General features: G+C 42.7%; 1 protein-coding gene and 2 pseudogenes across 2 annotated transcripts; 1 reads left to right on the top strand and 2 right to left on the bottom strand.

Moving 5' to 3' along the window:
* Positions 1 to 29,605: 29,605 nt before the first annotated feature.
* Positions 29,606 to 30,317, bottom strand: LOC147420244 (protein S-acyltransferase 8 pseudogene; annotated as a pseudogene).
* A 494-nt stretch (positions 30,318 to 30,811) lies between these two features.
* LOC147420243 (uncharacterized) lies at positions 30,812 to 33,434 on the bottom strand (annotated as a pseudogene).
* A 21,086-nt stretch (positions 33,435 to 54,520) lies between these two features.
* Positions 54,521 to 122,198, top strand: LOC147420242 (uncharacterized). Of its 2 annotated transcripts, none has more exons than XM_086505040.1 (4): positions 54,521 to 54,976; positions 113,338 to 113,418; positions 113,583 to 113,674; positions 121,991 to 122,198. In XM_086505040.1, exons 1-4 carry the CDS (start codon positions 54,583 to 54,585, stop codon positions 122,033 to 122,035), a joined length of 612 nt encoding a protein of 203 aa, XP_086361166.1. In that variant the 5' UTR covers positions 54,521 to 54,582; the 3' UTR covers positions 122,036 to 122,198. The 2 variants fall into 2 exon arrangements, with proteins under 2 accessions (XP_086361166.1, XP_086361165.1); XM_086505039.1 differs by lacking the exon at positions 121,991 to 122,198 and adding an exon at positions 114,452 to 114,893 and having other exon boundaries at positions 54,523 to 54,976.
* The last annotated feature ends 21,981 nt before the right edge of the window (positions 122,199 to 144,179 follow it).

Raw genomic sequence — 144,179 nt, 5'->3', positions numbered from 1 at the left:
CTTAAGTTGATTCCAATCATCATGTACACGATTAACCATGTTGGTTACTATTAACTGCTTACTGGCGCAGTTTCTACAAAGGGTCTTACCAAAGGGTTTGACTATGTATATTTTAACCAAAGGGGTTGGATTGCAAGGGCAACACCCATGGTTCCCAGTGCCATGTTCTTTGTTTTTTCAGGTAGGAGACGTGCTCCTCTCCGTTTGAATACGGGTAAGTGAACATTACGTTCAAATCTCCAGGTACGCATCTATGGATTTGGTGTTATTCCATTTTTAGTATGCTTTGCTTGGTTTTTCAAGACATATAAGTACGCTTGAATATTACAGAGCCATGCCAAGGGCATGTCAGCACAAAGTATTTTGGGCCAAGTGTCCAATCTATTTTTCTGCCTTATGTTGTTACGAACCTACTTGTAGGGTTCAATTTGGCACATGTTGTCACATAGGATACAACATGGTCTAGGAACTCCAGGAGTTCGGTTTAGTCAGTGTGGAGCAATGAATGAGGGTCCCTCTCACTTTTGTCGTAAAGTGTTTAGAGCTACCTCCACACACAAGTACATCTTGTACTTGTAGGATGTTCTTTTTCAGACATCCTTACTTAAGAAATATTCCACATGTGGAGAATATGAGTCTCTGGATTGACAATGGCGCCATTATTGCAATTCTGTGTCACGACAAAGTCCCTAGGTGCTGGTCACATCTGTTTTCTAGACCATTTTCAGCACGACGTATCAGGAGCAATTTCGTGGCCAGAAATTGTCGGATACTTAGAATGACTTGTTAAGGTACAAGTACTGCTCAACAACATTACAGATGGTTGTTATACATATAGCAAGGCTCTAAATTGTAAATGAAAAAGTTTCATTGTTTGTACCTAGAAGTGATCATTGTTTCACCTTCTATTATGGTTCAGACGTTTCCGCTAGGCTTGCAAAAAGATTGCAACTGAAAGTATTTAGTTTCTTTTCCGAACTATTTACATTCCTCTTTAATGTGTGCTAGGCGCATCACATTTGCCATAAGTATTGGCAAGGATCTTTATGGATATACAGGTTCGGGTTAGTTTTTGCTAAATGCATGCACACTAGGTGTTATGGGCCCTAGTGTTTAGCATAGGCTGATTTGGAACGGCATGCATATTCCTCAGGTTGTTGCTTATGAAGCATTTGGCACTCTATGTGCACTATCTCTATGAGATTACTTTTGAGTCTACTAAATCACCAATCAAGGTCATGGCTCGGTTTGGGTGTTTGTGGATTTAAGTTAACCACGATGGTTATTTTGCACATTGTCGATTCCTCAACAATGTTATACGCTATTGTGATTTCCCGTTTACCAGTCGTCTGGGAAGACTATCAGTAAACCGTGGGGGAAACACACCTCAGGACTGTCAGTATCCAAGGGGATTGACAGATTACAAAGTGTAATCTTGGGCTCAAGGATATGCAAAGTGCGTACATTAGCACCAAGCAATCAAATTCATAAGCATTTAATGCTCTTTTTGGAGTTTACTTACTATCAATTAACGCATGTTGCGACTAGGTAGTCTCTTCATGTATAACTCAGGTTCTCAACCTTGAACACTAGTTAGGGTGGGGTTGTTTACTGATGATGAAAATTGGGGCAACGTCAAGGACTTCAAATTGGCTGATGAGTTATGTCAGCATGCTACTTTCATGGAAAGTGACAAGAGGTACTCTTTTTGGTACACCTGCGTTGTGATAAACTCGTTTACCATGCTCATGAGTGTTCTAAATGGAGTCTACACACTACGTTTGGATAGGAAACCGGTACCATCAAATGGTTACAAATGGACAACAATGTAGAAAATCAAGATGTTACTCTTGGTTTCATTGAACCTCCTACTGAACCGGGTTCTGCTCCAGGGTTCCGCTCCAACTGACCTGAAGAAGGTGCCACTTGGGAAAACATTAGTGTTCTTAAGAAGTTTTCGACTTTTGTTTTCGAGGATGAAAACTCTTCTTTAAGGGGGGAGTAATGTCAGGGCATGGGTCCGGGCCAAGGGCCAGGACGGACATGCAGTCAAGGGGGTCCCTATATTTAGAAGGCCAGGGGTCTATATAGGGCATGGCTGGGTGGAGATTAGCATGTTAGTCCCCATGACCTTATACTCTCTCTCTCTCTCTCTCTCTCTCTCTCTCTCTCTCTCTCTCACACACACACACACACACAATGATCCCCCCTTTTCTCTCTCTCGTGGATTTTTTTCTCTCTATCCCTTTGTTTCTATACCTCTCCTATAGTCTAAAGATGCCGCCCTCTCTCTCTCTCTCTCTCTCTCTCTCTCTCTCTCTCTCTCTCTCTCTCTCCCTCTCCCCTAGGTTTGCTACAACCTTCCTCATTCTTTCTCCCTCCATCCCTTTTCTTAGAAATATCCCTCTCCCATGGTGTCTCCCTGTCTCTGCTTCCCTCCCTCCCCCCCTCTCTCTCTCTCTAGCCATGGACATAGAGAGAGAGGGAGGAAGGGGGGGGGGGGGGGGGGGGGAGAGAGAGAGAGAGAGAGAGAGAGAGAGAGAGAATTTAGTAGAGGTGATATATGTGTGTGTGTGCGTTTGTGCACAACACACACACGCACATGTGCACGCACCCGCATATTTATATATTATACATGTATTTTTACGTATACATATAAACATATACAGAAGCGTGCACATGTGTGTGTGTGTGCACGCGCGCGCGTGCGCACTTGCGTACACATGTGTTTGTCACCTCCCCATTGATAATATCACTAATGGGGAGATCTGGTGAAGGGAGAGCACAAGGTGGGGGGGGGGGGGGGGGGGGGGGGGGGGTGGTTCAAAGGTTGGAGGGGGCAAAGTGCAAAAGAGATTGGGTGAGTGGGAAGAGAGAGAGAGAGAGAGAGAGAGAGAGAGAGAGTTTCTTATATACATAGGGTAAAATAGCACATGTGACTTCCTCAAAAATTCAAGACCAATAGACCACAGCGTCCATTTCAAGCAGAGATATCTTTTAGGTTATTCACACTAGAAGATACATATGTCTACTAAGTAGGCCAGATCTTAGTTTATATGGGGTCCTGCTAGAGAAAAGGGAAAATTAAGATCATTGCCAATTGTCCGAATGGCACACGGAGAAGCCTTAAGGTAACTCAAAAACATGTCACCGCACCATATAGCCACATCAGTTGCATTACTGAAAAATGTTTGAATGGCGCGCGGGGAGAACTTATGGAAATTCAAGGATGCTACATCGTGCCATGTAACCACATACTGAAGGTTACTAGAATAATACACGACACTTTATCAAAGATCCATCCATTGACAAGAAGACATATCTATTTAGTCATTCAAACTAAAAGATACATCTTTCTAATGCACAGGCCAGTTCTTAGTTTCTCTGGGGTCTTGCTAGAGAAAAGGGAAAAGTGACAGCGTGTCCTTCCATTAGAAAATCCAGAGAGATACCATCTTTATTTACATCCACAATAATAAAACAATCAATGGATTAGTTTTCAAACATCATAACATGTAATTTTTGGGTGATTCTAGTTGTTATCCATGTCACCCCAACATAAACTAAGAGAGGAAAATGCTGACAAAGGAAACAAATCTATCAAGGATGAGTCTACAAGTACTCCTGAAAATAGGTTAGTCACATTATATTATATTATTCTAGTTAAATCAGGTAGCTCACATGGTGTCTTTGTTCAAATTAGCAATAACATTTCATAAATTAGTGAAGAAGTTAAGCTAAATCTAAATGTGATGGTACCTTAGATGGTCCAGTTGCTATGTTTGACGTTATGTCAGGTTGGCTTAAAGTCATTAAGCTTAATCCCTCTTATTAAGAGAAGAAGGAGAAGTATAGTTACTAATCTATTTACTTTGTAGTGCTCTAGTAAAATCTAAAACCCTAGCTATGCTCTCACAATAAGTAGTTGTAATATTGAATGGGAATTTAAGTGAGCTCAAGGTAGTGGGTTCCCTTTCAAATACTAGTGTATTCTACTTGCATCCAAGACTTTGTACGCATTAAGCAATGAAGATGGACTACCTCATACATTTTGAGGCATTATTTGCAATAAAGGTGTTGCTACTACGCAGTCAGGCTCGACTTTTAATAACCCAGATATTCACGCATGCCAACGAGATCTTATTTTTAGTTAGGATCAAGGTAAAGGTCCTTGGGTTTATTGCATCCCAAGTCCCCAAGATAAAGTAGGTGGTAAGGCATAATTTAGTCAAGGCTTAGGGTACATCCTAAGTATTTGTGATCTAGTTATGTTATAAAGGTACTAAGTCCATTTACTTACTCAAAAATCCTAGTCATCTCAACTATTAGATCCATCTAACTCACAATTAGTTTTAACTCCAAATTTGGGGTTAAGTGTCCAATCCATAGTACATTTCCTTATATCTAGGCATTTCTAGGCTGTAGTGTTTATCTCAATGAAAATGTAGAGAGAAAGAGAGAGAAAGGGACAGAGAGAGAGAAGGAAAAAGGGAGAAAGAGATAAGTTTTGATAGATAGAGAGAAAGAGATAGAGAATTATTTGAATGGCGTGTGGGGAAGTCTTAAAGAGAAACAAAAGTGCGTCATCACGCCATATAGCCACATCCTAAAGGATTATCAAGGATTTGAAGAGAGAGAGAGAGAGAGAGAGAGAGAGAGAGAAATGGAGAAGTTAGAAGTTGTATAAGTCTCTATTGTGAAGGTAGAGAGAGAGAGAGAGAGAGAGAGAGAGAGATGATCGCATGATAAATTACGTATTTTCTTCAAGGCAATCTTAGAATCTATCCAAGATTTTTTAATTTTACTATGTGCAGGCGTGTGTGTGTGTGTGTGTGTGTGTGTGTGTGTGTGTGCACTTTCCAATTAGATGCTCGTCCTAAGTCTTGGGCTGCGTTTCAAGCTTCTTTCTCCAAAGAGTTTTTGGACTCCAATGAAGAAGATAAGGATTGGTTAGCATGAAATGCATGCCGCATGTCTAGCCTCTCTCTCACTCAGTATCTTTCTAAGTGTCTAGAAATCATATTGAAACTAGAAGGTTTAGATGAATTCCAAAAGATATGGCGTTTCAATAGGGGTCATGATAAAGACTATCGTCTTCATGTCAAGACCCAACATCCAAAAACTTTGGAAGAAGCCATCGCTCATGCCCAAACGTATGATGATGACCAAGAGAGGAAGGGAAATGTTTCCTACTCTAGGAATACTTTTGTGAAGAGCAATTTGGCTAAGAGTCAATGGCGAGGTAGATCTCCCATGCGCTCCAAGAGAAACAAGAGACAAACTACCTCTTCGCATCATCAAGAGGCTAAGAAGCCTAAGCAATCACGAGATACTCCATGGTCTCTCAGCACTGCCAATTTTGAGCGTGCAAAGAAACACAATTTGTGTCTCAAATTTCTTTCAAACCAGCATAACAAGAACTAGTGTCACCTTTTGCAAGGAAAAAAAAGGCCATGTACACGGTGCAACACCTCACAATATTTAGGCTTTTCTTCATATGGAAGAAAAGAACAAGTGTTGTGTGCCTTCTTCAATGTGTCAACCCACCTTTGGCCCCCATGAGTTGATTCGCATGCATGGCACTATTAACGGACAATGTGTTTGTATTTTAGTGGATGATGGTGCAACTCATAACTTCCTGAACTATAAGCTAGTCAAAAAATTGAAGCTTACACAGACTCCCTACTCCCACAAGTATATGGTTGAACAGATGTCTGGAAATGATAAAGAAGTATGGAACACGGTAGTTTAAGGGGTTGAGCTTATTGTTCAAGATCATACAATGACCCTTGACTTTTAAGTTATGAACATGGACCGTGATGATGTAGTTTTAGGACGGGAGTGGCTGCATGGTTTAGGAAACACATTGCACACTAGTTACGAACACGACTCCTTATCCTTTATCGACAATGGTAAACATGTGCTTTTGCTTGGTGAGAAAAATATACCATCTGCACCTCTTATATGTAGAGCCAAGCTTTCTATTTTACAGAAAGCAGATTTAATAGATGAATTCTTTCAGTGTTACTTCTTGTCTCCAAGTCTTCCGAATTCTCAAGAGCAAAGTGTTGTGGATTCTAGTTATGGTATGCAAAGTGTAATGAATTTTAGTGAAAAGCAAAGTGCTAACAATTCTAAAGAGCAAAGTTCTCTCAATTCTAATCATATTGAGCAACATGCAATTGTTGTAAAACAAACAATAAAGGAACTACAAGATTCTCCATCCCACCATAACTCTAGTTTGCTTTCTCCTTTTGCACAGCAAAAGCTGACTAATTACTCATGGAGTATAGTGATGTATTCTCAAGTGATTTACCATCAGGTTTACCCCCTACACATGATGTACAACATGGAATAGATGTCCTATCGGGAAAATAAACCGATGAGTAAACCACCTTATCGTATGAGTGTGCTAGTGAGGCTAAGGAGGTTGAGCATCAACCGGCTGACTACCTTGCCCGTGGTTTCATTTTTCCTTGGGCATCACCAATTCTATTGGTAAAAAATATAGATGGTACTATGCGCATGTGTGTAGATTATTGTGGATTAAACACAATAACCATCAAGAACAAGTATCCTTTGCCTCGAGTGGATCAATTGTTTGATCAACTCCATGGAGCAAGATACTATACAAAGATAGATCTTTATTCAGGATACCACCAGGTGTGTATCCTTTTGAAAGATATCTCTAAGACTGCCTGTAGAACAGATTTGGACATTATGAGTTTTTGGTTATGCGTTTTGGTTTAACCAATGCTCCAGCTACATTTATCACACTCATGGATAGTGTCTTACGTCCCTATCTTAAAAATTTGATGTGGTTTTCCTTGATGAAATTCTCATGTACAATAAGACTGAAGATGTTCGAACACATACAACACTTACAATTAGTGTTCGAACAGCTACGAACTCATGTCATGTATGCTAAGTTAAGCAAGTGTGATTTTTTTTAAATAGAGATACATTACCTCAGTCATGTGATCTCTTATTCTAGCATCAAGATGGACACCAACAAGGTCGCTGCCATTCTTCGATGGCCACATTCCAACATGGTTGAGGAGCTTCAAATCTTCTTAGGCATGGCTAGATTTTATCGCCAATATATCGGTGATTATGCCAAATTGTTGTTCGTATGACGGATCAACTTAAAGCAAAAGGTAAGGCCTTTTCTTGGGAAGAAGCCCAACAACGTAGTTTTCAATAGCTCAAGGTAGCTTTAGCCGTTGATCCCATCCTAGAAATCGTTGACCCACTTAAGTCGTTTGTGATAGAGATTGATGCTAGTGATAAAGTAATTGGTGCGGTACTTCTCCAAGAGGGAAGAACTATAGCCTTTGAAGTAAAAAGTTGGATAGAGCTCTATAGAATTATTATGTCTATGAGAGGGAGCTCTATGCCATAGTTCACAATTTAAAAAAGTGGCGACACTATTTATTTGGTGTCGAGTTTGAAGTGGTTTTTGACCATGAGAGTATAAAATGGATTACTGCTCAAACAGACTTGAAGGGTCGTAAAGCTAGATGGGCAGAGGTCCTTCAAGATTATGATTGTAAGCTACAATATTGCAAGGGGTGATATAATGTAGTAGCGGGTGCAATAAGCCGGATGCCTCATATTAATTCACTTGCTTTCACAAAAATAAAGAGTGAATTTTGGAGTCATTATGTGGCAAGTGTGCACAAGATCAATCATATGCTAAAGTATGGAGTGCACTTTTAAGAAGGGATCCCTCACACTTACATGTCTTTGCACGACCAGATCAACACGTTCCTACAAGTGTAGATAAAAACTCCAACACATAGAACTCCACCCCTACTCGAGATGAGTTTAAGCGATGGAAGACTTTTTCCATTGACAATAGCTACTTATTCCACAAGGGTAGAGTATGTGTGCCAAAGGCTCAGACACTAGGCGCAAAATATTATTTGAGTTTCATCATAGTCCAAGTGCTTGTCATTCAGGTATTCGTAAGACGTATGCCTTAGTTCGACGGAAATTTTATTGGCCAGGCTTACATCATGATGTTCAATAGTACGTACTAAACTGCCAACATTGCCAAGTTAGTAAGGCAGAGCACCTCAAGGTAGGTGGCCTTTTACATCCTTTAGAGATTCTACAAGGTAAGTGGGAGAGTTTCTCTATGGATTTTGTAGTAGGACTACCTAATACAAATCGTGGTCATGATGCCATATGGGAAATTTTAGACCATCTAACAAAGATGTGTCAATTCATTCCCACTAAGACTACGGTTAAGACACCGGAATTAGGATGGTTATTTATTATATATAGACTCTATGGTCTTCCAGCTAGTATTATAAGTGACACAGACCAAAAGTTCGATAATCACTTCTAGATAGTTGTGTTCCAAAATTCAAAAACTACACTTAATCTTAGTACAACTGATCATCCACAAATAGATGGTCAAACCAAAAGTGTTAATCAAGTGCCAAAGGATATGCTACGAGCGTACATTAGCCAGAAGAAAACCAATTGGGAAGACTACTTTCCTATATTGGAATTTTTTATAATAGTTCAAAGCATGTGACTACAAGGTTTAGTCCATTTATGCTTTTATATGGTTTTCAACCTATATCAACCGTTACGGTGGGGTAGGCCACAAAGAAGATACAAAAAGTGAAGGATTTTCTCCAAGACCATTTTAATATGCTTTGAGTTGCTCGACAGAATGTTAAGCAAGCTCAAGATTGATATAAGAAGTACGTAGATGAGCATCGTTGATTGGGTAAGCATGACCCAATGTTAAAGGTATATCCCTCGGGTCACCCACAAAAATTAAAAAAGTTTTTCTAGTCAGATTTTGTCACAAGACTGCAACCCAAATCCATCCTACCAAAGTGTTACACTTATGTTCAAAAAGACTTCTAGAATTGTATACAAGTACATCTAATGCCTATCATTAGAAACCTTTAGATTCCAGCAATATACACCACCATTATTTTTATCTATCTGCATGCATTTCCATTTGTGTGCTTAGCTAAGTAGTTCAAATTTGAAAAGCAGCTAATCAAGAAAAGTAACAATCTCGCTTATTAATTATGACAATTGATCAAGCATGTGTATTTCCATCAACAATTTTGCAACTGGTTTTTGAAACATTTTCCTTTAAATTCAGATTTTATGTTGTTTTTTCAAACCAGATAATCTTGTCTGATTATTTCCAATAAGCAAGCACTATTGTACGTTCCATCTCTCATTCCTCGTACCTTACTATTATATATTTTTGGATCGGAAATTTTAAATGCTAAAAGACTTTCCAAGTTTAGCTGATCAAGTACAGATCAATAAACTACCTAGTAGTTGTATGTGTTTACCTACTTTTACGGTATTATCATGCAAGTTATTGCACGGGCTTACCATCCACTTCATATAGTATTCGGGATTAGGATAAGAGGGCATACATATCTGCTCAAAGACACTCCAAGTTCTTTAAACACTACCCATCATATGAGCAAGTAAAGACCAATACTTTGCCTAGTAGCCGTATACATTTACTCATTTTTATGTTTTAATCATGCAAAGTATCGAGTAGGCTTACCATCTACTTTATAAATTATTGGGGTTTAGGTGATAAGAGGCAAACATACCTTCCCAAACACACTCTAAATCTAAAGTTCTATCTATTAGATGAGAAAGTAAAGCCCAATAGAAATGCCATATGATCCGGACTATTATGTCATTAATCCCGTATTGCTTACTTGATCAAGTTAACGTGTTCATACTCAAAAAACCCAAGTTCTTAGGACTAGACAAGAGATACGTTTTTGGATTAGATTAGGCCTATAGGACTGCATCCCAAAAACTCTATTTTTATTTAATGTCTCCTACCAATACACATCGTGCAAGGCATGTATAACATCTACTCACATTGTGGAGACCGTCATTGAAGCCATGGGCTTATCGCACTATTTTTCCGATATTCATGCATGGCATGCTAGTATTATGGACTCATTCCACTCAAACATGGTTTACGCTTCCGCTATAACATTAGCTACTCTATTCAGAAAGAGTTGAGGCGAGTATCTTTGCTTTTGATCGTTGTATATGGCTACATCGGCGGGCGATTTCTATGCACAAGGTGTTGACAATATTAATAATTCTTTATGTGGATAGCACTTAGGTATGGCCTTGCTATCAAGACAATAATTCATGGGACGACATGAATAGACTACAAGAGCCTTAGAGCAAGTAATCTCTTGTTGCAAACGTGAGAAAATCTAGTATGACTACTTTTTTTTCCCTTGAAGGTGTTAGGAATCATTCTCTTCTATTCTAGAGAGTATGATCTGTTATGAATAAAATTACAACTTAAGAAGAGTTTTTGCTTAGTTCTAGCATTGATTATATCTTTAGGAGTGGTATTTCTAGGGGTATGACCCAGCTTATATACAATCACTTCATCATTGTTGAAAGTCACAGTTTGATCTCATCCCAGTTCTTCTTTCAAGGAAAGAAGTCTGCAATCTGCCAAGGGGTAGTAGAAAAGTTCAATTTCCAAAGTTGATTTCAATCACTATTACACACGGTAGATTATGTTGGTCATTGTTGGCTGCTACGTTAAGCAGTTTCATAGAGAGTCTGACCAAGGGGTTTGACATTCTCAATTTTAACCAAGGGGTTTGGATTGCAAAGGCAACACCCAGGGTTACTAGTGCAATACTGCTTGATTTTCACTAATCTTTCATTTAGTGTTGCTAGGCCTTCTTGGGTGGGAGATTTGGTCATGTGATTTGATTACAGGTAAGAGAACACTATGCTCAACCTCCAGGTACACATTTGATTTGGTTTTATTTTTGAATATGTTTTGATGGATTTTTTTCCAACCACCAGGTACACATTTGATTTGGTTTTATTTTTTAATATGTTTTGATGGATTTTTTTCCAAGTAGGATGTATATGCTTCTATGCTTTCATCCAGTTTTCTCTTCAGAGACATGACATAGTCATATATGAGCAGAGTGTTTTGTGTTGTAGTGTCCAAAAAACATTTCCATATTATGCAGTTATGGACTTACATGTAGGGTTTGGTTTAGCACATGTCGTCACATGGGATACAACATGGTCTAGAAACTCAAGGAGTTCAGTGTGGAGCACGGATAATGAGGGTCCTGCTCACTTATGGTGTAGAGTATTTACAATTACCTCCACACACAAGTATATCTCGTACTTGTAGGATGTTTCTTTTTAACATCCTTATCTGAAACAGATTCCACATGTTGGAGATATGAGTCTCTAGAACTCACACTGGCGCCCATTATTTCAACTATGTGTCGTGATCAAGTCTCTAGGTGTTGGTCAAGTTTGTTTATTAGACCATTTTGAGCACATTGTATCAGGAACAATTTTAGTGGCCAAAAATTGTCGGATATTTTGTAAGACTTGTGAAGGTTACAAGTATTGTTAAACAACGTCAATGAATGGTTGTTTATACAAGTAGCAACATTACGTACTGTTATTGAACTAGTTCATTTGGTACCTAGATGTGATGAATTTTCACATTTTATTATGGTCCAAATATGTTGGCATGGTTTTCACATGGACAGTATTTAGTTCTTTTATCATGAACTGTGAGCATAACATTAGCCATAAGCATTGGCAAGCATTGTTATGGATAAGCAGGTTTGATATGTTTTGGCTAAATGCATGCACACTAGGTGTTATAAGACCTAGTGTTTAGCAAAGGCTCATTTGGAGTAGCATGCACATTCATGAAATTAATAGCTTCTAAAGAATTTTGCACTCCATGTGCAATATCTCTATGAGATTAATCGTCGTCTATCAATCACCAATAGAGGTCATAGCTCGGTGTTGTTGCTTGTAGATTATCTCACTAAAGTTAACCAAAATGATTGTTCCTAACATTGGTGATGAATCAACACTCTTGCAAAGAATTGGGATTCCTGTTTACCCATCATTTTGGCGGATTGTCTATAAACAGTCTGGAAACACATATCAAGATTGTCAGTCATCTAGAGAGGATAGGCAGAGTACAAGTGTTAATCTTGTGCTAAAGGATATGCTAGGAGCGTACTTTAGCACCAACCAATCCAATTGGAAATGTTATCTCTCTGGTTGGAGTTTACCATATGGAAAATCATGTTGGCCACTAAGTTTAGCTTCTTCATGTTTGAATTGGATTCTCAACCTTGAACGCGGGTTATGGTGGGGTTGTTAATTAATGAAGAATGATTTTAATGCAAGGACTTATACTTTGTTGAGATGAGTTATGTCAGCTAGTTACTTTCATGGAGTCAAAAGAGATACTCTTTTAGATTCACCTTAGTTGTAATAACTTGTCTAGCACACTCAAGTGAGTTCTAAATGGAGTCTATTCGCTAGGTTGATCAATTACACAAAATTGTTGCAAAGGGACAACAATGATCAAGATGCTCGTCTTGATTTCATTGCATCTCCTACTAAATTGTATTCCTATCAAAAGCACAGTTGGATCCATCTCGGGGGGTGCACTATGTATTCATGTTAGTGTATAACGTGAGTTCAAAAGGAGGGGTTTTAAAATCAAAAAATTTAGGCAATTCAACAGAGATACATTAAAATAATGGATTTTTATATTCAATTTTGAAAAAAAAATCCTAAAATAAGGGATCATTTTATTCATTCAAACATGTTAAAAGAGGGGGGTTTTTAATACTCCACGAATGCACGTTATATAAGGGGGTATTGAACAATGAACCCCCCAAGGGATCCATGAAGGATGACATTGCAGAAAACATTAGTTTTCTTTATGACACTATCACCACTTTTGTTTTCAAGAACAAAAACTCTTCTCCAAGGGGGGGAGTAATGTAATTCCAAGGGCAAACCCACGGGGGTCACGGACCCAGGCCAAGGTCGGCTTCCAGGTGTGGAATGGGATTCTAAACAAAGATAGCCAAGGGCCTATATAAAGAGTGGTAGGGCTGAGAATCCTCATTTATTTCTTTTTATGAAGACGAAAAGAAAAATTACCACCTGCATTGACTAATCACCTGAAGGATAAAGTAAAATTACCACTTGCATTGCCTAATCACTTGAAGGATAAATCTTATTTAATTTCTTTGCAGACAGTAAGGATTACTATGAGTATAGAATCATCCTTTATAAGAGCATTTCATGTAGCATCATGCTTACACGAGCACACACGAGTCACGACTAAGATGGTGAGAGTGTGAGTAAACGCACGCTAGAGGCCCAACTAAGACGGGTCACATTCGTGTGCATTGTTGAGGAGAGAGAGAGAGAGAGAGAGAGAGAAATAGTCGGGAGTGCAAAGGGCCTACAAAATATTGAAAATTACATGATGAGTCATAGAATAATAGATCTGCATATCTAGCATACCACACGAGCAATAATAGACGCTATACATGATCTAAAAAGAGCAGAGTGCTACATCGGCATGGTGAAGAGCAGAGAGGAAAGGAGAGAAGAATAATGCAGACACGGGGTGCAATCTCCCCCCGTGCAAGAGGGAGAATTTTCCTCTTGCACATATCTATTTATAGATTTCTTGAATATTCAAAATGAATACAAATTGTCTGCTCATACATAAAATGGTCTTAGCTTCTAAAGAGCACTTAGATAATGAAATGTCCATAAATGTGATGTCCTTTCACATAGCCCACAACTCACTCATGCTTTTACCACATGTTAATTGCAATAAATATATGATTTTCCATTTCTATTACATACCTCTCCGTTAGAAAACAATTGTTCTCAATTGCAAAGATAAGATTCTGCAAACCATAATTATAAAAAACAATGGTTAAAATTATGTGTGAAAAATATCCTATAACAAAATAAAACTCATAAAAGTTAAACATACAAATTTGCTTATGCCTATCATCATCCACGAGAAGAATCAGTATGTGTCACATCCTGATGCATCACGATATCATTGGTCACACTTATCATTCAAAAAATCTACTCTCATAGATTGCAAGTCTAATTCCATAAACACTATCGCGACAAGTAGTCCAAATCCAAATCCAACTCCAAACCAAAATTCAATTTCGAATGACTTTCATTATATACTCAAGTAAGAAAATCATAATAAGGACAGTGGTGGCTAGCCAATGCAGCATGATTTGTGATTGGTGTTGCCTAAATCAACGAATCTACACCAATTGAACATGTTGCCTTATTGGTGAATCTGTACTTGTGCTACCTAAATCGGCAAATCTACACTTGATATTGTTCGAAGTAGTGAGTTTGTAGTTTGTTGGTGTGCTGCCTAAATCCACGAATCTGCACTCATGCTAACTAAATTGGTAGATCTGCATGGATAACCAGTGCTGAAAAAATTCGTGAATCTACACCATGATGAGCATTAACACATTGCCTAAATTGGTGAATATGTGTGCACGTGACCAATGGACTAGACAAGGCATAAAAGACAAAACATTTACATGTTTACCACCAAATTGGAGGATGTTTGAGTAGCAAAGGACTTACAAAATGTTTTATATTATCCCAAAGCACCTGAGCTTTTATGAGTAGTTGTATATCTTATTGATAAATCATATCAATAAAAATTTCATTTAGTGCAAACACAAGCCACGACTCTAGAGATGGTTAATTTCACAGCTGATAATACAATGTAGGTAAGAAAGAAAAAAAAGAGCTCTTCTCTCTAAGAATGAATTTTTTCCTAGATGAAAATGGTTTGAGTTTATCCCCTTAAGTACATATGCAAAGAATGAACTTACAAGAAAGTAAAAAAGGTGAGCATTGCCGAGATAGTGTATTAAACTAACAGATTTTAGTATAAAGCAGATGTTGTGACAGATGGTGCATAATGAGAAGATCTTAAGACAAGAAAGAAAATAAAATAAATACTACTATGGTGCATTGTTTATGGTGTTGAAACCTAAACAGAATTGAGTCATCAACAAAATACAAATGATGTTGCTAGTTGTATATTAGTAAAATGCATCATATGATTGCTTCTCAATGAATTCTTTTTTCCAAGGATCTCGATGCAACATGCGTAAAAGGGTTAGTAGTGCAAGTTAGAATCCTCTAATACAGCATAAATGTAGCTTTAACAAGTGGTGAGTATCCAAGAACATGTTAAAATCATTATGTATTACAATTCTAAATAATTGAAGATATATCGTGATTGTGGATATCACAATTCTTTCACGAATACTTGTTAGGGTGAGATAGAGTACCATTGTCTGAATTACATCTGAAAAGCCAACATTTGACCTTATTTCAAGTTTAGACATTGAGGAGCGCTTCACAATATGTAAGTTTTACCATCTCAATACTTGGGAGATGCTTTAAATTGGTGGAAATTTAAAATCTTGGCGTTATTACATTCTTGTCTTCAAGAAGACTGATAAAGTTTACTCATATGGATCATTGAAGTTCAATTATAGATTTGAATGTAATGATGGATGTCATAAAATTTAAAATCTAATATCTAACCAACCCAAATTATTTTCTCATATTAAATTAATCACTTAATGTGGGAGAATAAACGGGAACAAGTGTTAAGATATAGATATGTGCTTATAGATCTATCTCAACATGGGGCCAATGGTGAAGGGGCCCAAATGAGAGATGGTCTATCAAAGAGCAAGGCTAACAAATGGAGCATAAGACCTTAGGGTTAGCTTCATTGAAGACCTCCAATAATGTGTGTAAAAGGCCTTTGACCTTAGGTAAGCTAGGGCTGAGCTTGAGGCGCGGGAACCCGACCCAGCTCGAGGTGCTTGTCCTGCTTGTCATGCTTGATGACTAAGGTGCTTGAGGTGCTTGATGATTAAGGTGCTTGCCATGCTTGAGGTGCTTAATTTTTTAGATGCTTGAGGTGCTTGACATGCTTGAGATGCTAGGGTTGCACTTGAGGTGAGAACCCACCCCAAGCTTAAAGTGCTTATGAGCCAAGCTTGTGGTGGGAACTAGGCCTATGCATGAGGGGTTGAGGTGTCAAAAAGTCAAAGATTCAATCCCTACAAGGAGGGGGCGAGCCCTACATGAGGGGGGGATGAGAGAGAACACCCACACACTCACACAAGGCATGCATGGTACAAACAAAGCAAAAGGGACACTTTTCAAGTTCCTCCTCATGTTGCCCTCATGGTGTGCCTGAAGCCTATTGGTTGGCCACCCAAGGGGTCCAATAATAATTTAGGAGATTTAGTTAATTGATTTAGCATTTATCTATCCCTCTCTCTCAAAGGGGAAAGGGGGACACTTGTCTCAAGGCTACCCTTGCTGCTTGTAATGCCTCCTGCTTGAGATTGGCTAGGCCTGGAGGGGTCCAATGCGCTTCAAGCATGATCTGCAAGGGGGGGGGTCGACCCAAGCAAGCTAGGGGGTTTCTTAGGGGGTATACTCACCCACACACACTCACAAACACTCTCATTGTGTGCTATGCAAAGTGCAAGATCTCCCTCTCCTTCTCCAAGCACGTAGAGGTTGAGAGCCTATGCCAACACTCTTGGATATGGAGTGCAAATCCAACCAAGAGCCATGCTTCAATGCTTAAGCTTTCCATCTCCTTCTTCTTCATTACTATGCTATTAGGTATGCTAGCAACAAGAGTTATGATAAGTGAGGAACTAATTCTTTCTCCTACGAAATGTTTCTTCTTCCTCTTCCCTACCCTCATTCCCTGCTAGCTCTCTCCACTTCGAAGGTGTTTGAGGTCTTGGGACTGAGGCTTGGGATAGTTCAAGCTTTCTTCAATTTTATGTTATGTTTGTGATGCATGAAGCTTTCCACCTTCATTGCATCACCTAGGTCACAAGGAACACAAAGATTGTATTGTAACAAGTCTCTCTTAATGGGAGAAATCATAATACAAATGCCTATTGGAGGGGGTACCGTCTCCACATAAATCCGGTCCTCAACTATTGTCATGTTCTCTAAATTCTCTCTCTTGCAAAAGTATTGTTCATGCCAAGTTAACTAATTGCTATGATTATGTTGCTATCTTCAATTATGTTCACCCGCTATGCTCACAAACTCATTTCTCAAAAGTATTCTCATTAATTTCCGATACTCTCAAATTAAATAGGCCAATTCCATTACATTGGTATCAGAGCATTTCGTTTCTCTTTTCTTTCTTTAGAAGAAAGGTCCTTAAGAGCCTATAAATGGTTGATGTTGTTAATTATATTAGGGTAAGTGGAACTGGGATCTTTTATTGGTTTTGTTGCGCCCACTATGTGGGGGGTGGTGCACACCTCGGGAGCTTTGGACTTAATAATGGAGTCTTTTTAGACTTGCCTACGGCTTTACCATTATTGATCCATAAGAAGTCCGAAAGGAGCTAGCCCTTGGCAACTCTGCTATGTTAGACCTACTCCTCTACTCTTTATAATTAACCACTTCGAGCCGTGGGTGTAGATACTTAAGAGCCGATTTTCAAAGGCTAAGAGGAGTGGCAACTAAGGTTTTGAATTGCCAAAGCATACACTAAGTACATACATAAATTTTGCTCACATAACTGACAATAATCAAGAGAGTAGAATGAACATTGATAGCTTTGATTTTGCACATGAAGGTGCTAATGATGATGCTCCCATGTTTGTGAATTATCTCGTCCTCACTAGGTTACAGCAAGCTATGGGCAACCCTGCTTTGCAAGCCGAAGTTACTCAACAACTTCGTGCTTATGGAATTTCTCTTCCTCTCCAAGAGGAGAGAGAGCTTAGGAGGCCTCTCGAAGAGACCCCCAAAAGAAGACTCTCTCCCATTCGAGAGCAGGAATCCAAAGAGCAAGAAAGCAATGAAAGTTTAAGTTCCTCTGAAGAGGTGGCTCCACGAAGACGGCGGTCTAGACGATTGCCCACTCCTCCCAAGAGGAAAATATCAACATATAGTCCTTCTCCTCATCACGATGAAAGGCAAGAGAGGAAACAAAGGAAGAAAAGGGTTAGGAAGAGGTCACCCTCTTCTTCTTCTTCTTCACCTTCCTCCTCTTGTGACGAAATTTATGGTTATTCTCCTAGAGAATACAAGAGGGGAGGACATCGCAAATCATTTCCTACATGGCGAAGGTCACAAAAACTAAATAAGTTCAAGGAGGGAGGAAAGAGTATCTCTTTTCTCACCTATGATGGCACCTTCGGTGCTACCGACAAAGTGTTGGCCTTCATCCAGCAATTTGATGCGGCCTTTGGAGATGAGGGCTTCACAGAGTCCTCTAAGCTACGCCATGTAGCTATGCACTTCCAAAAATCAGCTCGTCAATGGTGGGCTAGCCTTCGTGGAAATGGTGAAGCCCCAAAGACATGGAAAACTCTACGAGTTTCCATCATGAAGCAATTCCTTGCAAGCGATGCAAAGGACAAAGTGCTTACCGAATGGCGCATCTTGAAGCTCCTCTCCCATGAGTCTATCCACAAATATGTAGTCAAGTTTTGGAATTTACATCTCAAGGCTACTATCTTTCAAAAGATAGACTTTGCCGAGCAAAGGCAGCAATTCTGTGCGAGATTACCTGAAGAGATGGCCGAATACATCTACTCTCAATGGCCCGGTACTATTAGCGAAGTAATCCATCACACCATGGTTGCTTCATGCATCAATTTCCATCAAGGGGCTAGACGTAATGTCAAGCCCATGGAAAACAAAGACAAAAATGATGCAAAGAAGAAAACCAATGTTTAAAATACTTACCAAGTCAATTCCAACAACAACAACAATCGGTCCAAGCAGAAGGGAGTTTACAAAGGAAAAAACAAACTCTCTCCTGAAGAGCTTGAAGCTTTTTGCAAGGACCATAAGTGTTTCAAGTGTGGGGAGCAAGGACATGGCTATCGTTCTTGCCCCAAGAAGAATACTCGCAATGAGACTCCAAGGGCTTCCACCATCGAAGCTCCAAAAGAGGATGCTCATTGCAAAGGATCATCACTTTCCTATGCTTGGGGAAAGGTAAGAGAGCATGATGCCTTCATCTTGTTTGACCCTGGCTCTACTCTTAACTTCATATCAATGGAGTTGGCCACCAAGTTGGGCATTCAAGATTTTGAGATAGGAGATATAGTAGTGGCTGATGCAGCTTTCAAGGGATAACAAGCCTCCGTTACTCCCTTCATTGGGAAGTTGAGGCTTCATGTCCAAAGCTATGTCAACAAAGAAGACTTCTTCATCTCTCCTCTCCAACATGAGGATGTTATCCTAGGGGCACCATGGTTTGATCCCATGGCTGCCAACATGAAGTTCCCTGAAAGGAGAATCTACATCACCTACAGGGGAAAGAACATGTATATAGATGCTAGTGAGCGTGGTCGCACTATTCCACTTGTAAATCCTCTTGCTTTTGATAAGTCAATGAAGAGCTCAGTTTCTGCGTACATGATTTTTGTCAAAGAGTCTCTAAAAGATACTAATGTTTTATCAAATGTAAATGGTAGGAATCAAGAAGAGTTAGACTTGTCTAATTTTCTAAAAGGATTCCAGGATGTGTTCATCGATGATATCCGTATGGACTTACCTCCAAAACGAGGGGATGATGACCATCGTATTGAGCTCCTTCCTGGAAGCTCACCACCTAACAAGCCTCCTTATTGAGTCTCACAAGCTCAACAAGAGGAGATCATGAGGCAAGTACAAGAGCTGGTAGATAAAGGGATGGTGAGGCCTAGTTCCTCTCCCTTTTGTTCTGCAGTCCTTTTAGTGCAAAAGAAAGATGGTACATACGGTATGTGTGTGGACTATCGAGCACTAAACCATATCACTATCAAAAACAGATTTCCTGTACCTCGGGTAGAAGATCTATTTGATAAGCTACAAGGCTCGACCTACTTCAGTAGGATTGACCTTAAGTGTGGCTATCATCAAATAAGGATAGTGGATGAAGATATCTTAAAGATCGTGTTTCGCACAACGTTTGGTCTTTATGAATATCTAGTCATGCCTTTTGGCTTGACTAATGCACCAGCTACGTTCAATCGTTTGATGGAGAAAATTTTTAGACCATACCGCAAATTCACTGGAGTGTTCTTTGATGATATCATCATCTACTCCAAGTCTTTGGAGGAACATAAGCAACATCTCCAAGTGATTTTTCAAGCATTGAGGGAGAACAATCTTTTTCTCAACCAAAAGAAAAGCGAATTCTTCCTACAAGAGATTCAATACCTAGGTCATATTATCTCTAAAGATGGTATCCAAATGGATCCATCAAAGTTAGAGGTAATAAAAGCATGGCCTAACCCAAGAAATCTATGTGAGCTAAGAAGCTTTGTTGGTATGTGCACATACTATAGACGCTTCATAGCAAAATTCTCTCAAGTAGCAGGACCACTACACGACTTAACTAAGAAGAACGTTAAGTTTGTGTGGACTGCTAAGGAGCAAAATGCTTTTGAAAAGCTCAAAGAGAACCTTACTTCCCAACCAGTCCTCATGCTTCGGGATCTCTCAAAGCCATTGGAGGTCCAATGTCATGCTTGTGGTGATTGCCTTGTAGCAGTTTTGCTTCAAGAAGGGCATGCCATACCATATGAGAGCCGAAGGCTCAATATTGATGAACGAGTCTTGGGCATTTATGAGAAAGAGCTTTTAGCTGTTCTACATGCCCTAGACACATGGAAGCACTACCTATTGGGGACTCCATTTATCCTACGAACCGACCACCAAAGTCGCAAGTATTTCATAACGCAAACCAAGCTTTCTGACAAACAAATGAGGTGGGCAAATTTTCTTTCTCAATTTAATTTCCATATTGCTCACATAGCTGGTAAGCACAATCAAGTGGCCGATGCACTTTCACGACGACCCAAAGTTAATGTGGTGTCTATAGCTACTCACAATGATCTATCCTCTATGATAGATGAGTATGCTACTGACCCTGACTTTAGAGACATAATGTCATCCCTTGCTTCGGGGAAGAAAGAGGAACCATTCACCTTGCAGGATGGTTATCTTCTCCATGGAAATAGGCTATGTGTTACCCATTCCCTTCGTGAGAAAGTTATGTATGAATCCCGTGCTCCTCCATATGCAGGGCATAGAGGTATTCAACCTACTCTCCGAGGAGTACAGACGTACTTCTATTGGCCTACCATGAAAGTGGACATACAAGAGTATGTTTCAAAATGTGTAGTATGCCAAAAGACCAAGTATGATAGAGGGAAGCAACCTGGATTACTCCAACCATTGCCTATTCCAAATTCACCATGGGAGAGTATATCCATGGATTTCATCTTTGGATTACCCAAGTCTATCCATGGGAATACAGAAATATGGACAATAGTTGACAGGTTTAGCAAGCAAGCACATTTTATTCATGTCAAAAGTACTATTAAGGCACATCAAATGGCAACTCTCTTCATATCTCAAATTTTCAAGCACCATGGATTACCCACGTCCATCGTGTCAGATAGAGATCCTAGAATGACCAGTAATTTCTGGAAAGGTCTCTTTGAAAATCTAGGAACAAGATTGAATTTCTCTTCGGCCTATCACCCACAAACGGATGGCCAAAGTGAGATTGCCAATCTCACGATACTCGATCTACTCAAGACTTTATGTTACCGAAGTAGATCAACGCTCACAATGGGAAAAGTACTTACCTCTTGTAGAGTATGCCTACAATACTTCTATGGGAAAAGCACCTTTTGAGATCATTGAGGGAAGACCTAAAAGTCCCTTGCTACTCAAAGGACATGGGAAGATCTTCGCCGCCGATGAGTATAGCCGTGACCTACAAGAATCTTTTCAGAAGATTAGGGAGGCTATATCCATCTCTCAACAAAGCCAAAAAGCTGTTGTTGATAAGCACAGAAGAGCCTTAATGTTCAAAGAAAATGATTGGGTCTTACTCAAGTTTCCTAAGGCTCGATTAAGGCAAACGACGAGCAAAAATCCTACGGACCATCAAAAGTATTATGCTAAACTAGCAAAAAGATACTATGATCCTTTCCAAATCTTGAAGCCCATCAATGAGATGGCTTATCAACTCAAGTTGCCCAACCATTGGCTCAAACACAATGCCTTTCATGTAAGCCTACTTAAGCCCTACAAAGGAGAGCCACCAGCTGAACCAATTATTGAAGACCCTCCCGAAGTTGAAGACCAAGAAGAGGTGCTACAACCCGAAGCTGTTCTTCGGCATGAAGACAAGGTAATACGACATGGTAAGATTATCCGACGGTATCTTATTAAGTTCAAAAATTATCCTTTTGAAGATGCTAGATGGATGCAAGGAATACAGCTTAAGGATAGTATGAACCTTGTCAATGCTTACAATGCTAGATTAGAGTAAGCAAATGTACAAATTTCTTTTAAATCACTCATGTTTTTGTCTTATAAAACTAGTCCTCTTTTTCATTGTGCACAAATTTAACTAGTATGCATGCTTAGAATCATGTTTGTGATGACGACGTCTCTCAAACACCAAGTAGAATTTGTCACTCTAATTTGGGAGAATGAAATGGACTAAAGAGCAGACATGCTTGCGGCAGCTATGTCTCCCAAGCACCAAATGGATTAGTCATCCATCTTGGAAAGATGTCGTAGGGTAAAAAGGGATCTTCTACCCACTAAGTAAAATTGACTAATGACTAAGGCTTTATCTCTTCTACCTCATAGTCGAGGACAACTTTGATTTCAAGAGAGAGGTAATGTCATAAAATCTAATATCTAATATCTAACCAACCCAAATTATTTTCTCATATTAAATTGATCACTTAATGTGGGAGAATAAACGGGAACAAGTGTTAAGATATAGACATGTGCTTATAGATCTATCTCAACACGGGGCCAATGGTAAAGGGGCCCAAATGAGAGATGGTCTATCAAAGAGCAAGGCTAACAAATGGAGCATAATACCTTAGGGTTAGCTTCATTGAAGACCTCCAATAATGTGTGTAAAAGGCCTTTGACCTTAGGTAAGCTAGGGCTGAGCTTGAGGCGCGGGAACCCGACCCAGCTCGAGGTGCTTGTCCTACTTGCATGCTTGATGACTAAGGTGCTTGAGGTGCTTGAGATGCTTGAGGTGCTTAATTATTGAGATGCTTGAGATGCTTGACATGCTTGAGATGCTAGGGTTGCACTTGAGGTGAGAACCCACCCCAAGCTTAAAGTGCTTATGAGCCAAGCTTGTGGTGAGAACTGGGCCTATTCATGAGGGGTTTGAGGTGTCAAAAAGTCAAAGATTCAATCCCTACAAGGAGGGGGCGAGCCCTACATGAGGGGGGGATGAGAGAGAACACCCACACACTCACACAAGGCATGCATGGTACAAACAAAGCAAAAGGGACACTTTTCAAGTTCCTCCTCATGTTGCCCTCATGGTGTGCCTGAAGCCTATTGGTTGGCCACCCAAGGGGTCCAATAATTATTTAGGAGATTTAATTAATTGATTTAGCATTTATCTAGCCCTCTCTCTCAAAGGGGAAAGGGGGACACTTGTCTCAAGGCTACCCTTGCTGCTTGTAATGCCTCCTGCTTGCGATTGGCTAGGCCTGGAGGGGTCCAATGAGCTTCAAGCATGAGCTACAAGGGGGGGTCGACCCAAGAAATCTAGGGGGTTGCTTCGGGGGTATACTCACCCACACACACTCACAAACACTCTCATTGTGTGCTATGCAAAGTGCAAGAGCTCCCTCTCCTTCTCCAAGCAAGTAGAGGTTGAGAGCCTACACCAACACTCTTGGATATGGAGTGCAAATCCAACCAAGAGCCATGCTTCAATGCTTAATCTTTCCATATCCTTCTTCTTCATTACTATGCTATTATGTATGCTAGCAACAAGAGTTATGATAGTGAGAAACTAATTCTTTCTCCTACGAAATGTTTCTTCTTCCTCTTCCCTACCCTCATTCCCTGCCAGCTCTCTCCACCTTCGAAGGTGTTTGAGGTCTTGGGACTGAGGCTTGGGATAGTTAAAGCTTTCTTCAAGTTTATGTTATGTTTGTGATGCATGAATCTTTCCACCTTCATTGCATCACCTAGGTCACAAGGAACACAAAGATTGTATTGTAACAAGTCTCTCTTAATGGGAGAAATCATAATACAAATGCCTATTGGAGGGGGGACCGGCTCCACATAGATCCGGTCCTCAATTGTTGTCATGTTCTCTAAATTCTCTCTCTTGCAAAAGTATTGTTCATGCCAAGTTAACTAATTGCTATGATTATGTTGTTATCTTCAATTATGTTCACCCGCTATGCTCACAAAGTTATTGTTCAAAAGTATTCTCATTAATTTCCGATACTCTCAAATTAAATAGGCCAATTCCATTACAACGGATATTTCCCTTTGTGTTGTTTGGTTAACAGAAACTTTGTGGTGTATTCAAAGAATGATAATGCTATGAAATCACACCCAATAACAGAGAATTAATTGAGCTACAAAACAAAAAGTATGTAATATGACTATTTAAGCATGTATATGTGCCTAATTATAGAGAGAGAGACAGAGAAACAGAGAGATAGGGAAGGCAGCTCTTTAAAAAATAGAGGTGGGGACTAAACATTAAGAAAAAAGTCAAGGATTATGGCCAATGGCATAGGAAGTAAAATTGAGCGTTTCATTGTTGGTACTAGATAGTGGCCGTTGATGTTTGATTGTCATCATCAGGATTCTTACATGTCCAGAAACTCTATGTTCATGATGTTAGCATTTTACATATATTACATACTTAATCCCTGTTTATGATGGTAGTGAGCGAATTCACATGCTACTAATATTATCGACCATAAATTTCACAAACATGCTACTTAGAGTCACAAATAGATAATGGCTACTTGAATGGTCATGTTACCACATGATCAGATGTACAAAGGTATAATGATGTTTATGTTGTGTGCTAGAAGTCATATGTTGAGGGTACGAATTGAAAATGAATAGGATGCTTGTCTTGAGTGCATGAATCAATGCAAAACTAGTGCAATGCAAGACTCTCATATCTTGTTGCAAAGATATACGGGCCCCAAAGTTCTTCTCCAAAAAAAAAAAAGTAAATAAGAGAAAAATATGTGTAAATTATATTGAAAACTAAGCATCAACTAGAGGCAATTGAAAATGCAAGGACCCACTAGTTTTTATGGCCGAATGCTCAAGAAATCGGAGTCACTTTGTGTGGAGTACGAAAACACTCCTCAATATTGATATGATAATGCCAATAAAGCACATGCTTTGCCAGCCACGGAAGGGGCCCAGGTATCTGCTATTGAACGTGAGAGGCCTCAGACTAGGTGGACATGGCAGCACATGCTTCATTGCAAGATATTGGAAACAAGCATCAGGTTTACATCAATTTTGCACACGGAGAAGCAAATAAAGAAGAGGCACGACAACTCCTTGCAATCCTCTAGAACCTGCATCCACATGATAGAATTGTATGGTCAACCTGCTTGACCGTGTGCTACCGATATTCAGCAATACTACTACAATTTTGGTATCCCAATAACCACCTTTTGTAGATGTCAGCCATCATCAAACTTTGAAGGCATGCGGTCTCGTAGATCTGAACATACACTAGATATCCAACACAAGGCCATCGCACCTTCCTGTTGATAGTTTGAGCACATTTTAGCATCCTCTAGATTTTCACTACAAAGTTTGTTATAGGCCACCAAGAAAGCCACAGAGAAGGGATTTCAACATGCGTCTGCAGGCTATTGTGAATTTCACCTTGAAACGAATGAATATATATATGTATATTCAGGTGTGTGTGTGTGGGGGGGGGGGGGGGGGGGGGGGGATGATTTATTGCATGGTGTGTGTTAATCTGTGAGACTCATAGAGGCCAGCATAAAAGGGCATTATAAAGAGGCAAGGAGGGATGGAGAGTGGCTTTCCTCTTAGCAGTCATCAAGCCCGTTTGAATGGTAGGCGGGGGAGGGGATCGTCAAGCTGGTAATGGTAGGTTAATTAGACACAAATTTCCTTGCAGGCCAGAGATTTAAACGGTCGCCCCTCCAAGCCTAGCCGAGGCACTCCAGATAGGCATCCCAGCGCAGTCATAGTTGTTGTTGGCCACGCCTATGCCAATATTTTTTTTTTAAATTATTTGTTCTTTTGCCCCTACCCTTACCCTTTCAATCGGCCTCCTATAATGCTGAGAGGCGGAAGTGCAAAACAGACCCGGTGACCTCCACACCAAGACTATGCACAATGGCCTCATCATGGGAGGTACACAATAGGGGAACCACCTAGCAAGATATGCAGCTAGGACGAATACATATACACAATAAAAAATGCAATGGAAAACAATTTCAAGATCCATGTCTAAGTGTGGGATGGGGTGGTCAGAAAACAAGATGAGAGGAATGGTGAGTGAGTGAGAATGGTTTTACTACTCGTGCATGTAGTAAGGGAGATAATGAGGTAAGGGAGATATGCAAGTATGCTCACTTCTCATACCAGAGGGGGCGAATCTAGACACCTTAACATAAGCAAAATTGAAAGAACAAGCATAAACCATACTCACAATGAAGTGTATCCCAAACGACACAAGGTATGGCACCAAGATGGAGTGTGTTGATTGCTTGCATGCAGTAAGGGAGATAATGAGGTAAGGGAGATATGCAAGTATGCTCACTTCTCATACCATAGGGGGCGAATCTAGACACCTTAACATAAGCAAAATGGAAAGAACAAGCATAAACCATACTCACAATGAAGTGTATCCCAAACGACACAAGGTATGGCACCAAGATGGAGTGTGTTGATTGCTTGCAAAAGATGAATACAATAGGTAGCATAGGGAAAGAAGATGAGAAGGGAACAAGACCGTAGGAAGCATAATGGAGGGATGGGAGTTGATGGAGAGGAATATCATGAGTGTAGCCATCATTCTTCTTCTTGAAATTGTGTCTTCAATCCTTCATTACAAGTGTGTGGAGATATGGTGCTCTTTTTGTGCATGGTGATGGCGATGGTGTTGTGATTAGGGTTCATGCTACTAGCATGTAGCACAAGGGTGTGTATGTGGGTATGCGATAGTGTGCATATGGGGTAGTGTGTGTGTGTGTGTATAGTGTGTCTCCGTTTACAAAAGAGAAGGCCTCCTTTTATAGGCCAAGAGAGTGATTAGGGAAGAGATTATAAGCAAGAGGAGTTATTACAGAGTAACCTCGGTTAGAGGCATTACCCCAATGAGAGAGCTCCGTGTGCCCTGCTTATTGACCAATTTCCTCCTAATCACCTTCATCATGGCAAGTTTTGTCTCCATGCCACCTTCCATAGCTTGAATCTAAGAGCTTCCTTATAATATTTAAGAGAATCTTGATATAATAAGAGAAAATAGAGTAATAATGGTGAGAAACCTATAAGAAATTGTGTGTGTGGAGTTGGATAATCATGAACTCTTTCCATGTGAACAGATAGGCTCCACCATTTCGGCCATACCTCCCAAACCATAGCTCCAAAATTATTTTAAAAAATATGGGCAGAAAGATCAGCTCAACCCCTACAACTTTTCTGTTGAAAATTTTTCCAATTCGGAATGAAGAAAATAGAGAAAAATCCCACAAAAATATGTGTCCATCTTTTCCCTTCCAAAAGTCTTCCAGGTGGTCCCCTCTTGACTTCATGTGCAAGCCTTGTGTCCACAAGTGAATTATGTTTGAATTTGATAATATTTTGTTGACTCCAACTCCATAATGCATAAGATTCTCCTCCCTTTCACTATTGAATTTTACTCTTCACCATTAGTGACTGTCAAGTAGTGACCGTCGGGTAGAATCAGCATCCAGTGATTTTTTCTTTTCATAGGGTTTGTTTCTACCTCTCCTTATTCCGAAATCCAATCAAATGTGTCAAAACCATAGCTATATACAAAATAAATACATAGGGTTTTTTGTGATTTTCATGCATCACAAAAATTTCAAAAATTTCCTAAATATCCCCAATATTTTGTCATAAATTCCCAAAATGCCCTTCAAATTTTCTAAAATTCCCAAAATGCCCCTAGTTGTGAGATTAATTATCTCCAAAGACAAAAAAAAATGTAGATATTCATAAAACGACCAACTGCCTATCAATACAAGATGCTAAAACTAGAATTTGAGTTGGTTATGTAGGCTTTGGAGATGAATTGCTTCATTATGTTTAGACATAATTGCCTTTTTTGCGAGGTAATTTATGACAAATTACATTACTTAGTACTCAAAAATGGATCTCAATTGTCAAAAAGGAATAAAGATAAGAAAATCTTGAGCAATCCAACCAAAATATTTTGGGAATTTTTGAAATTTGAGGTTTTTTTTTTGGATTTTTCATAAATCGGAGGGATATTTACTTGGCGACCCTAATATCCTATTTTATTTTTTACAGCCTAAAAGCTACCACTTGGCTCGATCTAAAACATTTCCCTCAACAAACATTGCACTGCCACAGCAACCTCGCGTACATCATGAATGCTTTTAAATTGTCACGTAGTGTGACAACAATGGTAATAAAGCTGATGGAGTATTCTAGCGCAAGGGAGTTTGGCGATGGTGGTCTTTACCTTCGTACGCTGACATGAGGACAGATCGTGGAGTGTGAAGCAACATAATGGAGACCTTGAGGGGTCGAAAAATTTCGTGTTTGAGCTTCAATGCCTTCTTTCCAAGCTAGCGCTGTCCTTCGCAGGATCCAGTGGCATCTCCTCCTCCTTCTTGTACATAACACCCTCTGTTGCTATTTTATAGGTTATTGTTGGAGGTGGTGGTGGTGGTGGTGGAGGCTTCATTGGCGGCGATGGCACTGGAGTTGCGCTAGCTACAACTCTTGGTGGAGCGGCCCCCACAGTTGTTGAAGAAAAGAAGGAAGAAGAAAAGAAAGAAGAAGAAGAAAGTGATTATGACCCTGGGGGATTCATTATTAATAATGGGGGGATGTCACCTACGTGCATCAAAAGTAGAGAAACCCCCCTATGTACGGTATCTTACATGCTAACCTACTCCCTTACATGCGGACAAGATACGGACATTCTCGCAATGATCCATCCCCCTTCATACGGATTTCATACGGAATGTCATGACCCATTATTTTACGTACATTAGTAACATAACAATTTTAGAAGCACATGCTTTTGCAAAAATACATGTTGACGTGCAAATGAACAGAAGTGTAGATTGTAGTGTGTTTTCATTTGCAATAGATGTTAAGAGAACAAACGATGAAAAGCAACAAATATAATGAATACTAAATTATAATAAACCAATCGATTCAATGTAATTTGTCAAAAGACGAACATCATTTCCCTTGTAAACTGATACAAATCTCAATCTCAAAACAAATAATATTAGCCACCTACTTAATAGGCTTCCCACATGGGATTTGAGGCACACATATGAAATGGATTGTTCTCTAAATAACACCCGTAGGTCTGATGAATAACACTCCTTTCTTGAACAGAAGCATCAAGAGCAGTAGGCATCCAGGGGACTTTCGCTCTAATCTCAATGTTGTTATAACTTTTCTCGCTGCCATGGTCAAAAGCATCATCAACTTTATTTGGTTTTGTCTGAAGCATCCCAAAATCTGTTGCCTTTGCTTCAACTTGTGCACAAAAAGTTATCTTGGACATTCCAAAACTCGAGCAAAGAATGTCCTTGAAGTTGTGAAAAACTCCTTGATCATAAGGATTTGCCTTCTCGTCGTAGCGATAGTGGAAGTTTTCATAAGTCGTTCATCCAATGCATTCTCCAGCCCATGGGCAATGATGGTCAAAGTGATCCACACAATTATTGCAGATAGAGCAATGTGAGCAACGGGGAGGCCTATATAGCATGCATGTGTCACAACACTTGATTTTCACAGCCATCCCATTCACAATCGCATCCTTTGTTGGCGAAAGCCTTCGCTTTGGTGTTTGCCTGCCACTCCACTCGGATGATGAGTAGCATTCTTCCTCTGGTTCAAGCGGATGTTTATTACGTGGAATTATACCAAGGTCCCTACCGGATGTCAAAAAGAGAAAAACCAAGACACCAAATGTAAAAGCTAATGTAACCACCAGGATTGATATACCACCAAAGTGTGAAAAATCTTTCACAAGGTGCCTTCCAACAAAAATAAAAAACACCAATACAGGGACTAGGATGAGAACAAAGTCAACAGCAACGATGCAACATCAAGCCCAAAATCAGCCTTCCGCCAAATAGGAACCTATTGCTACCCTTCCAAGTCTGATAGACACGCTTAACATCAATTAAAGTTTTGGCAGGGCTAGACAACCTTGGAATGTCTGCTGCGATCTTGTTTGCATATCCATTCTGCAAACATCAAGCAGGACCTTGTCCTGCTAACTCTCACAGGCCCTATCCAATAGCTACGTGCATTTAGCTTAACGAGATTCCCTTTGAACAACGCCCGAAAACTTCATTTAAGAAGTCAGACATGCAAGCGGTAAATATGGGGATTTGACCTCGCTTTCGTTGTTCAATGTTGCAAGTACTGTAAACAACGATGCTGCAATAGGTGAGGCCCAACTCAGACAAATGAGCTACCAATGGACTACCCTTCGAAGACTTCGATATCCACCTACATAACAGATTTAATAGTAGTAAAGTAGGGACCCGAGGGGGGGGAGGGGGGGGAGATTCCAGAATACTAGGAATGCATGTTGAGCAACGTAAAACAGGAGAAACAGAAACAAGTTTAAAAAAATCAACAAGCTCATTTATCCTAGAAGATGTTAAGACATATATTATAGGATAAATGTTTTTTTATCCTCAAAGATGTGAGACAAGAACAATTGCTTCCTAAAGTATGCCCTGATGCAACCTAACAAAAGATTAAGTTATACAAATCTCTTCTTAAAATGTAAAAGTTGAAATTCCAAGCCAGAAACGGTTCAGCTGCGGGACCGTAACATCCTTCTGAGCTTTTCATACTACACAACTTCTGTCGGCAATCGCATGAAAGACTTCCCTTCGATGACACTGCCCAAAATCTTCATCCATCAGCATCACAAAATAATCAAAAGAAAGTCTCAAAACAACATTCAAACTAACTTTACCTTTTTACATAATAATAGCAAAAGTCCGCCAAGATAAAAGTCTGTACAACTTCTGAGAGTAACACCGAGGCAGGCCATGCTCCTCTTCCTAAAGCAACAAGAAGTAGGCCGCGCGTATCTATAACCTGCAAATTTGAACAAGAAATCAAATTGTGAGACATAGAACACAGTGAGACCACACCGATTTCACAAAATTTGTTTTTAAGCGGTTTTTGTAAATCCGCCTCAATATGACTATCCTCTTGAAACATCTAGCACTATCTAGACGTAAACGGATACTTAGTTCATATAAAGTACAAAAAGTAACCAAAAGTAAAAAGCAAGCTCGAGACTTGAAACAAATCAAAAAACAATGTGCCATGTGGGTGTGTTCACTGTAGAGAGTGCTCAAAGTGAAAAACAGGTGTAATGTTTCTTGTATGACCAAATTTACTCTAAAATAATTATCTAAAATAAAATTATTTTAGATACCTGTAAGATGAGGGATCTTACACCAGATTTGGCTTAATTATGGTGTAGACAAATGAAGATGAGCAATACCATTCGTAGATTTGTGAGCACAGTACTTACCAATGTAAGTGTATACATTAAGAAGCCATCACAACACGACAATAATGGTTGGATAGAAGCTCACCTGGAAAATCCAATGGAGACAGCTAAAAAACCTCACCACTCCCAATGCAAAAACATAGTGGGCAGTAAAAGGTTCAATAACCTGCATCATTTTGATACGTCTCCATGATGGTGAATACAGTTACAAACTCTTTCCATTCTAAACTGCCCAAGAGGTTCACTCTCATGAAGAAGGCTCTCCACCTGCCTTTGTGGTCATAGACTACAAGAAGCTTAAACTGCAGTATCCCTTGACCCCCAGCGTGCTTATCGTGTAAATGGTGTATAAATACCCTACAGGTTGTGACATCCCTTGACCCCCAGCATGCTTATCGCGTATATGGTGTATAAATACCCTGCAGGTTGTGACATCACTTTACCTCCCATGTATTGTACAGCCTTTCCTACCCCTTGAAAACCATTTTATAAAATTCTTTACCACTAAAACTATTAGAATGTCTGCAGTAAGAATTAAATGTAGACTTGAGCATCAGGGTGTGACAACAAAACAATAAACTAATTAGATTCATGTTATTCTGCAAGATTTGACTCACCTTCGTGTTCTGCATTACTCGAAGCTGAGGCTGAACTAAAACAGCCTCCAGATAGACACAAAAGGCCCAGAGAACCTTATTGACCAAGTAATGCCCAGAGAACCTTATTGAACAAAGCAAATACAGCACATGGGGGTGAAAGCATGAATAGGTGGAATGATATTTAAGCTATTAGATAGCATATCACAAAAACAATCTTGTGAAAAAAAGAATACAAACTCAATAAAATTTATAAGTGATTGCACTTCTACCTTTAAGAGCTATCCATTGACATATATCATGATAGAAATTTTATGTGAATTCATGTCTAATTGTAGGCCAAAGTTTTTGATAGTAGGTGTCCATGGACACAGCTATTTGAGCCACCATTCCATGCTTTCACCCATGGTATCACCTGCAAAACTCTCTCTCTCTCTCTCTCTCTCTCTCTCTCTCTCTCTCTCTCTCTCTCTCTCTCTCTCTCTCTCTCTCTCTCGAGAATATTGGATGTGGGGCGAGTATGTCCAGTAGTTCTTAGCATTAAAAAATACATTCAATAGTAATAAAATAGATCAAAACTGAAATTCCAACTGCCTTAGCATGTGCTTGACCAACAGACAAGACCCTCACATAACCAATTGCCCTGGATGCTACCTCAGACAATAGGTGTGGAAGAAACTACAATAACAATCATAAAGAGTAATTACTAGAGTTCTCTAGTTTGAAATACAACTGCTAATGCAGGATCTTCAAGCACCAGTGTATGTATGTTCATGTTCAACTCTCAAGACACTGCACATGAGTGAACTCGGGAGCTTCAAACAAGCCCAATACATTTTCCAACCTTATTTGGAATTTCAGCCTCCAAGAGTATTCAAGTAAGATATCTGAGAAATTCAGAAGCAGTAGCAACTGCGGCTCCAGTTATAGCCCCCTCAATCATTTTATCCCGGTTGTACGACTTATCCCCAAATTTAAGAAGAGCTCCCGTCAGTGCACCTCCCAATAAAGCATTTTTCCAATCAGCTTTCCCCGGACTCTTTCCATTCCATATTGCATCCCAGAATATACACCAGCAATAACCCCCCATTGTACTCCTTCTTTGCCCATCCTTTTTGCTGTGTGTTGCAGATCATGCTATGTAACAGTTTCTTTCTTCAAGCTAGCAAAAATTTCATGAGAGGCTGCATGAGCAGCAGCACCAACCGCTCCGATCTACAAGAATCCATCCACAGTTTTGTTGAGAAAGGGATGGCCCATATCAATGAACACATCCACGCTGGGTGAGTGTACATGGTTGGAGACACCCGCGCGAGGCATGATTCTACCTACCTGCAAAACAAACAACCGCATTGTGATGAGCTCATTGTGTTGGAGTCACAACGCTCGCGTGCTCTCTCTCTCTCTCTCTCTCTCTCTCTCTCTCTCTCTCTCTCTCTCTCTCTCTCTCTCTCTCTCTCTCTCTCTCTCTCTCTCTCTCTCTCTCTCTCTCTCTCTCTCTCTCTCTCTCTCTCTCTCTCTCTCAGATCAAGCAAAAACAAAGAAACCCTTGCAACAAATTGAAAAACAACAGAAAAAAAACGGAGCAGGGGTTGACAAAACAAACAGCGCGAGAGGAAGAGACAAAGACCTCGAGCAGCAGAACGATGTTGACTTCGATGACGGCTCTCGCAACAGTAGATCCTTTGCGTAGCTACATCAGAGGGAAGGATGGTGCGAGAGTGGAGGGGTCTCTCTCTCTCTCTCTCTCTCTCTCTCTCTCTCTCTCTCTCTCTCTCTCTCTCTCTCTCTCTCTCTCTCTCTCTCTCTCTCTCTCTCTCTCTCTCTCTCTCTCTCTCTCTCTCTCTCTCTCTCTCTCGCACGAGGTGAACATACTCGGGAAATGCCCCTTCTGCGCTTGTTGCTCACCTAAGTTCGCCCGCTCCATCATTTCTCCCCTGCATAGAAAGTGACCAGGTTTGCAACGTTCACCTTCCCTCACAAATTTTCAGTATAAAACCCTAAATGCATCCAGATTCACACATACGGCAAGGAAAATTCAAACTAGGGCCCTGGGCAATAGCAAAAAATGTACAACGAGTGAGGGTTTGTGGCTACACACAGCAAATCCATGAACTAGCCTCCAATCCAGTGGACAAGTCGACTCCGAATAGATCCTCAGTCTACACTCTGTGACTACATGACCACAAAGCCTATGTAAGGTTGTCCGGAGGAGGGAATTTCATCGTAGAGAGGTCGCCCAAGATTGGCCCTGCTACCCAACAAAAATGCTAGGCAGATCTAGATAATTCCACAAGGCTCATCAAAAATGCTAATTGCTTGCCAAGTGCGCTAATCAATAAATTTCCCTACCCAGACTTTGACAAATAAGTAAAACAAATACCTAAAAGCCAGAATAAATAGTGGGATCACTTTGGGTAGTTCACTTGAGATGCCAAAACTCTAACACCCTCATTGCAGCTCATAGTGGACATAAGAGACCAAGTCAATGAAGAAGCTATGCCCTTGAAAATAGTGCCATGATTACAAGCATTTTTTAATGTTTGTACATTTTTACGAACTCCCTCCCCCTTTGTCTATAGTGTAGAGAGAGATAACATTTACTTAGCTTTTCTACATTGGGAAGCTTTCTCTACCGTGTTGACCTTGGTGCAACGTAACAACATATATGGCGATCAACCGTAAGATATTTTACATAGGGTAGCTAATAAAGTTCTAGTTGTCCTTAATTAAGAATGACAACACCAAGGATCTAGATGAGAATAAAGAGTTTGGAAATCTACTAAACAATGCACGCACAGGCAAAGATTGGGAAACTTATTATAGATTACAATGATGGTTGTAAAGCTGGTATCATGGGTGCACGAGAAGCTCTTGATCATGCCATTGGTGTTGCTACTGAGTTTGCATAGAAGAAGAAGAAGAAGAAGAAGAGAAGAGTGACTTAGACGATGTGCAAGAAGAAAACAATAAATAAAATGAGGGTGCAGATGTGGAGACACAGGCTATGCAGACGGTGGTATTGATGATGATGTTGTTGAAGAGGCTAATGAGGATTTGAATGTCCAAGATATTGATGCCTACTGACTACACAGAATAAGATTAGTCAAGTTTATGGTAGCATCAACCCCAACAAATCTAGAAGCTTGTTGAACAAGTCTTAAAGATGTTAGCTAAGGGAAAGTACAGGGAGGTACCATATTTTCTCATTGGTATAGCTATCTTAGTTTGCTAGTGGAGTAAATTAACTCTTTGAAATACCAAGAACAACACCCTCATGTGAAAGATTCTTTAATTGGCTTGTTAGGGTATGTGTCTTATGGCATAAGCACTTAATATTCCTCCTCCCCCCCCCCCCCCCCCCCCGGCGTGGGGTAGGCCCCCCCTTCCCTTATGCATACGGTACGAGCATGAAATAATGGGGGGCTACCCCTATTGTATACGCTTATGTCTGACCTCTAAAAACCCCCCTCTTGTACAGTCACGTGTTACCATACGGAAATCCATAGTGAATCCCCCGGGATTATGACATGGGCTTCTCTTTGTTTGACTAGATAATATGTAGCACCGACTGGATAATTTTCTATCCATAGGTGAGCCAATAACGTAATTGTACTCTACAAGGAATCTAACAATTTTGGAGAGAGAGAGAGAGAGAGAGAGATTGAATTATCGTCCGTAGAGGTCAGATATGACCCATGGAACCGAAATCAAAACATTACAAAGGTTCCTTTTAAATGAGGGGATCATGCGACACATCTCAGTTGAGGACTGAGGGTCCAGGGAGGTGTCAAAAAGAAAAGCTAAGATGAACAAAACTAAGAAGCAGAAGATGAGGAGGAGCCGGCTTGGGAGTCTGAAACTCGTGGAAAATGGCTTTACCTCCTGGATAGATTGCACATTTCCCTATTGTGCGTGCTTCTCGCATCTTTTGGAGTTTTGCCTTCTTTTATTTGAGTTGGGCAGGTATGAGAAGTTTTGCAAACCAAATTTTAGTATCCTTGAGAAGACTTCATTGCTCAAGGAGTTTGATTCAATCCGCCTTGGTCTTGAAAGTGAGAATTGCATGGTTGGTGAGATGCTCATGTGTAAGAGTGGTGATTGTTGTTGGTGAATCCCATTGTACCAAGTGGGTTATTGCTTGGATATGGGCAAAAGACTCGTGAATCTTGAGATCTCCCTCCCCTTTCCAATCACTTGGGAGCCCGTCGATGCGAACATTGAGGGCGATGCCCTGTTGTCGTTGTCGTTCGCGTAGCGTGGATGCCACACGTCTTCAACCTTGTAAAAGATGACCTCTTGCACTTGAGTTTTGACCTCCTTTGAGGGTGATCTCCACTTCTGTCTTTGTTTTATTGAACTTGACTTCCATCTCTTCTTTCTTGCAGTTTTCCATTGTAGCAAGCCAAGCCTCGATGGCAACAAGTCTTTGCTTCAACTCATCATTCTCCTTGCAAAGTTTTTCAACTTCATTTTGAAGGCCCACGATGTTGTCTTGCTTCAAGGGTGTTTCTATGACCCCTGCAAAGGTGAGCTTGCCTTGGGATGAAGCCTGAGTGTCCATGGTTGCTGCTTAGAAGATGCACCCAAGAATGGGTTGCCAGTAATCTCGGTGTGGGAAAAGCCTCTTAATCTTTAGACTACGTGTGAGTAGGAGCTTGGAGGTAAGGGAAATAAAACTTAGAAGAATGAGCCTGTGAAGAGAACAAAGATGGGATGGCACTGGATGATGTAGGGTGATGACGCTAATTGATGCATGGCGAGAATGAGGATGCGATGGTGCTGGCTGATGCAGGGCAATGTTGACTGGAGATAGACCGCCCCCCAGAGCAACCCCTCGCCAAGGGGGAGGTCGATGGAGCACGAGAAGGAGAGACCTCTACTAGAGTTTCTTGCAGACACGACCGAGAGAGAGAGAGAGAGAGAGAGAGAGAGAGAGATAGATAGATAGATAGTTCTATTATCGTCCTGGGAGGTCAAATATGACCTATGGGACCAAATGAACATGTCACGTGGTGTGAGTGGAGTTCATAAGTGACTCTCGATGCTCAAAAATGGCTGAAATGAGCGTCGCAATAGAGAGGGGGGGAGAGAGAGAGAGAGAGAGAGAGAGAGAGAGAGAGAGAGAGAGAGAGAGAGAGAGAGAGAGAGAGAGAGAGAGAGAGAGAGAGAGAGAGAGAGAGAGAGAGAGAGAGAGAGAGAGCTTGCGAGCTTGAAGATGCCGAGACAAAGAGGAAGCTTATACGAGTGGGAAAAGTAAGAGGCTCCATCTGGAATGTAAGCGGGTTACCTTTATACTTTTGCTTGGTAAACGAGACACAAAAGGCGCACGGCACTAGAGAAGTCTCCCCCTCGATTGGTAGCACCCTTGAGGGCTTCATATGTGATGAGATTTAGGAGTACTTTGTTACGATGAAAAGCTCCTAGCGTTGATCATGATGATGTTGATGTTGATGATGATGACAACGACCAATTTAATGATGATATTGTTGCTGCGTACAAGAACGGGTACGACGACAAGGATTGGATGCCTAAATCTTAGTGCAAGAACCATGATGTCCAATACCATATGGATACACACGTCTCCAATTGCCATGCTTTTCATGACCACGTGTCTACACCAGATATTGATAATGCCAAGAGCCATGATGATTAGCTTTACCAATTTCTGGCTATTAATGCTTATGACAATGATCACATTAATTATGCTAGGAATGTGAGTAATGACGTTTTCTCAACTTCGTGACTTATGTCAGCAAGAAAAGAAACTATTCACAAAGCAAATTGGAGGTAGGTGCATCCTACTGTGCATCATAATTTGGCATCCTGCAATAATAAAAAGTCTAGGGTGTCTCATAAGAAAGAGCATAGAACCGGCAATTGGGTGTGTTTAATATTCCAACATGACAAAGGTAGTTGTAATCAGTTGTTCAAGGATTGCATTGAGTCACCAAAGTCATTTGCAATGCTAGCAGCCAATTGTAGAGCCTCAACACTTCATTACTACCACCACATTCCAGTTCTCCTCCAACTTTCTAACAATAGTCGTGGAGGGTCTTCCAAAAGAGGTTACAAAATTTGAACCCACATAAGTTTTGAGTGAATCTTGGTCGACTTGCAGATGGTCCTCTCACCAACCACAGATGATACCTGTAGCGTGCCCGCACACACACACACGCGCGCGCACATAGAGAGAGAGAGAGAGAGAGAGAGAGAGAGAGAGAGAGAGAGAGAGAGAGAGAGAGAGAGAGAGAGAGAGAGACAGAAGTGACAACATCATGGAAGCAAGGGTGATGGTAGACATGATAGCAGAAGTGAAGGTGATAATTGACATGACGGCAGAATTTGTGGAAGAGTTGGTGATGGAGATTGAATTAGACATGATTGACACCATGATGAAGATTGATGTGATACAAGGTAGGAAAGACAAAGAGACCATGCCAGAGAAGATGAATATAGAAGGGATTATAGCCATAGGGGTGGTGATTGAAGGATTCACAAAGAGCATGATGATCACAGAGGTAGATATAAAGGATATACTTTGATGATGCGCTCACCTATTGACGACTCTAGCTCGACAAAACTGCAAGGTTCATCATCTGTATCCAATTTCCCATGCCTATGTATTTGTTTGGTCCAACACATAAATCTAAGGGGCAAGGCATGGCTTCCATTTCTTATAATTTTTGGAGAGACCACAGTGTCAACTCTCCACCATACTTTTGTATGGCACTTTTGCATGACGTGCACTGTATATAATTAGCATTTTCACTCTATGGCGCTTCATTGCAAGACAAAATGTTTAACTATTCACATTGATTTTGTGTAGCTTGACACAAACATTTTCCTCTAGCTTGGATTGGATGACACTCTACGCGAATATCAGGTCAAGAGTGCGGTCTAATTTTTGGCCTGCTTAAAGAGCTAAGGCCATAGTGATGTGTTCCCTTTTTTTTGGTGAAAAATATCATTTGTATTTTTAATTGGACAATTTTTTGATTGGCAAAAAAGTTAGTGGACATTCAATGTGGGAGGAACGCTTTCAAGAAAATGATGAAGCACCATTTCACATCTTGATCTAGAATCTAGTGAAAAATACACAATTTTTGCTTGGAGGAGATAAGAAATAATCATTACAAAGACAAAGAAATATAATCCTGGAAAGGAAACTCAAGATCACTTGTTTTGAGGTAAAGCGTGATGGAAGCTCACAACTGCAGCACAGAGCCAAAAGGGGAAGAGAACAAAGCTATGGCATGCGCTCTATCCTATGCCCTTACCATGCAGAATATAGAAGTAGCAATTGCATGTGCATGTGAAGAGGTGAGGATTTGGTTTTTGCAGAAACAATTCTAGCTACAAACTGACAAGCATGAATGTGATGTGTGTGCGTGTGTGTATAAAGACTCTGTATGTGCCTATTGTTTTCTTCTCAGGAAAAATGCAGAACAAGGGGACATGCAGACTTTGATTTTTCTTCGGAGAACACTAGTCAAAGTAAACACTCCTTATGCAGGCCCAACTTCAATGCGAGCTTCTGTCGACTTCTTTTTCGAGTACTTCGAGTAATCGGCCAGCAGGTACAGTAGTGAGAGCAGATTTGCAGGGTGTGCTGAAACTGGAGGCAACAGTGCCCACTACTCTACATCAATAATAGGTGGGTAGGGAGCAAACAACGTAAATGGCAGCATTGTGCCAGTCGGCCCCTCCTTGTTAAGTCTTGCAACATTGCAATCACTTGTACTGCAACACTCCCTCATGCTCCAGCAATCAATAGGTTTAGTGCCAAAGTACTCATTGCGGCAGCTCCAAGCTTCCAAGTGCCTCACAAATTGAGCCTGAAGCGAAACTTTTGTGGCCAAACTTTTAAATGCCTGGAAGTGACTGCACAGAGGTGAGGCATTACACTCTGCAGATGTTTCGGAAAGTGGAAGAGCAGCTGGGAGAGTTTCCTGCACCCAACGAGAGCTCAATCAAGTCTCAGTTATCAACCGCCTTACAACTTTCAATTCCGAAGAAATCGGATAGTTTAGAAGACGAAGAAGCTGCATTAAAAACGAGAGTCTCTAATGTGCTCAATTTTGGTTTTGGGCGTATTAAGGAGAACCTAAGCAGATGCTTGCAGGCCTTTAGGGGAAATTGTGGACAAGAGAGAGAGCCGACGGGCTTTAACAAGAGCACGTAGAGAGATTGTTTTGTTGTTGCAATGCATGAGGCTGGGGCAAGAATCCTCGAGAGAGAGAGAGAGAGAGAGAGAGAGAGAGAGAGAGAGAGAGAGAGAGAGAGAGAGAAAGAGAGATGGACTCCCTTTTTGTGTCATGCGCCGAGCGCCAAGCACCTCCGTCGCCTCGTGGAGGGGAGTTGTGTAGGGCAGGTTGCAAATCGCGAATCGCGATGTGCAAAGTGAGGGGGCGGGGGGCCATGATGGCTGTGTGTGTGTGTGTGTGTGTGTGTGTGTGTGTGTGTGTGTGTGTGTGTGTGTGTGTGTGTGTGTGTGTGTGTGTGTGTGTGTGTGTGTATGTATGTATATATATATAATATGATTAATCTTTATAGCTATCAAAGAGCCCCTTCGATTAAAGAATAGGTGCGCGCCCTTGTCTATAAATGCCATGAGAAGGGAGTCTAGGGATCGACGTAGGGCACATAACCGGCGGCGCGAGGCATTTTGGGCCGTCAGATATCCGCAGCCAGGGGGGCAGGTTTTTATACATGTGGTCTCACTAGCTCTGTAACGCCGCGCGCACTAGGTAGGCTGGTTAGGGATTTAACTTTATCGAATATGACAGAGCTAGAACATGAGGGTAGAGGTAGACTGCTTGGGATGATCTTCACACAACAAAACTCCAAGGCTGCTTACATCATTGTGCTAACCTCTGCCAGGCCAACAAGGGACACTTCTAATTCTTCTCAAAAAGCCAATGGCAACTTTTCATGTACAAAATTCGATGTCGTGCTACAAATCACCAAGCCATGGTTATAGCTTTGCAAATGTAATCCAAAAGAAAACTTTTGAGCCAGTTGCCATGAAGATTTCAAATGGAGGACACACAATAGGCAAAGATAGAGCGTGAACTGTGGCCATGAGCAGCCATCGCATAAGGCCTAGGAGCAAGGGGGCTTTGCGATAATGGTGTGTGTGCACACAAAACACACACACATCAATATCCATTGTCAAGATTTTCATAAGAAAATCTAAGGCAAAGTATATTTTTCATTGCCGTCAAAAATGCTCTTGGTCATCTATTTAAGTATTGCATCCTCCGTGATCATAAGGTGGTATGTTCACTTGTAGCAAATCACTCAATATCTCATTTGCATTGCACTAGGACTCCTATGGACTTCACGCGTGCTTATAGTTTGTACTTGAGGTTCTTTCTATCTTCATTGAGATCAACATGTACGTGAAACTATCTAGAGTGGGGGAAAATGAAGGCCGTTGTGCAATTAATTTGTCCCTCATCATCAGGGCAGTTTTGTAAAGATGTGTCTTTAGGCTCCTAATTAATTGATTGAGAGAAAACCTACGAGCAACTTAGAAAAAGCAAAGGCCGAATGGGCGATGCATTGAGGGAGGGGCATGGACTGGAGACCAAGGTAGTTTGAAGCACAATGGTGGCTAGTGGGCTCTGACTAAGGAGGGTGCATGTGTGCTCTTCCAAAAGCGTCTTCTAAACTATGTGTGTGTGTGTGTGTGTGTGTGTGTGTGTGTGTGTGTGTGTGTGTGTGTGTGTGTGTGTGTGTGTGAGAGAGAGAGAGAGAGAGAGAGAGAGAGAGTCTCAATATTAATGATCAAACTATGAGAGTCTAGGGAGTGATAAATAAAAGGCCTACATGAAAGAGAGGACCTTGTGGTGCAAAAGTAGTCGTGGATACTTTCCTCTCTTGTTACCTCCAAGGTCTACCCCATGTCTACTCATATAATTGCTCTCGAGATTACATTGGACTCCAATGTAGATAATTAGTTTTTTATAATTATCAAGGCATAAGGGAAAGTAAAAGTGCCTCTTCTTTCTAGTATCCATTAGTTGTAGTAGGCAGGCCACATGATTTCATCACTTGTTATATTTTATTATGCTTTCTTTTTGTTTTGAGTTTGTCAATGCTTACTTAAGTTTGGTTTGACTATGCTTATATTTGAGTAAGATGGGTCCCCTGTTACCATATACATGTGGTAGTGATGTGTGTGAACACACTAGGACCGTCGGGGCATTTTTTCCCTCTTTAGGAGGTTTTTTCCCCTGAGCATTGTATATACGCCCATCACTCTAGGGCTATCTATCTTTCCATCACACACTAAGTAACACACTCTCTATTGTGTGCCTTGAGCTTCCTTCGTCTTCTCCAAGCTGTGTGCGTTTCTCTGCAACCCTAATTCCAACAATTGGTATATAGAGCAGGTTGCATCCTCCCGGGCTTAGTCGCCAGCTGCTCCAGTACACGCCTGCTCACTTTCTCAGATTTTAGTGAGCTTTGGCGAGAGTTAGCAGGTCGACAAATACTTCGGGAAAGCTCATGGAGCTTGGTCTGCTCAGATTTTCGATTCGGGCTCATTTCGGCCTCCGTTTCCACTACAGGCAGGTCTGCACAAGCAATTTCGTCATTTTGTGTAGAATTTTTGTCAGTGCCGTTTTCTGCATAACAGGTGCCTTATAGTCTTCTACAGTTTGTGCTATATAGCACGTGTTATTCCCGTTCCGTTTCTCCTATTTTTGGGCAGTTTCCACATCAGGTGCAGCATTTACCATGACTGACAACAACAACACAGATGTGTTCAAGATGTTTACTGCTGAGGACAGGTTGGATGGTGACAATTACCCTATGTGGGCTTATATGATGCAACATGTTCTTGTGTCAAAGGGCGTCTGGAACATTGTGCAGGGCATTGATGTACGTCATGGTTCTGAGGATGTAGGCGATGTTGAGGATGTTGCAGGTCTTGTTGTAAGGACTATTGTTGTTAGAGTTGTTTTGCCTATGGCAGAACAAGCTCGTTAGGATGTTAAGGATGCACAGGCTCATGCATTGATTGCGTTGTCTATGAAGCGCACCATAGTTCCTCACATCCGTTCAGCAAAATCTACAAAATAGGCTTGGGATATTTTGGCTGGTCTTTATGCAAGTCGCAATGAGGCTAATATTGCTTTACTGCGTAAAGACCTGGAGTCGAAGATTATGCATGAGGAAGATGATATGGAAACTTTCCTTGCTAGTTTCAAGTATATCAATGAGCAACTTATTTCTGCAGGTGAAGTCATTTCAGACAGTTCCCTTGTGCAGACTGTTCTTAATGCCTTACCAGATTCCTACCAGACTTTTGCTAGTACTTGGAGACTAATGACCCAAGGAAATCCTGAAGTTGTCAAGTTTGATGCATTATGCACATTGCTATTGCAAGAGTCACTTTCTAGAAAAAACAGGACTAGGCAGCGTGCAGTTGAACAAGCTTTTATTGCTTCTCAAAGAAAGGGTGGTAGCAGTAATGCAGCCACTTCTTATGGTTTTGCTGCGAGTGGCAAAAATTATGTTCCTAATGCTTCTACTGGCAGCAATTCGTATGGAAATTCTAGTGATAAGGGAAAAAAGAAGATGCGTTGCCATTATTGTAAAGCTAATGATCACTTGATCAAGTCGTGGCCTAAGTTGAAGGCCAAAGAGGCTAAGAAGAAAGAGGGTGGTTCCACTGCAAATGCTAGTTCCACTACAAATGCAGCCATTGTTGAGTCTTCTGTGAAAGGAGACTATAATGCTGATGTTGATGCAAAATGGGCTTTTAGCGTAGAGTGCACTTACAATCCTGTTGTCCATGATGCATGCTTGTCAATTGCTGCAAATTCACATGTGTGGTATTTTGATAGTGGTGCTACAAAGCAGATTACCTCACATCGTGAATTGTTTACCTCTCTCGAGTCTGTCCCTCATGGGAATTCAGTCACTTGTGCCAACAATGCCTCTTATCCAGTTCAGGGAGTTGGAAAGATTGTGCTTACTCCTACTAATGGCAGTTCTTTCACACTTGTTGATGCACTTTATGTACCTGGGATCAAGAAGAATCTCTTGTCTGTATCCACACTTGCTAGACTTGGACTTGTAGTCAAATTTGTGGATGACAGATGTACACTTCATGATCTCAGTTTTGGTGATGAAATTGTTGCATCTGGCCTTTTGTGTCGTGGGCTGTATAAGCTCACTTTGTATGACAAGTGTGGACAGTAGCCTTGAGATGTAAATCCCAAAACTTGTCTACATATTTGTGGATAGACTCATGGGAGAGGAGCTTCAAGCTGCGCCATTCAGTAAGCACTTTGTCCTTTGCATCGCTTGCAAGGAATTGCTTCATGATGGAAACTCGTAGAGTTTTCCATGTCTTTGGGGCTTCACCATTTCCACGAAGGCTAGCCCACCATTGACGAGCTGATTTTTGAAAGTTCATAGCTACATGGCGTATCTTAGAGGACTCTGTGAAGCCCTCATCTCCAAAGGCCGCATCAAATTGCTGGATGAAGGCCAACACTTTGTCAGTAGCACCGAAGGTGCCATCATAGGTGAGAAAAGAGATACTCTTTCCTCCCTCCTTGAACTTCTTTAGCTTTTGCGACCTTCGCCATGCAGGAAATGATTTGCGATGTCCTCCCCTCTTGTATTCTCTAGGAGAATAGCCATAACTTTCGTCGGAAGAGGAGGAAGGTGAAGAAGAAGGAGAAGAGGGTGACCTCTTCCTAGCCCTTTTCTTCCTTTGTTTCCTCTCTTGCCTTTCAAAGTGATGAGGAGAAGGACTATTTGTTGATCTTTTCCTCTTGGGAGGAGTGGGCGATCGTCTAGACCGCCGTCTTCGTGGAGCCACATCTTCAGAGGAACTTAAACTTTCATTGCTTTCTTGCTCTTTGGATTCCTCCTCTCGAATGGGAGAGAGTCTTCTTTTGGGGGTCTCTTCAATAGGCCTCCTAAGCTCTCTCTCCTCTTGGAGAGGGAGGGAAATTCCATAAGCACGAAGTTGTTGATTAACTTCGGCTTGCAAAGCAGGGTTGCCCATAGCTTGCTGCAACCTAGTAACGAGATAATTCACAAACATGGGAGCATCATCATTAGCACCTTCATGTGCAAAATCAAAGCTATCAATGTTCATTCTACTCTCTTGATTATTGTCAGCCATGTTAAAAAAATTTATGTATGTACTTAGTGTATGCTTTGGCAATTCAAAACCTTAGTTGCCACTCCTCTTAGCCTTTGAAAATCAGCTCATAAGTATCTACACCCACGGCTCGAAGTGGTTAATTATAAAGAGTAGAGGAGTAGGTCTAACATAGCAGAGTTGCCAAGGGCTAGCTCCTTTCGGACTTCTTATGGCTCAATAATGGTAAAGCCGTAGGCAAGTCTAAAAAGACTCCATTATTAAGTCCAAAGCTCCCGAGGTGTGCACCATCCCCCACATAGTGGGCGCAACAAAACCAATAAAAGATCCCACTTCCACTTACCCTAATATAATTAACAACATCAACCATTTATAGGCTCTTAAGGACCTCTCTTCTAAAGCAAGAAAAGAGAAACGAAATGCTCTGATACCAATGTAATGGAATTGGCCTATTTAATTTGAGAGTAGCGGAAATTAATGAGAATACTTTTGAGAAATGACTTTGTGAGCATAGCGGGTGAACAAAATTAAAGATAGCAACATAATCATAACAATTAGTTAACTTGGCATGAACAATACTTTTGCAAGAGAGAGAATTTAGAGAACATGACAACAATTGAGGACCGGATTTATGTGGAGCCGGTACCCCCTCCAATAGGCATTTGTATTATGATTTCTCCCATTAAGAGAGACTTGTTACAATACAATCTTTGTGTTCCTTGTGACCTAGGTGATGCAATGAAGATGGAAAGCTTCATGCATCACAAACATAACATAAAATCGAAGAAAGCTTTAACTATCCCAAGCCTCAGTCCCAAGACCTCAAACACCTTCGAAGGTGGAGAGAGCTAGCAGGGAATGAGGGTAGGGAAGAGGAAGAAGAAACATTTCGTAGGAGAAAGAATTAGTTCCTCACTTATCATAACTCTTGTTGCTAGCATACATAATAGCATAGTAATGAAGAAGAAGGAGATGGCAAGCTTAAGCATTGAAGCATGGCTCTTGGTTGGATTTGCACTCCATATCCAAGAGTGTTGGTGTAGGCTCTCAACCTCTACTTGCTTGGAGAAGGAGAGGGAGCTCTTGCACTTTGCATAGCACACAATGAGAGTGTTTGTGAGTGTGTGTGGGTGAGTATACCCCCTAAGCAACCCCCCTCCTTGCTAGGTCGACCCCCTCTTCTAGCTCATCATTGAAGCTCATTGGCTTATGCCAAGCCTAGCCAATCACAAGCTTGAGCCATTTCTAGCAATAGGTGTAGTCTTGGGACAACTGCCCCCCTTTCCCCTTGAGAGAGAGGACTTGATAAATGCAAAAAAAACAATTAGATAATTGTTGTAAATTATCATTGGACGCCTTTTAATCCTAGCCAATAGAGTTCAAGCACCTCATGGAGGTAACATGGGTAGGGCTTGACATGTGTTCATGTTGCCTCTTTAAGCTTGGGCTTTCCTTGAGAGTGTGTGTGTTTGTGTTCTCTCTCTAGCCCCTAAAAAAAGGGCTCGCCCCCCTCTATGTAGGGATCTTTTTGACCTTTGGTGCTCAAGCACCTTAGTCATCAAGCATGACTAAGCACTTGAACTAGGGGTGTTCCCACAAGCATCTCAGGCAAGCATGTCAAAGCACCTCAAGCACCTTAATCATGCAGCAGGTCAAGTACTGAAGGAGTATGAGCGGAAGTGCGACACGAGAGAGAGTGCGAGAAGAAGAGCACAACGATATGGTGAACTCGCTCTACTGTAATGTGTAGAGCATAGTGAGTTCTTATTAGGTTTTTACAAAAGCATATGTGTACATACCTGGCGGCCCGCCCACTTACCTGGGCGACCACATTGGGCTTTATACCCCAACAACCTCCCACTTAAAGTCCAATGTGGTACTTTAAGTGTGAGAGAAGCTACTATACAAGCTAATATACAAGAGATGTAGAGAAGTGATGTACTACCCTACACCTAACTGCTTGCGAAAATGTGCAAAGCTCTCTGAGGGAAGTCCTTTTGTAAGTAGATCAGCAGGATTTTCTGTGGTGTGAACTTTGACAAGATGAAGTTGCTTATCCTCGAGCATTTCCCTGATGAAATGATACTTCACATCCACATGCTTTGTCTTTGAGTGATAAACTGTATTGCGAGCCAATTGTATAGCACTTTGACTATCACAATATAACACGTGCATCTCTTCTTTGATTCCCAAATCTGTTACTAGTCGATTAAGCCAAATTGATTCTTTGCATGCCTCTGATGTTGCAACATATTCAGCCTCTGTAGTAGACTGAGTAACACAATCTTGTACTCTAGAACGCCATGATACTGCTCCACCAGCCAATGTAAAGACATACCCTGACGTAGACCTTCGGTTGTCTAAGTCACCTGCATAATCTGAGTCTATAAAACCCTTTACACTCAGCTCCTGACTCCCATAGCATATGCGCATACTCTTTGTAGCTTTCAAGTATCTCAATATTCCTTTCACTGCCTCCCAATGTTTCTTGCCTGGGTTTGACATGTATCGACTTACTACTCCCACTGCAAATGGAATGTCTGGGCGAGTAGCAATCATTGCATACATCAAACTACTCACTACATACGCATATGGAATATTATCCATTTCAACCTGTTCTTCCTCAGACACGGGACAATCTTGTTTGCTAAGTTTCACATATGGTGGCAATGGAACACTCAATGCCTTTCCCTTCTCCATATTGAAACGTTGCAAAAACTTGTCAATATACTCTGTTTGAGATAACCAAATCAACTTCTTTGATCTGTCTCTCTCAATGCGCATACCAAGTATATGACTTGCCTCACCCATGTCTTTCATGTCAAATGATTTTGCCATCTTTGACTTCAAAGCTGAAATTTCTTCCAAGTGCTTGCCAGCAATCAACATGTCATCCACATACAAAATAAGGATCAGCCAACTACCATCCTTAGCCTTCTTTGTATATAGACAATGATCGAACTCACTACGTTTGTAGCCTTGAGAAAGCATAAACTTGTGGAATTTATGGTACCATGCCCTCGGTGATTGTTTTAAGCCATAAAGACTCTTTAACAACTGGCATACCCAATCTTCCTTGCCTTTCTCAACAAATCCTTTCTGGCTGCTGCATGTAAATTTCCACATCTAAATCACCATGCAAGAACGCTATCTTGACATCCATTTGGTGCAACACCAAATCTAATATGGCAACCAATGCAAGAAAGCATCTCAATGTAGTCATCTTGACCACCGGAGAGAAGACTTCGTCAAAGTCAATGCCTTGCTCTTGCTTAAAGCCCTTGGCAACAAGCCTTGCTTTGTACTTTGGCTGACTATCATGAGGGGTGATCTTATACCTGTAAACCCATTTACAAGGTAGAGCCTTTTTGCCCTGTGGTAATTTAACTAGCTTCCATGTCTGGTTTTTATGCAGATCTGCCATCTCTGACTGCATGGCCAATTGCCAATTCCTGGAGTCCTTCATTTGCACTGCTTCCTTGTAACATGAAGGCTCATTGCAATCAGTCAACATGACATAGTTCATAGATGGAACAAACCTATCAGGAGGTCGCGTGATACGTCCGGATCTACGCACAATAGGTGTCTTGGGCTCAGCCACGACCTGTGGTTCCACTCTATCCTGTCCTTGCTCCTCTTGTGCCCTGACATTTTGTCTTGCATGTGCAGGTCCATCTTCTTGGAAGAAAACTCTTCTAATCTCCTCAACCCTCTCTAGTTTAGAATGATATTTGGCTTCATTAAAGTGAACATCATTGCTACGGATAAACTTTTTGGATTCGGGATTCCAAAGTCTGTACCCCATTTCACCAGAATTACCATAGCCTAGAAAGATGCACTTTCTACTCTTTGGCTCAAGTTTGTTCCTAAATTCCTTTGCAACGTGAGTATATGCCTCATAGCCAAAGACTCTGAGATGCTTGTATGAAGGCACCTTGCCTGACCATACCATCTCTACCACTAAATCCTTCTGCAAAACCTTGCTAGGAGATCTATTTATAATATGAACAGCTGTTGATACAGCTTCAGCCCAAAACCCATTTGGCAGCTGTGCATTAGACAACATACTTCTGACCTTCTCTTGTATGGTCCTATTCATCCTCTCAGCAACACCATTTTGAGGAGGATTGTAAGGAGCAGTAAGTTCACGTTTTATACCTTTTGACTCACAAAAGTCCTGAAAGGCCTTTGAAACATTCTCTCCACCATTGTCAGTGCGTAAGCATTTAAGCTTCTTGCCACTCTGATTCTCCACAAGTGTCACAAACGTTTTGAAAACACTAAACGCTTCATCCTTGTGCTTGAGAAAGTAAACCCATACTTTCCTCGAGTAATCATCTATAAATGTCATAAAGTAAGAAGCTCCCTCTAGAGATAGGTTAGGCATAGGTCCACACAAATCACTATGAACAAGTGCCAACTGTGTATCTCTTCTACTGCTTCTATGCTTATGTGGCTGCTGTGTTTGCTTACCATACAGACAATGTTCACAAAATTCAAAATCATTAAATGACAAGCCAGGAAAATAACCAGAACGAGACAAGATTTCCATTCCCTTCTTGGACATATGTCCTAACCGGCTATGCCACAAAGAAACGTTCGGCTGCTCGGTTACATTGATTACATTTTTAGAGACATTTGATACATAAATCATGTAAAGTCTTCCAGACTTTACTCCATGTGCTACTGTCATAGAACCCTTGGATATCTTCCACATGTTCTGTCCAAAAGTGGTGACGTAGCCAGCATCATCAAGTAAACCTGTGCTGATCAAGCTCTTTGTAATTGCGGGAACATGTCTCACATTCTTCAGCGTGAAAGAAGAGCCATTCTGAAACTTCAATTGAACATCTCCAACACTTAAGATCTCACATGTCTAGACGCCCATTGCCTAGCCCAACATGATCTTTAGTGGTCACATAAGAGGTAAACCACTCCTTGTTTGGAGACACATGAAGTGATGCCCCTGAGTCTATAATCCAGTCACTCAGTGCATTTCCATCAGATGCTGTAAGAAGAGCTTGAGTCCATTGTATTCTTCAAGAAGTAGATGTCTTTTGACACTAGACTGTCATCCTCTGCAACAATGTTTGTCACTTTTATTTCTTGAATCTTCACTGAGGACTTGTTCTTCTCACCATGGTCTTCAGCTTTCTCTTTGCCTTTTTCTGCTTTCCATTCTCTGCAGTCTCTTTTCATGTGACCCTTCTTGCCACAATGGTAGCATTCTATGTCACTCTTGCCTTTAGCACTGCGGGACTTGCTACGAGACTGATCCCTCTTTCCACCTTTGTACTTTTCTTTGGTCCTTCCCCTGACAACTAAGGCTGTTCCTTTGCCTTTGTCCATTGTCTTTCTGTTGGTTTCTTCAGTAAGCAGACTGCCTTCTACACCTGCTATGTTCAAACCATCTGGAGGTGCAGAATTACTCAAAGCTGTGCGAAAAGTGTCCCAACTTTCCGGCAATGTGATCAACAGGAACATAGCTCTAACAGGTTCATCAAACTTGACACCTTGAGCTGACAATTGACTAATAGATTGTGTTGAATTCATTCAGATGATTAGACGTAGGTGTCCCTTCCGGCAATGTGATCAACAGGAACATAGCTCTAATAGGTTCATCAAACTTGACACCTTGAGCTGACAATTGACTAATAGATTGTGTTGAATTCATTCAGATGATTGGACGTAGGTGTTCCTTCTTTCATCTTCAAGTCAACAAGCTTCTTAAGCCAGTATACCTGTGAAGCTGCACTCTGCTTCTCATAAAGATCACTCAGCTTTGTCCATGCTTCATAAGCCGACATCTCGTCTGCTACATTGAAGTAAACGCTTTCTGCCAAAGTCAGCAAAATGGTAGAAAATGCCAATTCATCCATTTCGCTCCATTCATCTTCATCCATATCTTTTGGTTTTATCCCCTTGAGCTTTATAGGTTTTATCTGCTTCTTTTGTACCAACACGTGCCAAATCTGCTTCTTCCACAATGGGAAATTGGTTCCATCCAGCTTCTTGATATTGTAAAGAGCAGTGTCCTGTGATCCAGCCATAGCTATGCTTCACAGTAGTTTACTTTCCTGGGAAAAATTCGGCAGAGTTTCCCCTGTAAACTGACCTCCGAACCAATATCAACCTGTCAAATGAACCAAGAAAGCTTCAGATTCTGTAGAAATTTCGGCAGAGTCTCCTTTGTAAAATGGCTCTGGTGTACTAAAAAACAGACCAAAAACAGCTCAAAAAACCACTATCTCTCTAACACTATAAGCTGTGGGTAAACCTGTCCTGCACCTGTACTGTCTCTCACTATCCTGTCACTGTCCTGTAAGCATAGACTGCGACAATGCCTCAACGATAGTAAAGCAAAGATGCAATCCCAACTGTCTAACTCACAGTTAATACATCCTAGCTGCCTATCTAAGGGTGCTCGAGGGATCGCTCCAAGACCTGTATCACCGAAAGGATCTCAACATTCAAGAATCCCCCAGCTCAATAAAACCTCACTCGACCCTCAACAAAGGCTGCAGTAAATGTGATAATACATAGAATTCCCACAGTCATACATCCACAAATTTCCCACTGTATGCTGTAACCGCTGCGGCGGTTGTTTGCTGCGTGACTCACAGCCAGCAAACCCTCAATAGACATACATCATCTTTGACAATACATCCCATGTGGAAGTACTTGCAATGTCAGGATGAAATCTGGAATATCAAGCAGCAAACACAAGCTACCTGATGAACTAGTGGATGTCGCCTACAGTCTGTGTATAGATGCGCCCGTGTCGTATGTGACGCGCCTCCAAGAACTGTGAGCCGTCCTTCGATGTGTAGACAGCCACAAATCAACACTCTGGGAGTGCCGATATCCTCAGCACCTGCAGTCGTAGGCCGAAAACCCCAAATTTGCAGAGTCAGATCTGCACCCGCCAAGACCATGTAGTAAAAAATGGCCTGCGTAGAACTTTGTCGAAGCCGAACGGTGGCCGAGATGTTCTCAGAATGAAATTCTGAGAACACCAAGACCTTCGAGCTCTCCCACAAGATTTGGGGCCGTGTCTTGGCCTGTCGAATCTCACTCCAATCTGAGCAGGGGACTCTGGCTACCTGCAAATGCTGCCCCGAGACTCGATCTGAGCTCTGATACCAATTGAAGGAGTACGAGCGGAAGTGCGACGCGAGAGAGACTGCGAGAAGAAGAGCACGACGATATGGTGAACTCGCTCTACTGTAATGTATAGAGCATAGTGAGTTCTTATTAGGTTTTTACAAAAGAATATGTGTACATACCTGGCGGCCCGCCCACTTACCTGGGCGACCACATTGGGCTTTATACCCCAACACAGGGCAGTCTTCACAGCTACGGTTGAGTGTGTATGGCTCAGACGCCTTATGGCTGATTTGGGTGTTGGACAAGACACTGCCAACACTATCTACACTGACAGTCAGAGCGCATTGGCAGTTGCGAGGAACCCAGTTTTTCATGCTCGCACAAAGCACATTGAGGTGCATTACCATTATGTCAAGGAGAGGCTCTCAGCAGGAGAGATCAGCTTGGCTTATGTGTCAACACAGGACAACCTTGCAGATCTTTTCACAAAGGCATTGTCTCGTGAGAAGCTTGAAGCTTTCCGCAAAGCTTTGGGCTTACTCCCCTTCGTGGACTGATCATGTCCTTAGGGCATGGCACTTCCCTTTACTCATGTGCCAGCTCTCGTTCACCGCATCACTCCATGGGGGATTTGTTACCATATACATGTGGTAGTGATGTGTGTGAACACACTAGGACCGCCGGGGCATTTTTTCCCTCTTTAGGAGGTTTTTCCCCCCGAGCATTGTATATACGCCCATCACACTAGGGCTATCTATCTTTCTATTGCACACTAAGTAACACACTCTCTATTGTGTGCCTTGAGCTTCCTTCGTCTTCTCCAAGCTGTGTGCGTTTTTCTGCAACCCTAATTCCAACATCCCCGATCTAGAGACTAAATGGCTGATATTGTCAGGCTGAATGGCATCACACATGCTTTTTGACACGTAGAAGCCTGGGACAATAGGTTGAAAACTTTAAACCTCAGTCCATAGCTGGTCAGAAGGAGACGATGAGCATGGTGGAGGTGCTACTAGAGCACTCGAAACCACTACACTTGCGCGTCTAATTTGGACAGGCCCGACACCCATCATCTTCTTGACAACATCTACGTTCTCAAAAGAAGACAATTGCTAATGATCGATATATGCAAAATTTACAATTTATAAGATGGTTAATGGCAATAACGTGCTTCACTAGGTCTTAATGGGGCTTTCAGACCGAGAACTCATCAATACAACGAACCCTACACCGTCTATGACATACAATATAAAGTTATTTCTGCTTCTCTTTAAGTTTAATCTATATCTTGCATCTTTTGTTTTTGTGTTAGCTCCCATTTTATGTGTGACATAAAGGATATATGTTCACAATAGTGGACGTTTTGACTGCACAACCATGATTTCAACTTGACAACACAACAAGGTCTGTTATTTGGATCCAATCCTCCATGCCTATGTGTTTGCTTGGCCCAACACATAAATGCTACGGGGCAGTGCAAGACTTTCATTTCTTATAATTTTTGGAGAGACCACAGTGCCAACTCTCCACCATACTTTTGTACACATTGCTTTTATGTAGCTTGATTTAAACATTGTCCTCTGGCTTGCACAATTGGACGACACGCGTACAAGATTACCAAGTTGGTAGTGCGACTCACTTTTTGGTGTGTTGATGCTTTCTATATTTTTTGAGTTTGTCAATGTTTCCTTAAGTTTAGTTTAGCCATATGTTTTCCTCACTCTTGCATACTTAATCTCGATCATTGAATCTATGTATCAACTAGACACACACTTCTTTTCTCATAGTTCGACAATTCAAGTTATGTATTAAAGTACTCAATACACTTTGTCCATGTTTAGTTTATTCTTAGGTGGTTGATGTGAATCTATATATGTCAATGCATCTCATATATTGCAACCCAACGTTCTTCTTTGCATAACCATTCTCTATTACGCGGACAACCCTTGATCCCAAGGTTTTCCTCCTCAAATATGTTTTGCACTTAGGTTTCTGTGATCGACAACCAAGACTCCATGCTCCTTCAGATTGTGACATGTAGTATTCTCTCTCTCTCTCTCTCTCCCCCTTAAGTTACATGAGAAATAAGAGAAAATTGAACCATTTTACAGACAGCGATAGAGGTAATCAATCATCATACACGCGATTCTTTTTTAAAAATTCGTCAATGCTCTTTGTACTTTGTCTACTCGGTGGCAACGCCAAAGCAAGACTAGTTTGGTCCTTAAATCAATGTGCGCTAGGCCATTTCTATACCAGGCATGGCAGCAGCGAGCCTCACGTCCACTCGCCTGTCATCACCAGCCAGATCTCCCTTCCCCCGGGGGGCGACCTCGCATGCGCGTCCCACCGTTTGCCCCATTTATGCGGCAACGGGTGGAAAAGGGTTTGGAGAGCTTCTGAAGCGGAAAAAAGGCGAAGGTAAAGAGCAGGGGGCCCCTGCTTCCTCCCTCTCCCCCAGCCGTGGCTTTGGTGACAAGCGTAACTCCAAAGCAAACAATGAGGCTGAAGCTCCCCTGGATGCTGCTGTGAGGAGTGAGGAAGAAGAGACCATCTGCCCATGTGGTGGAGGCAATGACTCGCTAAGCTACAATCAATGCTGCATGCCTTTTCATCAAGGAACTTCTGCTGCCCTTGACGGACTCTCGCTTCTTCGTGAGTCAATTGTGTAGCTTTTGGGCCTGGAAGATGTTGAACATGTTCTAGTCTTTAGTGTTAAAATCCTATTTGAAGCAGATGCTTTTAGCTGCATTGTGACACTGATATGGTGAATGCCTTCGGACAACTATCATCAAAACTGCATTTTACCATGCCTGCTTTTCATGTCCATGAATGCTTCCCAGTAGAGCGGTGATGGAGTGAGGGGGACCCAACATTTTTGTGGACAGAGGTGAGATGTAGAAGCAGGGCACTCGATATGCTACAAGCTACCATTCATGATTTTGAACTGCAGCAAATAGAGATTGTTTCTCCACTATATGTGCCAATACAACATGGATGATTTGGAAAGCCAATTGCTTCGGCATTGTTAGCAATCAGCCTTCCACTACTGCATATACACTAATGTGCAATAAATCAATAATGGAAGGGATGCTCAAGCCTCATATAGGTGGAGGAATGAAAATGAGGTGCAACGGTCACCTTAATACTAGTAAAGTGACCTAGAGACCTTAAAAAATGATAAAGGCGTAGAAATAAGACAAATGCTCCAAAATAGGGTCAAGACACTAAAAATGGTCTAAAAGGTTTATACTAAGCCATGCGAGAGGTGTAGCAGAATAGGGTCGATTGGATGGCGATCTCATCTGCAATTGCGACAAACCTCCTCTCGGGACGACCGGGCAGCCAATGGATCTTGGATCTATTGTGATAGATCTCCTCGGATTCGAACTCCTACCGCGTATTGCCCACTGAATGGGCATAAGTGCACACACCGCAAGGAAACCTATCGTGTAGGGTGTCCAAGTGGAGGGGAAGGGGAGCGCTAGAGAGAGGAAGAGAGATCCCAAGGAGTTTGCAAGATAGAGGGAAATGCTAGAGAGAGGAGAGCGAAAATGCTAGACACTCGTGTTAGATAGATAGAGAGAGAGAGAGAGCGAGAGAGAGAGAGAGAGAGAGAGAGAGAGAGAGAGAGAGAGAGAGAGAGAGAGAGAGAGTAGTCCAAACGTTGATTGCTTTGCATGAACACATGTAAAAAAATACAAAGGGGGGATCTGCATATATAGGCAAATTCTCACAAACTACTGACATGTCAAAGCCTTGAAGAATGGAGCCATCTTACAGATGTCGACCGAGGGGCCTAAACCCTAAGAAGAACAAGTAACAGAATAAGAAGTCCTACCAACTTATGGGGACCCCGTCCGATGAGGCCCCTAGTGACGTAAAGGATTAAAATAAAGCAGGACCCACACACACAAAGAAAGACTTGCGCCAAAAACTGATGATATAGAAGCTGTACGGGCAATTTTCGGATTTTGCGCTGACAATGCTGATGTGGCAGATTTCCGCAAAACGCGTTGACGGTGCTGACGTGGCAATTGTACGGAATTCCATGATTTACGCTGGCATCGTTTTGGTATTGCTTTTAGACCAGAAGCTTTTGAGTTTGAAGGCTTTTCATGTGAAACTACTTTTGGGGCCTAGGGCCTTTAAATATGAGGCCATGGGGTCATTCTCTAGCATGCTTCCTGGAGAAGGTCCAGAGTCGTGCCATGCAGATGTTGATTTCTATAGCTACCAAGCCGCACACTGGCAAGCTTTCAAGAAATTCTTTTGTCCGAAGTTATATGGTTTTTGACATCTTCCTTCGAAGTGCAACTTTTGGTAGAGTGGGGTATCCTCAAATGCTTGCCATGGAAACCCTAGTAGATTATAACTTGAACTTTCGCGACATCTCTCAGTAGATGTCTCTTCACGAGTTGATAACCTTGGAGGTCCGAGGACCGATGCGATTGTTGTCTTGGGACTACCATTGCCGCCAAAGGAACACTGTCTGTCCAAGAGCTGATGGACCATGCTATGGTTGGGTACGACCTTATGGAAGGAATCTAACCCTAATTTTTGGTACAGGTTTCAGGATGGAAAGCTAGTCGACTTTTCGAGCTCGATTGATGTTGAGATTGTTTTTTTTAAGTTTAAGTTCTGTTTGAGAACTTGTTTGGTGATCTTGTTTGAAATGGATGGTATTTGTTTTGAACCTGTTTTGGTGCCGATTTGAATTTTGTTTGACTCTGGTTTTAAAATTGGTTTCAATGATTGGTGATTCTCCCGGGTGGAGTAGTAAGAAATGATGTTTGGGAATGCTTGTTCATACTCATGACCCGGACCCTTGTGGTTATTTGCCGGGGGGGGGGGTATTGAATGATTGAAAAGTGTTGTTTTTATTCATGGCCCGGACCCTTGTGGTTATTTACGAGGGGAGTATTTGTCACAAATAAATACGGAAGCGTAAACTGACTTTTAATAGTATTTCAAATACTCAAGAGAATTAGAGAGAGAGAGGAAAAGCTTGACACTTCATTGGGGACTAGAAGATGGGCTGGTCCCCCCCCCCATAAAGAGATTATCTTTATTACTAAGGGAGAATCTTTACAAGCACAGGAACGGGGCAATAGCCTGTCCTCTATTCTTTCTTTTCTTCTTCTGACTGAGAGAGTGCGAAAGCTACTCTCTGAATACTGAGAGGATTTTCCCTTTGCTATGAGATTTTGGGAAGCTCTAAAAAACGAGAGTCTGTCTTCCACAAAACTCAACGGAAGCTCTTGAAAATGAGAGTCTACCTTTCGCTAACTGTGTCCCTTTATGCATAATCATTCTTGCAACAAAAACAAGGGAGAAACACGCAAAATGCATGCACACATGTTTGTTGTAATTTTTGCACATAACTTGAAAATGTTACTTGAGCACCTTCCAAAGCCGAAGTAGAGACCTTTTTCGTGATAGAATTGCACCAAACTTTGTGTACGTGTAGTGTAGGTAGAGAAGAACTAGATTCTAGGTGTATTAAGTATTTTGCTGAAATTCATCCTAAAAGAGATGATTAGGGGTTGAAAACAAAGAATTTACAGCCACCACACTCTACGAAGAGAGTGCCTGCTGCAACTTCTCGCGATGAAACTTCACCAAAAGCTGGCTATGGCTATGAGAACCCTTTTTCTAAACAATTGGAGCACGGCCACCACATATGTCGCAAGGAACTGCTCTCAAGCTTCCATGGAGAGCTCCAATGCGTAGAGCATACTCATAATAGGGGGGGTAGAAGCACTGCCAACATTGAGAAATGGGGGAGGGGGTGCTCTTATCAAGTCAGTAGGAGATAAGGCGCTAGGAAGAGAGAGGGTGAGAGAGAGTGGGAGAGCTAGTTTTGCATTGGTAAGTGTGCCACTTGGCACACTTAATAACTTTAAAACCATTCAACTTTCATATTTAAAAGTCCCTAGGCTATTAATGAAATGGGCAAATTAACTCACAATTGCACACACAGATGTTACTAATGAAATGTTAGCTGCTCCTTAGCACAATGCCGTACCGACACTGCTCTGGCATTACGTGTTCGCACTTGTCCGGCCATTTGGTCCAGCGCAAATCATTTAAAATAATTTAATCGACTTATCCTAAGGCCGTAAAAATAATTCAGGCCTTAGGGTTAGTGTTGTTCTAAGGACCCCATCTCATTCCTGTTCTTGCACTAGCGCGCGTAATTTTTTCAGCCTGAAATCTGAGGCTACTATCTACTCCTTCATTGAAGACTCGATTTCCCAATCACTAGGGCTTCGGGGTATTTTTTGCTAGGATCTCCCTGAGGTACTCTTGTAATAACAAACTTGGACACTCAAGTCAAGAATCAATCACGACAGCACCAAGTAACAACTTCAAACAATTCATAGATCACAATAGATTTGCACTGGCCCGGCGGAGTTCTGTGCCTAGAGATATTGGCCCCAAAGACTAGCGCCCCTTTCGGTATTTATTTTTGTATTAATCAATCATCAAAGTACAAGAGAGTGGCTAGGGTTTCACTCTCAGACTCTGCGTCTAGATGCTCTGAGAAGTGAGGCACTTACCACTAATTTAAAGGTTACAAGGGATGCCCAAAAGCAGAGCCCCAAAAGCTTCAAAATCAAAAGCCCTGAAAGCAAAAGCTCTTTTCCCTCTCTCACAGAGAGTTTATAAAAGCAAAAGCAAATTCTCTCTCTCTCTCTCTCTCTCTCTCTCTCTCTCTCTCTCTCTCTCTCTCAATGAGAGCAATAAAAAGCAATTATGCTTTTCTGGCCAAAAGCTGAGATTTGCGTCGCTCAAAAATATCCCAAAATTTTTCCAATTTTTTAAATTTTTTGACCTGCGCGATTTTCGGAAATTAGGGTTTTTGGCAAAAATTAGGGTTTGCAGGAATTTTAGGGTTTCTGGCAGAAATTAGGGTTTCTGCTGTTCGTAGCCACGTCATCACTTTGTGACATACCCCCCTCTTGAAAGCATTGTAATCGACCGCGATTACGTCTGCAAAACCGACAAAAGCCATAAACCGTCTTATTAGACACTGACTGTTAGTACCTACGTACTAGGAACACACATCTAGCACATGTACAAAATCGACACTCACATCACACGACATCACAGGACATCACCAGACAGCACTGGACATCACATGACATTCAACATTCATTCGGATCTTAGACCATGATTTATCGGCAATGTAGCTATCAATCACATCTAGGTCCAATCGGGACCTCATCGATGTCCGATTGACTAACCCCTATTGCAACCATGTCTATTCGAGATCAACCAGACCAAAATGCTGCAGTCATTTCATCTATCAGTTCCTGCACTCAAAAGAAGTCAAGAACAAATCAATAGCATTATCATGAATTCCATTTCATAAAGTCATCCAACAGAATACTGTCAGCTATCAGTATCCCTGAAGCTCAAAGAGACATCAGTGACTTTAGTATCAAAATCGAGGCATCTGTTGACAAGGGAGCGGAGTGACTCCCCTCTTGTGCATCCCACTGCACTAGATCTCTGGCCAAGCTGAATTCTGGGTTCCGTTTGGAGTAGACTATGCTAAACCAAAACATCGAGGTAAAATTTCACAATCTGAGGAGTATCTGTTAGGTCCTCCTCCTCCATCCACTTCGCATCAAATGCAGGAAAGTTCTTGAACTTAACCAAGAACCGCCTTCGGACTTTACCTTTCTTCATATCCGTATGTGCCAAAATGTGTTCAGGAACAAGGGTCTCCTCGTTTTCTTCCACTGCGGGTTGCTCATCAGGCTCCCCATCATCAGGCACATCACCCTTAACAGGTTTCAAGAGACTCACATGCAATGCATTGTGAATCCTCCAAGTATCTGGCAGTTTCAATCGGAAGGAGACATCATTTATCTTTTCAGTTATCTGGAAAGGTCCGTAGTATCGTATATTAAGCTTTGGAAAAAGCCTCTCCTTTCCCTTTTTCTTTCTTAGGCGTGCCTTCTCAAAAGTAAGAGCACCCAATCATCCTCCTTCAGTTTCAAGTCGCGAGGATGGCGACCAGTTGCCTTTTTCTGTTGTTCTTGAGACTCCTACAAAGTCTCGCGAACCTTGGCAAAAGCCGTATCCAAATCTCGCGAATATTCATCCGCTTCAAATATCTAATCTTTCGTGCTCAAGAAGGATGGAACCTTCGCAGTACTTTCAACAATCTCAAATGCCGTCTTCCCCGTTGAAGAGTGTATCTTGTTATTGTAGGCAAATTCCACCAAAGGTAAGTTCTTTTCCCATTGAGTCTTCTGATCCGAGATACAAGACTTTAATAAATCTAAAACCACTGAATTGGCAATCTCAAATTGCCCGTCAGTTTGCAAGTGGAACGATGACGAGAACTGCAACTGCGTGCCAATGTTCTCTGTTGCTAAATTGGCTTTATCTTACAGAAAAATAATTCTAAATGAATTATTGGATTTATAAGTGAGAGGGTTTTCTCGCTTGGAACACCAAGGAAAAAAGAATTCTAAATGAATTATTGGAATTTTAAGTGAGAGGGTTTTTCTCACTGGAGACATCCGAGTACAGAGTATTCCTAGTGCGTCATTTAAAGTAATGACGGGAACACTGAGAACGGGAATATCTGTAAGGCCACCAGGAACGGGTACTTCTGATGCGTCACATCGGATGGGTGACAGGGAGCATCGGAAAGAAGTATCCGACCATTCGGGAACGGACATCTCTGATGTGTCATAAGATGGGTGACATAGAGCATCGTGAAGGAGATTGTACCGTAAGTTCGGTAGGAAAGGACTAGGAGATGGGTATTCTTGATGCGTCACAAGGTGGGTGACGGGTGCATCGGAAAGGGAATATCCATAGTCGGGAGGAAATTCCGAACTGTGTTAGAATTGTGCACAAGGAAAAGCAAGCACTTGAATGAAGATGGGTTCAGAGGAAACTTTGAGGAAAAACAGATGCTTTCTGAGAAAGCGGGATTGCTTTTCGGGAAAGCAGATGCTTTCCCGCGAGGAAGTCTATGTCTGCATTGCAACTGTGCATGTGATTGCATCCAGGGACGCCTGGGAAGTGCTGTGAAAGCATTGTTTTTAACTTATAGGGTTTTATTGAGTTTTTGGGCAGGTTCAGATTATTTTTAAAATACGCCGGCCGTCCACTTAATAAGTGGGCAGCCATCTGATAAATAAGGCAACAGATCAGCCAGCATTTTCTCTCTCTTTTTCTGGCAGAACAGAAAAAAAAAGGATTTTTTTTTTGAAAAAAAAAAACGGCCGCGATCTCTACGCGAGCAGCTATTCGTGCCCGTGGCTAGGAGCTATAAAAGCATCACATGCCCTCACTCGGAGAGGAGGACCAATCTTTGCAAGGAGGAGATGCTACTGCAGATTTCAGCCATAAAGAAGACGTTGCCAGTGATGCCCATGGCTGCCCCAAGTGTACCAGATGTCGCCAAGACCCAGTGCGCGAGTTCCCTCGCGAAGAAGTGCCTACTAAGCGTGTTTCCATCGCGACAAGTTGCTGTTTTTCTCTGTTTTCAGCCCATAAACGTCGTAGACGGGGCTGATTTACGAGAAGGAACCCGAGAACACACCTCTTTTGTGTGTAGGATTGGAAGAGAGGATTTTTCTATGTAAAGATCTCTTCCGGGGAATTGCTTTTCGAGAACGGAGTTGCGTTTCGAGCGTCGAGACTTTGAAGGTAACGTTTTTCATGTTATGATCTTTGAGTATTTGATTGCAGGTGTACTTCCTCTTCGTGAGGGAGTAGGAGCAGAGGAAGGCATGAGCCTCTGCAGGAGAAAAGCGCTCTGAGGAACTAGAGCCAGATCAGCCCAAGGGTTTTGTACCCGAGTTTGGGAAGAAGATCCACGGATCGGAGAGAGGTAGTCTCTCAAGTTGCGATCCGGAAGTTGGGATTCCCAAGTAAGGACTTCGTGTCCGGGAAAGCAGAGTTGTTCTGCGGGAAGAGGACTTTGGAAAGAGAGTTAGAAAGAGTTGCAGGGATGTCATGCCCTGAGTCTGGAAGGTGAGATCCAGAGGCGAGAACCTTGGTTCTCAAGGATTTGGAATAAGGAACGGAAGTTCCTTGGAATAGGGTTTTGCCCTAGGAATCGGAAGCTGAGGCTTTCTAGAACGAACGTGGTAATATGTTCGGTTCAAGTGCTTGTATAGACTTCTCCTCAGTAATAAAGATACTATTACGGGGGGGGACCAGCCCATCTTTTGGTCCCTAGTACTGTGTCGATCTTCTCACTCTCTCTCTCTCTCTATTTATTTCTCTCTATATCCTCTGGCTTCAGTAATAAGTGATAAATCCTATTTATCCGAATGTATTTTATATTGTTATGCGCTCCCGTTTGTGACATTCTCCCAAATTGCCTTCAAAACAAACTCATAAATCTGGGATCTCTGTCGGAGACAATGGTCTCAGACGTGCCATGTAATCGGAAAATCATCGTGATCATTCTGTGTTCTTGGGAGATCAAAAATGAAATCCATTGCAATACTTTCCCAAGGGTGGGTGGGTATGGGTAAAGGCTGTAACAACCCTGTGCCTTATGCCTGTCAAACTTGACCTTCTGGCATACCAAGCAACTGCGCACAAACTCTTCCACATCCTTTTTGAGTCTCGGCCAAAAGAAGTATCTCTCTACTCCCTTCATGGTGGTAGCAATGCCGCGGTGACCCGTCAAATGTGGACAGTGGCATTCAGTCATAACCTTTGCCCTCAACGGTTGTGTAACGCACAACATAGTCTTTTTTCATCAAGTAGCCTTCCCGAAGGGAGTATCCAGATACTGTCTCCCCATCCCGTATTCGTGTGAAAATATCTGCAAAATCTGTGTCTGTGGCATACTGATCGACCATATCCTCGAAGCTCCTATGATGTATCGTGAAAATAGCCAAAACCAACGGCTTCCGAGACAAAGCATCTGCCACCACATTCTTTTGTCCCTGCACGTGGACAATCTGGAAGTGAAACTGTGACAAGATGTGCGCCCACCGCATCTGCTTTTCCGAAAGTTGCTTCTGTGACAAGAAGTAGCGTAAACTGTGATGGCCTGTAAAGACAGTAAAATCCGCTCCGAGTAGGTAATGCCGCCACTGAGTAAGAGCATGGATAACCGCCAAAATCTCTTTCTCATATATCTGTGCTGTCATCTCCGGCCTAGAGAACAATCGGCTCTCATAAGCTATGACATGGCCTTCTTGCATCAAGACCGCACCCAGACTACGACCAGAAGCATCACAAAATACTTCAAATGACTTTTGCAAGTCCGGCAAAGTCAAATCTGGTCCTGTAGTCAATTTCTCTTTCAATGTCTGAAAGGCAGTCACCTCTGTGGATCCCCACGAGAAAGGTACTTCTTTCTGTGTCAAGATATGCAAAGGGAAAGCAACCTCTGCAACCTTTCGTATGAACCGCTTGTAGGACGAACACAGTCCCAAGTCCAACTTCATGGACATTCTTCCAATCGGGCCAATCACGTATAGTCTCTATCTTGGCCGGGTCCATTTGCACTCCTGCTGACAATGTGTCCCAAAAAGTGTTATCTTTGGTAGGAAAAATTCACTTTTCTTCGCATTAATCACTAACGTGTGATCTCGTAATGCCTGAAAGACTTAAAGCAAATGATCTCTGTGTTCTGCCTCATTCTTGGAGAAAACAATGATGTCGTCAAAGAAAGTGCCAACAAATAGCCTGTACTCTCGAAAAATCGTGTCCATCATCCGGTTAAATGTCGCAGGAGCATTGGTTAAGCCAAAACGCATCACCAAAAACTCAAATAACCCAAAAGTCGCTGTCTTGTAGACATCTCCTGGCGCTATCCTGATATGATGATATCCACTCTTCAAGTCAATCCTGCTAAAGCACGAGGATCCCTGTAACCTGTCGAGTATATCTTCGATCCTAGGAATCAAAATCTGTGCTTGGGGTGATTTCGTTGAGAGTGCTATAATCGATGCACATTCTCCAAGATTCGTCTTTCTTCAAAACCAACAACACTGGAGAGCAATACGGTGAAGTACTAGGCTGGACTAGACCCTTTTCCAAGAGGTCTTTCACTTGGTTCATAATCTTTTCATTCTGTACTCGGCTCACACGGTAAGGTGACCGATTTGATGGCGTGCTTCCAGGTATCAGATCAATGGTTTGATCTTCAGGCCCTCTGAAAAGCAATCGGCATGAGTGTGGAGAAAAATCTTGGCGTTCTTTTGATCAGGTCAAAACATATTCAACCTTTATCCATCGTTCAGTTCTCTCCCAAAAGAATGAAAGTTCATCAAGTACAATCTCTAAGCCCTTCATTTATCAAAGTCGCTTTCTCGGCCTGGTAGTCAACCACGGCGTAGTCCTTGTGGTACCAAGGGATCCTGAGTAGAATGTCACTCGCGTGCCCTGAACACCCTTGTCATTGCAAACGAAGTTTGCCAATGCTCGGTGTAATGGCAACATCCCATCCTGGTGCCAGTCGAACTACCTCCGCCTGTGGCGTCAGTCTGTCGGGCGTAATTCCAAATCGAGCTGCCAATTCCAAGTGAAAAGAAGTTGGCCTTGGCTCCTTCAAAAGAGCTTCCTGACCCTTCACTTTGCCCCAAAAGCGGCAAAGTTTGTACTTTCATTCATTAGATTCGGTGCAGGTTCCACGCCATGTGGTACCAGTTCTGTTTTTCTATTTGCCTTTTCTGCCACGTTCCTCAGCTGCTCGCGAACTCTCAGGCCTGTCGTCGTCTTTATCATTCTGTTCTTTCTGTGCCTTTTTAGGGCACTTCGCGGAGATATGTCCATGTTCCCCGCATCCAAAGCACTTCCCCTCTCTGATGAATCGAGCTCTCCTCTCAGGAGTAAGCTTGGGTCGTGCATCCTTTTTCTCTGGGTTGCTCTTTTTCTTTCTACTTTCATTTCCAGAAGTCTGTTCGGCTCGTTGTGTCATGGCCTCATCTGTGGGGTAGGTCAGATTGCCAGAGTGAATGGCAAAGCCCCGCTTCGCATGACTCATCAACTCCTGAATAGAAGCTGACTTCAGTTCCAAGCAGTGATCTTGGATCTCTGTAGGTAGACCCAAGGTAAACCGCTCAATCTGTTCTTTGAATGAGATCTTCTTGAATGAAGAGGCGGGTAGAAAAGAGCTCCAGAATCTTTCACAATAAGCATTGATTGTATCTTTCTTGGTCATCCGAAGATGGTTCCAAGCAGCTCGTATATCTCGTTCATATTCTTGCGTCAACCAAGAAGAAATAAAAAGATTCTTAAATTTCAGCCATTTAACTGGCGCAGTCTTGTTTAAAAGAAGCGTGGACCACCAAGTACGAGCATTCCTCTTAAAGTAAGAGGCAGCTCTCCGAATCTTGGAGTGCTCTGAATAGTGTCCTCCCGCAAAAGCGATGTCAAACTGCTGTATAAAAGACAAAGCCTTCGAAGCATCTGAGTATCCTGAAAACGTATCAAACTTGATCGAGTGGCCACCTTCCTTAAACTCTTGGACTTTCTTGCTTTTATCTTCAAGAAAATCATATTGGTTAGCTTTGTAAAAAAATTCTTCTTGTTCGCATAAAAGTTTCTGTCATCGGAATCTGAGCTGTCTATAGACGAGTCCTCGGTAGAACTATTAGTCTCTGGCGAGATGTAGCCTTCTTTGCCTTTTTCTTGCCCTTTCCGAAGCTTTGTTTCTTGCTTCGCTTTTTGCTTTTTCTGTCTTCTTCGCTCGAGTCTGAAGAGCTAGAAGAACTGTCAGAAGAAGAAGAAGAACTGGGAGCCTTCAAACTTGACACGCTTCTTCTGTTTCTTTGCCTTGACGAATGTCGACCGACGAGCCCAAATATCCCGGGAAGTCAGTGCCTTTTTTCTGCTTTTTGCCGTGCTTTTTGTCTTTCTTTTGCACGTCGAAAAGCTGAGCAATCCGTGCATCAACCACGTTCTCCAGTTTCTTCTCCGTATATTTCTTGGAGGCAGAAGGTTTCTTGAGAGCGGGTTTCGGGAGTGGTGTTGTGGTTCTCTGCCACTCCGTCTGTACCTCTTCCAAAGAGGTCTGGTTCATATATTTTGCTATCTTTGGGTCCTTGGCAAAATTGAGCATCATCTTTGTTGCATCGCCAATCAATTGACGATGCTCCATCTCTTGCTGCTCCGCCCGAGTAGGCCTAGGCGGGCCATACTCCGTGCCAGAATTTTCGTTGTGATCCCTGCCCGCATCTCCAGATGCAGAGGGAGTCGACTGATCATTGCGTGAAGACATAGGTGCCGCGGGAAAAAATTGAGGATCGGATTTCCCGTAGAAGAGAAATTGGCCGTGCTCTGATACCACTGTAACTGACTTGGACACTCCAAGTCAAGAATCAATCACGACAGCACCAAATAACCACTTCAAACAATTCACAGATCACAATAGATTTGCACTGGCCTGGCGGAGTTCCGTGCCTAGAGATATTGGCCCCAAAGACTGGCGCCCCTTTCGGTATTTCTTTTTGTATTAATCAATCATCAAAGTACGAGAGAGTGGCTAGGGTTTCACTCTCAGACTCTGCGTCCAGATGCTCTGAGAAGTAAGGCCCTCACCACTAATTTAAAGGTTACAAGGGATGCCCATAAGCAGAGCCCCAAAAGCTTCAAAATCAAAAGCCCTGAAAGCAAAAGCTCTTTTCCCTCTCTCACAGAGAGTTTCTGAAAGCAAAAGCAAATTCTCTCTCTCTCTCTCTCTCTCTCTCTCTCTCTCTCTCTCTCTCAGTGAGAGCAATAAAAAGCAATTATGCTTTTTTAGCCAAAAGTTGAGATTTGCGTCGCTAAAAAATATCCTTTTTTTATTTTTATTTTTTGATCTGCGTGATTTCCGAAAATTAGGATTTTTGGCAAAAATTAGGGTTCGCAAGAATTTTAGGGTTTTTGGCAGAGATTAGGGTTTCTGCTGTCCGTAGCCACGTCATCACTTTGTGACAACTCTGGCCCAAACTTGGGGTGCACCTAAGGCCCCATAATTGCTAGATCTATTCTGATGTGCACACAACTAATTAGATAATTTTTTTCTCGTAAATAAATTAATTATTTACAAAGTCTGACATTGTTACATTCCTCTTGGTTCTAAACAATTGACCTCAACTGTAGAGCGTCAACATAACTGTGCAAGATGTCTGGGTAGTCCTGGAGATCGGACTCAGTCATCCACTTTGCATCTAGAGGGGTGTAATTCTTGAACTTGACTAAATACTTTCGATTGTCTCTCAGAGTGGTGTATTATCTGTTCAGGTTGAAGGATTTCCTCAGTCTCTTCGACTTTTGGAGGATCTTCCTGTATTGGCGCCACTGGAGGAGGTCTAATATATGGTCAGAGGAGACTTACATGAAAAGCATTATGGATGCGCCAATGAGGAGGCAAATCCAATCTAAAGTCACGTCATTGACTTTATCTGTTATCTTGAAAGGGCTGTAAAATCTATGGGAAAGTTTAACAACTTTCCCTTTTCCAACCCTCTTTTTCAATCTAGCTTTATCAAACTTTAGTAGGATATATTGTTCTTTTTCAAGATTGAGATTCCTTGTGTGCTTGTTTGCTTTTCTCTTCTGTTGCTCTTGAGTACGAAGAATCGCTTGCTTTACTTGTTGATAGGCAATATCAATATTGCGCACAAATTCATCTACAGCGAAGATGTTTTCTTTGGTAACCATAATAGGAAGTAAGAGTGGCTCCCCATAAATAATTTCGAAGGGAGCTTTACCAGTTTAGGAATGTATGGTATTGTTTTACGCAAACTCAACTAACGGTAAGTACGTTCCCATTCGGATTGTCGTTCCAAAACATAGCACTTGAGGAGGTCTAAAATAGTGGCATCAGCGATTTCGCTTTGACCATCTGTTTGAGGATGATAAGCTGATGAAAAATCAAGCTTAGTTCCCAAGTTCTCGAACAATGCCTGCCAAAATAGACTAGTCATGCAAGGATCCCTATTGTTGACAATAGTCTTTGACAATCCATGGTGTTTAAAAATCTGGGCTAGAAATATTCTAGCCATGTGATCAGCCTTGATCGTCTTCTTAACTGGAATGAGATGTGCTTGCTTACTGAATCTGTTTAGATTGCATCATTTCCATTCTTGGATCTAGGAAGATTTGTAATAAAATCCATGGCAATACTTTCCCAGGGCGTGTTAGGCACAGGAGTGGCTGAAGCTTACCATAAACTTTATGTCTGTCATATTTTACTTTTTGGCAGACTAAACACTCGCGTATATATTTTTCAATGTCCGCCCGGAGTGTAGGCCAAAAGAAATATCTTTCGAGGGCACTTACGAGAATTATGTGCTTCATCCATCACCTTCTGTCGTAAGGGCTGAGCTATGCATATTGCTTGTTGACGATATAGCGTATTATCCCTTATGGAATAACGTGGCCTTGAGTGACCAGCTTGAAGATCTGCCCAAATTGTAGCGAAGTATGGATCTTGAGGATACATCTCACTGAGAGATTCTAGTTCCTCATGATAAATTGTTGTCAGTGCATTGATTTTTGGACGCCTGGAGAGAGCATTTGCAACCGCATTCTTTGTTACAGAAGTGTGTAAAATTTGAAAATAGAACATTGAAAGAAAGTTGGCCCATCTCATCTGCTTTTCTGATAACTTTCTCTGTGTGAGAAAGTAGCGAAGACTTTGATGATCTGTCTTGATTATAAAATCAGCTCCTGTCACAAGACGGGCACCACGTGCCAATAGAAAAGAACAGACTGAACAAACTTTTAGCACTTCAATAACAACTGAACTGAAAAAGAGAGACGACACGTGACACGGAGTGGTGGAATTTCACTCCAGTGAGTATTGGCCCCAAACCTTGGCGCCCCTTTCGGTACTTCTTTATATTGCATCAACACAGTACAAGCCGGTACTCCACGCTCTGCACCTTCTCACTGAAGCGTGTCAGTAAATGAGCCCTAACCTCATATTTAAAGGCCCTTGGCCTAAAAAGCAATTACAGTGAAAAGCTTTCAAACTCAAAAGCATCTGGTTTAAAAGCAAAGCCAAAAAGCTGCCAGCGTAATTTACGGAAATCGGTATAGCCTGCCACGTCATCAGCCAGCACAAAATGTGGAAATCCGTACAATTTGCCACGTCATCATGCCAGTGCAATTTTCGAAAATCTGCCACGTCATCAGTTCTTCCTGTGTGTGCAGGTCTTGCTTTATTTTAATCCTTTTATGTCACTTGGGGCCCCATCGGATGGGGTCCCCATAAGTTGGTAGGACTTCTTCTTCTGTTACCTTCTTAGGGTTTAGGCCCCTCGGCCAATATTTGCAAGTTGGCTCCCTTCTCTAGGGCTTTGACACATCAACAGTTTGTTACATCTCCCCTTCTTGAAAGAGAGTAATCGTCCGCGATTACAGCATATCTGCAAAACAACTCAAGTTAGCTAAAACATTTCTGAGGGACATTCCGAGGGACAATCAGTGAAAGGACGAAGAGATACGATCTCCCGGCTACACACACCGCCTACAGATACGCGTCGGACGAACCACCCGACCATAGCCACCATCCGGCAGCTCCCCCGTGCTGGGGCCAACGTCCGAGGACGTAGGCGTGCACCTGTAAGACCGAGCGTCCCATACCACCTGGCCTCACCTCCTTGAGGTGACCTCGTGCACTCCTAGCCTCGCGGGCTAACCACTGGCACTTTGCCAGTGGGGTCGATAACTGTAAATGAGGTCTTGACCTCCCTTTTATAATAATGACCGGCCACACTGGCCGGTTCACACTACGTCCACCCGGACACTGGACGCCTATCCCGACGGCATCTGGGCTAGATCCCCTCTCCCGTGAGTGGGACATAACATACTTCCCCCCTTAAGAACCATTGATGTCCTCATCAATGAAGTGGGGATACTGAGCCTTCAAAGCTCTAACAGGTTCCCAAGTAGCAAACCTTTCAGATTGACCCTTCCATTTAATTAAGTACTCGTCATAAGCCTTTTGGCGAGAATGACGGGTACGATGATCTAAAACTGCTTCTGGTTCTCGAGGAATATACTCAGTTTGTATATCTTGCCATACATTTTCCTCTATAGGCACGACAACATCAGCTTCGCCAAATTTCACTTTAAGGCGGCTGACATGAAACACTGGATGTACAGTAACATCCGAAGGAAGAGCCAGTTTATAGGCAACTTGGCCAATTTTCTTTGTGATCTGGAACGGACCACAATATCTAGCTGAAAGCTTATGATGCTTTCCTGTTCGGATAGTCTTGGAATCCTTGGGTATCTTCAGATAAACCCATTGTCCTACATCTAGAGTCCTTGGAGATCTCTTTTGATTAGCATAAGTAGTGATTCGATCACGAGCCGTTCTTATGCTATCCTTGGCCAATTCGAGCATTTCCTGCATGTCATACAGGAAATCACGAGCCTGGCGGTCCTTGACTTTCTCTAAGCCAATAGCAATCGGAGATTTAGGCTCAAATCCATACATCAGCATGAACGGGCTAAATCCAGTAGTAGAATGCTTGCTACTATTATAGGCAAACTCTAACTGTGGAAGATACCTTTCCCAATCAGATTGCCTGTGAGAGACATAGGCTCTCAACATGTCTTCTAACGTCTGATTCATCCTCTCAGTTTGTCCATCGGACTCAGGATGGTCAGAAGACGACATACTCAACTTCGTCTGAAGATGAGCGAACACGTCTCGCCCAAACCGGCCAGTGAACTTAGTATCTCGATCACTGACGATATCCTCTGGGAGACCATACAGCTTATAAAGCTGATCGACAAATAAAACCGCCAACTCATGGCTTTTTACAGTCGACTTCGTTGGTATAAATTTCGCCATTTTTGTGAGTATCGACCACAACCCAAATAGCGTCATTGCCCCGACTAGTATTAGGCAAACCAACGATGAAATCCATGGAAATACTTTGCCACTTGGCATCTGGTATTTCCAATGGGTGTAGCAGGCAAGCTTTCCTAAGGCGCTCTGTCTTATTGACCTGACACTGAGCGCATCTCTTCACATAGCTCTCTATGTAAGAGCGCATTCTTGGCCAATAGAAATATCGCTTGACCAAAGCCAAAGTTCTTTGGATGCCTGGGTGCCCAGCGCTAGGAACATCGTGGCATTCGCACAAAATCTTTTGTCGAATCTCATCGATTTCCGGCACGCAGACTTTACCATTTCTAAACAATAGTCCACCTCTAATGGAATATTGTCGCTGTCTCGTCTCTCCAGCACGACTCACTTGGGTCTCCGGACCACCCAAGCCTGTATACGAGTCATGCCCCACTTCAACCTCGCTCCATATCTTGCCAAAATGGCCATCAGAACGACATAGCCCTCGGAGAGAGAGAAAAAAATCCGTCGAGATTTCAGCCATAGACAAGGCATCGACCTCAGGAATCCTGCTGAGCGCGTCGGCAACTCGATTGCTGGATCCTTTTCTATAACGGATCTCAAAGTCAAACTCTTGCATAAGCTCAACCCATCTAGCCTTCCGGCCTCTGAGATCACCCTGATCACAGATATAGCGCAAGGAGTGATGATCTGTCAATGCAACAAACGTAGAGCCATACAAGTAGTGCCGCCATTTCCTCAGGACGTGGACTACGACGTAAAGCTCTTTCTCATACGTTGGATAACGCATCTCGGCGTCAGAAAGTTTCTTTTAAACGCAACAGGACGTCCATCCTGATATAATGCCGCACCAATAGCATAATCACTAGCATCCGTCTCAACCACAAACGGTCTGCTAGGATCCACAATGTGCAATATTGGCGCAGTAGTCACCAAGTGTTTTAGTGTCCGAAAGCTCTCGTCGAGACGCTCATTCCAGACAACAGGGGGATTACCTTTGCGACGAGGACCCGAAGTCTTCGGCCCTTTCACCCCTCCTTTAAAAAGTTGCGTAAGCGGAGCAGCAACTTTAGAGTAATCCTTGATGAACTTGCGAAAGAATCCAGTAAAGCCTAAAAAGCACTTTGCTTGGCGTACATTCTTTAGAATGGGCCAATTTCGCACTTTATCCAACTTTTCAGGGTCGGCATGAATTCCATTGCGAGTAATGATGTGACCCAAGTACAGAAGCTCTTTTTTAAAGAATTCACACTTCGAAGCCTTAGCGTAAAGCTTCTCAGTTCTCAGTACTTCGAGAACAGTGCGTATATGCACTAGGTGCTCAGACAAACTTCGACTGTAGATCAAGATATCATCGAGAAATACAACAACGAAGTTGCCCAAAAAATGGTCTCAGCAGATCATTCATCATCTGCTAAGAGGGTGTGCTTTTTGACAGATTTTCTTCAGGTAAACAGTTCTTTTGGGAAGCAGCTTGTCTTAGCTTTGTGCTGAGATTTTGTGTAGAGTTTTGCTTGGATTGGAGAGGAGATTTGTGAATCTCTTGGAGGTTCTTTTGCTCTCTTGTGTGCATCTACAGTATGGCTCAATCTACGGAGAAAGAGATTTTTGGTGCGTTTACATCCGAAGACAAATTGGATGGTACCAACTATTCTCTTTGGTCTTTTATGGCCAAAAATGTTTTGGTTGGTAAAGGATTGTGGGATTATGTATCTGGAGATGAAGTTCGTCCAGGTAGCATTGCACCTGCCACGCCTGGTCGTGGTGCAGCTATTGGTGCAGGACCCTCACAAGTCACTCCAGAGCAAAAGAGATGGGATACTAAAGATGCACAGGCTATGGCTGTGATTGCCTTAACCATAAAGAGGACAATCACACCACATATCAGATCTTGCAGAACTTCTGAGGATGCTTGGAGCACTCTGCAAGCTATGTTTGGAGGAAGAAATGCTGCCAGAATAGAGTTTTTGAAGAAACAACTTGACAAAATACAGATGGACGAAAGTGACGATATTATCGAGCATCTTACAAAAATCAGGGATCTTAAAGAGCAATTGCTTAGCATTGATGAAGTGATTCCAGAGAAGGACTTGGTTTCCAAAACACTCAATTCACTACCACCATCTTATTTGACTTTTCAGACTTCTTTGACTCTGTCTTTGCGAGCTAATCCTGACCCTCTTCATTTTGAAGAGTTAGTGGCTTTGCTATTGCAGGAGGATCAATCACGTAAGAACAAGTCTTTACAGGTGGATGGTATGGATCACGCTCTTGTTGTACAGAACAAAAACAGGGGTAAAGAGAGTGCTCATTACTCCAAGTCTAGTGCAGGACAATCTTCAGGGAAGTCTAAAGGTGATTTCGACAAGTCCAAGAAGAAAGGTAAATGTCACTACTGCAAGAAACCTGGTCACTACATTAGTGAGTGTAAAAAGCGAATTGCTAAAGAAAAGAAGAAAGAGTCAAGTTTGGTTGTTTCAGCTTCTGGTGATTCTTCTACAGCTAAAGAAGAGTCTGCAAACTTTGTGCAGGATTTTTATGCTTTTGTAGTATGTTCAGATTTTTCTGCTTACAGTGTTGACAAGACACAAATGATTTGGTACTTTGATAGTGGTGCATCCAGGCATATTACTTCAAGGAAGGATTTGTTTTGTTCATTGGATGCAGCTCCAGCAGGAAAGAAGGTGACATGTGCAAATAATGCTTCTTATCCAATCAAAGGCGTTGGTAAGATTTTGATTACCATTTCAGATGGTTCAGATTTATGCTTGCCAGATGTCTTATATGTTCCAGGGATCAAGAAGAATTTGTTGTCTGTATCCTCTCTTGCAAAAAATGGTCTTCGGGTCATTTTTGAGGATGACAGATGTGCTGTACGAGATCGAGAGAATGGTTATTCTCTTATCACTACAGGTACGCTGGAAAATGGACTATTTGTGCTAGATCATTATGAAAAGCAGATTTAGGTATGTATTGCAGAAACAAAGACTCAGGCCATGCAGGATTCTGAGTTGTGGCATGCTAGATTTGGGCATGTTGGTTATGGCAGTTTGATGACTTTACAACGTCATAATATGGTGCATGATTTGTCTTTATTGGAGATGCCACCAAGACATGTATGTGAAGGTTGCGTTTTTGGAAAGATGCACAGATTTGCATTTTCGCAGGATGGTTCAGTTAGAGCGACACGAAAGTTGCAACTTGTACACAGTGATGTATGTGGTCCTATGAGGACGCCATCTATAGGAAACAGCCTTTATTTTGTGACCTTCATTGATGACTTTTCCAGGTTTTGTTGGGTGTATCCACTCAAAGCAAAGTCAGATGTGTTTGCAGTTTTTCAACATTATGTCGCCATGGTTGAAAATGAAACAGGTTGCAAAGTACAGACTCTTCGTACCGATTGAGGAGGTGAATACATGTCAGGTGCATTTAAGGATTTTTTGGGAAAGAAAGGCATTAAACACCAATGCACTATGCCATACACACCACAACAGAATAGTGTTGCAGAAAGGAAGAACAGGTCTTTAATGGAGACGGCTAGATGTATGCTCAAGGCTAAGAGTTTGCCTCATAAACTATGGATGGAGGCAGTTGCTTGTGCAGCACATGTTTTGAACAGGTGTCCTACTCGTGCCTTGAAGACCATTACTGCATATGAAGCTTGGTATGACAAAAAACCTTCAGTCAGTTATCTTCGTGTTTTTGGTTGTCTTGCTTATGCTCACATCCCTCAGCAGTTACGTGGGAAGCTTGATGATAAGGCAATCAAATGTATATTTGTGGGGTACAGTAGTGGAAGTAAAGGTTATAGACTTTACAATCCTGCTACAAACAAGATTTTTGAAAGTCGTGATGTAATTTTTGCAGAAACTACTGCTCAACCTATGGTTGCTTTTGATGTACCTCATATGCAGACACATGATGTATTTGAAGGTTTGCTTCCTTCTTTTGTGGAGAATCAAGAATCACAACAGGTTGATAATCTTGATCAATCTTTTGATCAGCATGTGACACCTCATGATGTAGAGGAAATTGTGCGTGAAGAGCAAGAAGTTCTCAGGGAAGAAAGAACCTTGCCTAAATGGGTTCAGAAAACTTTGCAGGATAGCAAGTTGGATGCACCGCTGCCACGGAAAACACGTGCTGGTACTACTTTTGGCAGAGAGCAAGTAGATTTGGCTTGCTTTAGCACTCTTTGTGATGCAGATGAGCCTGATTCATTTGAACAAGCTTTAGAGTGTGTTCAGTGGAAAGATGCTATGCAGCAAGAAATTGATTCTATTCATAAGAATCATACATGGGATCTAGTGGACTTGCCTACAGGTAAAAAGCCTATTGGTACAAAGTGGGTTTTTAAGGTAAAAAGGAAACAAGATGGTACTGTTGACAAGTACAAAGCAAGGCTTGTGGCAAAAGGCTATGCGCAACAGAAAGGCATAGATTATGATGAAACCTTTGCTCCTACTTCTCGTGCGTCCACAGTTAGATCACTAGTTGCAATTGCTGCTCATCATGGTTGGAAAGTGCATCAGTTGGATATCAAAACTGCTTTTTTGAATGGTGATTTGCAGGAAGAAGTTTATGTAAGTCAACCAAGTGGTTTTATTGTAAAAGGTCAAGAGCAAAAGGTATGTAGATTGCGTAAAGCTTTGTATGGTCTCAAACAGGCTCCAAGAGCATGGTATGAGAAGATACATACTTATTTGATTGGCCAGGGATTTCAGAATAGTCCAACAGAAAGTACTTTGTATGTCAAAAAGAGAGATGGAGTTCTCATTATGCTAACACTTTATGTGGATGATATGCTTCTTACAGGCAATAATGCAAATGAAATTGAAGCGTTTAAAGATGCTTTGAGAAAAACCTTTGAGATGTCTGATCTTGGTTTGCTACATTATTACTTGGGTATTGAGTTTGTGCAATCAGAGGATGGCATATACATGTTGCAGGCAAAATATTTGCATAAAATTTTGGACAAGTTTGGTATGCAAAATTGTAAGCCAATCTCTACACCCGTAGAAACTGGATCAAAGTTGAGCATGCACGATGCTGGAGAACCTTTTGATGTACATACTTATGCAGCAGCGGTTGGTTGCTTGATATATTTGGCAGGCAACACTCGTCCAGACATTCAATTTGGGGTTTCACAAGCAAGCAGATTTATGCACAGCCCAGGTATGCATCATTGGCAGGTTGTGAAGCGCATACTTCGTTACCTTTCAGGTACCCCTAATCTTGCCATGTTCTTTCCAAGGGGGGATATGTATGGAAAGCACAGTTCTATGCAGCTTCTTGGTTACAGCGATTCAGATTGGGCTGGTGATTTTGACACACGGCATTCCACAAGTGGCAATTGTTTTTTCTTGGGAAATGCATGTATATCTTGGCTAAGCAAGAAGCAACCCACAGTGGCTACATCAACTTGTGAAGCTGAGTACAGGGCAGCTTTTACGGCAACAGTTGATTGTGTATGGATACGCAGGTTATTGGCAGATCTTTGTGAGTGTCAACAGGCACCCACTACCATTTTCACTGACAGTCAGAGTGCTATGGCAGTTGCAAGGAATCCAGTATTTCATGCAAGAACAAAGCACATAGAGGTTCACTACCACTATGTCAGGGAAAGGCTACATGCAGGGGAGATCACACTAACTTACTGTCCTACACAGGATAACATTGCAGATCTATTTACGAAGGCGTTATCACGAGAAAAGTTTGAAGCTTTCCGAAAAGCTTTGGGCTTACTCTCATACACATGATGATCTGCTACCTTGTACGGATTCACACTATCACTACAGGGGGGATTTGTAGACATGTAGTAGTGTTAGTGTGTATACGCGCTTCACCAGGGGCACTTTTCTCCCACTAGGTTTTTCCCCCTGGACATCTGGTGTGAAAGGACACCTTATCTCTTAGGGTTTCATATAAGCTTTGTAGCTCTGAGTTTGAACACACTATTATTCCAATACAGAGAGAGAGACTACAGAGATTTCGTACACAAGCTCTGTGTCTTCTCCTTCTCCATCTTCTTCCTACTCTGAGTTGCTGTCTTCCTTCTGTTTCCTGTTTCATCATCTTCAACAGAGCCATCTTCACGGGATACTCATGGTCACTGTCCTGCGTCCGCAGGTTCAGTTTCTGCACCAATTTTGCATCCACAAAATTGTGTGAGCTTCCATTATCAAGGAGTACGGTCACGTCGTGACCATTGATCTTCCCGGGGAAACGGAGAAGATCGTGCTTACCAAACACTTTGGTGCTAAAAGTACAATTTGTGCATGAACTGTGCGCTAAATGATGGATTTCAACTTGAACAACATCAGAGTTACCTGAGATCTTGTGAATTTGAACCGAAGGACGACCTTGCGGTTTCTGCGTCTTTTCTTCTTAGGGCAATCCTTGATTTGGTGACCCGTCTGGCCACATCCGAAGCAAGCCCCCTTCTTCACTGCATAAGCAACTGAAGCATTCTTGGCTTTCTTCTTCTCCTAAGAAGGTCTCGGCGGTGATTTGGACTTATGTTGGAATCGGGGTCGCTTCCTCGAAGCACCCTCACCGGATTGATGGTCTGCAGTTCTTTTCTTCTCATAATTCGCTCCATTTATCAAATGGAACGTTCTGGCCTTGGCCACTGCATCCTCGACATCAGTCGGGGCTTTGTCCTTGATTAAGGCCCAACGATAATCTTCATGTAACCTGAGCAAGTACATGTGCACGGCGTGTGTGGAATCCACCTTGCAGAAGGTGAGTGCCTCTTTGAAAGATGTCGTATACTTATCAAAAGGCAGATACATCGAAAGACTTTGCAGTTTGGCGTAAGCTTTCAAAGGGTCCATTTTGGCGAAATCCCTCTTGAATTTCACGCAAAAGTCAACCCACGTCGTAGTCTTCTCTGTCATGTCACGCCACCAGGTAAGCGCCCCTTAAAAAATCAGAAACCGAACTTCATTATTTACCTGCAAACATGCTTTCGAGAAGAAAAGTAAATAATTTCAGCAATTTAATCACCAAAAAATTACGCGAACACGAGGTTTTCCGACCGAACCGTTCCGTAGGTGTGCACACGGTCCTTCGTGCAGCCAAGCCGGCTTTGATACCATGAAACGGACGAAGAGATAGGATCTCCCGGCTACACAGACCGCCCACAGATACGCGTCGGACGAACCACCCGACCATAGCCACCATCCGGCAGCTCCCCCGTGCTGGGGCCAGCGTCCGAGGATGTAGGCGTGCACCTGTAAGACCGAGCGTCCCATACCACCCGGCCTCACCTCCTCGAGGTGACCTCGTGTACTCCTAGCCTCGCGGGCTAACCACTGGCACTCTGCTAGTGGGGTTGATTGAAACCGGCCTGTTCAATCCAAAAAGGGCGGTAGACTTTACTTCAAACCTTGATTTAGCTTTCACCCATTATTAGTCGTCTATTTTACCTGTACTTTCAAGACACAACAAAGGGGAGAGGGATACAGGCTGCTAGATTGCACCTGTATGAGTAGACGGACACCAGATTGGCCCCTAACTTAGGCGCCCCTTTCGGTATTTCTTTATTGTTCAAAAGAGGGAATAAACGTTGTGGATCCCTACAAGCTGCCCCGCACAAACTCGGCTGAATTTCCACTGTTCCAGCCCGATTTCGGCAGCATAACTGTACTAGAACCCTTCACAGTCAGTATTCCCACGCATTGACTGACTTTCCCGACGCATACGGGCACTTTGCAAAACCTGGCGAGAATCTGCAGCACGCTGAATTCTCTGTTTTCAGCCCTGAGAATGCGCCAGATCACCTGTACAGCGGTCCCCTTGCGTCCCCGAACCTCCTGGGGGTATTAGGGTCCGTTTAGGGCCAAAACCCTAAACCTGCAAAAATACACAGCAGGCTGTAATTCACTGTTTCGGGCTCCGTTTCGCATGCCGGTCGCATCCGTAGCAAGTCCTCGAGCTCCCGCACCTGTAGGGCTACTTGCCCTTTGAATCAGACGAGATTTTTGGAGTGAAACCTCTCCGAATTCACCTGTACCTGCGGGGGGGATTAGCCGCTAGCTAATCCAGTACGTGTGCAAGAGGCTCTTGCCTCGGCAATCGCGCATGAATCCACACAACTGTACATTGGTCAAATGAAGAGCCCACTAGAGGGGCATAACATACTGCCAAAGGGGAGAGAGAGGGCAGTGCGTAGCGTGCAGGGCATCACTCCTGGCACCGCACTGTGCATAAGAGGGAAAGCAAGCACTCCATAGCTCTTAACCTGTGACAAATCTGAAAATGAGGCTCTCCCCCTCCTAAATTCAGCGCCACTTCTTGATGCATGAGGCAAGTGCACCAGAAGGTGCCACTTGGCACATTTATAAGCATTTTCCCGTTTCGGGGTTGCCATCTAAAAATATCCCAACCGGTTGCCCAGTTGACTTCACGGCAGAGTAAGAAAATGTTCCCCTTGTCATTCTGGCGGTAATGACGTCAACACATTTTCAGGTCCCAAAATAGCAATTCCCTAAATTTTAGGAGATGCTACCATTGTATCTTTCTAGGTCATCCGACCCTCTTTGTACACTGTGGCCACACCCAGAATTGAAATGTAGCCTCTGTAGCAAAGGATTCCACTTTGGCTAGTCAATGACCCCACTTTGGCTAACCATAGTCTTTGTCCAACCTTAGTGCTCTCTTGCCCTTAGGCCTGGACTCCCTCTGGACAGTTCCACACTAGCTATGCAATGCAGGGCTGTTAGATTTCCCGAGGGGTGTTTCCAAAAAGTGAAAGTAAATAGATAATAAGAAAGAAATCAACAAAAAGGATAGATAGTAGTCACACACTGGTGACATCGATAACTGTAAATGAGGCCTTGACCTCCCTTTTATAATAATGGCCGGCCACACTGGCCTGGTTCACACTACGTCCACCCGGACACTGGACGCCCATCCCGACGGCATCTGTGCTAGATCCCCTCTCCTGTGAGTGGGACATAACAATCAGTTTGCTCTTTTTATTAAGGAGTTAGCTTCTCCTTTCTGCTCTTTTGATCAAGGAGTTAGCTTCTCCTTTTGGCTGTTTTGATCAAGGAGTTAGCTTCTCCTTTCGTCCAGATCGGAACTCTTGATATTCCGGTGTAGTAAAATTAGCCATCACACCCAGATCGTACTGATCTTCCACGGGTGTCTTGATGCACTAAAATTACATACCCAGGCAATCTCATCGAATTAGGAATATTCAGTAGTTGACACATCACAATGCAACACAAATGCTTACATATGCATGTTACAAGACATAGAAACATAAAGCCGCCGATGAACACTCCTCCCGCATAACCTAACAAGGTCCGGGCCGGGAGATATTGAACGACTCCCTTATCACTCCTCCCGCATAACTTAAAAAGGTCCGGGCCGAGATATAGAGGCCTTTTACAACCAAATGCCCCTCAGACCGCAACCTGCGTCGTTTGGAGGTGCTGAGATTAACCACTGCTCAGACTTCTTAATACTCCTCCCGCATAACCATCCAGGTCCGGGCCGGGAGTCCCAACAATTATTTTACAAGCATACAAACAAACGCTCCCCAGGCATTGACCTGCGTTGTTCGGAGGTTTTCAAACATACAACGCTCCCCAGGCATCGGCCTGCGTCGTTCCGAGGTTCAAACAATACTAAAACAATATTACTCACTTCTCCACCTAGGAGTAAAATCACCAATCATTGAAACCAGTATCAAACGAGAGTCAAAGAATTCAAATCGGCACCAAAACAGGTCCAAAACAGATACCATCCATTTCAAACAAATTCCAAACAGGATCACCAAACAAGATCAAACAGAACTTAAACTTAAAAAGCAATCTCGACATCAATCGAGCTCGAAAAGACGACCGACTTTTCATCCTGAAACCTGCATCAAAAATTAGGGTTAGGTTCCTTCCATAAGGTCGTAGACAACCACAGCATGGTCCATCAACTCTTGGACAGACAATGTTCGTCTGGCGGCGATGGTGTCCCAAGACATAACAATCGGACCGAATCTCCAAGGTTATCAATTCAAGAAGAGACATCTACTGAGAGATGTTGAGAAATTTCAAGATATAATCTGCTAAGGTTTCCATGGCAAGCATTTTACGATTCCCCACTCTGCCAGAAGTTGCACCCCGAAGGAAGATGTTAGAAACCATACAACTTCGGGTAAAATTTTTCTTGAAAACTTGCCAAGTCCTTGGAAGTGTGCGGCTTGGTAGCTATAGACATCAACATTTGTATGGCACTGCTTCTTAGAAAAATAGTGACTCGAATCAAATCTGGATCCTTCTCTTGTAAGTGATCTTTATGGCTTATGCCTTGTAAGACATGAGCGGTGAAGACGGGAGCGCCCCTGCTGCGCGATGAAGTAAGTGTCACAAACGGGAGCGCATAACAATATAAAATATACTCGGATAAATAGAATTTATCACTTAATACTGAAGCCAAAGAATATAGAGAGAAATAAATAGAGAGAGAGAGAGTGAGAAGATCGACACAGTACTGGGGACCAGAAGATGGGTTGGTCCCCCCCCTTAAAGAGAATCCTTTATTAGGGAGAATCTTTTTACAAGCATAAGAACCGGAGAAAACCCCTCCATTCTAATTCTCTGACTCGATGGTCGTTCCTTCCCGCCGTAAGGGAAATCCGAGAGACGAGCTCTCAATCCTTTTTCCGTCTGTACTCGGAGTTGAGACTCTGCAGACAATTTCCGAATTACGTTTTCGGAATTCCCAAGCGTAGGCCGAAGCCTTCTCGCTTCTCCTTCGCGATGAAGTATTTGCAAACACACACGCAAACACGCGACAACAATTTGTATGGCGAATCCACAATAGGTACCTGTCGCTCTTGCGCGGAAAAGCGACTTCCGTGCTTCGTAGTCTCGCCATCTCTTGCGTTATCTGGCTGCAGAGTCTTCTCTTGCTGACGTTGGTAACTCTTGTTCAGTGAGGGCATGTGGTGCTTTTATAGCTCCTTGACCACGGCACGAATAGCTGCTCGCGTAGAGATTGCAGTCGTTTTTTTTTTTTTCAATTTTTTTTTGTTCTACCTGAAATAGGAAGAGAGAACTCGCTGGCTGGTTTTGTTGCTTTATTTTCTAAGTTGCTGCCCACTTATTAAGTGGACGGCCAGCATATTTTAAAATTGGTTTGCACCTGCCCAAAAACTCAATAAAACCTTATAAGAATGCTTTTCACAACACTTCCCAGGCGTCCCTGGATGCAACCACATGCACGAATGCAATGCAAACATAGATTCCTCGCGGGAAAGCGTCTGCTCTTTTCGGAAAACTCGTTAAAATATTCCGCTTTTTAAGAAAAGCTTCTCAGAATCCATCTTTATTCTTGTGCTTGTGTCTTTACGCGTATTCCTCTTTTCCAGTTCGGATTTCCTCTCGACTATGGATATCCCCTTTCCGATGCACCCGTCACCCACCTTGTGACGCATCAGGAATACCCATCACCTAGTCCTTTCCTACCGGACTTACGGTACAATCCTCTTCACGATGCTCTATGTCACCCATCCTATGATGCATCAGAGATGTCCGTTCCCGGATGGTCGGATACTTCTTTCCGATGCTCCCTGTCACCCATCCGATGTGACGCATCAGAAGTACCCGTTCCTGGTGGCCTTACAGATATTCTCGTTCTCAGTGCTTCCGTCATTACTTTCAATGAAGCACTAGGAATACTCTGTACTCGGATGATTCCAGTGAGAAAAACCCTCTCACTTAAAATTCCAATAATTCATTTAGAATTATTTTTCTTGGTGTTCCAAGCGAGAAAACCCTCTCACTTATAAATCCATTAATTCATTTAGAATTATTTTTATGTCAGATAAAGCCAATTTAGCAACATCCCTCTCACTTATAAACAGTTGTCCTCAACTATAGAGGTCCAACTGAACTACCGGGGAGAAACCGGAACGATTTCAAATCTTGCTCAATGGTGAGTTGAGCTAGTCCTTTCTCAAAATAGAACTTAAAAATTAAATTAAGTAAAAATTCAATAATTCAATACTTACCTCACCGGTTGATGTCTTTCCTCTAGTACCTCGAGGATATCCTTCACCATTCATTAAACTTACGAGCCATGTAAGAACTCGTCATTCGCGTCTTTCTGAGAATCTGTTAACTCAATTCCACCTTCTCAATCCCGAGAAGAATAATCCTCCTAGAAATCAATCTAGGTATTTGTCCTTGCGCATAATCCTACGCTTAGTCTAGAGGGTATTAAACCTCTTATGTCCTCCCACATAGGGAATGCCCAAATCATAGAGCATTAAGCTCGATGTCTTTCTTTCACAAACAAAGTTTGCGATCACCTTAAAGATGGTTCTGTGTTCCGGGCGATCGCTCAACGTAGGCGGACTGTTCCAATCCGAAGATTCTTTGTGCACGACGGCACTTCCTTCCAATCTTTTTCCTCCTGCGAGTTATTACCACCAACAGTGTTTTCCCGACGCCCATTAGCGTCTCTTTCTTACATAATCATTAAAAAAATGATTCACCTTGCGAGCATCAATGACGTCTTGCAAAATCTCAGGCAGATAGGATTCTAGCCATAGCATTTTCTGAACGTACATTCAAACCCGGTTCACAATAGAGCAAACCCTCTTTGATTCTTAGGGATGTTCTCCCATATGTAATTCTTACCATTTTGAAATGGTTTGCGAACTATATTGTTACGAACATAATAGTTAGAATTTATTTCAGCAGCGTGTAAATGCTACTTGATCTGCTCATGGAGAAACATATACCGCAACCAAAAGTTACTACTGTAATGGTAAAGGCACATAACGTACTCAATGATCAACGACTATCAGAAAATCTCTTCTCCGTAGAGAAACTCAAATTTCTTCTACCGAACACATCTCAAATAGAGATTCTCGTGTCGGAATATCCTTGGCGCAAAAAGGCGCTCAAGAGAGTATAACAAACTCCTGTCCAGTTCCTTAGCATAGGTCTGCATCTTCGTGTGTTATCCATGTACTCAAAAGTGTACATAATTCTTAAGCTGTGTTAAAGTTTCGGTGAACCTGGGAATTTACCTTCCCTTCATAAGATTCTTAGAGCGAAGACGCTCAACTTGATGATCACTTGGCTCGATCTTAGAGCAAAACCCGCTCATCAAATAATCTAGGATTTTAATCCTTGGATTCCTCAAGCACAGGCCATAGTCGTCGCTTGTTCCTTCCCTCGTAAAGAGAGTGTTCATTCACTTGTGCAAAAAGCACTACCATATCTTCCCTTACTGGGTAGGGGGTGTGGGCTTAAAGAGTACTCAAGCTTCATGAAAGCTTTTCTTTGCTTGAAAACTCAGAATGGTTCCTTCATAATTTCCTACCCGCAATAGCAGGTAATTTGTTGGAGAACTACCGCATACCAAATCAATCATGGACCTTCCGGATGGTTAATCAAAGCAGTTCATTGTATAAACAATGTTCTGACTCAACCTTACTCTCATAAACACTCGAGAGTGATTGTCCTGATTAGACACAACCATACCTCGTTCAAAAGAGCAAACAAGCATAATGCACTTTATGATTTCCTCAAAGATGTAACTTTGATTAAAAGCCTGCCCTCTCACTTAAAGTTCAAGGGTCTTCTATTCAAGAACTCGGGAGTTAGATTTAATTCCCTTACTCCAAACTTTCTGTGTTTAATGTTTCCCGTCCCACCACGGGGATTGGAATCTATGTACACTAAGGTGTACACTTTCAGCTTTGTATTGCTGACTCCACCATCTGCTGCAAAGTATCTTGCAGATGTATTTACAAAATTTGGGCAAAAGTCCTTTGTTGAATTTGTTCATCTTTCCTTCCTCAGAGAGGATCAAGAATGGAGCTACCTTGGCAAGAGTGAACCACTACTTGCTTTGACTCGCTCGTGTTCCTATTGGGCAAACCAATCCCAATCTTCTTGAATGCCTCCCTCAAAGCGTAGAGGAAAAAAAATTTGTCCGAAAATTCAGCCTTGAATTGAATCCAAGTCTTGTTGTAAGTTCCTTGCAAAGCTTTGGTATACCACCAAGTACTTGCAATCCCCCTTGAGGTGTTTGGTCACATGCCTCACCTTCGACGCTTTTCAAAAATTGCCGCTTGCAAAGGCAACTTCAAACTGTCGAATGAAAGCGTTAGCTTTTGAGACATCTTTCCATCCGTCAAAAGTATCAAATTTGACCAGAGTGTTCTGAGGTCTAAAGACCTTCTTCATATCCTTCCCGGAATGATGGGATTTCTTGGCTATGGTTATGGATTGATGTTCATGGATATTTTCTTTATTCTGAAGGATCTCGAGCATTCCGCTCCTTGGATTCTCTACGTTCTTGAGCATCATGCTCGTGTTGCCTTCTCAGAGAATCACAAGTCTTGTGTCGACTTCTTGCAGAGAGAAAAAAATTCCAACTCTGCGAGCTTTTTCTTGCAGGACTTAGGTTTTTGCTTGCTTGCTTCCCTCTTGGCTTGTCATGGCTTCTTCCCGTATCTTCCGAGGGTCGTCCTCCTTTACAGAGAAAGAGAGGAGACCATGCTTTGATACCACTGTCACAAACGGGAGCGCATAACAATATAAAATATACTCGGATAAATTGAATTTATCACTTAATACTGAAGCCAAAGGATATAGAGAGAAATAAATAGAGAGAGAGAGAGTGAGAAGATCGACACAGTACTGGGGACCAGAAGATGGGCTGGTCCCCCCCCGCTTTAAAGAGAATCCTTTATTAGGGAGAATCTTTTTACAAGCACAAGAACCGGAGAAAACCCCTCCGTTCTAATTCTCTGACTCGATGGTCGTTCCTTCCCGTAAGGGAAATCGGAGGGACGAGCTCTCAATCCTTTTTCCGTCTGTACTCGGAGTTGAGACTCCGCAGACAATTTCCGAATTCCGTTTCTGGAATTCCCAAGCGTAGGCCGAAGCCTTCTCGCTTCTCCTTCGTGATGAAGTACCTGCAAATACACAGGCAAACACGCGACAACAATTCGTATGGCGAATCCACAATAGATACCTGTCGCTCTTGCGCGGAAAAGCGACTTCCGTGCTTCTTAGTCTCGCCATCTCTTGCGTTATCTGGCTGTATAGTCTTCTCTTGCTGACGTTGGTAACTCATGTTCAGTGAGGGTATGTGGTGCTTTTATAGCTCCTTGACCACCGCACGAATAGCTGCTCACGTTGAGATCGCGGCCGTCTTTTTTTTTTTTTTTTTTTTTTTTGTTCTGCCCGAAATAGGGAGAGAGAATTCGTTGGCTGGTTTTGTTGCTTTATTTTCTAAGTGGCTGCCCACTTATTAAGTGGACGGTCGGCATATTTTTGAAATTGGTCCGAACCTGCCCAAAAACTCAATAAAACCTTATAAGAATGCTTTTCACAACACTTCCCAGGCGTCCCTGGATGCAACCACATGCCCGAATGCAATGCAAACATAGATTCCTCGCGGGAAAGCGTCTGCTCTTTCCGGAAAACTCGTTAAAATATTCCGCTTTTTAAGAAAAGCTTCTCAGAATCCATCTTTATTCTTGTGCTAGCGTCTTTACGCGTATTCCTCTTTTCCAGTTCGGATTTCCTCTCGACTATGGATATCCCCTTTCCGATGCACCCGTCACCCACCTTGTGACGCATCAGGAATACCCATCACCTAGTCCTTTCCTATCGAACTTACGGTACAATCCCCTTCACGATGCTCTATGTCACCCATCCTATGATGCATCAGAGATGTCCGTTCCCGGATGGTCGGATACTTCTTTCCGATGCTCCCTGTCACCCATCCGATGTGATGCATCAGAAGTACCTGTTCCTGGTGGCCTTACAGATATTCCCGTTCTCAGTGCTCCCGTCATTACTTTCAATGACGCACTAGGAATACTCTGTACTCGGATGTCTCCAGTGAGAAAAACCCTCTCACTTAAAATTCCTATAATTCATTTAGAATTATTTTTCTTGGTGTTCCAAGCGAGAAAACCCTCTCACTTATAAATCCAATAATTCATTTAGAATTATTTTTACGTCAGATAAAGCCAATTTAGCAACAGTTAAGGGTGGGAGTGGCTAATAAGTCCGGGTCGAGGGCGAAGATGCCTCAAAATAATAGCTTTGTCTGCTCTTTTGTAGGACCAGTATGCTTTCAGAAAAGCACACGCCGCGAAGATGCCTCAAAAAAATTTCCAATAGCTCTGTCTCCTCTTTTATAGGACCAGTATGCTTTCAAAAAAGCACACGCCTGATGCTCTTATAACACTTCAATAACAACTGAGCTGAAAGAGTTCCACCCCAGAGAGTATTGGCCCCAAACCTTGGGGCCCCTTTCGGTATTTCTTTATATCGCATCAACACAGTACAAGCCGGTACTCCACGCTCTGCACCTTCTCACTGAAGCGTGTCAGAGAATGAGCCCTAACCTCATATTTAAAGGCCCTTCGCCTAAAAAGCAATTATAGTGAAAAGCCTTCAAACTCAGAAGCATCTGGTCCAAAAGCAAAGCCAAAAAGCTGTCAGCATAATTTATGAAAATCCGTACAGCCTGCCACGTCATCAGCCAACACAAAATGTGGAAATCCGTACAACCTGCCACGTCATCATGACAGCGCAATTTTGGGAAATCTGCCACGTCATCAGTTTTTCCTGTGTGTGTGGGTCCTACTTTATTTTAATCCTTTTATGTGACTTGGGGCCCCATCGGACGGGGTCCCCATAAGTTGGTAGGACTTCTTCTTCTGTTACTTGTTCTTCCTAGGGTTTAGGCCCCTCGGCCGACATCTGCAAGTTATCTCCCTTCTCTAGGGCTTTGACATGTCAACAGTTTGTTACAGCTCCTAAGAGATAATGTTTCCAAATGGAAAGAGCATGAATTACTGCCATTAGCTCTTTCTCGTAAATGGAAGCATGCAACTCTGCATCTATAAGGCGCCGACTTCCGTAGGTAATAGCGTGACCCTCTTGGTTCAAAACCGTTCCTACACAATCGCCAGTGCATAGCAGTATACCTCGAAAGGTTTGCGAAGATCAGGAACGGTGAGAATAGGTCCATGACTAAGTAGATACTTAAGCTTGTCAAAAGCTTGTTTTTGTCCAGGCCCCCAATGGAATGGAATCCGCTTCTTTGTCAGATCATGGAGGGGACCTGCTATGGCGGAAAAGGCTCGAAGGAAACATCGATAATAGGAACAGAGGCCGTGAAAACTTCGTACATCATGTACTGCAGTTGGCGTAGGCCATTCTACAATTGCTTGAATCTTATCAGGGTCCATTCTCACCTGGTTGTGAGATACTATGAAACCGGCCCGTAGGGCGGTAGGCGTTGGCTTTCACCCGATATTCTTTACTTTAGACACACACAGAGCACTTCGCAAAGAGAACCTGCGACGGGAATTAACACTTGAATACACACACGGATCGAAAGCCAGAATGCCCCGAGCAGACGCCGACAACCTGTAGGCCCCAAAATTGGCGCCCCTTTCGGTATTTCTTTATTCTTTATCAAAGGGAATAAAACCTGTGATCTCCCACAAGCTGCCCCGCACAATCTAGGCTAAGAAATACCTGTTCTGGCCCGATTTCGGCAGCATAACTGTACTAGGACGCTTCACAGTCAGTATCCCCACACAATAGGTGATTTTCCCGACGCATACGGACACTTTGCAAAACCTGGCGAGAATCTGCAGCACGCTGAATTCTCTGTTTTCTGCCCCGAAAATGCACGAGTTCACCTGTACAGCGGTCCCCTTGCGTCCCCGAACCTCCTGGGGGTATTAGGGTCCGTTTAGGGCCGAAACCCTAAACCTGCAAAAATACACAGCAGGCTGTAATTCCCTGTTTTGGGCTCCGTTTCGCGTGCCGGTCGCATCCGTAGCAAGACCTCGAGCTCCCGCACCTGTAGGGCTACTTGCCCTTTGAATCGGACGAGATTTCTGGCATGAAACCTCTCCGAATTCACCTGTACCTGCGGGGGATTAGCCGCTAGCTAATCCAGTACCTGTGCAAGAGGCTCTTGCCTCGGCAATCGCGCATGAACCCACATAACTGTACATTGGTCAAATGAAAAGCCCACTAGTGGGGCATAACATACTGCTCGTAGGGGAGAAAGAGGGCAGTGCGTAGCGTGCAGGGCATCACTCCTGGCACCGCACTGTACATAAGAGGGAAAGGAAGCACTCCATAGCTCTTAACCTGTGACCAAAAGCTGAAATGAGGCCTCTCCCAGCTTAAAAATCAGCGCCCATTTTTCTGCATGAGGCAAGTTCATGAATTTTTGCCACTTGGCGCATTTACAAGCATTTGCACGTTTCGGGTTTGCCGCTTAAAAATATCTTGACCGGTTGCCGAGTTTACTTCGCGGCAGAGTTATAAAGTGTTCCCCTAGTCATACCGGAGGTAATGACGCGAACACATTTCACGGCCCAAAATAGCAGTTCCCTAAATTTTAGGAGATGCTTCCGTTGGGCTTCCACTGGTCTTCTGACCATCTATCCTCATTGGAACCGCATCCAAAAGTGCAATGTGGCCCAACTGTCGGATACTTTTTGTTGGTATTCCCACCTTGACTTTACGCCTTAATTGAGTTCACTTCCTAGTATCCACCAACTTGATAAGTGCGACGGGGGGACCTATATGATCTTGCTCTGAGCCTAGACATCCTCTTACCATACGAATTCCAGTGCCGACCACTTCCCGTCTGCGGGTGAATGTACCGTTTACATTGGCCATACAATGTCCGACCGTTTGCTACTTCAAAAAGAGGGTCTCAAAACAAATAAAATAAACCCCATTGGAAAGAAACCAACAACCAAGGTTAGCAGTAGCCACATCCTTGTGACATGGTTAATAACTGCCACGTCCTCGTGACATACTATATGGCCCAAATAGTGGATTTCTTTTAGAAAGAACTCACTCTTCTTAGCATTCACAGATAATTTGTGTTTGCGTAATTCTTCAAACACTAATGCGAGATGCTTATAGTGTTCGCCTTCCGTCTTTGAGAAGATTAAGACGTCATTGAAGAAAACTCCTGTAAATCTTCTATGTGAGTGAAAGATTCTATCCATCATTTTGTTGAATGTGGCTGGTGCATTAGTGAGTCCAAAAGGCATCACTAAGAATTCATACAACCCGAAGGTTGTTCTAAATGAAGTCTTATGCACATCCTGAGGAGCTATGCGGATTTGGTGATACCCGCTCTTTAAGTCTATTCGACTAAAGACACTTGCTCCTTGTAACTTATCAAGAATGTGATCAATCCGAGGGATTGGGATTTGATTCTTGATTGTGATCTTGTTTAAAGATCTATAGTCTATGCACATGCGGAATGTGCCATCCTTTTTCTGTACTAGCAAGGCAGATGAACAATATAAGTACTAGGCCTTATTAAGTGTAACTATGTCAGACTTTGTAAATAATTAATGTATTTACGAGAAAAGAATTATTTAATTAGTTGTGTGCACATCAGAATAGATCTAGCAGTTTTGGGGTCTCAAGTGCGCCCAATTTTGGGCCAGAGCACCTCAGGGAGACCCTAGCAGAAAAATACCCTTAAGCCCTAGTGATTGGGATATCGGGTCTTCAATGAAGGGGTAGATAGTAGCCTCAAATTTTAGGCCCAGACAATTACGCGCGTCAGTGCAAGCACAGGAATGAGATGGGGTCCTTAGAACAACAGTAACCCTAAGGTCTGAATTATTTTTATGGCCTTCGGATAAGTCAATTAAATTATTTTAAATTGTCTATGCTGGACCAAATGGCCGGACAAGTGCGAACAGGTAATGCGAGAGCAGTGCTGGTACGACATTGTGTTGAGGAGCAGCTAACATTTTCATTGGTTACATCTATGTGTGCAGTTGTGCACTTAATTGCACATTTAGCATAGGACTTTTATAGTCAAAAGTTGAATGGTTTTTAAATTATTAAGTAAGTGTGCCACTTGGCACACTTACCCATGCAATCTCTCTCTCTCTCTCTCTCTCTCTCTCTCTCTCTCTCTCTCTCTCTCTTCTAGCTAGCGCCCCCTCTTCTGGCTGGCTATATGAGAGCAACCCCTCCCCCTTTTGCCAGGTTGGCAGTGTATTAACCTCCCTAAGTTGAACGTCCTCTACGCAGTGAAGCTTTCCATTGAAGTTTGATAGCAGCACCTTGTGGTGTATGTGGAGCCTGTAGGTAGCTGCGGGAGAAGTTTCATCGCATAAAGTAGTAGAAAACTCTCTCTCTCTCTCTCTCTCTCTCTCTCTCTCTCTCTCGTCTAGCTGCTGCAAATTCTCTGTTTACAACCCCTAATCACCTGTATTAGGGTGAATTTCAGCAAAGTCTTAATAGAATCTTCTTCCTCTCTACCTACTCTATGCATACACAAAGTTTGGAGCGTTTCCATCGCGAAAAGGACCTCCATTTCAGCACTGGAATGCACTCAGGTAACAATTTCTGGTTATGTGAAAAAATTACAGCAAGCGTGTGTGCGTGCGTTTTGCATGTTACTTTCGTGGGTTGACTACAGGAATGATTATGTCCGAAGAGGCACAATTAGCGGAAGATAGACTCTCATTTATAAGAGCTTCCGATGAGTTTTGTGGAAGGTAGACTCTCGCCTATTAGAGCTTTTCAAAACCTCACACAAGAGGAAAGATCCTCTTAGTAGTCAGAGAGCAGTTCTTCTACTCTCTCAGTCAGAAGTAGAAAAATGACAAGAAAGAATAGAGGACCAGCTTTTGCCCCGTTCGTGTGCTTTCAAAGATTCTCCCTTAGTAATAAAGATATTCTCTTTATGGGGGGGAACCAACCCATCTTTTGGTCCCCAATGATGTGTCAGGCTCTCTCTTTCTCTCCAAAGTCTCTTGAGTATATAAATTGCATTTAATGGTCAGTTTTCGCTTCCTATTTTTGTGACATTAAGCCCTTGAAGCTCGGTAGCTATGCCTCAGTTGTAACAGGGAGGATGTCATGTGTGCACTTCACTTGCGCCAGGTGGACATGCTTCTGTCATGGTCTAGCATCAGTCATAGTCTAGTTTAGGACTGAGCTTGACACTTTGTGAGCCTCTAGCAAGACATGCATGCCCAAGCCGGTCATAGTTGCATACCCTCTCTTGCAACGGCAGGATTAGCCCTTGTTGCTGACCATGAGACTTAAACTATCACAAACTGATGACGTGGCATGACCACTAAGTTGTTTAGACTGATGTACAACTTTGGAGGGGCCTAAGAGACAACAAGGCATTAAAAATAATGCGTAGAATCGTTGACGTGGCAGGCTGTATGGACGTTTGTGATTCACGCTATTGACGTGACACTGCTGTACGGAATTCCGCGAACAGCGCTGGCTGCTTTTTGTGCATTTTAGTTTTGAGTTTACATGCTTTTGGGGCTCTGCTTTTAGCATCCCTTGTAATGTTTTTAAGTGACCCTAGGGCTCACTTCTCAGAGCATCTGGACGCAGAGTCTGAGAGCGAGCACCTGCGAGAGTTGTACTTTGCTCAAAGATTAATATAAAAGAAATACCGAAAGGGGCGCCAATCTTTGGGACCAATCTCTATTGGCATGGAACTACGCCAGGCCGTGTCGACTCTTGAATTGTAAAGTGTTTTGAGGTGAATCTCTTTTGTGTCGCGACATAATCTGGACTTGGGGTGTCCAAGTTTGTTACATTAACTGTCAGGTGTAGCGGAAGTGTTTAAGGATTTAGCTCGGATCAGTCTCCGCACACAAACACAAGGCTACTTTACTTCACTTGAAAGAATTGAACTGAATTGAGTGAGAGAGAGAGAAAAGAGGCGACACTGTATGTCGAGTCCCAAACCTTGAAGGGTCCCCTTGCTCTGTTGCTAGAGCAAGTACTTTCTAAGATGCTGAGATGCTAATGGGTTCTTGATGCTATTGATGCTGAATGATATTTCGGGTACTGTTGGGTACTGCGTGACTACTGATGGGTTTGATACTAACTTAGTTCTGATGATCCCTACGTTGAGCTAGGTAGCCAAAACGAAAGAGGTGCTAGATGCTGGGGTAGTATGTCGTCGACGACGATGACGAAGATGACAATGATGGGTACTTGTGCTACGGTGTTGTTGAGGTACTAATGGGTACTGTTGGAGATGCTTGGTACCGCGACGACGACGATGACAAGGCTGTGGGCTGATCTGCTATCGCCGAGAGTGGCGATGGCTGAAAGCTAAAAACATTGATATGATCTGAACCCGAAAATTCATGTTGAATCCGAATCTGAAACCGCTGATCTGATCTGATTCTAATCTGAATCAGTAAACACTGGTCTTATCTGAAATGTTGAAACAAAAAACGTTGGTATGATCTGATATGCTGACGGCTGAAAATGTTGATGTACTGCTGAGAAAACACTAGCTGATGGCTCCCCAAGTGTTGGTACTGCTAAGAGGCTCTTCTACTGCTCCTGTGGCTAACGCTGGTGACCCAAGGGTTGCTGTCACAAACGGGAGCGCATAACAATATAAAATATACTCGGATAAATAGAATTTATCACTTAATACTGAAGCCAAAGGATATATAGAGAGAAATAAATAGAGAGATAAGAGAGTGAGAAGATCGACACAGTACTGGGGACCAGAAGATGGGCTGGTCCCCCCCCTTAAAGAGTATTCTTTATTAGGGAGAATCTTTTTACAAGCACAAGAACCGGAGAAAACCCCTCCGTTCTAAATCTGTGACTCGATGGTCGTTCCTTCCCGTAAGGGAAATCCGAGAGACAAGCTCTCAATCCTTTTTCCGTCTGTACTCGGAGTTGAGACTCTGCAGACAATTTCCGAATTCCGTGTCCGGAATTCCCAAGCGTAGGCCGAAGCCTTCTCGCTTCTCCTTCGCGATGAAGTACCTGCAAACACACACGCAAACACACGACAACAATTCGTATGGCGTATCCACAATAGATACCTGTCACTCTTGCGCGGGAAAAGCGACTTCCGTGCTTCTTAGTCTCGCGATCTTTCGCGTCTTCTGGCGGCAGAGTCTTCTCTTGCTAGCGTTGGCAACCTCCCTTCAGTGAGGGCATGTGGTGCTTTTATAGCTCCTTCACCACAGCACGAATAGCTGCTCACGGAGAGATTGCGGTCGTTTTTTTTTTTTTTTTTCAATTTTTTTTTTCTGTTCTACCCGAAATAGGGAGAGAGAATTCACTGGCTGGTTTTGTTGCTTTATTTTCTAAGTGGCTACCCACTTATTAAGTGGAGGTCGGCATATTTTTGAAATTGGTCCGAAGCTGCCCAAAAACTCAATAAAACCTTATAAGAATGCTTTTCACAACACTTCCCAGGCGTCCGTGGATGCAACCACATGCACGAATGCAATGCAAACATAGATTCCTCGCGGGAAAGCATTTGCTCTTCCCGGAAAACTCGTTAAAATATTTCGCTTTTTAAGAAAAGCTTCTCAGAACCCATCTTTATTCTTGTGCTTGCGTCTTTACGCGTATTCCTCTTTTCCAGTTTGGATTTCCTCTCGACTATGGATATCCCCTTTCTGATGCACGCGTCACCCACCTTGTGACGCATCAAGAATACCCATCACCTAGTCCTTTCCTACCGAACTTACGGTACAATCTCCTTCACGATGCTCTATGTCACCCATCCTATGACGCATCAGAGATGTCCGTTCTTGGATGGTCGGATACTTCTTCCTGATGCTCCCTGTCACCCATCCGATGTGACGCATCAGAATTACCCGTTCTTGGTGGCCTTACAGATATTCCCGTTCACAATGCTCCCGTCATTACTTTGAATGACGCACTAGGAATAGTCTGTACTCGGATGTCTCCAGTGAGAAAAATCCTCTCACTTAAAATTCCAATAATTCATTTAGAATTAGTTTCTTGGTGTTCCAAGCGAGAAAACCCTCTCACTTATAAATCCAATAATTCAATTAGAATTATTTTTCTGTCAGATAAAGCCAATTTAGCAACATCCCTCGCATTTATAAACAGTTGTCCTCAACTGTAGAGGTCCAACTGAACTTCCGGGGAGAAACCGGAAAATTTCAAATCTTGCTCAATGGTGAGTTGAGCCAGTCCTTTCTCAAAAGAGAACTTAGAAATTAAATTAAACAAAAATTCAATAATTCAATACTTACCTTATCAGTTCATGTCCTTCCTCTAGTACCTCGAGGATATCCTTCACCATTCATTAAACTTACAAGCCATGTAAGAACTGGTCATTCGCGTCTTTCCGAGAATCTGTTAACTCAATTCCACCTTCTCAATCCTGAGAAGAATCATCCTCCTAAAAATAAATTTAGGTCTATGTCCTTGCGCATAACCTTGCGCTATTAGTCCTGAGGATATTAAACCTCTTGTGTCCTCCCGCATAGGGCATGTCGAGAGCATTAAGCTCATGTGAATCTTCCTATGGCAGAACAAGTGTGTCATCTTACCAAAGTAAGTTCTTATTCCGGGCCTTTGCTTTGGGTAGGCCAATTGTTCTGATCCAAAGTTTCCTTATCTAAGACTCTGTTAACTTGATTCTGTCTTCTCAAATTCGAGAAGAATAATCTTCCTAGAAATCAATCTAGGTATTTGTCCTTGCGCATAATCCTACGCTGTTAGTCCAGAGGGTATTAAACCTCTTGTGTCCTCCCACATAGGGAATGCCCAAGTCATAGAGCATTAAATTCGATGTCTTCCTTCACAAACAAAGTGTGTGATCACCTTAAAGAAGGTTCTTGTTTCGGGCCGTCGCTCAACGTAGGCGGACGGTTCCAATCCGAAGATTCCTTGTGCACGGCGCACTTCCTTCCAATCTTTTCCTCCTGCGAGTTATTACCACCAGCAGTGTTTTCCAGACGCCCATTAAAGTCTCTTCCTTACATAATCATAAAAAATGATTCACCTTGCGAGCATCAATGACACCTTGCAAAATCTCAGGTAGATAGGATTGTAGCCATAGCATTTTCTGAACGTACATTCAAACCCGGTTCACGATAGAGCAAACCCTCTTTGATTCTTACCATTTTGAAACGGTTGGCGAATTATATTCTTACGAACAGAATAGTTCGAATTTATTCCAGCAGCGTGTAAATGCTACTTGACCCGCTCATGGAGAAACATATATCGCAACCAAAAGTTGCTCTGTAATGGTAAAAGCACATAGCGTACTCAATGATCAACGATCATCAGAAAACCTCTTCTCCATAGAGAAACTCAAATTCCTTCTACCGAACACATCTCAGATAGAGATTCTCGTGTCGGAATATCCTTGCGCGCAAAAAGGCGCTCAAGAGAGTATAACAAACTCTCGTCCAGTTCCTGGGCATAGGTTTGCATCTTCGTGTGTTATCCATGTACTCAAAAGTGTACATAATTCTTACGCTGTGTTAGAGTTTCAATGAACCTGGGAAATTACCTTCCCTTTGTAAGATCCTTAGAGCGAAGACGCTCAACCTGACGATCTCTTGGCTCAATCTTAGAGCATAACCCGCTCATCAAATAATCTAGGATTTCAATCCTTGGATTCCTCGAGCACAGGCCGTAGTTGTCACTTGTTCCTTCCCTCGTAAAGAGAGTGTTCATTCACTTGTGCGAAAAGCACTACCATGTCTTTCCTGACCGGGTAGGGGGTGTGGGCTTAAAGAGTATTCAAGCTTGATGAAAGCTTTTCTTTGCTGGAAAGCTCAGAATGGTTCCTTCATAATTTTCCTACCCGCAGTAGCAGGTAATCTATTCGGGAATTACCGGATACCAGATCAATAGTTGACCTTCCGGCTAGTTAAGCAAACCAATTCATCTCAAAAAACAATATTTCAGTTTGATCCTGCTCTCATAAACACTCGAGAGTGGTAGTCCCGGTTAGACATAACCATATCTTGTGCAAAAGAGCAAACAAGCACAATGCACTTTATGATTTCCTCAAAGATGTAACTTTGATTGAAAACCTACCCTCTCACTTAAAGTTTGAGGGTCTTCTATTCAAGAACTCAGGAGTTAGATCGAATTCCCTTACTCCAAACTTTCTGTGTTCAATGATTCCTCTCCCACTACGGGGATTAGATTCTATGTACACAAGGTGTACACTTTCAGCTTTTATTGCTAACTCTACCATCTGCTGCAAAGTATTTTGCAGATGCGTCTACAAAATTCGGGCAAAAGTCCTTTGTTGAATTTTCTTCATCTTTCCTTCCTCAGAGAGGATCGAGAGTGGAGCTACCTTGGCAAGAGTGAACCACTACTTGCTTTGACTCACTCGTGTTCCTATTGGGCAAACCCATCCCAATCGTCTTGGATGCCTTCCTCAAAGTGTAGAGGAAAAAAAAAAATTTGTCGAAAAATTTAGCCTTGAATTGAATCCAAGTCTTGTTGTAAGTTCCTTGCAGAGCTTTGGTATACCACCAAGTACTTGCAATCCCCTTGAGATGTTTAATCACATGGATCATCTTCGACGCTTTTTCAGAAATTGCCGTTTGCAAAGGCAACTTCAAACTTGTCGAATCAAAGCGGTAGCTTTCGAGGCATCTTCCCTTCCGTCAAAAGTATCAAACTTGACTGGAAGTGTTCCTAGGTCTAGAGACCTTCTTCATATCCTTCACGGAATGACGGGATTTCATGGCTATAGTTTTGGATTGACGTTCATGGATATTTTCTGGATTCTGAAGAATCTCGAGCATTCCGCTCCTTGGATTCTCTAGGTTCTTGAGCATCATGCTCTTGTCGCCTTCTCAGAGAATCCCAAGCCTTGTGTCGACTTCTTGCAGAGAGAAAATTTTTTTTCCAACGTTGTGAGCTTTTCCTTGCAGGACTTAGGGTTCCGCCTGCTTACTTCTCTCTTGGCTTGTCATGGCTTCTTCCCGTATCTTCCCACAGTCGTCCTCCTTTACAGAGAAAGAGAGGAGACCATGCTTTGATACCACTATCACAAACGGGAGCGCATAACAATATAAAATATACTCGGATAAATAGAATTTATCACTTAATACAGAAGCCAAAGGATATATAGAGAGATAAGAGAGTGAGAAGATCGACACAGTTCTGGGGACCAGAAGATGGGCTGGTCCCCCCCCTTAAAGAGTATTCTTTATTAGGGAGAATCTTTTTACAAGCACAAGAACCGGAGAAAACCCCTCCGTTCTAAATTTGTGACTCGATGGTCGTTCCTTCCCGTAAGGGAAATCCGAGAGACAAGCTCTCAATCCTTTTTCCGTCTGTACTCGGAGTTGAGACTCCGCAGACAATTTCCGAATTCCGTTTCCGGAATTCCCAAACGTAGGCCGAAGCCTTCTCGCTTCTCCTTCGCGATGAAGTACTTGCAAACACACACGCAAACACACGACAACAATTCGTATGGCGTATCCACAATAGATACCTGTCGCTCTTGCGCGGGAAAAGCGACTTCCGTGCTTCTTAGTCTCGCCATCTCTCACATCTTTTGGCGGCAGAGTCTTCTCTTGTTGGCGCTGGCAACCTCCCTTCAGTGAGGGCATGTGGTGCTTTATTAGCTCCTCCACCACAGCAGGAATAGCTGCTCGCGAAGAGATCGCGGCCGTTTTTTTTTTTTTTTTTCTGTTCTACCCGAAATAGAGAGAATTGGCTGGCTGGTTTTGTTGCTTTATTTTCTAAGTGGCTACCCACTTATTAAGTGGATGGTCGGCATATTTTTGAAATTGGTCCGAACCTGCCCAAAAACTCAATAAAACCATATAAGAATGCTTTTCACAACACTTCCGAGGCGTCCGTGGATGCAACCACATGCACGAATGCAATGCAAACATAGATTCCTCGCGGGAAAGCGTTTGCTCTTCCCGGAAAACTCGTTAAAGAAAAGCTTCTCAGAACCCATCTTTATTCTTGTGCTTGCGTCTTTACGCGTATTCCTCTTTTCCAGTTCGGATTTCCTCTCGACTATGGATATCCCCTTTCTGATGCACGCGTCACCCACCTTGTGACGCATCAAGAATACCCATCACCTAGTCCTTTCCTACCGAACTTACGGTACAATCTCCTTCACGATGGTCTATGTCACCCATCCTATGACGCATCAGAGATGTCCGTTCTTGGATGGTCGGATACTTCGTCCTGATGCTCCCTGTCACCCATCCGATGTGACGCATCAGAATTACCCGTTCTTGGTGGCCTTACAGATATTCCCGTTCACAATGCTTCCGTCATTACTTTGAATGACGCACTAGGAATAGTCTGTACTCGGATGTCTCCAGTGAGAAAAACCCTCTCACTTAAAATTCCAATAATTCATTTAGAATTAGTTTCTTGGTGTTCCAAGCGAGAAAACCCTCTCACTTATAAATCCAATAATTCATTTAGAATTATTTTTCTGTCAGATAAAGCCAATCTAGCAACAGTTGCATTTATAGGTCTTTTAGCCATTTTCCCTACCTACTTTTAATGAATGTCATGTAAAAACCACTTATTAATAAATGAATTAAGTGACTGAATTGTGCAAGTGAGGGTATGTAACTATAACTTGCTTGATCATGCTCATGTAGAGAGCTCTGATACCTATGTCAGGTGCAACGAAAGTGTGTAAGGATTTAGCTCGGATCTAGTACTCTGCACACAAACACAAGGTTACTTTACTTTACTTGAAAGAATTGAATTGAATTGAATGAAAGAGAGACACACAAGAGAGAGAGAGAAAAGAGAGGACATCGAATGTGTGGCCCCAAACCCTCAAGGGCCCCCTTGCTTTGTTGTCATAGAAAGTACTTTCTTTATTTCTTGCACAAATGTTGAACAATGACTAAATGTTGAGATATTGAGATGCTAATGGGTTCTTGATGCTGCTGATGTTAAGGGATACTTGATGCTACTGATGCTAAGGGATACTGCGGGTACTAGGGTACTGCACAGGTACTAATGGGTACTGAAGATTTTGGGGTGCTAAGGACACGGAGGTCCTGATGATTTCTACACTGAGCTAGGCAAGAGCCAAGCCAAAACGCAAGAGGTACTAGATGCTGGTGTACTACGACAACGACGACGGCGGCGACAATGAGGGGTACTTGTGCTGCGGTGCTGTTGAGGTACTAATGGGTATGCTGGAGATGCTTGGTACCGCGACGACGTTGATGACGATGACAAAGGTTGTGGACTGATTTGCTATCACCGAGAGTGGCGATCGCTGAAAACTGAAAACGTTGATCTGATCTGAATATGGAAATTCATGCTGAATCCGAATCTGAAAACACTGATCTGATTTGATTCTAATCTAAATTAGAAAATGCTGGTCTGATTTGAAATGTTGAATCAGAAAATGTTGTTCTGATCTGATGTGCTGACGACTGAAAACGCTGATGTACTGTTGGGGAAAATGCTGATTGATGGCTCCCCAAGCGTTGATACTGCTGAGAGGCTCTTCTACTGCTCCTCTGGCTAACACTAGTGACCCAAGGGTTGCATTTATTGGTCTTTTAGCCATTTGCCCTACCTACTTTTAATAAATGTCATGTCAAAGTCACTTATTAATAAATGACTTAAGTGACTGTTCATATGCCTATATGCTTAAGTGACTTAACTGTGCAAGTGAGGGTATACAACTATGACCTGCCTGATCGTGCATGTCCTTCTAGAGGCTCACAAAGTGCCAAGCTAGATCCTAAGCTAAACTAAGACTGATGCTAGACTGTAGTAAAAGTGTCAACTTGATGATGTGGTAGTACTTCCTGGACATACACGTGGACTGATTGATGATGTGGCAGCATGTACGGATCTGTCGTGAAACGCGCTGACAGGCTTGCGGACAGGTGACGTGGCCACTGTACGGACATGTGACATGGTAGCTGTACGAACACCCTCTTTTTGTGTTGACATGTTGACGTGGCAGCTGTACGGATTTCCGCAATTTGCGTTGCTGCTTTTACTGGCAGATTTTTGATCGATTGCTTTGGGGACTACTTGCTTTTGAGTTTACTGCTGTTGGGGCTCTGATGTTAGCATCCCTTGCAAGAATAAAAGATCCCTGAGGGCCTCACTTCTCAGAGCATCTGGACGTAGAGTATGAGAGCGGAGGTTTCCGATTGGAGTTGTATTGTGCTCAAAGATTAATATAAAAGAAATACCGAAAGGGACGCCAGTCTTTGGGGCCAATCTCTCTTGGCACGAAACTACGCCGGGCCGTGTCGACTCTCTTGAATTGTGAATTGTTTTGAAGTGAATCTCTGTTGTGTCACGACAGAAACTAGACTTGGGGCGTCCAAGTTTGTTACAATGGTATCAGAGCATCAGGCGTGTGCTTTTCTCAAAGCATACAGGTCCTATCAAAGAGCGGACAGGGCACTTTGGGCACTTTTGGAAATTGTTATTGAAGAATCTTCGAGTCCTGACTCCGGACTTAATAGCCACTCCCATCCTTTGTACATCACGCATCGGGCGCGAGCTTCCGTCTTCATCTCTCTGTCTTATAGGACATAAAACCATAAAGAATCCCACATTACATATGGATTCCGAAAAGAATCAACCGACCTCTTCTGCCACCGCTGGGACGGGAGGAGGCAATACGGAAAATCTAAGCGATTTAGCAGAGTACGAGTACGGGCCACCTCGGCCCCCACAGTATGAACGCTTGGAGATGCAACATCGACAGCAGGTTGACGAGTGCGCAAAGCAGACGCTTCAGTTTGCTAAGGATTCCCAATTTGCAAAATTTTTGACCCAATAGTAAATGGCTGAAGTGCTACTCAATGGTAGAAAGCCACTGAGCCACCAATCAAACTGGCAATCAAGAAGCCTCCTACTCCGAGAATGTTTACTGAAGAAGAACTCCATGATGCAGTTCGGGCGCAAATCAATTAGCTTCTGGACATGAAGAAGCCGTCGAAAAATCAACTGAAGAAATGTAACAATGGAACTGATTTCCCATCACATCACATCTAGATCACATTCAGATCACATCACATAGATTCATTCCAAATCTCAGACCATGACTGCCAGCAACATATTAGTAACCGCATCTAGGTCCGCATTGGACCTCATAGACGTCGGAAAACTAATCCCATATTGCGATCATGTCTATAGAGATTTTCGGCTCAAGCACTGTCGTGTGCGAGAATCATTCGCCTCAAGCTTGTAACTAGCATAGAAACAGGGGACGGGGGGATGCGGCCCATTTATGCAGGGACGAGAGAGGGGACACTGGGACGGAGATGGGGACGCCTTTTTGGGACGTCGGGACGTCCCTCACAAGGGACGGGTGGCCGGATGGGTCCCGGGATGCAGGTCCCTGGTGACACCGCCGGATGGGACGCGGTCAAGGGGCGGGTTGCTTGGGCGGGATTTTTGAGAAATTCGAATTTTGGGGTACCTTTCAAAATTCAAACGCCCATTTTGGGGGGAGCTCTTTCTACTTAAGAGCACCCAAGCCTCAAGGCTCATACCCAAGCCTCAAGGCCACTTCCTTGATGTTCCCATTGCCCAAGCCTTGCAAGACTCAAGTGCCATGATCCAAGTTCGAAGTTGCCCTCCCACTCTCCGAGGCTCCGCCCTTGAGTGACGAGTCTCTCTCTCTCTCCCTCTCCCATCTCCCCTCCTCTCCAAGTCGAAGGCTTGAGCCTTGAAGCCTATCCCTCTTTCCTTCTCTTCAAGATTTCTCTAATATCTATGTACATCATGATGTTTTGCCCTTTGGCTAGGATGATTGATGCTTGATCACCACACTAGTGTACCGTGTCGTGCATGCCGCACGCCCTTTGTTATATTTTGGTATTATGTAATATGAGTGCAAAACACACTTTTTCTTTGCAATCTTGTGCTCTTAGTGTTCACTGTTGTCTCAATATTAAACTTGCAAAGAACTAGTGTTTTTTAAAGCGAGTCCCCTGTCGCGTCCCCCATCCCCTGTTTTGCCACGTCCCCATCCCCGGGACCCGCCACGTCCCCGAGACCCGTCCCCGTCCCCATGTGACTATGGTAACTAGTGCTTTTCAAATTCTCAACCCATGTAATTATTTTTTAGATCATCAAAACCAACACCTTGTATAGAGAGAAAAGGATGAGTTTCTAACGACCTTTCCTACTCAATACATCAACAACAGGGTTAGCTTTGCTATGTATATACCGAATCATACCACCAAATTGCTTAAAAATTTAAGTTCATTTTGCTTGTCTATCACTCCCCCAATGTGCAGTAGGCATAGACTGAAGCCACCAAAGTGCTTGGTGATCTATGTGAACAATAAACTTACTCTCATAAAAAAGCTTACAATACTTTAATGCATGAATTACAGAGAGAGGTTTTTTATCATAGACGGAATAATTTTTCTCAGTACTATTTAGTTTACGAGAGAGAAATGCCACTAGATAATTATTTGGGAATAACATTGCGCCTATGGCAATGTGCTAGTATTAGTCCAAACCTCAAAAGGCTTCTCCCAAGAGGCAAGGACGAGGTATGGTGCCTCTGTGATTGCTACTTTGAGCGCTCTTAGCTGCATCGGTCATGACTATGAGCTAGCGGCGAGTCTTGACACCTCTAAACAAATCAGACAATGATGCGGCAATATGTGCAAAGTGTTTGATATGAGGACTGTATGCTCGAGACAAATCCAAAAATAAGCGAACATCACATGCTGTCTCAAGCATAGGCCACTCTCTTACCTCACTTACCTTGGCCAGATCAAGCCGAGTGCCGTTGGGAGAGATGATGTAACCCAAATAGCATAAAGCAGTCAGAAAAAACTCCAACTTCTCTGGTGCAATATAAAGACGGTTAGCATCCAATTGGGCTAAAAATTTCTGTATGTATATAGCATGCTGTTCCCAAGAAGTTTCCTCGACTATTTCCATACAGTTCTTGTGGTTCCTTGTGCAGCAGACATGATTGACAGACTATTTGGAGGCGTTTCTACCACAACTTGTCCTTCTCTTGCAGAGCTTGGGTGCAGGGTCTCTTGATCTTGCCGTGTTAGCTACAATCTTGATGTGTATTCTTTTCTGTTGGATGTTTATTCCCGATTCACCTTGAGAGTGGGTTGATAGTCTCTTGGGTGTTGCCAGACAATTGAAGATCAGTTACAGTTTTACTCTCAGTTTTGATGAAGTTCCTTCAGATACAGTTTGCAATTCATCATTTTATATGGTGGTTTGTGCAGCTCTTTGGTTCTTCGTCATCGGACATATAGTGCCTTAGTAGCCTCGGTTGTCCCTTTTCCAATCAATGCATGGATTATAACCTTTAAACCACTTGATGCCAAAAATCAAATCACATCCTTTGAGAGGAGAAACCACACATCTACGACGAAAACCGACATTTTGAACTAATACTGTCACATCAGGACATTCATGCGTAAAAGAAGAGTGCATGCTAAGAGCAGAGCTTCTAAACGTGCGCTCTTCACGAGAGTCACTAATCACATCATGCATACTACCCAAATCAAACAAGATCACAATGCGTTTACTATAGTCTATTTCACATGACCATAACACTGCATGAGAGACTCATCTACATGATCATGAGAAACTGGGTACACATTAGTGTTCTCACTGAGTGCATTCAAAGATGATGTGGATTCTGTGGGTTCTTTTGTGGGTTCTTCAGGTGCTTTCTTAGGACAATCTCGTTTAATGTGACCTTTAGTGCGACACTCAAAACATCTTTTGTCTCGTGCATATTCGGTTCTTCTTCAAGAGTTAACCTACCTCCTAAGATTCCTTGAGTAGATTTTTCATCAGGTGTCAACTTAGGGGTTTCCTGAGTTTTAGCCTTTCCTTTATCATCATCATTGTGAGAATTGTGCTCTAGGTGTAGAAGAAGATTGAGAAGAAGAATTACCGTCATGCTTACTATTGTTCTTACCGTTCGGTTGATTCTGAGAAGTACTCGACTTGTTCTCCTTCGTCTTACCTTTTTTGTGCTTCATTTCTTGTGCGAGAGCAATTTTGACGGCATCATTGTAAGACTTGCACATCGAACTCGATGTACTCGTCTAACCCGAAAATGAAAGCCTCTTTTTGTTCGATATCCGATTTGCGCAATTGGACGCCAATCTGCAAAATATGACCAAAAAACGACGTAATAGGAGTGATTTTGTTTTAGACCACGCCAATCTTCTTTTAACTGATCTAGGTACAACGGTCGCATGAAGCGAGCCTTGAGCTTGTCTTGGAAGTCGCCCCAATTGAAAGAGAGGGGTACGCCATCCTCGGCATGCTCAAGATGCTCAGCCAACTGTGACTCCTGCCAAGCTTGATACCAATTAATGGCATCACCAACTAGATACATGGCAACCGTCAAAACTTAACTGTTGCTTGTTTGTTTTCTTGTTAGTCGCAAAGTAAGCATTAAATTGATGCAACCAAGAATGAATAACAGATGCATCCATCTTACCATCATACTTACTGAACGTCAACTTCTCAATGATTAGATTCTTGGAATCTTCGTCTCTACTTGTGCCACGTGATGACTCGCCAACCTCTTTGAGTGGATCGGTCTTCGAGGAGAGTATCTGCGCAAGACCACCTCTTGCATGCATTGGTCTCTCTGCGCCTCTCGCTCTAACTCCATAGCCGCTCTCTTCTCTTCGGTCGCTATGCGTTGAGCCTCACGTACTTGCTCACGCTCGAGCTCCATAGCTGCCCTTCTTTCTTCGGCCGCCAAGCGTTGAGCTCCGCGTGCTTGCTCACGCTTGAGCTCCATAGCTGCCCTTCTTTCTTCACGGTCGCGATCCATGGTGGCGCGTTGCATCTCTTGTTGTAGCATCATTTCCATCATCGACTTGACCAAAGCCTTCATAGGGTTTGGTGTGATCCGTGGTGTAGATGGGGATAGGGGAGGATCGGGGAACAATCCTCCTAGTGTAGAAACTTTGTCTTCTTCAATTCCACTCTGATCACCTTCACGCAAAGTATCCATTCCGCGTTGGGTGATGACCATGCACTGAGTTCTTGGGTTCTTGGGTTCTTGAGGCTCTTGAGTACTTGGGTACTCGGGGTTCTTGGGGTTCTTGAGTACTTGGGTTTCTTGGGGTTCTTGAGTACTCAAGGTTCTTGGCTTGCAACCTGTGTTTAAGAAGGCTTTTCTCCTACCCAAGCTCAACTCCTTCCTGTGGGTACACCCCTTAGCGGCCTTGCACTCACACCAAGGTTGCTTTTTCCCACCTCACGTCAATTGGCATGCCGCTAAGTGCAAGGTCCGCTCTCAATGAGTGGAAAAGAGGAACGAGGGGAGGTTGGATAAGCCCTTCTTTGTTGGGTTACCTGCCACTCTTCAAAAACACAGATTAATTCCTGTGGGACCTTTCTATCTTTCTCTGTTTTTTTTTTAATACATTTCTACTCTTCTAAACAAAAAAAAAGATTAGAGATCGACATGCCCAAGTGATCTTGGGTTATGTGTGATCACAACAAGCAAATTTTTTTTAATGTGGTTCTTTGTGCTTCTTTCCTTGAGTGATGATACCAAAGAGCTCTGATACCAATGTAATTTGCAGCGGAAGTGAATGATGGTGTAAGCTCAGGATGAGTGATCAGTGGAATGCTCAAGGTTCCTTTTACCGACGGGAAGTGTCACAAAATGATGATGTGGCAGGCTGCACGGATTTTCCGCAAAAAGTGTTGACATGATAATGTGGCTGCTGTATGGATTTCCGCCAATTTGCCTTGATGACTTTTCACGGAGTTTTTGGGACCAGATGCTTTTTGGACCAATTGCTTTTGAGTTAACTGCTTTTGAGGCATCCCTTGTAAAATAAATAGACCTTAGGGGCCTCACTCTTAAGAGCATCTAGACGCAGAGTCTGAGAGCAGAGGACCCCTCGGGTGTTGTACTTTGCTCAAGCATTAATATAAAAATAACAGTCTACGGTCTGGGGAGCGTTTGGTTGTACCAGTCCTCTGAACTCGTGGCCCGGACCTTTTTAGGTTATTTGCTGGGGGAGTGACGAGGTAGTCGTTGAGTAGCTTCATACCACAGACCATCCGTCTCGAGGGAGTGCTCAGCGGCGCTGTTCGTTGTGTCTTGTAACATGCATATGTGAGCATTTGTGTTTCATTGTGATGCCAACCACTTAATATTCTTTTTGGATGAGATACTTCTGGGAAGTCAACGACCCAGGATATCAAGAGTTCCGATCTAGAATGAGACTCCTTATTGGATGAGATTCTTTTGAAAAGCCAATGACCCAGGAAATCAAGAGCTCCGATTTGGAATGAGAAAAGCGATTGTCCCTCAAAAAATTTTGAGCTAACTTGAGTTGTCACGTGACACATCCAACCCTATGTGTCCGTGGACAAGCTACAACATGATCGGGGTTCAGTCAGTCCAGTCAGTCTAGATTTATAAGTGATCTGACACTTTTGTGAGTCTGTCCGCAGACCGTGCATGCCGAGTCACTTAGTGTAGATGCATATCCTCTGGTTGCACACAACATGATCATAAGAATTCCCATCAGAATCCATCAGATCCCATCCGGGGAATTTTCGAGTGCATTTAGCCTATTTTCCCTATTTTTGACATTTTTCACTTATTATTTTTAAGTGACTTTTGTTGGAAAGTAGGTAGGGCAAATTGAGTAAGTTTGTGTATAAGCAAACTAGAGCTAGCACTATTTGGTAGAAGAGGCAACAGGAGCCAAGCTCAACATGCAACTTCTCAACAAGACCTTGGCGGTTTCCCCCACCAAGCAAGAAGAAGCAGCATCCCCTAGCGTTTCCATCTTCAGCATCTCATAGCGTTTTTAGTAGATGCACCATTGTCAGCAAGCCCAGCCCTTTGGCGTTTTTGCACTAGATCTTCCCGCAGCATCCCACAACACCTAGCGTTTTTGGAAGCATCCTCAGCCTGGCGTTTTTGCATGAGATCAGCACCGCTAGAATACCTCAGCCTGCAGCGTTTTTTCAGCAATGAACAACTTGCAAATTCAGCCCTAAAAGAGGTAGCAGATTCAGCTCGGATAGACTATCGGATTTAGCCCTTAAGAACCTCAGTTTCCAGCCCTAAACCTGCAGATTTTTAGTGTCAAAGACCCACAGTAAACAGCCCCAAAATCAGCGTTTCTGGACTAGTCGCAGATTTCAGCCCATAGCGTTTTTGGACAGCAGTAGAAAGATTGCAGATTTCAGCCCTTAGGTCGACTTCGTCATCACCGTCCTCATCGTCGACAAAGTGTGGACTTGCATTAGTCTCATGCATACCGTTTGTACCAGTTTGTGCAATCATAAGTAGACGCGAGAGTGGGGCCTTCGGAGGAGGGTTTTACAACGTCTCTGGTGTCGTATCTCTCTTCTCTCTCTATCTCTCAGTCTCATACACTTGCACGCACAGTGTCCATTCACTTCGTTGATCATAGCATTCTCTCATTAAGAACGGAAGGCTCTCCCTTCCATAAGAACAAAAGGAACCTTGAGCACAGTTCGGAACAATCATCTTGAGCAAAGCGCAAACATTCATTCCGCTGCACCTTACATTGGTATCAGAGCTTTGGCAGTGTTCTGTATCACTCAAGGAAAGAACCACAAGAACCACATAAATTTTTTTGCTTGTTGAGGTCGCACGAACCCAAGTTCGCTTGGGCGTGTCGATTCCTAATCTTGTTTTTGAAGAGTGACAGGGATCCCAGGAAAGAAGGGCTTGCCCAGCCTCCCCTTGTGCCTCTTTTTACTCATTGAGAGCAGATCGTGTACTTAGCGGCGGGCTACTCGACGTGAGGTGGGAAAAAGCAACCTTGGTGTGAGCGCAAGGCCGCGAAGGGGTGCGCCCGCGGAAAGGAGTAGAACTCGGGTGAAGAGAAGATCCTTCTCAAACACAGATTGCAAGCAAAAGAAAACCTCAAGAACCTCAAGACCCTCAAGAACCCAAGAACCCAAGACCCTAGTGCATGGTTATCACCCGAAGCGGAATGGATACTTCGCATACAGGTGGTGAGCATGAGAGAGGTGATGAAGAGTTCTCCCCACCAAGAGATTTTTTTGACCCTCCCCCTTCGCCATCTACGCCACGAGTTATACCAACTTCCATGGAGGCGATGGTCAAGTCGATGTTGGACATGATGGCACAACAACAAGGAACGAATCGAGTTGCGTTGGCACAACTAGCAAGAAAAGCAGAACAACAGGTCCTTAGCGCGATGAAAGAAAAAGAAAGAATTGCCGCACAACAAGAAGCAAATCGCATTGCTTTAGAACGCGAGTGCGATGAATGAAACGAAAGAAAAGCAGAAAGAAAGGCCGAGCGTGAAGCTCAAAGAGTGGCCTTGGAGGTCGAGCGTGAGGCTCAAAGAGAACTACGCACTCAAGAATTGGTTCGACAAGTACTTGCCTCGAAGTTCGAACCAGCCAAAGATCGTGGGAGTTCCTCAAGTCAAGATTTGCATGATGATTTGAATGACAATGATAAGCATGATGATTTGGATGTTAATGATGAGCATGATGATTTGCATGATCAAGTTGTGATTTCTCACGAGCATGATGATTTGCATGATCAAGATGTGATTTCTCACAAGCATGATGAGTTGCATGAAAAGGATGTGATTGTTCACAAGAAGGATGATGTGTTAGTTGATGCTTTTTCTAGCAAAGCTAACCTCGTTCCAGATTCAATCAATCACGAAGGATCGATCTTGGCTCTCGAGCCTAGGTCCAAAGAACCCTCACATGAAGTATTATGTGTTCGCATGATTGATACACACGCATTGTTCGAGTGTTTCATTCGTGATCGTTTCCTGTATTTTAGTCAGCGTCTTTATGTGATCCCTTTTCCTAGGCATGACATATTGTACGTTGAACATGTTTCACTTATGAATGAGCACGAATGTATGTGGGTTTTTCATGAAAAGCTGAAAAGTATGCATTCAAGGAAGTCACATTTCATGTCTCTTCCTTGGCACGACACAGTCGTAGAAAGAGTACATGAAAGTATGAACACAAAGCATGGGCATTTCCGATGTGAATTGCTACAGTTGATTGCTTTAGATCAGAAGAGAAAGATTCGATCGCATTGTTTGCGTGTGTGTGGTGAACGGTTTGTCACTTCATCTATTTGTTCATCTACATTGCATGCACAGTCTTTAAGGAAGACAAGATTTTTTCCACTCACTTTACATAGAATGGGTATGTCCATGTTTTTGTGTTGGAAGTGGTTTCAGGAATTTTCAGTTATGGAGATTCTTGAAGAAGAAAGAAGCATGACTCTAGACGAAGTTGAAGCATCGAAGGAGCCACAGAAGACTTTGTGTCGCTTTCGGCGCGGCCCAAAGAAGCAAGCGTTGCAGACCTTTATGAAGTTCAAGTACCGCACGACCCACACATCAGAGTGGGCCGGCGAAGAGTCCCTTCCAGGATTCCGGATGCTATTGACGATCTCCCTGAACGCCATACAGTTCGGTAACAGTACCTCACTTTGAAAAGGAGGGGATGTTACGTGACACATCCAACCCTATGTGTCCGTGGACAAGCTACAGCATGGTTTAGTCAGCCCAGTCAATCTAGATTTAGAAGTGATCTAACACTTTTGTGAGTCTGTTTGCAGACCGTGCATGCCCAGTCACTTCGTGTAGATGCATATCCTCCGGTTGCACACAACATGATCATAAGAATTCCCATCAGATTCCATCCGGGGAATTTTCCAGTGCATTTAGCCTATTTTTCCTATTTTTGACATTTTTCAATTATTATTTTTAAGTGACTTTTGTTGGAAAGTAGGTAGGGCAAATTGAGTAAGTTTGTATATAAGCAAACTAGAGCTAGCACTATTTGGCAGAAGAGGCAACAGGAGCCAAGCTCAGCAGGCAACTTCTCAACAAGACCTTGGCGGTTTCCCCCACCAAGCAAGAAGAAGCAGCATCCCCTAGTGTTTCCATCTTCAACATCTCATAGCGTTTTCAGCAGATGCACCATCGCCAGCAAGCCCAGCCCTTTGGCGTTTTTGCACCAGATCTTCCCGCAGCATCCCACAACAGCTAGCGTTTTTGGAAGCATCCTCACCTTGGCGTTTTTGCATCAGATCTGCACCGCCATAATACCTCAGCCTGCAACGTTTTTTCAGCAATGAACAACTTGCAGATTCAGCCCTAAAAGAGGTAGTAGATTTAGCCCCGATAGACCATCAGATTCAGCCCTTAAGAACCTTAGTTTTCAGCCGTAAACTTGCAGATTTTCAGCGTCAAAGACCCACAGAAAACAGCCCCAAAATCAGCGTTTTTGGACTAGTCGCAGATTTCAGCCTAGAGCGTTTTTGGACAGCAGTAGAAAGATTGCAGATTTCAGCCCTTAGGTCGACTTCGTCATCACTGTCGTCATCGTCGACATAGCCTAGACTTGCATCAGTCTCATGCATACAGCGTCACCATGAAACGCGTTTCGGCAGGTAAGGATAGGTGAAACGTTTCGGGCTTTGAAACGTTTTGCTCACCAAGTGAAACACAAGCTGTTTCACTAACAACAAGTTACCATAGTTTTAGTTTCAAAGTCACTAAACGCACATTTCGGTCTCACGTTTCACTGTGCTCTCATTTTGGACTGAAACGTTTCGTAGTGAAACACCCCGTTTCAGGGTGAAACGTTTCGGCCTTGAAACGTTTCGCGGTTACGCTGCATGCATACCGTTTGTACCAATTTGTGCAATCATAAGTAGACCACTCTCGTCGACGAGAGTGGGGCCTTCAGAGGAGGGTTTTACAACGTCTCTGGTGTCGTATCTCTCTTCTCTCTCTATCTCTCAGTCTCATACACTTGCACGCACAATGTCCATTCACTTTGTTTGTGATCATAGCATTCTCTCATTAAGAGCGGAAGGCTCTCCCTTCCATAAGAACAAAAGGAACCTTGAGCACAATTCGGAACACTATCTTGAGCAAAGTGCAAACATTCATTCTGCTGCACCTTACAGTTGTTTTGTAGATACGTTGTAATCGTGGACGATTACTTTCTTTCAAGAAGGGGGGATGTCACAAATTGTTGACGTGCCAAGCCATTGAAGAACGGAGCCAACCTGCAGATCGCAGCTCAAAGGCTTAAACCCTAAGTGAAGAAGCTGAAGCAGTAGAAGAAGTTTTACCAACTTGCAAAGTCTTGCCTAGTGGCCTATGTTTAAAGAGGAGTTCCAATCAACTTATGGGACTCCATCCGATGGGGCCTAGGGGACCTAAAGACATTAAAATAAAGCCGGCGCACACACACACACACACACTAGCGCGTAAAGACCTGATGATGTGGCAGCTGTACGGACACCCGCACCTTGTGCTGACCTGCTGACGTGGCAGCCTGTACGGAATTCCGTGTTTCACGTTGATCTGACGACATGGTAGCCTATACGGATTTCCGTGATTTACGTTGGGCAGTTTTCAGCACCAGCTTTTCAGGCCATATGCTTTTGAGTTTGACTACTTTCATGTAACCAGTTTTCCTTTAAATATGAGCAGAGGTCTCAGTTTCTGGCACTCTTCCGGGTGAAGGTGCAGAGCGTGAGTACCGGCATTGTACCGAGTTCAAGTAATATAAAGAAATACCAAAAGGGACGCCAAGGTTTGGGGCCAGTGCTCTCTTGGGTGGAATTCCGCCACTCCACGTCTCGTGTGTCGTGCCTTCAATTGTTATTGAAGTGCTAAAAGTCTATTCAGTCTGTTCTTTTCTATTGGCACGTGGTGCCCTCCCGTTTTCAAGTTCTGAGGCCTCTCATATATGGTGGGTATAGACATCAGCAAGATCCTTTGTAAAATATATAATAGCATGGCTGTGTAGTGGGCCATTACTGGTTTAATTGAGTGCACATGTGCAGAATTCCAATCTCTATTTTTTTTTCTTTTTGGTTTATGTGCTTAGTCCTCTTTTCATACTTCTCCCTTCTGATAATATGTAAGCTCTAATCATATACAATCAAGCATGTTTCTTCAATGTTCTGTGCAAATATTTTAGCATTTCTATGACTCTTCTCATTGGTGGTTTTAGGATGATCTCAATGATAGCATGTTAAACTATGGGTCAGGTTTACAACTACTATATGACTAGAGTTGAGCTACATGCAGGTCATGTGCTTGCTAACCCATGCTTAATGCTATTTTTTGTATGGCTTTATATGGAGCGTTTCTTTATTCTTTCTGGATTTGTTGGAACAGGGGTAATGTTAGATTCCATGGTCTACTACTTGCTGCTTTATTTCCTTTGAGAGTTTGTAATGAGCATTTATATCGCAAACTTCCAATTGGACCTTGCTGATATGATACCTTGTAGCGGGTTTTATTTGGATGGATGGCCCAACTAAAAGCAATCAGTGTGCTAAAGGAAACCCTTGGTTATTCATGGGACTTGTTCTAATTGATGGGAATGTTTTGACACAGGAGCTCGATATAGTGCCTTCGCCAGGGGTGTTGTTGGATTCATTGCGTGTACAACACATCCAGAAAGTCCGGATTATGGAGGTGAATTTTACTATCTGCTTTCTGTTTTAACGTTTATTTGCCATTGCGAGCTCTGGTGTGGAAGACTGGCATGTGCATGCCATGCTTCTTTTCTGTTTCCTCTCAGCTTTACTTAATTGTGAGATTTGTATCGGTTGAAGAAGTCTGTGGTACTCTGGCTGCAGATAACTTGGCTGCAAATGCACAAGCAACTTGTGACCAGATCCGATTCCACAGGCTTGAAATAATGAATTATGAACCCATCACTGATCAGGAGGTAAAGGGCAGGATCCTTTTTCCTTTCCTTTGTTGCATTGCATAGGTGGGGTTAAGAACTAATCCATTTCTTTAGCAGAAGCATCATGCCTTGGAGGGGTTTTCACATCCTAAGCAAGCTAGGTGAATTTCTAAGAGTGGGAAAATAGTGAACTTTGCATTATCTATTTACTTGTGGAAAGAATTCTGAGAGGCTTGATACTTAAGGGCCACTTGTTCATGCCTCCTAAGTAGGTATTAATGCTTGATACTGCTAAGTAGGTATTTCTGAGAGGCTTGATACTTGAGGGCCACATATTTCTTGCCTTCTAAGTAGGTATTAATGCTCACTGCCAGCTGATAAGAACTGCAAAGCTGGCTTCGGTGGTGATACTGTGTCGGCAGTGCTTGAAGGATAACCTAGGTTTAGAATAATCCCTCCTACCAAGTTCGTATTTTGAGATGAAGACATTCTCTAGCCTTCCAATCGTTGGCATGGTATGCCCTCTCCTCTTTAGTCGTAGTCCTCCCGAATGACGAAGGGTTGTGCTTGTGCATGGGATTCTTAGAGTCGTGTCCATGGAAAGCCTTGTAAGTACACCTGAAAGAATATAGAAATTTAGGCATAGCCTTCGTGTTTAGTCCATCTACCTCTCGAATAGTTCCGGATGAGTGTTTTCTAAGATTCTTCTTGAGCATTAATGATGACAGTGAAGCTTTAATTAGAAGTGCAGTCCATTTTCTTGGAAAGGCCATCACATCATGTGACTTGATCATGATATTTTTGGTTTTGTTTTAGTCAAGTGTTTCTTATCGAGTAATCTACGGGCAAAGAAAAAAAGGGCCAAATGACTGCAGAGCATTGGAGGAGAAAAGTCAGTTTGTTCGTGAAGGGGACACATGGCTCTTCAAAGATGGAGAGGTTCTTAAAAGGTTATCAGAAGCAGATTTGTTATCAGCATCTACAGCCAGCAAAGCTGCCAATTCTTAATTGACGACTTCCTTCGACATTGTCACATTTCAGCTCTTGTTAAACATGCATTTCTCCATGAGATTTCATCTATAAAGGGATGTTGTCATTTCTCCACAATGTGGGGTATATAGGTGTGCTGGGAGTTGCATTCTTGGTGGGTGTAGTCAACCTATAGGTTTCAACTGAAAGAGAGCTCTCTTTTGGTAGAGAGCTCTTGACACCAAAATGTTCATTCTGTATAAACATAATATTAGAGAATTTGGTATCTTCCCGAGTCCCCATTTTACATGAGAGGCTAAGATTTTGACCATGTGGCTAAATTGTAACCCATCTCTCGCCTGGATCTTAACGCCCGTCGGTAAAGCGTCCCACATTACCTTCCATAGAAATATCTTCATAAATTGCGGTCACTTTGGCTTCCAGATGTTCTCTATGACTTGCTCCCACCGTTTTTCTGGCCATTGTCTCTTCCATATTTTGTTAAGGGGGCTAGACCAATTATTCTCGTGTATAATTGCATGATATTTGCCTTTGAAATGGGGTTTCCATAAAAGACTACTTTTGAGCCATCTCGAGGCGTTCCACTCAAACTCGGATTCAGAGATTGGCATTACAACATTGTCCAGCTCTTTTATCACTTTGTTGACTAACAATATCTCATAGCCATTTATTGGGTTGCTAGAAGGTCGATTGTTTTCCAGCTCTTACTGTTACCGTCCCAGAGCTAGCCGATTCAAAGCCTTATTATTCACTTTCCTGACAGTTTCTATCCAATAAGGGCTTTGTGGTGGTACTACAACTTTTGAGAGCCAGGAGGACCAATGCAAGATGGAGTTCTTGAAGTATCTGGTTTCTTCCCCCCACTCTAAGACCCCAACTCTTATCGTTACTGTCCTAGAAGTGAGCTAGCCGATTCAGAGCCGTATTATTTCACTTTCTTGGCAATTTCTATCCAATATGGGCTTTGTGGGTGTCCTAGAACTTTCGAGAGCTAGGGGGACCATTGCAAGATGGAGTTCTTGAAGTATTTGGTTTCTTCCCCCCACTCTAAGACCCCAACTTCTTTTTTGCACTTCCTTACCAATTCCCCTGAGATGCCCCCAGACTTAGGGTAGACTATGTCAGGGCTAAGGGTTTGTTGTGAAACTCCTCCTTTCCACTTACCACCTTTCGAACCAAGTTTAGCTGCATATAACAGATCTTTGGTCATGACAGCTCAAGCTTGGTCCTGTTTAGCCAATGAGACCACAAATTTGGTGTAGCAGGCCTCAACATGGACAACTACATGGACAACTGGGTTAAGAATCCTGAGACCTCCTTGGTCCACTACTCGAGCGACTGACTCCCTTCCGGTCCACTGCCATGGTTTGGAGGATTTCGTGTTGTTTTTCCTTACTGGTTTTAAGAACTCTTTCCAGTGACACTCCTGAGTCCCAATTTTAATTGAAAGAGAGCTCTCTGAGCCAAAAATGGCCATTTTGTATAGAAAAATATTACAGAATTTGGGAGTCACATTAGAGGCTAAGATATTGAATGTGTGGCTAAATCTTAAGCCATCCTTTGAAATCAAGACTTTGAAGCATTGCATAATACAATATTAAGAAGGTTTCTTTTTTCTTAAAAGGAATTAAGATTTGACCATACGGGCAAAGTCTTAGCCTTGAGCATTTTGTATATAATCTCGAAGTCCCTTTTCTACGAGTCAATGCATTTCTCCGATGGTCTTTTGACGTGTAGAAGCTTGTTATACTTGCACAATCCCATTTGATTGCTTTATAGAGAGATGCCTACAAAAGTAGTAAACCATTTTCCTGGTCTTTTGCTTAAACTTTTGTTTTTCTAGTGTTGTTCTAGCTATGTGGTATTCTCTCCTCTTGCTTGGCGGCAGATAAGGAATCTTGATTTTGTAATTGACAAGCAACCATTCCATGAGTTTGGAGCGAGGCATAAATTGTCGAGTGAGAATTCATTGCAGCTATTTGCATTGGTTAAAGAGATGAATCCAAGAGTGAGATTGCAGTAGCCTACCAAAGAGGACAACTTTGAATGAGAAGATAAGCAGATTGGCTGGTTCCTCTTTCTAGAGATGGCTGTAAAGCCATTCTGTAGACTATATGTCATGCATGAAAACATTGTTTTATCTTTCATGCATTAAAATAATGAACTCCCAACTCTTCTTTTGTAAGTAAGGTTTGTATTGTTTAAATGACCTTCTGTGTCTAGTGTACGGTGCATCCACTATATGTAAAACTATTACATTACATTCGTTCAAGGGGTATTACGAAATTCCCTTATCAATAAATTTTCCAAGAACTTAGACCAATCCACAATTTTTTTATTTCAAGTTCCTTAATGATATTCTTCTATAAATTGGAGCCAAAAAAGGGTAAGATAATTGCTAAGAGGCTTTTGAGAGAAACTTTCTCAATATTGATAGTCTGTGCCATTTTGTAGCTTCAACAAGGGGAGAGGAAGCATTGTATATCTCACAAAAACTCGAGGGGTGATTTTGTATTATTATAATCATGTATGCAACCTCTTTGGATGTATTACATGTAATTAGGACCAAAGAGCTAAACTGGCCACAAAGGTCTATAAAGTGGTGTCAAGTGATGAAGAGTTTTTCACATTCTATCGGATACTTCTGTGCAATGTGTTTGAAGGTCCGTAGCCGAATTTCTATTTGGCAATGATAATTTTGCTGCCAATGTTGAAATAGTTAAAATTGAGAATGTTGAGTTTTGGAATCTCAGACACTCCAAGCTGAAGTGGTGTCAAATGATGAAAGCCTTCCACATTGGATCCTATTTATGAAAGATGTGAAGGGCTCATCGCCGAGTTGCTTACTATTAGAGACACTCTTGTGTCATTGTGCAAAGCCTCAACAAGGCTAGAGTCTAGTAATGCTTTTCAATTTAGCACCACCGATGTTGATTTCTAGATAGGACGTATGACCATGTCAAACACATGTGAAGGATGGGGAGGATCCCCCTTTCTAGTATGGTGCAAAGAGCATTTTTATGGAGTCTCAAGAGAGAATCCTTCAATCAAGCACTTATTTATTGCTTGAACAATTTGATCCTCACACAAGTTACAACTATCAAGGAGAGCTTCACCACCAAAACTAAGCATGTGAAATAACTTCCACAAGGCAATACCCCATTTTTAAGGATGTATGTATCTCCACATTGTCTAGTATCATAAAATGTTGCTTTACTTTTTAGAGTAAATTCCATATCCTTTAATCTATAAGCTTTGTTCAGAATGAGCAAACACTGTAAAAGCCTTCATCCCGTCAATGTCGTCCTTAGGCGTGTCAAAACTTCTGATCACTCTTTTGTGTGAGTTCGATGATGATGTTGGCTTCCAGCTCTGTGTAGATCCTTAGAAGGAGGGACAAGCATCAATGTCGTCTTTATGTTTCTATGTGCCGATACATAGCTGGTTGTCGGCAATGATAATCTTAAAAGAGCACGTGAGGTCATTATTTAAAAGCAAGTTTGAGGTTCTTGACTGTGTAATTAGGCGGCTTGAGGGCAACGACTTAGATCATGCCAAGTGGCCACCTTCCAGTTTAAGAATCCGGAAAAATACATTAGGCTTACCAAGTGAAGCATGTATAGGTGGTACCACTTCATCTTTTGGTGGTACCACGCATGGTGTGGGGTCCTTGTTTTCCAAAGACCTCATTAAGAATTGATGTGACTGATGTGGTCCTGCACCTGACACCTACGTGTGAAGCTAAAATGCTTTCTTCTTATCCACCCTTCTCATAGAAGCTACCTCCTCTTCTCCACCCTTCTCACAGAAGCTACCTTGCTTTTCCATCGCTCAATATAGAGATGAGCACTCCCACCTCCCAAGAAGACCACACCCCCCAAGAAGGGCAAGGACCCATTTCAAGATTCAGAGTCTATTCAGCAGACCCCATTATACACGCCAACAGAACCGGAGCATGTTGAAGCTTCTCGATCTAAATGTGGTCCTCCAACAACAAAGTAAGCTCGGAAAGGTGCTATGGTAGTCTTTGCTTGTCTAAGCAATGCATGCATCTCACTATTGGCAACAAAACTAACTTCTCCTGATCTTATTGATAGCATTGTCGGAGTATCCGAAACTTTCTCGATTTTGCTACTCAATATTAGAGTTGCATCAGGAGTTTGGGTTGAGCATGGAGGGCAAGCTGCCCAAGGAGCTCACCGACGAGGACTTGCCAGCTAATCAGTGGTTCACTATCTTCAAGGTACCTGAGAAGAAGGAGATTAAGGTCTTCCTCCACATGGTGCACGACCACCTCTATGACGATTGTCGCCTCCTTTATCAGAAGGTATACCAGGCTACCCCCTCCAACGATGAACTCATGAGACCAAGTTTGCAAGGGGCTTTGCCTATGAAAATTGTGTAGTAGCCAAAGCAGCACCTAAAAGCCATAAGATTGCATGGACAGTGATCGGTGGCATGGTCTTAGAGAATGTCAAGTTACAAAAGGGTGGTTTGAATAGGAAAGTCATGAAGTTCATGATGGATTATGGTGTGCATGTTTTACGAGGACAATGTAAGGATTTTGTTTGTGGACTCCTATGGTCCTACTGCGTCCAATCTCCCTTCGAAACAAACTGAGACTGCATCCCAACCCTTGTACATAGAGTGGGTGGATCAAATTACAGATGTACTTGATCACCAGGCCCATAAAGCTAAAGAGAAGGTCGCTTCTGCTAAATCCGTCGTAGCAAAAAAACGTGATTTATGGCTGTGCAATGAAGACAACTACTCAACTTGTGCTCCAATATTATCGTGATGGAGAGACTTAGAACAAAACTGCGTGTATTGAAAGCATCTCCATCAGATAATGAAGGTCTTATTTTCCAAAACGAAGCTGAGATTGTAGTGCTAACAAGATACTTTCAATTGGTGGTGGCTTAATGCAACAAATATGAAGAAGGAGGTGTCTGTAATGCAGGTACTAAACTCTTACATTTCTAAACTGTTGTGAGCTTTTAGGTTCTTAGATCACTTCAAAGTGCTTTAGACATCACTTGAGAGATTAGAGCGCTTGAAAGTGATTAGAGTACTTTGAAGTGCTAGGACCACTACCAAGTGCATGAGGCTTGATAACGCTTATAAAATTTTGAGACAATGTGCTTGTAAGTTCTTGGTAATGCTTAAAAGTGCTCCAGAGTGTTTCAAAGTGTCTCAAGGTACTTGGAGTGCGCCAGAATATCAAAGTGCTATAAAGTACTACAATGTGCTTCAAAGTACTTTGGAGTGCTTCCACATGCTTGAGATTTCTTGCTTCGGCTTCACCTTATGGGCATTTCGAGGCTCTCTACACCACTTTGAAGTGCTTGTAAGTACTTGGTAATGCTTAAAAGTGCTCTAAAGTGTTTCAAAGTGCCTCAAAGTATTTGTAGTGCTTCATAAATATCAAAGTGCTATAAAGTATTACAATGTGCTTCAAAGTACTATAGAGTGCTTCCACATGCTTGAGATTTCTTGCTACTGCTTCACCTTATGGGCATTTCCAGGCTCTCTACACCACTCTAAAGTGCTTCAAAATGCTTTCGAGTGCTTGACTTGAAAACGCTTCTTCTTTAAAGCATCTTCAAGCACTTGAAACCACTTTGAAGTACTTTAAAGCACTGCTTCATTATGCTTCCAAGTGCTCTGGATAGTGCTTGAAAGTGATAATGTCTGATAAACCTTCAAGCTTCATGATTGGTTGTGAAATTTATAATTTTCTTTTATTTTTCATTTTGTATAGACAACAGTTCACGAAATGTAGAGGGTGCTGAGTGAGGTTAGAAGGCATGCCTCCTTCATGAAGGAGCCCTGCAAATTCCTAAAGAGAGAGGGCAGAGCCTTTCTAGTGCCTACTCCACCTTCCAAGTCCGTCTCAAGTGCGGATACAGTTATAATTTGTGGAAATTGTGGCTTGTGGACAAGTGCTGTTAGGAAAACATGCAGCAGGGGTTTTTAATCTGCCATGTGTTCACAAGTACCATCCCTTGTGCTCTTTTGTTGTTTGCGCGATTGAGCCCAAGTATGTTGTACCGGACCGTCAATGGGAGATACCTGTTATAGCAAGGTGATGGACCCTTGGGAATGTGTATGAGGAGTCTGTAGGTAAACTGGCGATTTCATAGAACATGAATAATGCTACTTTTTAATGTATACTAGATGTGTACTATGTTTCAGGTGAGCCAGTGGTGGCTGACAAGAGATGTGACCGAGGCGATTCCACATCGTTCACGGACGATGTGGACGAGATATTTGACCTGGACACCATGGTGAGAAAGTACAAGAACTTTGAGGGGCGGAAAATTGTTGGTGACGCCTTGTTCTGCAAGTAACAAAGGTAATGTTGGTTTTGTCTACTTGTTATCCTCCTATCTCTGGTTCATGGTCAGAGTGTTCATTGTGATCACCATTTACTACCCTCGCTCCTAACTTGCCTTATTATTGTAAACCTAGGTACTGATATCGGTAAGGACGACAATATTGTTGAGTTGCTGGATCTAGAAATGGATGGAACCCTGCAAATTAAAAGAAATAAGCAGGTGGAGGATGGGCTGGCCCTTGACCTCCAAAAAAGTACTAACATACTTCCCCCCAAATCTAGAGCATGCAAGAAGCTTTAGCTTACATCTTTGTATTTTTTTTTCATGCTATCGTACCGTCTCTTGACAATATAATATATAAGTGTTTTCTTTTAGATTTTATTCATGTATTTTGTAGTTAAAACTCAAATCGTTGGCTCAAAATGCCCACCACCCACTGGTGATGTACATCACATTGATTTGCGAAGATCCTCCTCACAACATCGATCGCTTCAATGTCAATATGGATTTGGTAGTCATTGTTGACTTCAACAATGTACTTGCATACGTGCATGTTAAATGCACAACAAGGCTACCCCCGGATGTATCAATGCTCTACTTTGCTAAAATAATAGGGGATGAGAACATTACCTACTACTTACGACAAGACACATAAATTTTCTTACTTGCACTAAGTCAAGTAGCAGAGATATTTTTGTGGACCTCTCGCACTCAGCGGAAGTTGGAACATGCTATTAACAAGTGCTTGCAGTTGGTTGTTTGAAAACCCTTCAAAGCCATTGTTCTTTAAAAATCTACAAACTTTTTGGTATCTTTTTCAATAAATCATACACATAAGTGCTAGATGACTCCTTATATAAAATGTACTTCAATGATCCTTCTTGCTATGTGATTCTTTGTGGGTTGGAGCAGCAAAATGAGAGGCAATGGGAACATTTCTTGAAATAGGATGTAGCTAGATTTGTGTTACAATGGGCTGAGAGTGTTGACATATAAAAAATCATTAGTGAGTGTTCATTTGATGCAGGAAGGAGGCTCTTACACAATGGAACTGGGATATTGTGGATTATAAGGTATGGTCCCAACAAAAATTACCTCTCCATCCCTCCCAAAAGTGACCCCCGACCATACTCCAAAAGACCTATATAAGCGCCCAACGATGGGAAAATTTCTATAGCCGTCATTTGCTAACATCGGTTTATACCAAATATAATGAATCTAGACTTATATAGAAATGCTTTTGTGTTGGTGTCTACTTTATTCTTATCTTGAGTGTGTTGTAAGGTACTAGTCAAGTAGTGTGAACGTACTTTCAAGTAGTACAAAGTGCATAGCTAGTGCTTTCAAGTGGTTATGGAACAGAACGTGCTGATAAGTGTTAGAGTGTGTATGTTATTAGTGCTGATAACTACTGTCAAGTGGTGCTAAGTAGTGGTAAAGTGATGGAAATGTGATATCAAGTAGTGCTTATTGGTGGTGAGGTCTGGAAATTGCCATCAAGGAGTGTTGTGTTTTGGTGAAGTGGTGAAAAAGTAGTGTCAGTGGTGGTGAGATCTTGTAAAGTGCTGTCGAGTTGTGCTTTTGTGGTGGTAAAGTGTTGGAAATGTGCTGTCAACTAGTGCTTATTGGTGGTGAAGTGATGGAAAAGTGCTATCAAGGAGTGTTGTGTTGTAGTGAAGTGCTGAAAAAGTAGTGCTCAGTGGTGGTGAGGTCCTGTAAAGTACTGCCAAGCAGTGCTTTTGTGGTGGTGAAGTGCTAGAAAAATGCTATCACTTGGTTAAAATACTATTGATTGAGTACAAAATGTGGGCAAAGTATGCATGATCACATAGATAGAACTTGTACAAGTTCTCCTCTGGGAGCATGCTATTATAGATTTGTTCAAATACATCATTTGACATATCATATGCGTTAGACATCATTTGACATATCATATACATTAGACTCACCTTCCCTCTGGCACATTGGAAACATGATGCATCGCACTAGGTGGGAGTAGATAAGGGAAGTGGGCTTGTTGTCCAAAATGATAAAGGTATCATCTAACCCATTTACCTTGTTGTAGAATAGTCCCTCAATGAGACAAACGATTTTTTCTTAATATGGACGTGCCATTTATCCGTTTCAGAGTTTATGGTCAAATGATTTATCTTAGAGCATTTGAGGATGTAGAAGTCTGCGCCTGGCTCCTTTGCAGTCATTGCAAAGTTTTGGCCAACCATCAAGGCATTGCTAAGGTCGTCATGGTGGCTAGAGTATATGGGGGTATATTCATCCTCATCCTTGCTTGACGCTTGTCTATCCCTTTCATCCCTAACCGTGGGTTGTATTTGCAAGTACTCCCATCCCTCCACGGGCTCTTTGTTTGCGCATCTCCTCCATTGACCTTTGATGCACGTATGGCAAAAGCAAGACAATAGTCTGTGCCTTAGCCTGTGCATCTGTTTGATTGCAGCCTTTAGCACAGTGAAAGGATTGAGACCCTTTGATGCGCATGCAATCCCACGTTGTGTCTCTATCGACATCATCGAGCTTGACCTCCCAGAACGAATGATTGACTTTCTTGCATGTCTGTGGAAATTCTTTTCTGAGGGTTGCATTGAGGAATGAAACAACACTTGAAGCATTATGAAGCATCCATCTGTCAGATTTCAAGTGTTCATGTGTGAGAGCTCTTTTGAGCAGTGCACCAATCCCATTGTGTTTACCCTTCCTATGGCCAAAATCAAAGAAATTGTGTGTCATCTTGATATCGATCATGTTGAAGAATCGGAAGCACTCATAAGCATTCTGAAGCATTGGGAAGCACAAGGAAGAACTTGGAAGCATTCAAACTATTTTGAAAGCACTAGGAAGCACTTGGAAGCATTTGAAAACACTCAAAAGCATTCAGAAGCACTGGGAAGCACTAGGATGAACTTGGAAGCATTTGAAAGCACTGGAAAACATCCACCAGAAGCACCAGGATGAGCTTGGAAGCACTGGGAAGTACATGATAGCACTCAAAGGACTTTCTTGGCAGAAGCACTTTGAAGCACTCAAAGTTTGTATTGAGCTCTTGAAAGCACTCAGTACTTGAAAGCTATTGGAAGCACTTGAAAGCACTCAAGGGAACGTGGAGAAAACGCAAGGGACGGGGCAAAACGGGCCGAAAACGTGGTGACAACCACGGGCCACGGGCCGACGTTGGGTCGGCGGGGACTCGAGCCGAAGCTCTGATACCAAGTGTGACGCCCTCGTTCGGGGCGTCAGGGAAAAGGGGCCGCGCCGGCTCAGCTGCGTTGCAAACGGGACCTGCAGGCAAGCAAACGCATACACAAGAACGCAACTTGAAAACTGAACGCAAGAGGGACACGAGATTGAGGGACACGAACGAATGATCAATATTGCAAGAAAGTGCCGAATACAAGGGACGCGAAGAATCACATGAAAACGGGGCTCGCAAGTTGGGGGAAGTGGCACATACTTCCCTTATATATAAGCATAAAAAAAATTTGGAAGCAGAAGCATTTGAAATCATTCAAAAGTATTCGAAAGCACCTTTAAGGACTTGGAATCCTTTGAAATTATATTAAAGCATTAAGAAGGAGTCATGATCACTAATAAGCACATGGAGGTACTGAGAAGCACTTGGCATAGTAACGCACAAGAATGGATTGTCAAGCACTTGGAAGACCCTGAAGCATTTGGAATCATTATGTGGCATTTGGAAGCAGTTGGATGCATTACTATATAGCACGTTTAAGAACTATAATAGAATACCATACACATGAAAATAGTTGGAGGCACCTTCAAGCTATACATGCATTTTGAAAAGATTACAAGCACATAGTAAAGAACTTAAATAACACTAAGTAAAGCATTGTTATATCTGAGGCAAGTACACATTAGGAAATTTCAGAGTCATTTGGAGGGCCATATGAAAGAGAGAGAAAATAGAGCGCGTCCAATGAGCTTGAGGGCTATGTTACGCAGGAAAATACGTGGAAAGACTCAAGAAATAGGAAAATAATTTAAAAACTTTCACGAATTTAGGGTTGTGGCATCGTAACTTCTTTGCTTTTACCGAGCTGTTAGGTGCATGTGTGGTCCCATTGCTGATATTCTCTTATGGTCATTAATGTACTGGAGGGTGGCATTAAGCCCGCACAAGATATTGGAATTGTAAAACACTTTCCCTCCATTAGGATGCTTTCAAAGTGAATCTCCCTCCACTAAAGCTTTTCTCTCAGAGCTATGGCTTCCACGTCTTCCCGCCCAAGAAGCTCTAGGTGTTTATGGTCTCTCACACCAACTAGCAACACCTGCACTTTGCCTAGAAGGCCAAGTAGTAGCATATCATCAATTACAATATCAACTTCAATAAGTGTAGAGAACCAATGGGTTGGACAAAGGATAAACAAAGGTTAATGGGTCCTAATGCAACCAAGAAGAGCCAAGAGGTCTAGTGCTATCAATGTTTACCGCTCAGCATGGAAGGCCAGAGTGTTGGATTTCAAAGTTGAAATCAATAAAATATATGTAAAGGAAGTTCTTGTTTAGCATGTATTTACCCATCCAGACGTGATAGTAAACGATGGAAATGTGTCAGATATACATCAACCACGTTGCAATTGTAAGTGTTCTTCACATCTCAATTGCATTTGATTTGTCATTTCACTTATTGATACTCTCAGTTTAACTTTTGTTATATATTTTGCAACGTTTATCCCTCTTCTTATGAGCAATGGCTCCATTCTTCACATCTCAACTACATTAGATTTGTCATTGTCACTTATTGATACTCTTAGTTTAACTCTTGTTATATATTTTGCAGATGTTTATCCCTCTTGAGCAATGGGAGCCTGTGGAGTGCATAATAGGCCTCTTCCGTGTCGTTCATGCCCACCTTGGTTCTTTACAGTATTCAGGGAGAACCAGCAAAAGCCTGATTGATGAAGGAATATTTTTCTATGACCACGTCTACCAACTCTACCCAGGGAATAAGAATGGCATGTATGGTGAAAGTGCCTCTACCAACCGACTGGAACACTGTGGACTGGCCAGTTCCTGAGGGAACAATGGTGGAGGCAATGTGAAGTAAGCTCTACAAGGATATACAGAGGTCTCTACGTAGCTCTATTCCCACCAAACTGGTTAGAATTGCAAACTTTTATCGTGCTGCACTGTTCATAGAGTTGTTTCATAACTACAATATACGTGTTATGAAACCTATGTTCATGTGAAAGTCATTTCAGCAGTCATCCTGTGACAAACTTCTTGACAGAGGATGGTCTGTAAAGGAAGAGATTGGCATACGGTGTGAGGTCGCGCTTGACACTCTAGTTGTCAAATACATGATTGCAAGCCAATCACTGTTAGTCTCCTTTTGGTATATGCGATAAAAAATGCTCAGAGGTAAGTACATTCCTATGGACGAGGTTTCTACAGGTTTGGAAGATAATCCTGCTGTGGATGTGGAAGTGTTTGATAAAGAGCATGGCCTAATGTTGGTGGTTACAATAAGGGAGCTATGCAGTTGCGGCACGACATAATTAAAGAGTATGGACAGGGACCTTTCAGATTTTTCCTTTTTCCTAGCTGGCCATAAGCTGATGCGGCGTAGGGAGAAAGATATATTGTGCAAAGAGTTGGATGGTCGGGTTGAAATAGTATCAATGTAACACAGATTCTTGTGAACTCAAGTGTGTACGAGTGACTTTCAATACATGAAGTTTTTTTGAGCTCATTTGTCAATTGTGGTCTATGAATATAAGTGTTCTTGAAATACATTTCTTTAGCCATTTCCACATCTCTCTCTCTCTCTCTCTCTCTCTCTCTCTCAATGTAAGGCAACACAAAGACATGATAGAAGAGTCATCTTAATTCATTAGAAAGTACAAACTCGTCCGTGAACAATGGACTAAGATACAATTTTTGTAAGTATGGAATCAAAAATGTCTTCAAGGTAAAAATCAAAGGTATGCCCTTCAAAAGAGGGTGGTGAGATAGTTGTTCCTGGTGGATTTAGGTCTCCCTTTTCCGGAGTATCATCAATCAGTAGTGTATTATTTTCATCAAAGGGTACATCGATTTGGCTGAACGGTTTGTACAAAAGATGTAAGTTGAGTTTTTTAGGGTGGTAGTGGCCCTCGATGGTAACGCATCTTCTCTGATTATACAAAAAGATAAAATATACCGTATCAGCATCGGATACACCGCAAACTATTCTAACTAGTGGCAACAAGTTTTGCCTTTGCATTGAAGACCATACGGCAACTCTGAAGCGCGGAAGAAGAAACTGAATAAATTCTTTTGTTCCTGGACAAACCACAACTCGACAAGTACCCATCCGAAATGTTTGCAAATCCTCGTAGGTGGTTGTTATACCCAGAGGCATGCGCATCAGCAGCAATCCATTGATGCCCAAGATAATCAACCTCTGCAAAAGTTGACAAGTACATATAAGTAGTAAGAAGCTGAACATATTTTTCCATACTTGAATAGACATTACCGGAACAACCGTATCTACAGGTAGCAAGGGTCCATAATGGGTCTCTATAGTGTTGTTGTCGTTGTTGCTATCCTGTGCTTTTGCTTCGTCGTCGTAGTCATCGTTCTCATCTTCATCAAGGGTCTCCCCCATGGCTCTTTCTGCCTCATCTAGGTTTTTCTCCAAGGTCTTTTCCTCACCCTCCGTTGGCCGGCTTGCCTCATCCATATCCTTTTGGGGCTCCTCCATTGGCCGGATTGCCTCATCCATAGGGCTGCTTTCCTCATCCATGCTTGCTTGCTTTTGGGGCTCCTCCTGAGACTGGCTTGCCTCATCCAGGGTTTCCTCCATGGGATTATTTGGCTCCTCCACTGGCCTACTTGCCTCTTTCATTGTCTCCTCCATAAGCCCCTCTGCTTGTACACTAGAACCTTGCATATCCTCGTTTGGCATTTTTGCATCCTCGGCCCTTTCATCTCTGACTGGTATGACCCCCTTGGCCCGTTGTGGTTCCACTGTGTCTGATGCAGGGGCTTGTGGTGGTGGCTCGTCATGTAATGTCATATTGATTGTGCGGTCGTCCAAGCAGCTCTCTTCAGCTTCTCTAGGGTTCGACATAGTGAGCAGGTGTTGTATTAGACTTGCCCGATATCTTTGCAAATAATCGTATGTATAGTTTTCCATAGCACTCTGCAAAATTGAAAGACCACATAGTGAGAAGTCTTGTATAAAGAAAACCAAAACTGACTGAATGCATTGCCAAATGGTTACCTTATGTTGGGGTATAAAGCCCAATGTGGTCGCCCAGGTAAGTGGGCGGGCCGCCAGGTAGTACACATATTCTTTTGTAAAAACCTAATAAGAACTCACTATGCTCTACACATTACAGTAGAGCGAGTTCACCATATCGTCGTGCTCTTCGTCTCGCACTCTCTCTCGCGTCGCACTTCCGCTCGTACTCCTTCAACTGGTATCAGAGCTTAGATCGAGGCTCGGGGCAGCACTGCAGGAGGCTAGAGTCACCAACTCAGATTGGAGTGAAATTCGACGGGCGAAGACAAAGGTCTGCGCGGGCCATTTTCGACTACGTGGTCTCGACGGGTGCAGATCCGACTCTGCAAATTTGGGGTTTTCGGCCTACGACTGTAGGTGCTGAGGATATCGACACTCCAAGAGTGTTGATTTGTGGATGTCTACACATCGAAGGACAGCTCACAGTTCTTGGAGGCGTGTCACATACGACACGGACGCATCTACTCACAGACTATAGGCGACATCCACTAGTTCATCAGGTAGCTTGTGTTTGCTACTTGATATTCTAGATTTCATCCTGACATTGCAGGTACTTCCACATGGGATGTATTGTCAGAGATGATGTATGTCTGTTGAGGGTTTGCTGGCTGTGAGTCACGCAGCAAACAACCGCCGCAGCGGTTACAACATACAGTGGGAAATTTGTGGATGTATGACTTTGTGGGAAGTCTATGTACTGTCAGATTTACTGCAGCCTTTGTTGAGGGTCGAGTGAGGTTTTATTGAGCTGGGGGATTATCGAATGTTGAGATCCTTTCGGTGATACAGGTCTTGGAGCGATCCCTCGAGCACCCTTAGATAGGCAGCTAGGATGTATTGACTGTGAGTTAGACAGTTGGGATTGCATCTTTGCTTTACTGCCGTTGAGGCATTGTCGCAGTCTATGCTTACAGGACAATGATAGGACAGTGAGAGACAGTACAGGTGCAGGACAGGTTTACCCACAACTTACAGTGTCAGAGAGACAGTGTTTTTGAGCTGTTTTTGGTCTGTTTTTGAGTACACCAGAGACATTTTACAAAGGAGACTCTGCCGAAATTTATGCAGAATCTGAAGCTTTCTTGGTTGATTTGACAGGTTGATATTGGTTCAGAGGTCAGTTTACAAGGGAAACTCTGCCGAATTTTTCCTAGGAAAGTAAACTACTGTGAAGCGTAGCTATGGCTGGATCACAGGACACTGCTCTTTACAATATCAAGAAGCTGGATGGAACCAATTTCCCATTGTGGAAGAAGCAGATTTGGCACGTGTTGGTAGAAAAGAAGCAGATAAAACCTATAAAGCTCAAGGGGATAAAACCAGAAGATATGGACGAAGATGAATGGAGCGAAATGGATGAATTGGCACTTTCTACCATTATGCTGACTTTGGCAGAAAGCGTTTACTTCAATGTAGCAGACGAGATGTCGGCTTCTCAAGCATGGTTAAAGCTGAGTGATCTTTATGAGAAGCACAGTGCAGCTTCACAGGTATACTGGCTTAAGAAGCTTGTTGACTTGAAGATGAAAGAAGGGACACCTATGTCCAATCATCTGAATGAATTCAACACAATCTATAGTCAGTTGTCAGCTCAAGGTGTCAAGTTTGATGAACCTGTTAGAGCTATGTTCCTGTTGATCACATTGCCGGAAAGTTGGGACACTTTTCGCACAGCTTTGAGTAATTCTGCACCTCCAGATGGTTTGAACATAGCAGGTGTAGAAGGAAGTCTGCTTACTGAAGAAACCAATAGAAAGACAATGGACAAAGGCAAAGAAACAACCTTAGTTGTCAGTGGAAGGACCAAAGAAAAGTACAAAGGTGGAAAGAGGAATTAGTCTCGTAGCAAGTCCCGCAGTGCTAAAGGAAAGAGTGACATAGAATGCTACCATTGTGGCAAGAAGGGTCACATGAAAAGAGACTGCAGGGAATGGAAAGCAAAAAAAGGCAAAGAGAAAGCTGAAGACCATGGTGAGAAGAACAAGTCCTCAGTGAAGATCCAAGAAATAAATGTGACAAACACTGTTGCAGAGGATGACAGTCTAGTGTCAGGAGACATCTACTTCTTGAAGAATACAATGGACTCAGCTCTTCTTACAACATCTGATGGAAATGAACTGAGTGACTGGATTATAGACTCAGGGGCATCACTTCATGTGTCTCCAAACAAGGAGTGGTTTACCTCTTATGTGACCACTAAAGATCATGTTCGGCTAGGCAATGGGCAGACATGTGAGACCTTAGGTGTTGGAGATGTTCAATTGAAGTTTCAGAATGGCTCTTCTTTCACGCTGAAGAATGTGAGACATGTTCCCGCAATTACAAAGAGCTTGATCAGCACAGGTTTACTTGATGATGCTGGCTATGTCACCACTTTTGGACAGAACATGTGGAAGATATCCAAGGGTTCTATGACAGTAGCACATGGAGTAAAGTCTGGAGGACTTTACATGATTTATGTATCAAATGTCTCTAAAAATGTAATCAATGTAACCGAGCAGCCGAACGTTTCTTTGTGGCATAGCCGATTAGGACATATGTCCAAGAAGGGAATGGAAATCTTGTCTCGTTCTGGTTATTTGCCTGGCTTTTCATTTAATGATTTTGAATTCTGTGAACATTGTCTGTATGGTAAGCAAACAGAACAGCCACATAAGCATAGAAGCAGTAGAAGAGATACACAGTTGGCACTTGTTCATAGTGATTTGTGTGGACCTATGCCTAACCTATCTCTAGGGGGAGCTTCTTACTTTATGACATTTATAGATGATTACTCGAGGAAAGTATGGGTTTACTGTCTCAAGCACAAGGATGAAGCGTTTAGTGTTTTCAAAACGTTTGTGACACTTGTGGAGAATCAGAGTGGCAAGAAGCTTAAATGCTTACGCACTGACAATGGTGGAGAGTATGTTTCAAAGGCCTTTCAGGACTTTTGTGAGTCAAAAGGTATAAAATGTGAACTTACTGCTCCTTACAATCCTCCTCAAAATGGTGTTGCTAAGAGGATGAATAGGACCATACAAGAGAAGGTCAGAAGTATGTTGTCTAATACACAGCTGCCAAATGGGTTTTGGGCTGAAGCTGTATCAACAGCTGTTCATCTTGTAAATAGATCTCCTAGCAAGGTTTTGCAGAAGGATTCAGTGCCAGAGATGGTATGGTCAGGCAAAATTCCCTCATACAAGCATCTCAGAGTCTTTGGCTGTGAGGAATATACTCACGTTCCAAAGGAATTTAGGAACAAACTTGAGCCAAAGAGTAGAAAGTGCATCTTCCTAGGCTATGGTAATTCTGGTGAGATGGGGTACAGACTTTGGGATCCTGAATCCAGAAAGGTTGTCCGCAGCAATGATGTTCACTTTAATGAATCCAAATATCATTCTAAACCAGAGAGGGTTGAGGAGATTAGAAGAGCTGTCTTCCAAGAAGATGGACCTGCACGTGCAAGACAAAATGTCAGGGCTCAAGAGGAGCAAGGACAGGATAGAGTGGAACCACAGGTTGTGGCTGAGCTTGAGCCACCTATTGTGCGTAGATCTGGACGTGTCACGCGACCTCCTGATAGGTTTGTTCCATCTATGAATTATGTCATGTTGACTGATTGCAATGAGCCTTCATGTTACAAGGAAGTAGTGCAAATGAAGGACTCCGGGAATTGGCAATTGGCCATGCAGTCAGAGATGACAGCTCTGCATAAAAACAAGACATGGAAGCTAGTTAAATTACCACAGGGCAAAAAGGCTCTACCTTGTAAATGGGTTTACAGGTATAGGATCACTGCTCATGATAGTCAGCCAAAGTACAAAGCAAGGCTTGTTGCCAAGGGCTTTAAGCAAGAACAAGGCATTGAATTTGAGGAAGTCTTCTCTCCGGTGGTCAAGATGACGACATTGAGATGCTTTCTTGCATTGGTTCCCATATTAGATTTGGTGTTGCACCAAATGGATGTCAAGACAGTGTTCTTGCATGGTGATTTAGATGTGGAAATTTACATGCAGCAGCCAGAAGGGTTTGTTGAGAAAGGCAAGGAAGATTGGGTATGCCAGTTGTTAAAGAGTCTTTATGGCTTAAAACAATCACCGAGGGCATGGTACCATAAATTCCACAAGTTTATGCTTTCTCAAGGCTACAAACTTAGTGAGTTCGATCACTGTCTATATACAAAGAAGGCTAAGGATGGTAGTTGGATGATCCTTATTTTCTATGTGGATGACATGTTGATTGCTGGCAAGCACTTGGAAGAAATTTCAGCTTTGAAGTCAAAGATGGCAAAATCGTTTGACATGAAAGACATGGGTGAGGCCAGCCATATACTTGGTATGCGCATTGAGAGAGACAGATCAAAGAAGTTGATTTGGTTATCTCAAACAGAGTATATTGACAAGGTTTTGCAACGTTTCAATATGGAGAAGGGAAAGGCACTGAGTGTTCCATTGCCACCATATGTGAAACATAGCAAACAAGATTTTCCTGTGTCTGAGGAAGAACAGGCTGAAATGGATAAGATTCCATATGCGTTTGCAGTGGGTAGTTTGATGTATGCAATGATTGCTACTCGCCCAGACATTGCATTTGCAGTGGGAGTAGTAAGTCGATACATGTGAAACCCAGGCAAGAAACATTGGGAGGCAGTGAAAGGAATATTGAGATACCTGAAAGCTACAAAGAGTATGCGTATATGCTATGGGAGTCAAGAGCTAAGTGTAAAGGGTTTTACAGACTCAGATTATGCAGGTGACTTAGACAACCGAAGGTCTACGTAAGGGTATGTCTTTACATTGGCTGGTGGAGCAGTATCATGGCGTTCTAGATTACAAGATTGTGTTACTCAGTCTACTACAGAGGCTGAATATGTTGCAGCATGAGAGGCATGCAAAGAATCAATTTGGCTTAATCGACTAGTAACAAATTTGGGAATCAAAGAAGAGATGCCTGTGTTATATTGTGATAGTCAAAGTGCTATACAATTGACTCGCAATCTAGTTTATCACTCAAAGACAAAGCATGTGGATGTGAAGTATCATTTCATCAGGGAAATGCTCGAGGATGAGCAGCTTCAGCTTGTCAAAGTTCACACCACAGAAAATCCTGCTGATCTACTTACAAAAGGACTTCCCTCAGAGAGCTTTGCGCATTTTCGCAAGCAGTTAGGTGTAGGGTAGTACATCACTTCTCTACATCTCTTGTATATTAGCTTGTGTAGTAGCTTCTCTCACACTTAAAGTACCACATTGGACTTTAAGTGGGAGGTTGTTGGGGTATGAAGCCCAATGTGGTCGCCCAGGTAAGTGGGCGGGCCGCCAGGTATGTACACATATTCTTTTGTAAAAACCTAATAAGAACTCACTATGCTCTACACATTACAGTAGAGCGAGTTCACCATATTGTCGTGCTCTTCTTCTCGCACTCTCTCTCGCGTCGCACTTCCGCTCGTACTCCTTCACCTTAGTCATGAAAGGTTGTAATGCAAAGTAGCTTTGCAAGACATATTGTGCATGGAGAAGACATCTCGAGCCCCGCAAGAAGTTGCATCGATTTGATTTGGTACAGGCACATCTTTGATTGGGGCCTTGTATAGTTTGTACCTTCCACATACCTTGCCATAAGCAATCACTAATCTCTTTACACAACTGCATAAAGGAGTATCAGGATGTTAGCTTGAGGCTTTCAAATTTACATGGATATCCATAAGAAACACTTTCTGATACATAACACTTACAGCCTAATTTCAGGGTGGGTTCCTTTTATTGAATTGAACACCCACACTGCTGGCTGGTCAACATCAAGGCATATGAGACTCCAGTGATGGTTGTTCTCATAAGGAAAGATGATGACGGTTACTTCCAGCATAGCACAGTGGAGAAACCAACTTTCGAATGTGCCAGATGGACTGTTCTTCTGTCTAATAATCACAGACATTTGTGGATCAAGAAGAAACACCTCTGTGTGGGTGTGTGCGGTGGAAGTTGACTTTTGATCAAACTGCAAGGAGTGTACTTGATTTAGTACACCTATCATTTAAGTTTTCAAAGTTAGCAAAATATTAAAACTTACTTAAGACAAACATAGATAATTGTATCTGATATCTGAGCATCTGGATCCAGCAATATATTAACATCCACTATATCCAGAGCCAGCTTTCTGGCTCCATCTATAAATGGTATCTCTGCAAGCAAACCATCCTTCATTGAAAGTAGAGTATCTTTGTTGCTGGCATCTATGGATTGGGTCACATTGCATTCTCTTTGCCTATGGGACTCCACTGCTGATTTTGTTTTCTCCTTAAGTTCTGTTTCCCTTATGTCTTCTATTTGGCGAGCAACCATCTTTGCCCTTGCCCTTGTATTAACATCATGTGTGACATCTACAACTATGACTTGTGGCAATAGTTCAGGGGGGTATAGCAAAATTTCCCTCATTTTCTTATCCATACCTCCACCTTACCCTTTTTAGTGTCTCGTTGTCTTTGTCCATTACAGTCACCCTGTGGGCATGGGCTTGTACAATGGTCATGTCACTGAAGAATTCAAGCAGGAAGTCCTCTGCTACTTCCTCTAGAGCCATCAGTGCAACCACTTTCCACCTTTTAATGCCCCAGGTCGCTTCCTCACAAATGGACCTCACCATCCTCTGGAAGGGCAGCTTTGGTATGCACAAATCAACACATTTCTGCGCCTTCCTGATTTCTTTGAAAAGTCCCATGCAGCTCTGTAACTTCTTCATCCTTGGACCTTTCAAAATCTTACTTGGTTTTCCAGGTCTCTTCTTTGGGGTTGCAGATCTGCTACTTGACTTAGCTGCTAACCCTGGTCCCTTGCCCCCCTTTCTTGCAGTGGCCTTTGTTCTAGCCATTCCAATGTATACAAATAGAAGAGTCTCTCTCTCTCTCTCTCTCTCTCTCTCTCTCTCTCTCTCTCAGACACTCTGTCTATCTCTCTCTCTCTCTCTCTCTCCCCCCCCCCCCCCCCCCCCCCCCAAAACTCTCCCTGTCTCTCACCAAAACTTATCTCATCACTAACGGCGCACGTGAAAGAATTTTATGACGATAAAATACGCCTCCGCGCGCCGTTAGTGAAAAGGGGAGAGAGAGAGAGAGAGAGAGAGAGAGAGAGAGAGAGAGAGAGAGAACACACACACACACACACACACTCTCTCTCTCTCTCTCTCTCTCCTTCCCTCTGTCTCCACCTATTTCTCCCTCTCTCTATAACACACACACACACACAAACTCTCTCCTCTCTCTCTCTCTCCAAAGCATACCAAAACACACACACACACACACACACACACACACACACACACACACACACACACACACACACTCCCTCTCTCTCTCTCTCTCTCTCTCTCTCTCTCTCTCTCTCTCTCTCTCTCATTCTCTTTGCCTCTCCACAGTACTAAAGGCGCGCTTAGAAACATCCAAAGAGTAGTTGGCTGTCTCCGCGCGCCTTTAGTACAGAGAGAGAGAGAGACAGAGAGAGAGGTTCTATGTGTGAGTGTGTGTGTGTGTGTGTAAGAGAGAGAGGTTCTATGTGTGAGTGTGAGTGTGTGTGTGTGTGTGTGTAAGAGAGAGAGATATGGAAATTTCCTGTGAGAGAGAGAGAGAGAGAGAGAGAGAGAGAGAGAGAGAGAGAGACCTTTGAGAAAGAGAGAGGGTGATAGAGAGAGAGAGAGGCATAGGGAGACCTTTGTGAGAGAGAGAGAGAGAGAGAGAGAGAGAGGAAGAGAGAGAGAAGGCCAAACCTTGGTAGAAGACACAGACCCTCTCTCACTTTCTCCTTCTCTCTCGCAGACGCAGATGCACTCTCACTTTCTCCTTCTCTCACTCTCTTTTACTCTCTCGATGTCTCTCTTTCTCTCTCATGATTTTTAGGTGTCACTCACTAACCAATCGCGCCGCATTAAATGACCGAACGTGCGGCATCATTCCGTAGAGATACTATTTTAATGAACACATGGGGCGCCGCCAAGTGTTAATGTTTATACGTGTCTAGAGAGAGAGAGAGAGAGAGAGAGAGAGAGAGAGAGAGAGAGAGAGAGAGAGTGTTTGTGTGTGTTTTGGACAAAGGTGTTTTAGAGAGAGAGAGAGAGAGAGAGAGAGAGAGAGAGAGAGAGAGAGAGAGAGAGACAGAGAGAGAGAGAGAGAGAGAGAGAGAGAGAGAAAACAAAGACTTGACATTGATTCCTGATGAATAGGATTAAGGTCGAGTAGGCAGAAGAGACTAAAATCGGACCCAGAGCTTGTGCCAGGATTCCAACCTTTACAGGCTCAGTTGCTTAGCGCTTCTGCCAAAAGAACTGTTGACTTTTGTCAGGACTTTGATCAAGAAGAGTCAATCTATGAAGATGAGTCACAGAGGTCGGCTAGCCAAGAGGATCACTCACCCTACAAGGTTCCCTCACCCTCTACAGTACTTGTCAAGAAAAATACAAGAAAGAGGAATATAGACTTCTCAGATGATGCACATCTCCTAGCAAGCAGTCCTTGTGCAAGTAAAGGTAAAGCCAAAGAGGATGTGCCTTCTCTGGAAGAGCCAGCTGTATGATGAGAGGTTGTTCGATTTTGCAGCATCGTGTGGTGCTGGGGACAAATATGATCTAGTTCACTCTATGTTTAACCCAAAATTTGATATTGAAGACCTTTTAGCTCAGCACAGTGAATTCTTGCAGCGCTATAGAGATCAATTTGAACTTATGGTGCAGGTAGGTAGGGTTGTTCTGCTCAGTATGGCTATGGTTCATTTAAATGACTGCGGTGGCAAAGGACATGGACTGAAGAAGTATAGGGAATTACCACCTGCTTGCCGATATTCAGCTTGCCCTTTGCACCAAAAAGAGTGCAAACTTATTCAGGAATCCTTTGGCTTTATGATTTACGTGAACAGCATGTTTGGATTCCTCATGCAGAATCCTGATGAGGTGATAGAGGAGCAGGACGCAGCACCAGACGAAGAATACGAGCAGACAACACACATACAAGAAGTCAAGGAGGTTGAAGATACAATCGACCTTGAGGTTGAGGCAATTGAAGTTCAAAGAAGTAAGATACTCTCTGTGAAAACAACAGAAATCAAACTACCCTTGGATGTCAGTAAATTCACTGAGAAGCATGCTCAGATGATGTTGCCTTCTATACCTGAGTTCAGAATTGGAGACAGGACCTATATCTTTTTACATGATGTGCAAAGCATCTTTTATTTAAGGGAGGACTTCTCCCTGGCTATCATTTCCAAAATCCAAGAGGAGAGGAGTGGATTTGTTTCAGGGGATAGTAGCGATGATGAGGCAAGGGAAACATCCAACAATCCAATGGAATGCCTTCGAAGTTGCTTTGAGAAAGCTGAAAAATACAAGGAGACACTACCGGATGAAGCCACCTTCCAAGCAATAAGACAAAGCCTAAGACCATCAACAAGTCACAAAGAAGTGGAGGATTGGTTTAACCATTCAGGTCAGGGGTCAACTACGTCTGTGGACCTATGGCAGGAAAATCTCTTTTTGTAGGATGAGAGCTTCATGGTAACTCTGTGTGTGTGTCACTTACTCAGACATGATATTTGCAGTCTTGGATTGTTGACAAGGATGACTTCCTTCAACGGCGGACTCGAGAGTATCATGGAAGGGATGCGGCCCTAGCACAATACCTTTCGAAGCTTTGCGAGGCGCTGATAATAGTTTTTCACAATGGAATGTCACAAGAGGGTACAACAACAACTTACACATTAAAGACACTATCACGCTTCTTGGGTGGACCCGTGCTGCCCAAAAGTGCACATAAAGTCATTTTTGTGGACAATGTGTTTGCCAGATATTTTTGGTTATTGCCCGGTGTTGAGATGTCGAGCTCTACATCTTGAGTTGGCATCCACTACGGGTCTTGGCCGCTTACGCTATTTACTCACTAGCGCATTAGGTGACCGACACGGAGGATCTCTGCCAGTGATTCTACAGCTGGACTACACTTATAGTGCCAGCCTAGTACGCTTCTAGCGAGGTCACACTTAGTGACCGCATGTACATATGTGCTACTTTTCAGTTTTAGCACTTAGTCATTTTGTACTCTCTTTTCTTAGTGAAGAAGAAGAAGCTTTCCATCTCTGTGTGCTTGTTTTGTGTAGCTCTCTTGCATCCTCTTTCTTTACATGGTATCAGAGCCTGGTGCATGCAAGAGAGGCTAAGAGAGCAAGAGCATCACAATCCCTTCGTTCGCAATCCACGACTAGATGCTGAACAAGTTTTTCGTACAAGTTTCTGAACAGGTCTCCAAAGTGCAGTACACAGAGATTTACTGTACAAGTACAGTGGTTGTATGTACGCTTGATTGTGGACACTTGTTGAGTGTAGAAAGCGTTACAAGTACCACGATAGCAGGTTCAGCAGATTTGCAGGTTTTTGTAGATTGCATCTATTTTGTCTTAGTGCTTCAAGATGTCTGATGGTTTCAGTCAGATTGTCACTGAGAAGCTTGAAAAAAATAACTACCCTTCATGGAAGTTCAGAATAACAAATTTCCTAAAAGGAAAAGGTTATTGGGACTATGTAGAAGGAGACAATGAAAAGGAACCAGAGATTCCCGAGGCAAATGCTACAGCAGAACAAAGGAAATTCTTGAGGGACTGACAACAAGGCTAGAGCAAAGTGATGTATTGGCTTTCTATGAGCATCACAGATGGCATGATGGGCTATCTACAGGATGCTGAAACCCCTGCCATTGCATGGAAAAACTTAGGCAGAGTGTTCGAGGTGAACACCAAGGCCATGAAGCTTCAACTAAAGTCGGAGCTAAATCAGGTTAAGAGGAACAACCTCTCCATCAATGATTATGCTTTGAAGATCAAGAGTATCATTGAGGCTCTTGGATCTATTAAAGTCTCAGTGGAAGAAGATGACATTGTTCGTGCATGCTTGGATGGTCTAGGAGATGAGTATGTACATTTCAGATCTTCCATGAATACAAGAGAAGACATCCCCGTGTTCCAAGATTTGATTTCTATACTTATTCTTGAGGAGAAGAACCTTGGTCTTGACACGTCTTCTTCTCGTGGCAGAAATAGGTCTGAACAAGCCTTCTATTCTAACTCTAACAGAGGTAGAGGTAGAGGTCGTGGTTGAGGCCCAAGTGGTTGCAGGGGACAATTTCAAGAAGGTCAATCAAATCAAAACAATACAGGTGGCAGGGGAAACCAGTCTCAAGGTAGGGGGAGTCAAAGAGGTCGTAGTGCAGGATCAAGCAGGCAGCAACATACTGCAGATAACAGAGAATGTTGGACTTGTGGTGAAAGAGGTCACATGTCATGTGACTGTCCAAAGGGAAAAGCAAAAGGAAAGAGAGAACAGGGCAACTATACATCTACTAGCAGAGATGCAGATGATAGCAAAAACGAGCGCATGTTTGTTATGCAGCATGTAATGAATACAATGACTGCAGAGAATTCCACCCAAGATGATGTTTGGTATGTGGATTCAGGTGCCTCTAATCACATGACATCTCATGGAGAGTGGTTTAGAGATATGCGCAAACCAGATGTGTCGGGCTATGTGCAGATAGGAGATGTAACAAATCAAGCTTTGTACCTGTAAACTTTTCCTCAGGTGTTACATCATGCACCGCAGCTATAGGTGTCCTGTTCATAATGTACACAGCTGTATTTACAGCTTCAGCCCAGAAATGATGAGGCATGTTCTTCTCATTCATTAATGCACGTGCAACCTCTGCAATGTGCCTGTTTTTCCTTTCTGCGACCCCATTCTGTTGTGGAGTATATCTGCATGTAAACTGCCTGCGTATACCATGCATTCGCAATCTGAAAAATCGTTGGAGAAGTACTCTCCCCCTCCATCTGACCTCAATGTCTTGATTTGAGTATCTGTCGCCTTCTCAATCATAACTTTGAAGTCCTGAAAGTGACCAAACACTTCACTTTTGTTACGCATGAAGTAGACCCATACTTTCCTTGTATGGTCATCGATGAAAGAGACATAATACCTACAACCATGTATACTTGCAGTATCGGTTGGACCCCAAACATCTGTGTGCACCACCTCAAGTGGATTTTTACATACATTGCGCTCATGTGGAAATGACCCTTTGACTGTTTTCCAAACTGGCATGCTGTACACACTTTATGCATACCATCGACCTTGAATTTGGGCAAACCTTTTACAATCTATTTTGATTGCATGCTGCGCAATCTCTGCTCATTGACATGGCCAATGCGTTGTGCCAAATGTCAACATCAGCCACAACACCTGTGCCCTATGAAAATAATGTAGCTTTTACCTCAGGCATATCTACATTCAACGTAAACATTCTGCCCACACATTTGCCCTTTGTGATCAGCTTACAGCCATTCTGGAAATCTTCTACATAATAGCCATTTGGATTGAAGCGAACCTGCAAACCCTGCTCAACCATTTGTCCAACAGAAACAAGATTCTTTGTAATGTTTGGGACATAAAGTACATCTGCTAAGTACTTTGATTTTCCACTCTTCGTATTTAGAGGTATGTCTCCAACATGAGCAATGGGGTGAGCTTGAAAGCATTTGGTTGCATAGCTTACGTGCATGTACCAGATGAGTTGCGTAGGAATCTGGATCCTAAAGCAGAGAAATGTATTCTTGTGGGATATTTCCTTGAACAAAAGGGGTACATGTGCTACAATCCTACTACACGAGAATTACGAGTGAGCAAAGATGTAGTCTTTGATGAGATGAGTAGCTGGTACAGTAATGCACATGGCACTATTGGGGCTGATGTAAAAGATGATGTGGTTGTACAAAATGTGAGGCCACAGTCATAGGTTTTGAGTGGAACACAAGAGTCCTCTTCTCGTGGCTCTGTTGAGAAGCCATGGAATGGTAGACTACGTACGCAGGTTACTCCACCAACAGGTACAGGGAATATATCACGAAAAGGAAAGAAAAAGGTAGATGAACCTCCCTTTATGGCTGATGCATCATCAGGGTTTTCATATGTAGACATGGATTCAGATGGTTCTGAACAAAGTCTTGATGAGGAATTTGGAATTCCGGCTGTCAGGACACCTGGTGTAAGGAAAGTACAAGAAGATGCTAGAGGGCAAATGAGTGACCTAGGACTGCGCAGATCTAACAGAGTCAAAAATCCAGTTCAAAAATTGACTTATGATCGGTATCTAGCGCATCACCAAGCCTACATGGCTAAGGTGATACAGGATGTGGAGCCCACATGTTTTGAGGATGCAGTTGGAAATGTGCATTGGGATGATGCAATGAATGAAGAGATGGCTGCATTGGAAGCAAATGACACATTGGAGTTGGTGCTATTGCCAAGTGGCAAGAAAGCTATTGGCTGTAAATGGGTGTATAAAACCAAGCATAAGGCTCATGGTAACATTGAGCGTCACAAGGCAAGGCTGGTCGCAAAGGGTTATGCACAGACGTATGGCATAGACTATGAGGAGACCTTTGCTCTAGTGGAAAAGATGACGACTGTGAGAGCTGTCATAGCAGTGGCTGCATCTAGAGGATGGATTATGCAACAAATAGATGTAAAGAATGCCTTCTTGAATGGTGAGTTGCAAGAGGAAGTGTATATGGATCAACCACCTGGTTATGTCGATCCAGGTTACCCAGATTATGTATGCAGACTTCTCAAAGCTTTGTATGGTTTGAAGCAGGGCTCTAGAGCATGGTATGACAGGATTGCCAAGTATCTTGTCAGTATTGGGTTTAGGAGAGCTCATGCTGATCATTCACTCTATGTACGTGAGAGTGATGTGGGGATTGTGGGCATTACCATATATGTACATGACCTTATTATTGTGGGTGACAATGCTATGGAGATTGATCATGTGAAGGGTCTTCTTAAACAGGAGTTTGAAATGAAATATTTGGGCGAGTTGTGCTACTTTCTTGGCATTGAGGTGATCAGGACTCCAGAGGGTGTATGGATGTCACAGAGACAATATGCTTTGGACATGTTGTCAAAGTATGGTATGGCTGATTGTAAGCCAATTTCTATTCCCTTGGATGTGAATGCAAAGTTGAGTGCAGAGAAGGGTGATGTTGTTGAGGATGTCAAGATGTACAGGAAGATTGTGGGTAGTCTAATCTACTTGACTATCACGAGGCCAGACTTGAGCTACACAGTAGGCTTGGAGAGTCAGTTCATGCAGCTTCTGAGGAAGCCACATTTGGATGGAGTACGACGCACACTTCGGTATGTGCAAGGGACTCTTGACTACGCATTGTTCTATGCAGCAGATGCGCCATTAGCATTGTATGGGTATATAGATGCAGATTGGGCAGGTAGCATTGTTGATAGGAGATCTACGAGTGGCTTCATGTTCTCTTTTGGGAGTGCTGCTGTTACTTGGAGCAGCAAAAAGCAGCCTACGATTGCTTTATCGAGCATAGAGGCCGAGTACAGAGGTGCAGCAGTTGCAGCGTGCGAGGTAGCTTGGCTATGCACATTACTTGAGGACTTGGGAGTGCAGGTGGACCAATAGATTTTCATCCATTGTGACAACCTCAACAGCATGCAGTTGGCTAGGAACCCAGTGTTCCATGCCAGGACCAAGCACATAGAGGTCCATTACCACTACGTTCGAGAGCGAGTGTTGGCGGGCGACATCAACTTGGTCCACGTCAGCACAGAGGAGCAGATAGCGGATATCTTTACCAAGGCCCTCGGAGCTGAGAAGCTTCGACGTTTCCGGACTATGCTTGGACTCTGCGACATGCAGAGCTCGAGGGGGAGTGTTGAGATGTCGAGCTCTATATCTTGAGCTGGCATCCACTACGGGTCTTGGCCGCTTACGATATTTACTCACTGGCGCATTAGGTGACCGACACGGAGGATCTCTGCCAGTGATTCTACACCTGGACTACACTTATAGTGCCAGCCTAGTACTCTTCTAGCGAGTTCACACTTAGTGACCGCATGTACATATGTGCTACTTTTCAGTTTTAGCACTTAGTCATTTTGTACTCTCTTTTCTTAGTGAAGAAGAAGAAGCTTTCCATCTCTGTGTGCTTGTCTTGTGTAGCTCTCTTGCATCCTCTTTCTTTACACCCGGGCTATACAGGTGATCGGGCGGCGTATTACTACACTTACACAACAATGGCACTAGCTCTTGGTAGATAAAACCCGGATGAACTTTTAGAGTATGGCAAACATCTCATGATTTGTTACAAAGGTGATGTGCCAAAAAAAAATAAATTGAACCTTCAAAATCTTGATACACTTCAAGTAGAAATTGTATTAAGAGCATGTATTACAGAAATATTGAAATTTTGTACAATGTCATCCACTCAGAATATCTTTCTCCACTTGTGGTTCACATACACCATTGTCTCTCTCCACCTTCGTTGACCTTCACAAGCACTCGAGTTGTTGTATGCCATTGATCTTTTAATTTTATTTTGTTGTAAATGTCTGATGGCTTGTGCTGTTGCTGAAGAGGCCAAGACTCCTTTTTCTTGCATTCGATGAATGATTCTATGATAGAACCATTCAAATAGTTCTCTCAAACTGTTAGCCTTGATTCAAGAGCCACCATGTCGTGTGTGCCTGAAATAGGCCTTTTTGGCCATGTAATGAGACTTTTCCATCCCTTGGGTGTTCCATATGGATGGGTTCCCATACTTTTGTATAAAATATGGTAAATGATTGAAAATGATGTGCTGGATATAAAAATAGATTACTTAGAATGTTTTACACTCACATAGTTACACATAAAAGAGAATCAAATACACAATAATACCATGTAGTGAGTAATCTGGGTGTCTGTCCATGCTGTCTTGAATGATTTCTTGAGAAGGTTGAGATTCTCCTTGAACTTGTTCATATCACCTTGTGACCAGTCATCTTTGTCGCACATCAAAAATAGCATGTCTATCGATCGCCAAACCTCAGCCTTCGCGTTACGAGTAGTTGGTTCTTGATCTTTGACTGCAATATGTAGCTT

The sequence above is a fragment of the Adiantum capillus-veneris genome, chromosome 28 (assembly GCF_014529385.1).
Source record: "Adiantum capillus-veneris isolate H3 chromosome 28, ASM1452938v2, whole genome shotgun sequence".
NCBI classification, from domain to species: Eukaryota; Viridiplantae; Streptophyta; class Polypodiopsida; order Polypodiales; family Pteridaceae; genus Adiantum; species Adiantum capillus-veneris.
This window is presented reverse-complemented; position numbering and strand designations above follow the sequence as displayed.

Coding starts and splice junctions, on each gene's coding strand:
- LOC147420242 (XM_086505039.1), top strand. CDS start 54,583: ATGGCAGCAGCGAGCCTCACGTCCACTCGCCTGTCATCACCAGCCAGA. Junction 113,419..113,582: donor AGAAAGTCCGGATTATGGAG/GTGAATTTTACT, acceptor CTCTGGCTGCAG/ATAACTTGGCTGCAAATGCA. Junction 113,675..114,451: donor AACCCATCACTGATCAGGAG/GTAAAGGGCAGG, acceptor GTTTTGTTTTAG/TCAAGTGTTTCTTATCGAGT.